The sequence below is a fragment of the Oryx dammah genome, unplaced genomic scaffold (assembly GCF_014754425.2).
Source record: "Oryx dammah isolate SB20612 unplaced genomic scaffold, SCBI_Odam_1.1 HiC_scaffold_29, whole genome shotgun sequence".
Taxonomy (NCBI): Eukaryota; Metazoa; Chordata; class Mammalia; order Artiodactyla; family Bovidae; genus Oryx; species Oryx dammah.
In genome coordinates this window covers 60,185,619-60,324,807 of record NW_024070213.1, presented here as the reverse complement: position 1 = coordinate 60,324,807, position 139,189 = coordinate 60,185,619, and the positions used below count along the sequence as shown (strand labels likewise).

Genomic DNA, 139,189 nt, shown 5'->3' with positions numbered 1-139,189 from the left:
AATTATAGCACCTGTGTGGGGTGGTTTGCTTTGTTTTTTACTTTTTCCAAAATATTTTTCAAACTGTGCTCCTGGGACCTCTAGAGGTAGTGCCCTCAAAGAGCTAACAATCGGCCTGGAAAGGGAGACAAACGATCAGTAACCTTACAGGGAGACCGACGCTGGGGCAGGTACAATGGGAGAACAGAAACAGGAGAAGCCACCTCTTTGGAGGTGTCAGAGACGGCTTCTAAGAGTATGTGGTCTTGGCTGAGGGTCAAGAATGAGAAGGCATTAACCAGGAGTGCAACCTGAGGGACCACTTACTATGAAGGCTCAGTGATCAAGATAATGTGATATTGGAATAAAGAGACAAGTAGATCAATGGAACAGAAACGAGTCCAGAAATAGTCCTCCAAATACACAGTCAAGTGATTTTTGAGAAAAGTGCAAAGGGAATTCAAGAAAGGGTAGTCTTTTCAACAAATAGCGCTGGGAAGACTTCCCTGGTGGCTCAGTGGTAAAGAATCCAACTGCAAATGCAGGGAACACGGACGGGTTCGATATTTAGTCCAAGAAGGTCCCACGTGCCTCCGGGCAACTAAGCACATGCACCCCAACTACTGAATCCTGTGAATCCTAGAGCCTGCACTCTGTAACAAGAGAAGCCACCACAGTGAGAGGTCTGAGCACCGTGACGGGGTGTAGTCCCCGATCACCGCAACTAGAGAAAGCTCACACACAGCGCGGGAGACCACGTGCTGCCAAAAAGAAATGAATCAATTTAACATGGGCTTCCCTGGTGGCTCAGTGGTGAGGAATCTGCCTGCCCATGCAGGAGACACAGGCTCAATCCTCCAACTAAGCCTGTACGCCACAACTATTGAGCCTGTGCTCTAGAGCCCAGGAACTGCAGTTACTTTGCCCACACTGCCGCAACTCCTGAAGCCCTCACCCTAGAGCTGGTGCTCCACGACAAGAGAAGTCACTGCAATGGGAAGGCTGAGTATCTCAACGAAGACCCATCAAAGCCAAAAATAAATAAATAAAATTATTAACTAAATAAATAAAAACAAAGTGCTGGAACAATGGAATATCATTAAGCAAAAAAAAAAAATTAAATATTTACCTCATACTGGATACAAAAATTAATTTAAATGCATCACAAGGACTTGCCTCATGGTCCAATGGTTAAGACTCAACTCACACTTGACTAGAAAAAAAAAAAAAAAAAAAGACTCAACTCAGTGCTTCCACTGTGAGGGGCACGGGTTCAGTCCCTGGGCAGGGAACTAAAGATCCCACATCCCACATGCCACACGGTACAGCCAAAAATTTTTAAATAATTAATTAAATGCATCATAGACCTGATGTAAAACCTACATGTACAAAGCTTCCAGGAGAAAAGCTTTGTGACACTGAGCAAGGAAAATATCTTAGATTCAATACCAAAAGCAGGATCCATAAAAGAAAACAAACTTGATTAATAAAATTAACGACCTCTGCTTTTAGAAGACACTGTTCAAACAATGAAAGGGTAAGTGGAAGAAAAAATGTGCACATTGTCTATTTGATAAATGATTTGCATTTAGGTTAAGGGACTTGAAAAACTCAGTAATAGAAAAAGACAGGCAGTCTGTGGTGTAAAATATCAAATTATCACATTGTGCATCAAGCACTAATATCGTGTTGTAGTCAATTATACTTTAAAAACGAAGAAAAAGACTCAGAAAAAGATTAGATTTGTGTTACCAGCTTGGGGGGTTGAGAGGAATTGGAGGAAGGGGGTAGAAAGTTACAAATTTCAAGTTATAAGATAAATAAGTACTAGAAATGTAGTATACAATATGTAGCTCTATAGTTTTTTAATTAATTCATTAGTTTATCTATTTATTTTTGGCTGCCCTGGGTCTTCACTGTGGGCCAGGCTCTTCGTTGCTGCCCTAGGGCTTTCTCTAGTTAAGCTGCATGGCCTTCTCATTTCCGTGGTTTCTCTTGTTGCCCAGCACAACTTTTGGGCCTGAGGACTCAGTAGTTGTGGCTCTCCAGGTTAGTTACTTTGGGGCACATGGGATCTTAGTTCCTGGACCAGAGATGGAATGTTCCTCCCCTCCCTAGGCAGGCCAATTCTTAACTGCTGACCACCAGGCAAGTCCCATCTAGAGTTTTAAATTGAGTGAACCAATACATTTCCTTTATTACAGAAAAAAAAAAAAAAAAAAAAAGAGTAAATCCTAAGAGTTCTCATCACAAGGAAAAAAAGATATATATCTGGCAAATAAGCACACGAAAAGATGCTCAACATCATTAGTCATTATGGAAAAACAAAAAAGTCTTTATGGAAAAACAGATTAAAACTACAATGAGACATCATTAAACATCTGTTAGAATTTCTAAAATTAAAAAGACAGCCAAGTACTGAAGAGAATGTCAAGAAACGGGGACTCTCATACACTGCTGGTAGGAATGGAAAATGATACAATCACTTTTGGAAAACAATTTGGCAGGTTTTTAAAAAGTTAAGTATATACCTGCAGTGCGACTCATTCAGGGCTTCCACTCCTAGGTATTCATACCGAGAAATAAAAACATATGTCCACACAAACTGTACATAAATGTTTGTAACAGCTTTATTTATAGTAGTCAAGAATTAGAAACACACACAAATGCCCATCAGCAGGTGAATGGATAAACAAACCGGGATATTTATAAAATGAAATCCTACTCAGGAATGAAAATGAAACAACTACTCAGATATGCAATAGTGAAGAATCACAAAATAATTGAGTGAAAAAAAAAAAGCCAAGGCAAAGAAGTATCTACTGTAGGATTTCATTGATATAAAATTCTAAAAAATGCAAACCAATATATAGTGACAAAAAGTAGATTAGTGATTGTCTGGGTATGGGACTGGAAGTTACAGGATAGTGAGATTACAAAGGAGGAAGAAACTTTTGGGGTGACCTATATATTCATTATCCTGAGTATTGTGATCGTTTCATAGGAACACATATGTCAAAATTTTTCCAATAGTACACTTTAAATATCTACAATTTATTGTATATCAATTACCTTCAATAAAGCTTTTTTTTTGGCCATGCCTCCTGCCTTGCGGGATTTTAGTTCCCAGACCAGGGATTGAACTTGTGGTCCCTGTAGGGGAACCACTAGACTGCCAGGGAAGCTGCCAATAAAGCTATTTTTTAAATTGAGTTTTTTGGGCTTCCTTGGTGGCTCAGTGGTAAAGAATCCGCCTGCCAATGCCAGGCATACAGGTTCAATCCTTGGTTCTGAGAAGATCCCACATGCCTCAGAACAACTAAGCCCTTGCACCACAATTATTAAGCCTGTGCTCTAGAGCCTGGAAGCTGCAACAAGAGAAACCATGGCAACGAGGAGCCCCCACACCACAGCTAGATGGGAGCCCCGATCTCTGAACCTAGAGAAAAGCCTGCGGGGCGATGAAGAACTAGCACAGACAAAAATACATAAATAAATACATAAATTTATTTTTTTTAAGTTGACTCAAAAAATAAATAAATAAAACCTGAGTTTTAAAAACATGCAAAGCTGAAGACTGGGCCAGGAATAATAAGTACCACCATTTGTAATGCTATATTACCTAGCAGGTTTTATGCAAAGTCCCTTGCATATATTATTTTATTCTCAAAACAGTCCTGTGGAAATAGCTACTACTACCATTTTTATTTTTTATTTATTTTTTAAAATTGTATTGCAGTATAGTTGCTCTACAATGTTAAGTCAGTTTCTCCTGTGAATACAGTCAGTCGTGTCCGGCTCTTTTGCAACCCCAAGGACGATAGCCTGCCAGGCTCACCTGTCCCTGGGATTTTCCAAGCAAGAATACTGAAGTGGGTTGCCATGCCCTCCTCCAGAGTTTCTACTGCACAGCAAAGTGAATCAGCTATGCATAAACCTATATCCCTCTTTTTTGGATTGCCTTCCCATTTAGGTCACCACAGAGCACTGACTAGAGTTTCCTGTGCTATACAGCTACTACTATTTTTAAATGAATGTATGGAGGTTCAGGGGCTTCCCTGGTGGCTCAGTGGGTAAAGAATCCACCTGCGATGCAGGAGACAAAAGCATTTGTCTGGGTCCACGTAGACAGGTGAGCTGGGACTCAGTGCCCCACTGCATGTGGGGCTTGTGAGCCATAATGTCTGCCAGGAGTCAGAGTACCAGGACTCACTGTACCTCGGCCCTCACCTTGTTCATGTGCAGTGAGGTCACCATAAGGGGCCTAGGACTTCAGGTCACCCTTCAGGCATCTCCCAGGTTCAAATGCCCATGCAGTCATTTCTGATCCCATTTTTTTTCTCCATCTCCTGAAACATTTTCATGGCCCTCTAGACCTCAGGGTTCATTATCAGTAAAAACCCCCAACTTTAACACCCTTCACCATCTGCTCTAAAGGAAACCTGGTTCTCCCAAAGGGACTCTTGACCAGTAATGGCAACGCTCTGCTTCCTGCCCCCACAGCCCCAATTGCAGGATCTTTTTACGTATTTATTTATTCAACTGCACCAGGTCTCAGTTGTGGCATGAGGGATCTTCGATCTTCGTTGCAGCATGAGAGATTTTTAGTTTCAGCACATGGGATCTAGTTAACTGTTGCTGTTGTTGTTTAGTTGCTATGTCCTCTCCAACTTTTTTGAGACCCCATGGGCAGTAACCTGCCAGGCTTCTCTGCCCATGTAATTCTCCAGGCAAGAATACTGGAGTGGGTTACCATTTCCTTCTCCAGGAGATCTTCCCAACTGGAGGCTCAAATCCACGTCTCCTGTTTGGCAGGCGGATTCTTTACTGCTGAGCCACAATCCAGTCTCCTGCACTGGGAACGTGGAGTCTTAGCCGCTGGACAACCAGGGAAATCCCAGCTTGCACAATCTTAATTCCCTGACTAGGTTTGATTTCCTTGCAGTCCAATGGATTCTCAAGAATCTTCTCCAATATCACAGTTCAAAAGCATCATTTCAGAGAGTGGCATGTTGCTTTCTAGTGGTTAGGACTCAGCACTTTCACTGCTGAGGGTTCAGTGCCTAGTCAGGGACAAAAAAAGATAAATATTTTCAATATTTTGTATTTATTGCTGTGTTGCACAGCTTGCAGGATCTTAATTCCCTGACAGGGGAGGGAACCCATTCCCCTGCCATGAAAGTGCAGAGCCCTAATTACTGGACCACCAGGGAAGTCCCAATTTTCTTCTCTTGCAGAATATAGTGTGCCACCATGTGTCTGGGCTTTCCAGGTGGCTTATTGGTAAAGAATCCACCTGCCAATGAAGGAGACACAGATGTGAGCTTGATCCGTGGGTCAGGCAGATCCCCTGGAGAAGGAAATGGCAACCCACTCTAGTATTCTTGCCTGGAGAATCCCATGGACAGAGGAGCCTGGAGGGCTACAGTCCATAGGGCCGAAAAGAGTCTGACATGACTGAGCAACTGAGCACACTCACACAATGTGTAAAATATATATGTATTTGCTTGTGTGCTGCATGCTAAGTCACTTTAGTCACACCCGACTCTTTGTGATCCTATGGACTGTAGTCCGCCAGGTTCCTCTGTCCATGGGATTCTCCAGGCAAGAATCCTGGAGTTGGTTGCCAGGTCTTCCTTCAGGGGATCTTCCCAATCCAGGGATCAAACCTGTGTCTCTTGCATCTCCTGCTTTGGCAGGCAGGTTCTTTACCGTGGTGCCACCTGGGAAGCCCTGTATTTGCTTGTAGTAGATATATTTATTCAGGAAACTAGTTATAAAAGTTTATCTCCTGTATAGCTGGGAGGATTTAAGTTATTTTCACCCTGTATGCTGTTTCACTTTTTGAATTCCTTACTTTTTGCATTATAACTAGTTGTGAAGGGGGACCCAGCCACTTCCCCTATACCATAACTTCTGAATTTGCCCTTTTGCTCAAGACTCTGAGTCCCTCACTCTTGTTTTTCCCAATCATTTCCTTTTTGGCTTTCCTTTTCTCTCGGTTGATCTTGGACTCCTCCATCCACCAATCAGCCATGACTGAAAGAGCACCATGATTTCCATGTTTATATTCTCAAACTAGAGCAAACCAATCATGCATAGTCGTCTTCTTTCTCTAGAACAATTCTTTAATATTTTTCAAAGTGTGGTCTGCAGACCAATTGTGTCAGAATTTTGGAGGGATGCTGTTAAATTGCAGATTTCCAGACCTAATCCCAGGCACTTTGAATCATGCTGTGCATTGTATTTAAATGGTAGGGGTGATTCTACAAGGGAAATTATTTCATTAACCCCTGACTTTTCCATTGGTCAAGCATATTTATTCATCCACCAATGTTGAGCTCCTGCTGTATGTCGGGCAATATGATTGACCATCTAGACATTGCCCCTGACCTTGTGAGGCACTTCCTAGGGACATTCTTGGGATGCTACCAGTTTTTTGTACCATTTTGGTGATAAAAATTAGTGATGAACCCTTTTAAAAATTATTTATTTTTGACTGCGCTGTGTTGTGGTGCACAGGCTCTTTGATGCTGTGAGTTGCAGTGGGTTCTCGTTGTGGAGCACAGGCTCTAGGGCTCTCAGCCTCAGTATACAATACTTAGGCTTAGTTGCCTGGTAGCATGTGGGATCCTATTTCCTGGACCACGGATCGAACCCATGTTCCGCACTGGCAGTCGGATTCTTGACCACTGGACCACCAGGGACGTGGTGGTCCCCAAATTTAAACACTATAGAGTTTAAACATTACCTTCTAAAGAGTTGCTAGTTTTCCAGGAGGAATACTAATTTTTTTCTTTAATAATAAACATATGACCAAATGGAAACAATAAAGCTTTTTGCAGCAAATAATAATAAGCACATATGAAAAGTGAGTCAATTTAAAGAAAATGACTGTATATGACCACCAGAAATAGCAAGAGGTACAAAAATGCCTGACGTTTGGGAGATACTCATCTGGCCTCCAGAGGTGCCTATGATATAAGAAAAAATAATCAGAGGGACTTCCCTGGTGATCCAGTGGTTAAGACTCCGTGCTTCCCCTGCAGGGTGCACACAGGGATGATCCCTTTCGGGGGAACTATTAATAAGATCCCACATGCTGTGCAGCATGGCCCAAAACCAACCAAACAAAATTATCAGAAAAAGGATAGCTGGGCATGAGGGGAGGGGGGATTGGATGAAGGTGGTCACAGGCACAAATTTCCAGTTATAAGATAGATAAGTACTAGGGATGTAATATACATGCTAAATATAATTAACATTGCTGTATGTTATATATGAAAGATGTTAAGAGAGTAAATCCTAAGAGTTCTCATCACAAGGAAGAAAATATTTCTTTAATTTTGTATTTAAATGAGACAGTGTTCACTATTGTAGTGATTTCTGATTTAAGTCAAATCGTTATGCTTTACACCTTAAACTTATACAGTGTTGTATGTTAATTATATTTCAATAAAACTGGAAGAAAGAAAATAAAAAGAATAGCTAGTATTTTTTATGAACTGACTAGATCAGTCAGATCATGTCACTTGCTCTGCTCAAAATTCTCCAATAGATTACTATCACACTTTTTGTGTGATATATTTTTGTAATAGCTTTATTGAGCCATAATTCATGTACCACACTAATTCACATCACCCACATAAAATGTGCAACTCAGTAGTTTTTAATAGGTTCACAGAATTGTGCAACTGTACCGCAATTTCAGAATATTTTCATTACCTCTAAAAGAAATCCCATACCATTTAACAACTGGTCCCCTTTCCCCCTCCTTCCCATCCCTAATCTATTTTCTGTCTTTATCGATCTATTTATACAATCAGCAGTTGATGGACATTTTTTCCTATTTTTCGGCTATCACGCTGTTCTGAACATTCATGTACAAGTCTTTGTGTGGACACATGTAAGTTTCATGTTCTTTTGGGTACATGGAATGCTGGGTGATATGGTAACTCCCCACTGAATTTTTTTAGGAAACTACCAGATTGTTTTCCAAAGTGGTTACACCATTTTACATTTTTATCAGAAGTGTGTAAAGGTTCCAATTTCACCACACTATCACCAGCACTTTATTATTATTATTATTATAGCTGTCTCAGTAGTGTGAAGTGATATCTCACTGTTTACTATCAGACTTTGAGTAGAGTCCAGAGTATGCCAGGGCCTAAAAGGCCCCATGTGATCTGGACCTGTCTTTTATTTTTTAGTATTTGTCTATCTACTGGCTGCATTTAGTATTTGTCTATCTGCTGGCTGCGTTTAGTATTTGTCTATCTGCTGGCTGTCTATCTGCTGTGTGCTGGCAGCACACAGGTATCTTCATTGTGGCATGTGGACTGCAGAGCACTTGGGCTCAGAAGTTGTAGCTTTGGGGTTTAGTTGCCCCTCGGCACCGCCCATGGGATCTTAGTTCCTGGATCAGAAATTGAACTTGTGTCCCCTGCACTGCAAGGTGGATTCTTAACCACTGGACCACCAGGGACGTCCTCTGGACCTGTCTTCTCTTAACTTTGTGTACCAGTTACACAATCCCTTGTTTGCAACTGAAAAAACAAAACGGCTCTAAAACTCAAGATTTCTTGAACTCATGGCAGCAAAACCTGACATGAAATAGTCTTCCTTTTTTCTACTTAACATGACCATTTTTGTATTTTACTGCAGAAACCCTCGGAGAAGGCAATGGCACCCCACTCCAGTACTCTTGCCTGGAAAATCCCAGGGACGGGGGAGCCTGGTGGCTGCCATCTATGGGGTCGCACAGAGTCGGACACGACTGACCGACGTAGCAGCAGCCGCAACCCTACTGTTTGGTGCTGCCCCAGATCACTTTGGGTTTCCATGGTGGCTCAGTCTGCTATGCAGGAGACCCGGGTTCCATCCCTGGGTCGGGAAGATCCCTTAAAGGATCCCACTCCAGTATTCTTGCCTGGAGAATGCCAAGGACAGAGGAGCCTGGGGATTACAGTCCATGGGGTTGCAGAGTCGGACCCGACTGAGCAACTAACACTTTCACGTCACTTTGAGAATGTTATCTATTAAATAGTATATGGTCTGTATTACCGTTCTAAAATCAAAAAGTAATTCCAATGTAAATAAGTTTTCAAGGATTTCAAATAAAAGATTTTAGACCTGAATCACTTTCCCCCAGTGCACTGGAATTCAGCCACTGACTGCTTTGCCTTTCGTGACATGCCAGGTGCTAATAAAGGTCCGTCTAGTCAAAGCTATTGTTTTTCCAATAGTCATGTATGGATGTGAGGGTTGGACCATAAAGAAAACTGAGCGCTGAAGAACTGATGCTTTTGAACTGTGGTGTTGGAGACGACTCGAGTGTCCCTTGGACTGCAAGGAGATCCAACCAGTCAATCCTTAAGGAAATCAGTCCTGAATATTCATTGGAAGGACCCCATTGAACCGCAGCACTTCAGGCCTCCCTGTCCATCACCAACTCCCGGAGTCTACCCAAACCCACGTCCATTGAGTCAGTGATGCCATCCAACCATCTCATCCTCTGTTGTCCCCTTCTTCTGCCCCCAATCCCTCCCAGCATTAGGGTCTTAGAAGTCAGCTCTCTTAAATCAACTAGAATTTTATTTAGCTGTGCCAGTTCTTAACTGTACACACAGGATCTTTTCAGTTGTAACTTTCAAACTCTTAGCTGCAGCATGTGGCAACTAGTTCCCTAAACAGGGATTGAACCCAGGCCTCCTGCATTGGGAGCAGTCTAGCCACTGATCACGAGGCAGTCAAATGCTTGTTTTAAAAGAGATCTTGGACTCAAACAAAGTACCCATACATGCTAAGTTATTGAGAGATAGGCAAAAATGAAAAGCCAGGAATTGAGGTTGAAGGAAAGGATGGTCCAGGACCTCAAGGAAACCTGGTTACCACAGGGAACTGACCTGAAATCCAGTAACCTCACAGGTGGACATTGGACCAATGACTGAAGAACCCTGAAGCTTCTACCTGGCTTGAATACTCACCAGAAATGTTAGAGGTGAGGTGGTGAGACTGCAATTCTCCCACTTCTAATAGTCCATTAAAACAAGCTGGGGTGAGGGGTAAGAGGTAAGGGCTCAAAGATCTGTATCATCTTTTTTGTGACCAACTACTAAAATTTTCAGCCCACAAGACCTTAAGAACAGGCCACTGATCTTGCAGTGCAAATATTTGAAAATGACCTGTGGGCCACTTGATATATGTGGCTTTCCTAAGATAAATTATGGATATCTATATAGGACTTAAACTTTAACACGGATGGAACATTAGATATCCTGATTGCCCATTAGACACAACCTTGCAACTGGTGGTAGATTGGGAGGTGGGGTGGGGCTACTTTAAAGCCTGAAGCATGTGGAGTGCTTTTGTGAGTTTTTTCTGGTAGTCAAGTCAGTAGACAGCTACACCAATTCTTAGCCTTCAGGCTCTTGAATCCTTTAAGATAGGACTGTACTTTGCACATTAACCCATTTTTAAACCGATGGGAGAGCCAAGGATAGGCTGTACCTACCTATAAACATCTCAAGAGGTATCTCACGGCAGTTATATGGTCCAGATTTACTACTTGAACCTGGTTTTACTGAGCAAACTGGGATTTGGGACCACCAGATTTACCATTTGTTTTCACCATGAACAGGACTTTCTTCTATCCAGTGTTTTATCCTTGGTGTTAAGGGAGTCATAAATGTAGAGGAATGAAGGAGCACAGATATTGGGGGGAGTCTCCTGACAGGATGGGAACCCACACCTACAGTGTTCTAACAAATTCAGGACTTGCCACAGCTGTTTCAGCACATGCATGGGTATGCGGACCACAAGCAAGACAGGATCAACAATTTCCAACTGGGTTTCTTTAGTTAAAGGTTCTCCCATTAATAGGACCACCATTATGCTCCAAAACACTCCACCCCTTCTTTGTTATCATATCCTTCGAATATAAACATTGCAAAAACTTGTTTCCCAGAACAATGTGTACTTTAATCAAAACTTTCAAGCTACTAGTTTAAGGAAAAAATTATACAACCTAACCAGCAAAGACCTTAGCAAACATTTACATATAAATTTTTCAAATATACGTGTACATTTGACCCTTGAACAAAGCATTGGTTAGGGGCACCATCTCTTCAAAAATCCGTATATTTTAGAGTTAGCCTTTTGTATCTGTCTGTACTTTCACACTTGAGGATTCAACCAACTGTGGATCACATAGTATTTACTGAAAACAAAACAACCCCGCCCCCTGCAGTTAAACCGATGTTGTTAAAGGGTCAACTGTGTATTGCTAGCTGGGAACGCTCTAATTTCTGAACTGAGACAAATGAGCCACTGTCACACAGACTACAGCCTTTCCCCAGACTTTTTGCAAAACCCCCCTTATGGGACTTCCACAAATTTCTACGAATGCCTGGCATTCAGGGCATTGTCACCCCATAAAGCAATGTACCACAGAAAAATGAAGGCTGGGTGATTAGCTTAACAGCAGACCAAGGTAGGCACGTAAACTTGACCTGAGGTTAAGGACCTGAATACAGATCCCCTTATGTAAGTTGTGGACGTTTATTAAAGTCTTCATGTTGCCACAAGAGGAACGCACACCTTAGCCTAAGTGGCTTCCTGATGCACTCCTCACTCTGCTAGTTTCCTCCCCATTTTAAAGACACCAACTTAAACCATTTGCCAGGCTGAATTAATCAAACACAGATGCCCTAATTCCTTACCCCCACCCCTAAGCTATGCAAACTGGGGACACCAAATGTACACAATCCCCACTCCATTTGGCAACATATATTCAACATGCTACATAAAGTATAATTTCCATTTTATTGTCTTTTCAGAAACACCAATATTTCTTCAGTCTTTAAGAACTTGGATCCTTACATGGGCTTTGGTGGAGGACGTGGGGCAGCACCCTGAAAGACAAAGTTAAAGAATTAAAAAACTATCAGTGGACATGTCCCCTTCTCAAAAAACCTGACCACTACCTTACCATCACTAACAGTGTATTATTTGGTCCATAAAGGCATGGATAGATGTGCAAGGAGATGACACTACTCAATCTGAAACCGACTAACTTGAAAGCAAATGTTTCAGGTGTGTGTCTTACCAGACTTAGTTGACCCCACCCATAGGCAGAGATCTTAATTTGCTATTCCTTGTCCTCATTTATCTTTCCTCTATTACTCCAACAAAAAAGATCTTCATGACCCAGATACTAAATCTCAGATCTGATTTTGCTCAATAAAAACGAGATTCAAGTAGTAAACCCAGACCATGTAACTGCTGTGGGATGTCTCTTGAGATGTTTATAGGTAGGCACAGCCTAACCTTGGCTTTCCCATGGGTTTAAAAATGGATTAATGTGCAAAGTACAATCCTATCTCCAAGGATTCAAGAGCCTGAAGGCTAAAAACTGGTGTAGCTGTCTATCTACTAGAAGATAATCTGACTTTGGACTGCCAGAAAAAACTCACAAAAGGCCTTTCTACACGCTTTTGAAATGTGGTATTGGAGAAGTCTCGCTGCAGTCCATGGGGTCGCAAAGAGTCAGACACACCTGAGCAACTAACTACCCCTCTAGTTTCCATAACTCTTTTAAGGTACTCACCGCAGGTCTAAATCGGGGTGGAGGTGTTCGGTCCTTACGGGCTTCCCGAGAGCGATTCCTGACTACCTTGCTGTGAATGGCACAACTCACGCAGTAATGTAGTTTCACATACAGCTTGGGAAGCACGTAGGCTACGAAACAAAAATAATTAGAGTTGTGATATTAGATATAGTACCCACCTTGCCCTGTTCTTCTTTGTTCCTTCTAACCCTCAAAAATAAACGTGCTTAGAAGTCAGGCATACCTACAAGATTTCACTCCCAAACTGTTCAGTTTATACCTAAACACAGGTACACAGTTCACAAATGAATGTTCTCCTACCAACTCATCCTGTCACCACAGCACAGATGCAATAGGATGGAATGCAGTTCCTTCAGTATTGCGCCAGCCCTAATGCCTACTTCTGTCCCCATTCCCAATTACCTAAGAAATCTAACAAGTCTTTAAAAAAGAAAATGACAAGACGACACCATATTGCTCTAAAAATCACCCTTATCAACCCAACTAGACTCCTTCCACTCTTAAAAAACTCCTTTCCACAGGTTTGCCAACAACTCAAAAGGGCTTTTAAATTTACCGTTTACAGCCAGCGCTCCCCAAGTTTTGATACAGGATAAGCACTGAAAGTGCTTCTAGAATCTCATCCCCTACAGAGACAGTCACAAAATAAGACTCAAAAGACTGTGCAAGACCACAAAAAAAAAAAAAAAAAAAAACCTCTCTGTCCAGACAGGGCTCAAAACGGCACACAACGCTGCAAAAACACCATTCTCCTCTACCGACAACCGTCTAACAGTGCAAAAAAAGTGCTGGAGATACTCCAAAGAACAGAGCCCACGGAAAAGGGGGTGGCGGCGGGAGGTGGTTTTAGATATCAAGATACTCGCACATATCGCGCTGCGGACTCACCGTCGAAAACACTCGCTTCAGAAATGTCCCTGACGGCTGCCGCCTCTACGATGTTCCGAATGACGAACTTCTTAATGGCCTTATCCTTGGGCACGCATCGGGCACAGTTGGTGCAGCGAATAGGCTGCACGTGGCCGCGGCCCTTTTTGGCACGACCGTTGTTCCTTCTTTTCTTGGTCTGCGTCAGGATGAAGATACCATTAAGAAGGAGCAACTTACCCGGCCTTAGCCCCCTTCCGGCCACACTTCTTGCCGGCCACCCCCAAGTAAGCGCGACTCAGATCTCCAGTCCCTCCGTAGAGCCCTCCAAGCCGGGAATAAATATACCCTCTGTCCTTTCTTCCACCGCGGTCCAGGCTTTCAACCCTCCCAGCAATCTCAGAATCGGCCCCTCTCAGTCTACACCCTGCCCCGTACTATTCCCCACGCGTTAGCACTCACCATCTTGGAAGCGCCGAGGCGAGAGAGGATCCGGCTACGAGACCGGCTCTCTTATATAGAGTGAGATCCCTCCGCTCACGCCCCGTAGATGTCTCCAGGCCGCACGCCAAAACAGGAATCCACTTTACTCAAACTTCTTTATTATTCAGTGTTCCCACTTAAATCTAGGGTAGGAAGGTGCTCTTCGTGTTTATTTTCCGTTGCGCAAGGTGACTATGGGACTATTTAATCAACTGGCGGAAGAAAATTAGAGTTATATGTTTCCCAGCAACCCTTGCGACGCCCTGCTCCGGACGTAATTCTGGCCACTATAGCTATCCGTTTTTGCGGTGCTAGGAGCGGAAGTTGCCCCACGAGAACGCAAGTTACCACACCTATTAAGAGGCTGGAGGGGAAGAGATGCATGGTGGGAGTTGTAGTGTGAGGTTGGCAGGCCATGGGCCCGAAGGACTTAGACCGAAGTCTGCACCACGCCACTGGGAGACGCTGTTTCTCTGACATTCCAGTTAGTGCAAGATTGAGAAACCCAAGGTGGGGCGTGGTGGGAGGGGAATAAAACATTTTAATTCCTCCTTTCAATACATCATCCACTCAAGGGACATGAGTCTGAACAAACTCTGGGAGATAGTGAAGGACAGGGAAGCCTGGCGTGGTGCAGTACATGGGGTCGCAAAGAGTCGGACACAACTGAGCGATTGAACAACCACCTTCCAATGAATATGGAGGAAACCGCGCCCCGCCCTCGCCCGACCACCCACCCGTGAGGAGCCCTGGACGAGTGCGTTGGTGCTAGGGCTGTTTCTCATTCACTTTTTAAAAAATTTCTGGAACCTGCTAGCACAATGCTAGGCGCTGTGGTAGGCACTGTGTAAATATTAACTCATTTAAACCTCAACATGCCTATAACCTATAAAGTAGGTTATATTACTGTCCTTAATTTACAGATTGAAGAACCGTGTAGACAGGTTGAAATTGAGTTTGGCCAGAGTCACATCGTGCTAATAAGAGGTGTTCTGGCTTCCCTATACTATGCTGCCTCTTACCTAACAAACAGATGGATGGGGAAATAGCCTGGACTAGTGACTTAAGACGATTTGACTCAGAATCCTAGTAGAAATATATTTTACATTGGTACTCAGTACATATACAAATACACACACACACACAGAAGTGAAAAACACATACACACAAAAGTGAAACACAAACTTCATGAAACCATGCCCTTACAACATAAGGTGCACTGTTATGTTTTATTTTCTTTTAATAAGTGTTGATCAAGCCACACCAAGGTGATTGCACCACTCTCTGATGAATCTGACTCCCTACTGAAAATACTTTGTTTTTTCCAAGTTCTTGAGCAACAGTCACTATACATGGGTAGCCAACCACACAGTTCAGTTCAGTCGCTCAGTCATGTCTGATTCTTTGTTACCCCATGGACTGAAGCATGCCAGGCCTCCCCGTCCATCACCAACTCCTAGAGTTTACTCAAACTCATGTCCATTGAGTCAGTGATGCCATCCAACCATCTCATCCTCTGTTGTCCCCTTCTCCTCCCGCCCTCAATCTTTCCCAGCATCGGGGTGTTTTCCAATGAGTCAGTTCTTCACATCAGGTGGCCAAAGTATTGGAGTTTCAGCTTCAACATCGGTCCTTCCAATGAATATTCAGGACTGATTTCCTTTAGGATGGACTGATTGGATCTCTTTGCAGTCCAAGGGACTCTCAAGAGTCTTCTCCAACACCACAGTTCAAAAGCATCAATTCTTCAGCACTCAGCTTTCTTTATAGTCCAACTCTCACATCTATACATGACTACTGGAAAAACCATAGCTTTGACTAGATGGACCTTTCTTGGCAAAGTAATGTCTCTTGTTTTTTTACTATGCTGTCTAGGTAGGTCATAGCTTTTATTCCAAGGGGCAAGCATCTTTTAATTTCATGGCTGCAGCCACCATCTGCAGTGATTTTAGAGCCCCGCAAAATAGTCTGTCACTGTTTCCATTGTTTCCCCATCTATTTGCCATGAAGTGATGGGACCAGATGCCATGATCTTAGTTTTCTGAATGTTGAGTTTTAAGCCAACTTTTTCACTCTCCTTTTTCACTTTCATCAGGAGGCTGTTTAGTTTTTCTTCACTTTCTGCCATAAGGGTGGTGTCATCTGCATATCTGAGGTTATTGATATTTCTCCCGGCAATCTTGATTCCAGCTTGTGCTTCTTCCAGCCCAGCATTTCTCATGATGTACTCTGCATATAAGCTAAATAAGCAGGGTGACAATATACAGCCTTGACGTACTCCTTTTCCTATTTGGAACCACTCTGTTCCATGTCCAGTTCTAACTGTTGCTTCCTGACCTGCATACAGATTTCTCAGGAGGCAGATAAGGTGGTGTGGTATTCCCATCTCTTTAACAATTTTCCACAGTATGTGGTGATCCACACAGTCAAAGGCTTTGGCATAGTGAATAAAGCAGAAGTAGACGTTTTTCTGAAACTCTCTTGCTTTTTCGATGATCCAGTGGATGTTGGCAATTTGATCCCTGGTTCCTCTGCCTTTTCTAAATCCAGCTTGAACATCTGGAAGTTCTTGGTTCATGTACTGTTGAAGTCTTCATTGGAGAATTTTGAGCATTACTTTGCTAGCGTGTGAGATCAGTGTTATTGTGTGGTAGTTTGAAAATTCTTTGACATCACCTTTCTTTGGGATTGGAGTGAAAACTGACCTTTTCCAGTCCTGTGGCTACTGCTGAGTTTTCAAATTTGCTGGCATATTGAGTGCAACACTTTCATAGCATCATCTTTGAGGATTTGAAACAGCTCAACTGAAATTCCATCACCTCCACTAGCTTTGTTCATAGTGATGCTTCCTAAGGACCACTTGACTTCGCATTCCCGGATGTTTGGCTCTAGGTAAGTGATCACACCATTGTCATTATCTGGATCATGAAGATCTTTTTTGTATAGTTCTTCTGTGTATTCTTGCCACCTCTTAATATCTTTTGCTTCTGTTAGGTCCATGTCATTTCTGTCCTTTATTGTGCCCATATTTGCATGAAATGTTCCCTTGGTATCTCTAATTTTCTTGAAGACATCTCTAGTCTTCCCATTCTATTGTTTTCCTCTATTTCTTTGCACTGATCACTGAGGAAGGCTTTCTTATCTCTCCTTGCTATGGAACTCTGCATTCAAGTGGCTATATATTTCCTTTTCTCCTTTGCTTTTAGCTTCTCTTCTTTTCACAGCTATTTGTAAGGCCTCCTCAGACAGCCATTTTGCCTTTTTGCATTTTTTTTCCTTGGGGTACAATGTCACGAACCTCTGCCACAGTTCTTCAGGCACTCTGTCTATCAGATCTAATCCCCTGAATCTATTTCTCAATTCCACTGTACAATCATAAGGGATTTGATTTAGGTCATACCTGAATGGTCTAGTGGTTTTCCCTACTTTCTTCAACTTCAATCTGAATTTGGCAATAAGGAGTTCATGATCTGAGCCACAGTCAGCTCTTGTTTTTGCTGACTGTATAGAGCTTCTCCATCTTTGGCTGCAAAGAATATAATCAATCTGATTTTGGTATTGACCATCTGGTGATGTCTATGTATAGAGTCTTCTCTTGTGTTGTTTGCTATGACCAATGCATTCTCTTGGCAAAACTCTATTAGCTTTTGCCCTGCTTCATTCTGTACTGCAAGGCCAGATTTGCCTGTTACTCCAGGTGTTTCTTGATTTCCTACTTTTGCATTCCAGTCCCCTATAATGAAAAGGACATCTTTTTGGGTATTAGTTCTAGAAGGTCTTGTAGGTCTGACAAAACATGGTCCACTGGAGAAGGGAATGGCAAACCACTTCAATATTCTTGCCTTGAGAACCCCATGAACAGTATGAAAAGACAAAAAGATAGGACACTGAAAGATGAACTCCCCAAGTTGGTAAGTGCCCAATATGCTACTGGAGATCAGTGGAGAAATAACTCCAGAAAGAATGAAGAGATGGAGCCAAAGCAAAAACAACAATCAGTTGTAGATGTGACTGGTGATGGAAGTAAAGTCCGATGCTGTAAAGAGCAATATTGCATAGGAAACTGAGATGTTAGGTCCATGAATCAAGGCAAATTGAAAGTGGTCAAACAGGAGATGGCAAGATTGAACATCGATATTTTAGGAATCAGCGAACTAAAATGAACTGGAATGGGTGAATTTAACTCAGATGACCATTATATCTACTACTGTGGACAAGAATCCCTTAGAAGAAATGGAGTAGCCATCATACTCAACAGGAGTCCAAAATGCCTTACTTGAATGCAATCTCAAAAATGACAGAATTATCTCTGTTCATTTCCAAGGCAAACCATTCAATATTATAGTAATCCAATTCTATGCCTCAACCAGTAATGCTGAAGAAGCTGAAGTTGAATGGTTCTTTGAAGACCTACAAGACCTTCTAGAACTAACCAGTTGTCTCCAAAGTTGAAGAAACTTTGGTATCAATGTGACCTCCCAGCATTCAGATCCAAGATAGTACAGATGGAGATGGACCCTTCATTTGTGAATCCTTCAGGAGTCTAAACACACCAGATTCACTGTCCATCTAACAATCCATCATGGTTTCTGCTAATTTGTAACCCATGTAATTGGATTTAAAATTTATTTCTCAACTTTTGTTTTGGCTTCAAAACAATTATGCTTGTGGTCTTTTCTAGTTTCAATTTGCCAGTTTCAATTGGATATAGAAAATGATAGACTCTAGATGGAAGTGTCTCCAGTTTTCACTTTAACATAGTCTCATGGAAAACACAAAGCAGACAATATTGTATGGAATGGTAATAAGGTAAATAGGACCGAAAAAAGCTTCAGGGATGGGGACAGAAAATAGTTAATATTTAAGAACAAAATTAATGTTCCTATGTTGATTTTTCTTTGGATTTTCATAGCCTGAGTTTTACTGGCTGGATTTCTGGAGTTTAAGGGAAAAACACAGATTTTGGAATAAGACACCATGTCCTTGGATTCAAATACGGGTTCTGTCACTTACTGATAAGTCTTAGACAAGTTATTTATTCTCTCTTGGTTTTTAATCCTTCACTAGTAATGAATTATTTTATAGGTTGTCTCTACCTATTCATTTCCCTAAGTTAAATGAATACTTGGCACAGTGCTTTGCATTTATAGAATGCTCAAGAACTGGTAGACTTACTATCATATCTTTATCATACATAACTATTCACGTTATGTGTCTTGTATCTCCCTCGGTGTATAGTATGTTTTACATGTAGTAGGTACTCAACAAATGTTTGATCAATCTCTGCTTTGTATGCCTAGGCAGGTTGGGCTTTCTCTCCTATCCTGAAGGCACTCCTGGTGGGATAATCTCCTCCACTTCCCATTCTAGTTTGAAAATTCTTCTGTTCTGTAGTAACATCTTGAGCATTCTTGTTTGATTTCCTCTCAGTCTTAAGACTTGTTCATCTTAAAAAACGTGTGAAAGTGAAAGTGAACGCTAAGTTGTGTCCAGCTCTTTGCAACCCCATGGACTATACAGTCCATGGAATTCTCCAGACCAGAATACTGGAGTGTGTAGCCTTTCCCTTCTCCCGGGGATCTTCTCAACCCAGGTCTCCCGCATTGCAGGCAGATTCTTTACCAGCTGAGCCTCAAAACATTTAGTAGTTTGGTATAATATGCTACAAGGAGGTCCCCCTCCCTCCTAGCAGAAAAACAAGGCAAAGGAAGTCTGCAAAAACAACCAGGGGTGTTAAATTACTCATGTTTATTTATAACAGACCTTCAGCCAGTACAGTACAAAACTTACAGTAGTATATCTCCGTTACACAAATATTTACTTACAATATATTACATATACAAAATGCTTTGCAATAAGTCTCAAAAGCTAGTTTAACTCCTCTTGAGAAAGGAGAAAAACTCTTAAAAAAAAAAAAAAGGAGGGAGGGGGCCCCAGAGGAAGAGGAGGAGTGAAAGGGTAAGATCCAAGGAGACACCAAGCATAGGCTACAAATGAAACCCTGGGAGAGAGAGAAGAGAGGTGGTATTGCACTTACTTCTGTGTTTTATTTTTTCTTTTTGTTCTCATAACTTCTGATTAAAAATATATATTATATATATATATTATGTACACAAGGAAAGAAGCTGCCAGAAGTATTACAAAATCGCATCCGCAGCTTGGACACTGACACGAAAAAACAAAGGTCTGGAAAAGTGTCTATTTAGAAATTTTTTTGTGTGGTGTTGATTTTAAATATCAATATAAAAGGAAAACACCTCTTTTCTCCATGTGGGTTTCAATGTGTGTTTTTTCTTTTTCTTACTTTTTTTTTTTTTTTTATGCAAAAGGAGCTAGGAGAGAGCATGAGGATGTTTGAGGTTCCAGAGCTAGAAGACTCTGGAAAGTAGGATTTTGTACCTAAGACCCTGGTTAAAGTGCAGTGATGGTCTGGAGAGAGACAGAGTGCCCTTCTCTCCCCTCCTTAGCACCTGGTCTTGCCCTTCCAGTCTCTGCTCTCATGGGCTCAGAGTATGGCCTCAGAGCATAGTCCTTCATGTTCCAGGAGGTTACAGGTGCCAAAACTGATGGGGAGGGGATGAGGCACCCCAAGGCTCTGATACCCCAGAAGGGACTAGTCCTTATGAGGTGTCACCAAATACACAGCAGACACAGAAGAGGTGGTGAAGGCAGGTCTAATAGCAAGGGGCTCGAAAACCAGGAGAGTTGAGGGGAACCCCAGATATGAATCTCAACTCTGCTGCCATTCTGAAACAAGGAGCCAGTTCCCTGGGGGTGCTCTCAAGAAGACTTTCCCCTTCTCCAGAGACCACTCTCCTCCCAAGTGGCTCCCTGATCCCCTGCCCTTGGCAGCAGTTTATTGCTACATTGTCAAGGAGAAACAATCAACCTACAGTGTCCCTCCCTGACAATCTGGTTCTCTTGGGGAGACCACATAGTGGGGGAGAAGAGGATAAAGAAGTTTTTAGGGTCTCCCTTCCCATAATAGGATAAGGTAGACTCTCTTAGAGCCCTTAAGAGCCCCAATCCCAGGGTCTGTCCCTTAGCCAACCCTTTACCATCCCCCTGAATTATCCCTGATAGGGAGTGAGAAAAGTAGGAGGCAAAAGAGCCAATAAGGAAAGGACATGTGGAAAGAAAAATGGAAGGGAAGAGAAAAGGGGAGAGAGAGAGAGAGAGAAGGACCAAGTGTTACAACTTGTGAGGTGTTCTGTTTGGTTTTTACTTTTTAATCTTTAAATATAGAAAAACAGGCTTTGGTTTGAATCTCAAGGAAGCAGAGAATGGGATGGCTGTGGCCTTGTGCAGGGAACTCTTGTCGAAAGAGACCTCCACTTGGTGGTGGAGCTATCTCCTCCTGCCCCCGTCTCACTATCTAGGTTACCCAAATAGCCAGGAGTCTCTGCAGCAGCCAGGAGAGTGCCCCCTCCTGCCCTACATCTGGGAGCTGAGTGTCAAGGGGGTAGTAAAGGATGACTCTCCCAGTTCAGTTTTGTCCATCCCATTCTTGCTGGCACAAGAGTGGAATGGGGAGAGGGGCGTATGCCCTTGCTCATCCTGGGGATAATTTTTGGTTATACTGAGAGTTAGGAGAGAGAAAAGAGACATCCTTTTCTCCCTGCCACTGATCCTAAGAACAGGGCCCAGGAGACCGGGGATGAGAGGGTGAATCCTGCTAGGGGGGAGAAGGCAGCATGACTTGGGGGCTGAGGATACCCCCTGTTATCAGGCAGCAACCCACCAGTTTCTCATAGGACAGGGACCTAGGAGCCCCTGAGAGCCCAAGTAGGTCACTAGAGTGAGGAAGTTTGAGAGGTGGGAGAGAAAGAGAGGAATTTTGACCCATTCCCTTCCCTGGTTCCCAGTTAGGCACCTGTGGCTCCACACGTGTCAGAGACAGAGGATTGCTGACCTAGCCTTGGCCCCTGAGAATACAAAGTTGGGGCATTCCAAGGAGAGAAAAACCACCACTGAGTAGACGGGCAGTTTGAAGAGAGTACAGCAGTATTGGGGGTTGTTCGAGGAGAGAAGAGAGAGATATCACACTGGACAGGCAGATCCCGAATGTGGGCTTTGGGGAACTCTAATTCCTAGTGGGATGTCAAGAGGACCCTCAGTCCCAGGGTGCCTGGGGAGAATTTCTTCAGCCTCTCCTACTTCCAAATGAGGGATTTCTTCATTTGATCAGGAGTTGTGCAAGCTGCCTAAGGTGAGAGGGCACAAGAGGTATGGAGTACCAGGTTGAAGGGTCCCAGAGAGCAGAGGTAATGCCACAGAGCTAAGGTAGGAATAGAGAGAGCGATCAGCATCAAAAACGGAAGAATCAGATACGGCAAAAGATGAGGACCTAAATCAGGAAGCCCAAGGCCTCTTAGCACTAAGAGGAGCTTCCTTCTCCTGGGGCTCTTGGAGAAAGCACAAAGAGAAAAATTAGGCCTAAAGTGGAAGGGGACTGGGCAGGAAGGTGGGGGTGCGGTAAGTGATATAAGTTAAAAAAAAAAAGAAGCAAGAGAAAACTCAACAAATTATATTAATAAATAACTCAGTGAGTATGGTGGGATGAAAGGAGAAGAGAAAAAAGGAGAAAGATGAGCAAAAGACCTGTTTCATCACAATGCTTAGATCAGTCAGTGGGGAGGAGGAGCACGGGAGAGGACGGGTCAGGGTCAAGGGTGAAGTCAGGTAGCCAGTGGTAGGGGCTATACAACCCAACTCCTAGAGACATGGTGAGGACAGGGCTAGCCTCCGTAGGCAGGGCAGTGGAGTGGTGGACTGAGGTGGGGCAGGAGGTCACTGGCCCACCTTGTGCTCCCCCCGGACAATGTGGGAAGAGAACTCGTACCGGTCCTGGCTGTGGTAGCCGCAGATGTTGCACTCGAAAGGGTCTCGGAAGCCATGGCAGCCCATGTGGATGGTGAACATGACGTGGTCCAGGAAGAGGATGCGGCAGTGCTCGCACCTGAAGGCCTTCACTGGCTCGCCGCTCTCGCCCACCACCCGGAGCACTTCCTTGGACGGGCCTGGGGTGCCCCGCAGTAACCCCTCCTGTGGCTTGGGGTCCTCTTTGGCATAGGCAGGACTGGGCCGGCCCACCACGATGGCGGGAGGAGGCTGGGGTGGGGGGCCCTGAGGGAGTGACACCACCCCCCCAACTCGATCTTCGTGGTTGCTCTCTGTATCTGTGGAGTCCTGGCAGCCATTGCTGGGGGAGGCCCCAGGGTCAGTCAGGGGGCCTCGGGCCCGGTAGAGGAGGGGACCTCCATCAGCTAGATCCTCGGGCCCCTCACCTGCTTCCCGGGACCCTGGAAGCTCCAGTCGGCCAGGGAGGGGCTGCATTTGAGTGTAGACAGAGCTGATGACGGGCGTGAGTTCTGAGATGCAATTGGTGGGCGGGAGGCGGAGGGGACGCAGATGTTCGGCCCCCACGAAGGCCAGAGAACCTCCGAAGCCAGGCTCCAGGCTGTGGTGTGCCACCAGCTCCACGTCCTTCTCGTAGCCACCCGAGTTCACATCGTAGGGGAGGTCTGAGAGGCTGAAGCGCATCTGCTTCTCACCTGTGGAGAGAAGGGTCTCAGGAGGGCTGACTCTGGATAAGTCTAAGCTCCCCTAGGATTCCTTCTTTGTTTTCTTTCCCTGGGGATGGGTGTAACATTATTCACCACCCCTCATTTACCTCCCACAAGGTCAGGTCCTCTGTGGGGATGCTCCCCAACCCTGGGCTATAATCTTAGAGAAGGACTTGGTCCCAACCCACTGGTCTTGAAAACTTAGTTCCTTCATTGCTCTCCATAAAGAGAGCTAATGGCCGGGGACCCCCATACACACCTTTTCTCTCTGACTCAAAGGGCCCTTCTCTCAGTCCCCATAATCTGACTCAAAGGGCCCTTCTCTCAGCCCCCATAAACAGAAGTCCTTACCATTTTCAAAAACTGGAAAAGCCTGACCCCTAACCCTCTCCTCTTACAACCATCCTGAGAGCCCTCAACTCTGACCCGTCTTCCCCCTCGTGAGGGATGTTCTCCTTCTTCACTGCCCCCTGCATTCTGGGGATACATTCTGAACACTAAGAGACCATCAGGCTGCTCTCTTCCACCCCAAGCAAATCTCCAGACCTAGTTGGTCTAACAGCCACCAGTGCTAAGATTTAGACAAGTGGTGGCTCCTCTCCAACTGGACTCTTACCTACAAACTTCTGGGGGGTGGAACGCTTGCGTTTGGTGAGGCTGTTGGCCAAACGGTCAATGAAAGTTGGCCTCTCAGAAGATGAGTGCAGCATGGAGTCTGGCACCATCTCCAGGTCCCGTATCTCATCACCTGGTGGGAGGGAGCAGGGGTCAGGTGGGGAGGGCGCAACAGGCAAGAGCATCTGAGCAGGGGAAGCAGGGGCCCAGCTGCCTTTGCCTGGAGAAAACCAGCAGGTCGGTAGCTGAGGAAGGTCATATCGGATGCCTGGGAAATGGCACTCTGCTTACTGCACCCCATCTAGAGCTCACTACAGCACATTTCCGGTGATGTGGGGACAATTATATGCATCTGACCCTTGACTGCATAACTCCTGTGTGCTCTCTCTCTCTCCCATTAGACTGACAACATAGATGAAATCCTCCCTACCTCTGGATCTCCCTGCAGCATCCACCACGGGGCTCTGCACCAACTCAGGTGCTCGGCACATTTATCTGTTCTGGAGATCCCATCCCTCTGTGAGGGTAGGTGCTGGTGTCGTCCCTGTCCTGCACTCCCTGATGGCCCTGCCTGCGGCCTCACCTGATTGGCCAACCAGAGCTTGGGCTTCAGTGCTGAGACTCTGCAGGTAGTTATGGCACCGCTCCTTGTGCTCCTCCAGGGTGCTCTGCTGTTTGTAGCTCCGGCCGCAGTAGTTGCACTTGTAGGGCTTGCCCACCGTAGGGGAGGAGACTGCAGAGGAGAGGGAAGAGAGGGCATCAGAGTCACTGCTTGCTGGTGCTGCAGAATCATCCAGGAGCAGGTATGCATGGGAGTGAGGAGGAAGGGACGTGGCTCAGTTGAGTTCTCTGGCTCATCTTTCTTTCCCCAGCTTCAGTGGCCAGCGTGAACAGACGGTGGAACCTTGAAGAAGAAAGACAACGCACCAGGATGGGAGGAGACAGGGCACATGGCTTCGGACTGTTGGTGGGCTTCAAGATGGCCACGTTGCTGTTCAAAGGAAGGAAGGACCCGGGGACTTTGCAGGGGATCATCCCTGGCGGGCAGGCTGGCCCCACCCCAGGATCTCAGAGTCTGGGGCCCAGACTGTGGTTTAACCTTTCCATGTGGCAGGCGGGTGTAAGGGCTGTTTATCAGACAAGGGGATTTTTTTGCTTACGAACTATCTACTTCAGTTTGGGGGAAACTGGTGGGCTGGGGTGACAGAAATGAGAGCCCTCAGCTCTGCCAGGGTTGGGAGGGGCATGTTCACTGACCTTTACTTATATTTTTACCTCCATCCCCGGCCTGGTTTTAACTGCTCAGTTTTCTTTTTCGCTACACTGAGATATACCAAGAGAGCCCCAGAAAAACCATCACTGATAGAGAAATTCTGAGAAGAGAAAAATAAAGAAAATAACCAGAGGAAAGTAAATGAAGAAAACACCAATTTGGGGGGGGGGGTCCTTTGTTTTTTTTTTTTTTTTAAACAAAGAAGAGGTTATAAAGATTTCGCTTCCAGTGATGAAAAAAAGGTTGGGAAAACTGAGATCAACACTTTCTTTGAAAACAACTTGAGAGAGGATATTTGTAAAAGTATGTTGCCACTACTGAGCAGGGAGACAGGAGAGGGTATCTTCAGGAGGCTGGTAATTACTCCCGGCCTCTGCCCCTACTCACACACGCCTAACCTGGGCCTAGCCTAAGTCACCTACTGCCTTTTTGCTCTTTCTCTGTAAACCCAAGTGGTTGGGGGATAAGATGAATGCCATGGTCCTCGTCCACCCAAGACTCTTGGGGAGATGGTCTAACATCTGGGAGGGGAACTCCCTTTTCTTTCCTATAGTGTAGGCTGTGATAGAAAACATCTCACAGAGATGAGACCCAACAGTGTATCTCTGTCCACCTGTGTCCCTAAAACATCCTACACAACAACATCCAGTGTCCTCCCAGCTGGCTTCACTGTGGTTGGTAAGAATTCTGGGGGGGCCAAGCCATCCTTGTTCCAAACCAGCAGGGGGAGCCACCCTTTTCCTCAGAAAAGGAGTCTGACTTGCTCGCACCTGCCGCTCACACCTGCCATTAATTGGATTCCAGCGAGGCTGTGGAATAGCTCTGTGATAATAACATCTACCTTGGAATTGTTATGAAGATCACATGAGGGAGGAGACACATGTAAAATATTTGTAGATTATAATGCCTGAATTAATAATGATCTTTCTCCCTAGTTCTCCACATACATATAGAGAAAGGTCTCAGTTCCAAAGTAAGAGAATCTAGAACAAGGTCGGTGGCTGGGGAAATCTGGAACAAGAGGGTGGTGAGGTGACTGTTCTGGCCCTTTAAATCCTGGCCCAGGAGAGTTTAAGAAGAGAAAAAACAAGGAAAGTTTCCAAGGACAGACCCTACTAATTGTTTCCCCTTTGCCCTTCTTCCTTCCTTTCCCCAATCTTGAGCTCCCTCCTTCCTGCCAGCTCAGCTCCTGGCCTTTTCCCAAGTCCAAGTCAAAAGCTTAAAACTTAGTGAAAGGCTTCAAAAGTGCTGTCTGTCCAGCTGATCCAGAAAGATGTTGACTTAACCTGTCTTGGCTGGGGCTAGGAAACCTGGTTAGTCTGGGTCCCTGGCAGTGTTCCCAACACTGACCTCCAGGCACCCTCTGGATTTGCTCTTGCCTCTAGGAAGATGACAACCTCGTGAGACGGGAAACAGAAATGGGATACTCTTTCCCTAGGCTTCCTTTCTTCCAGTTTGAGAGGCCTGTGGAAATTTATAGGAAGCAGCCGGAAGTCTCAGGGAGGACAGACAGAGGTTGCCAGAGACCTCTGGTGTTTGTGTGGGGTGGTGAAGATGGTGACAGGTGTGGGGCTGGAGCACATGAGAGTGGAAGGAGGGGTGTCCCTGGTGCTCAGAAGGGAGGGTGATGGGCCCCGGATGGTTCTGGCATCAGCATGAATGTTAAAAGCCAAGTTAGGGAGGGTGACTATTGACAGCCAGGAACATCACCCATGCCCCTCTTGCTCCATGTCACAAAACACGGCAGATGTAAAATATCCCATCAAAGAGCCCCAAATGCCCTGGGGCCTGCTCCTCTGTTCTGGGAGTGCTCTGCCCCCCTCAGTGGTAGACACTGTAACCCTCCAATACTAGAGAAGTGGCTGAGTTCTATTTACTGGGTGTTCCGGACTTGCGGCCTACCCGAGTGTGTGCGGAGGTGGCCAGTGAGCGCGTCGCGCCGGCGGCAGGCATAGTTGCAGAAGGGGCACTTGAAGGGCTTCTCCCCGGAGTGCAGCTTGATGTGACGCAGCAGGTTGCCCTTCTGGGTGAAGGAGGCACCGCACTGGTTGCAGTGGAAGGGCCTTTCCCCTGTGAAGGGAAGAAGAGATCACAGACGAGCGAGGGTGAGGAACCATGAAGGTTGAACCTAGTCCCTTACCCTCTGCTCTACCCAGCCCAGGGAAGGAAGGTTCTCAGAACACATTTGCAAGGCAGGGCAGTACCACACACACACACAGAAATGCTGCTTGAAAAGGACCCCTTGGGTACAGTCTCACCCTGAAAACTGGACTAGAGGTGTGTGGCAGGGCAAAGGGTACCAGGCCTGGAATGCTGGGCCTAAGACTGTTAGCAAGAACTGAGCCCCGCAGGGCCTGCTCTGCCCCAGGAGCCTGGAGCCCAAGATAGCTGTGAAGAGGCTTCTGTTTTCCTTTATTTAAAAATTCATGAGACAGGGACTTCCCCTAGTGGTCCGGTGGTTAAGACTCAGCACTTCCACGGTAAGGGGCACAGGTTTGATCCCTGGTGGGGCACTAAGTTCCCACATGCCAACTGGCATAGTAAAAAAAAAAAAACCCATAAGACAGAAGAGTCCAAACAATACCTTGTTGGACTATAGGATCGTTCTTCTTTTTGTAAAAAAAATTTATTTATTTGGCTATGCCCGGTCTTAGTTTCAGCATTTGGATCTTTGCTCTCCGTTATAACATGTAGGACCTTTAGTTGTGGCACCTCTGAGTGTGGCGTGTGGAATCTAGTTCCCTGATTAGGGATCGAACCCATGCCCCCTGAAGTGGAAGTTCGGAGACTGAACCCCTAGACCACCAAGGAAGTCCCCTATAGGACGCTTCTTGAGGCAACACGTCTTCTCCATCACCTCCTGAGACAAACACCAGCTTGCCTTTATAACTATAGTTGAGGAAAGTGCCAGGAAGTACAGGTGTTGATGGAGTCCAGATTTCATCCCCCACCTTTTTTTAGCAGCTAGAAACAGTGCTGGGAGAGACCTCCCCTTCCTGAGACGACCCCGCTTGGCCTGGGCCTGGGGCGCCTGCCATACTCACCCGTGTGGCTGCGCTTGTGCACCATGAGCACGTTGGGTCCAATGCAGACCATGCCGCAGACGTCACACTTGAGCTTGCCATTGGGCAGGCGGATGCCCCCAGGGGAGTGAGGCTCCGGCCCGCTTCCATCACAGTAGCCCAGCGGCTCCGACAAGGAGTCTTCCACGATCACACTGTCATCCTTCTCCAGGAGACGCTCGTCCGGCCCCAGCAGTCTGCTCGACTCCTCATCACTGTACATCTCCACCTTGATGGAGTTGGCTGGAGGGTGGGAGCGTGTTTAGGATAGAGACAGACCAAGGAGGGAGCCTGCCCGCGGGCCAGAGAGGCCCTCCTTAAGTCCCAAAGGCTGTCTCCAAGCCCTGAGACATTCAGGCTTTAAGAGAAGCCGATCTCCTAAGTATCCTGGGTGGTGCTATGGGGTCCTGCTGGGACCTGAGACAACCTTTTGTCCTCCTCTCCCACCCACGAGGCAAACAGGTTTCCAGAGGAAAAAAGTTGGGGTACATGGGATGTCTTCAGTTACTGGGGAGAGGAGGAGACTAAGGGGAGCCTTTTCCTCCACTCTCTTGTCATTAAGGAAGATGTCTGGCTTGGCCCCAGGCAGGAAGCCAGGGAGTAACAGTGGCGGGAAAACGGTCCTAGGATGACGGAGACGGCAGGCTGAAAAGAGAGCAAAACTGGCAGACAGACATAGCTCACGTTATCCTCCCACCCCATAGGGCCAGACACCTCTATTCCCCTCTGTGAAAATCTGGAGAGGGGACTGGAGGAGGGAGGAGCCATTGAGGAGAGAGCTTTGGCTCTGGCTCTGACCTACATTCCTGGCTATTCCAACCATTTAGAGAATGTCACAGATCCAGGGCCAGCGAGGAGGGGCAGTCATGGGGACCCTGTCTGGCAGGAGACTGGCGGGGGTGAGGAGGGGATCCTTCTCATCTCTATTTCCTATGTAACTCCAGCTCATGACCACTTCCATCTGCTCAGTTCCAGAGTTTCTCTTTGGAGCCTTTACCTTAATCCCACCCGTGCCTCTTTCAATTCCACCCTAGTCATAGGCAGTGAAGGTTCACCCCCCGCCCAGAAGTCACAGAAACCCTAGACATGGAGCTCCTTAGTGCTGTTAGGTACTCTGGGCCGGAAATCAGAGGGAGGCAGTGAGCGGGAAATGGCTGCCATGGAAGGTGAACTGAGGGCCAGACACACACTGGGTGCCCAGGGCCCGGGAGGCTGGAGGCTGCACTTACCACTGAGTGAGCGGCTGGGAGAAGAGTGCTGGCTGTTGGGGGTGCTCACTGAGGGCCCCACTGGGGCCCCGAGGAATTCCTTCTCCAGAGATGAGTCCCCGCTACCTTGGAGGAGAGAACAAGAAGAAAGGTGAAGCTGCAGCTCGAGCCATTTTCCGTCTACGCTTGATCTCTTCAAAGTTCAGTTACATTTCACAAACATTTATCTTGTAGCCACGTACGAGGCAGCGTTGTATGTAGGGCACCATACCTCGTGCCCTCGCCAACCTGGGTGCCCGGCGCTGACTTCTGCGAGCTCAGTGGCTGCGCCTTGCCCACCCTACCTTCATCTAGGCCTGAGGGGAAGAGCATCACTGCCTGACGTCCACAGGAAGCAGGGCTGGGGCTAGGCGGGCCGGGGTGGAGAGGAAAATAGGGGCCTTGCAAGGGAGGCGGTTCAGGACAGACGTTCTTCCCTACTGTTACTCTCCGGAGCCCCCGACACCGGATTCGGGATCTGCAGGAAGGGCGGCTGGAATTGTCCCTGAATCTAATGATAATAATAGTAATCATAATGATAGCAGCTAACATTAATTGAGTGCTTACTACACGCCAGGCATCATTCTATGCACTTTAAAAGAATTATCGCATTGAATCTTCACAATAACCCTGTGAAGTAAGTGCTGGTATGATCTTTAATTTTACAGATGAGGAAACTGAGGCACAAAAACAGCTCTGTTACTTGTCCAAGGTCACAGAGCTGGTAGCGGTGGAACTCTGATCTGATCACAAATAGTAAGTACCTGTGTCCTTAACCCTCACCTGTGTAGCGCTAACTGGGAGTCACTGTTTCAGAAGGCAAGACCTGGGTCCATCTCACTCTAAAATCAGCAAAAATAGAAAACCTCCATCTGATAGTATTCCAATCACATAGTTACTACTTGACATTCCCTTGACAGTGAAATAATCAGTGTATTCTAAATATATATGCATTTTAACTTGTTGACAAATAGCTTTGTAAAAATACTTTCTAAGAGTGTCACATATGTTTTTAAAAATCAGATAACATACCTGAAGGTACGAATCATGTCTTTAAAAAAAACCCTCCTCCCCACAATCTTCTGCACAAATATACATGTGAAATAAAACACATGTAGATAAACACAGACACGGACATATATCACATAGGTAGATAGACATAAAGAGAACATACCTACGGGGATAAACACTGGGCTAGCCGTCTACATTATCTGCTAACATGAACATGCATAGATGTGTGCACACAGGTCTAAATATGGAAGAGAGAGAGAGAGAGAGAGAGAGAGAAACCCTAAAATTCACCCCTAAAGTCCACCTATTAGCACTTTACCCAATTTCCCAGCTATGCACATACTTACTTTCACAAAATAAAGATTCCATTATAAAATGGTTGGAGTCTTGGGCCTGAGGCAAGAAATCCGGAACACACCCTCCTGAGGGATCCCTCTCCAGCTTTGGTCAGTGGGAAGAAAACAACCACTCAGGACTTTGGGACCATTTCCCATTCATCTCCTCTACTAAAAGTCCCATTTCCCCCACTCTAGCCCATCAAAGCCTGAGGACATTTATTCACTACCTATCGAAGAAGCCTTATGGCTTGAAACCAAGGTTCCCCAGCTGTGGCTCTTTAGATGAGCCGTGGTTATCTAAAAAAAAAAAAAAAATGTTGCCCCCTTTAAATACCACACACATATCACCAAGTGAGCATCTCAGAGCTGTGGGTTGAGACCTGTAGACTCAGACACAGTTTTTAAAATATGTCCTTTTAACTGAGTAGGGTTTGCTAAGGTTGGAAGGGCTGAAAGGGCTGACTTGACCTAAATCACTGGATGTTAGTAATGGGGGAAGAACAGGGCTCCGGGGCCTGGTGCTAAGTCCGACCCTAAAAGAATGAGTGAGGTTGCTGGAAATCCATCGCTGGTCCCAGCATACTGGGCTGAGGCTGCCTCTTGGGGCCTGGGGCTTGATATATGGGGAAAACATCCTTAAAGGGATATTTAGGGACAGTAAGGGGAAAACATTCTCTTCGGCTCTCCCTCTTAAGGCCTGGGTACAGGAGGAGCAGGTACTTCCAGGGTCACACCTGTAGTTCAAGAGGCTCTTTGATGCCATTGCCCTCCCTAGGATACAGGTAAGAGGTGAAACAGGCTCAGGTCGACTTTTACAGGACTAATACCTGAAATAAATCCATTTCAGGGGTTAGAAAGTCTTCGGGGGCTCCAGGGATTTTGAGTTTTAGCCGGATGGTGAAGAGAACAAGAGTCCAATTTAGGAAGTTCAGCAGTTCCTCTCTCGGCCCCAGAAAACCCAGAGAGGGAATTTCAAACGCCTGGGACTCCCAAGAAATCCCAGACTATCAAAGCCAAGAATTAGGGTTGCCCTTAGGTCTCAGAGAAATTTTCTTGGTCAAAGTCATCCTAGGTTGGCTGAATCCAAACCCCCTGGAGGGCAAAGCCAAATCATGAGGTTCACATCAGAGGAACCAGGAGGTGGGTAAAGGAAAAACAGTAAGGAGAGAAAGAAACTGGAGCAGTGTCCCACCAGCTAGATGTGTTTCCTAGTTGAGGGGGCCCAGCCCTCGGGTCCTGCTGCCCTTCCTCCATTCCTCCAAACAGAGGGAGGAGCCAGCTGTGGGGTCCCAGAGCCTCCACGCTTTTCTGAAGGGACCTCGTCCTAACTGCTTTGCCTTCTTGACCATGGGCTCCAGGGGGCGGGATGCTAGCCTGCTGGCAGGGAAGAGTGGGGACAGGAGCAGAGAAAGACGCCCATCCCCAGCTCTATTGTGGGGAGGAGGCTGAGGCCCCTCGCATCTCAGTTCCAGGCAGAGGCATCTGCTGTCGGGGGACCCTTCTTTACCTAGGTTCTTTTAAGACCCATTCCCACCCCAGCCTGTCTCGGCATTTCATCCCAGGCAGCTCTACATCTGTCCCCAAGGCCTAATCAAGATGTCACCACAAGCTAGCACTGACCAAGTCGCAGCCTTTGCTTAGCAACACCAAACACCCTTCCCCATCCTCCGCAAGTGTGAGGAACGCCCCCTCCCCCGCTCCACACACAGCCCCCATTCCTCTCCCTCTCCTCAGGCTCGGGGAGTTGTTACTGAATTGGCTCCCCAGCCCCAGCAGCAGCCCCCCCTCCCCGCCCCCCTCCACTAGCCACCTTCTGCCTGAACTTACATTATCCTTCCCTTGCCGGTGAGACCCTGGGGTGCGAGCGCGGCCGCCGCCTTGGAAACGGCGAGCGAGTGCGGGTGGTGTGTGCATGTCTGCGTCTCGGTGGCAGGCAGGGGTGAGCCCAGCCACTCACCTTCCAGGAAGCGTGGATTCCTGGAAGTGAGGGGAACCGCCGTCATTTCGCAGGCAGCGGCAGCGGCTCGGTGAGCAGAGGCCCACGGCTGCAGCCAGCGAGAATAACTCAGCCCAGGGTGTGTGTGTGTGTGTATGTGTGTGTGTGTGTATGAGTGTGTGTGTGTGTGAGTGTGTGAGAGAGAGAGGGAGAGAGAGAGGGTGCGAGAGGTGGGGGGGAGAGAGAGAGAGAGAGGGAGAGCGCAAGCAGCACACGCTTGAATGTGCCTGGGGAGGGGGCTGGAGAGAATGTGTCTGTGCCTCTAGTGGGGGGGTGGGGGGTCGCTAGGCTACAGCATCCCTTTCTCAAGACGGTGAAGGGCTTGGGGTGGGGGGTGCACAGGGAGGGAGGCAGATGCTGCTGCCCTCGTGCCCAGCAGACAAAGAGGAACTGCACAACAAATGCCTGAGAGACACAAGAGTGTGTGCAAGAGAGAGAGAGATGGATGGGCCCGGGGGTAGGGGGAGAAAGAGGGGGGCCCCAGGGAAGGCCCAATCCTTTGCCAGCTGGGGAAGACAAGGCCTCAGAGGTCATGGGGCCCAGGACAAGGGGCAGCTTCAAGGCTCCAGATCAGCAGAAAGCCCCTCCCCCACCGAACTCAGGCCCTTGTCTTCCCTCCTTTTCTTCCTCCTCCAGGAGGGAGGTCGCTCTCCAGATTGGGGGGGTTGGGGTGGGCGGGACTAACAACCTCCCCCTTCCTAGAAGCCAGAGGGCCCTGCACAGTCTGATCTCGGGGCTAGTGTTGCACTGGCCTGGAGCCCTTTCGGATCCCAGGCAAAGTGCTGCTCCAGTCTCCCCACCTCCCCTCCCCTCCTGTGCCCCTGGGGCCCCAGCCGCCGCCGACAGCCCTGGATGAATCCGCCCTCCATCAAGACAAGGCCTCGGCTCCCTTCCCTTCCAGAAGAGCTGCTCACTGCCGTGCTGACCTACTTTGGAAGACTAGATTTTCTGATTCCAAGAATTAGGGGGTGGGAGGGGCTGGGAAACTTTGGGCTGCCTACCTCTGGACCCCTTACTTCCAAGGTTCCCTTAAACATTTCACAGTCCCAGAAAACTTCGAACAAGCACTGCTCAGTCAATTAATTGTATGAGCTGGGTTTGAGCAACTCAGTTTCCCTAGAAAGATAGGGAGTAGGGGCGGGGAGAGCATCTGTGTGGTAAATGAATGGACTCCTCCTTTCTTCCCTCTCTTCCCGCCCCCGCCAACCCACTGCCCTCGACCCACCCCAGGGAATGATCTTTCCAAAGAAAGAGATAAGGAAGGAAGAGGTGGACTTTCTGTAATAGGTTCTGTGTGGCGAAAACCTCTTTGGAGAACAGGAGAGATTCCCCCTTCATCAGTTGGCCAGGCAAGGGAAAGTTCCCTGTGTAGAGGCAGAAGAGTGGTGGGGGCAGGGGTATGGGGGCAGCTCTCAGGAGACCCTCACATGGACTGTCTCAGCCATGTCTGGTCCTGCAGGGGCTGCTTTTCAGAGCTCATGTTAGCCCTTCCTTGACTCCCAGCACCCCTCCCCTAGTCCCCATCCCTCTCTATGGTAGCTGCTGACATCTACAATTCTCAAAACACAGGTGAGTGGTTTATGGCCTCCACTTTCATTCAAAAACAATCCTTTGCTGAGGACTCTTCTCATCTAGGAAGTGCCAACCTGCTGAAAGCCGGGAAAGCTTGGTTTCATAGCATAGTGATGCCAATACACTCAGTTTTCTTCTAATATCCAACGATCTCCAGAGATAGGCTGAAAAAGTGCTCCGTGGGCTATTTCCTCAGCTAGCTTCCCAGTTTCTAACTTGCCTACCTTAGGGTAGGGACTAGTTTTCCTCTGAGTGTTTTCAGCTCCAAGGCAGGGTCCTGAGAACAGGTGTTGCTCAATAGTGGTTTTCTGAATAGGCCCACCTCAGCAGGAGGCAGGAGGATTGGCTGGCTCCTTAGAAGAGACATGACTTTAGCTCCAATAAAGTCTCTTTCAACTGAATCAGTCCACTTGATCCCTGTTACTCTGTCCAGCATGTAGCAGGTATCAAATGCCTGTACCAATTCCAACTCCTTCCCTCCTTAAACAAGAAAGGGGTCAGAGTCAACTTCTTACCTTGACATTATTTGGGTGCTGTCAATAACTCTCATATGTGTGTCTGGCCCATCTTGCTATCTCCCTTAGTGCATCCCCATAATTCCTCCATTGGTCCCACTTTTGAAGTAAAAAAAAATAAACTATAGGTCATTACTACAATGGTGCTTGGGTTACTGATGGGGATACGTGTTATGTCAAAACCCAATTCTGGATTCCATTATTTCTTACAATCATTTCCTGCCCTAAAATTCTAATGGTCCCCAAAATGGTTCCTTCCCATCCCAGAGACAAATTCTGTCTTAGGCCATGTTCTACACCCTCAGAGAGAGAGCCAAATGAGGTTCCTCATTTTTTTTCATCTTGTGAAACTAAGAGGATCGTGATTACTTTCATATCCCTAAAAGCCATCCATACTACAAGCCGGGATCTCTTCTGCCTCATAAGAGTATTTGGCAGGTATAAAAAGCTTTATGATCGTGTAAAAGATAGGGGGAGAATTGGTCTCCCTCTCTCTCTACTTCAAATGTGTAAGCTCTTGGCCCACTGGCTGAATTCAGACTGTAGAAAATTTGGCCTGCCCCATGGAACATTTCTTAAAATACAAAGTTATTATTATTATTTTTTTTACAAGTTATTTGTAACATGACACTTCTCTAGTTAACACTGAGCATCATCAAGCAGATAACCTTAGACTTGCTCTTGATTTTTTTTATTTTGGAGGAATGGGGGAAAATGTAGCTACAGATGTTCTTATATTTCAAACAGCTCTTGTTTGGGAGGGATTGTATCAAGATACATATTCTAGTGAGTTACATACTTATTGTTGTTTACTTACTAAGTCATGCCCGATTCTTTTGAGACCCCACAGACTGTAGCCCACCAGGCTATTCTGTCCATGGGATTTCCTAGGCAAGAATATTGGAGTGGGTTGCCATTTCCTTCTCCACAAAGTTATTATTTTTAAAGGGAGACATTCCATATAAAATCCTGATTTCTGATTTCTTGTGAAAAACTGGAAGCTTTGGCCACATTGGATACACATTCCAGTGGACCCTGCAGAGCTGTTGCTCCTTGAGGAAGGACATGTACTCTCCAGTCCATGAGTGTCCCCATCACTCTCTTCTGCTCATTATCTGAGCCCACTTCACTCTGTTACATCCTACCTGGCCCCTGCAGGCCTTTGAGGTTTGAAACCCTGGGTGTTATGTTTGGTTAGTGACCTCAGCACAGGAGAAGGAACCAGATCTTGCTTCCACTACTTTGTTTCAAATCTCTTCTCTCTAATAGTCTCCATTCACAGTACCCCTCTTATTTCCTTCCCCTGCTCCTATCCTCCAAAAAGTCTGGGAAGAGAATCACTTTTTAGGGAACGTAAAATTAACAAAACAAACCACTCTATCTAGTACTACCAAAAGTGACAGTTCCAAGACTGCGGTGCACTGGGAGGTCATGTGCTAAGCTGAAGGCTCTCTACTCTGCTCCAGAGGAGAGCGTGCTCCCAGCCCCTGACAAACAGAAAGCACAAGAGGTCATACCAGACATATAGGAGCGGCCATTGCAGTCTTCTATGTCCATCTTAGAGAGACTCTGCTGGAAGAGAAAACAGCTACTATTAGAAGCTAGATCTGGAAAGGAAGTAGTTTTTCTCTCTAACATCCTGGAGTTAGCAAGAACCCTAAAGGACCACTTGTAAGTGTGCTCTGACCCTATTCTAACAAAGCAAAACCTCAGACTTTGTCCTGATGACAAAGACGATGTACCCTGACTTCCAAACCCCAGGGTCTCCTCTAAACCCCAACTTCTGCAGGCTTCCCCAGTCTCTCAGGTGGAAGCGCTGTCTCATTCCGAACTGGTCCCTGATTGTGTTGTATGGAGAGTAGACCCTCTCTCTGTAAGTGAAGCTGATGGTGTAGGAAAGGAGACATGTTACAGCTCAGTGCTCACCAGGCAAAGAAACAACCCCACAGAGTCGCTACATTTTGTTAAGAAGGGAGTAGCAATCTAAGAAGTTTAGATTCAGTCATTCAAGGGAAACATGTTTGGGTGGGGGGAGGAAGGGGGACAGGAAAGCAGAAGATAGAGGAGAGCAGCCCACCTCAGGTTCAGAGAGGGGACATTAAATCCTTAAGTGGTTTCTTCTTACTTTTTGTCAATTACTTTGCTACCTTTATTTTTTTTTAAGGGGAGTTGAGGGGGAACCTGAATTTAAAGTGCAGGTTAGTCTATTTGAGGGAAGGCAAACAGTAATTGGCAGTAGAGTATTAAACAATCCAGAAGTGAGGACAATTAAAAGTGATAATTTGTTGCAATGAATTATCTCCTTAGGAGCCTGTGGGAGGAGAAAAAAAAAAAAATCCCTATTTGGTAGAAATTTACATCCATCCATCTCCTATCTAGAACAATAGTAGATGTTCAGAGCAGTGGAATTCATCCTTGCATTTTCCAAAAAGTGAAAACCAAAAATGCAAAATTTTGAGAAAAGTATTTGAGAATACTAGCAACTAGAAGAATGGAACTTAAAGTTTATTAAATAAGCAAATATAGTAGTAGCATTGGCTGAATAGGGCTTCCCTGGTGGTTCAGCTGGTAAAGAATCTGCCTGCAGTGTGGGAGACCTGGGTTTGATCCCTAGGCTAGGAAGATCCCCTGGAGAAAAGAAAGGCTACCCACTCCAGTATTCTGGCCTTGAGACTTCCATGGACCATACAGTTCATGGGGTCACAAAGAGTTGGACACGACTGAGTGACTTTAACTACATACATCTACAATTGCTTTCACTAGTCATCTAATGAAAAATATATACCCCAGGGGCAGATTTTGGGGAGCTAGAGTGGGGCAAGGAGAGCTAAGAAGGCCTTCCTAAATGAACAATGCAAAGAAATAGAGGGAAACAATATAATGGGAAAAACTAGAGATCTCGCTAAGAAAATTGGAGATATCAAGGGAACATTTCATGCAAGGATGGGCACAATAAAGGACAGAAACGGGAAGGACCTAACAGAAGCAGAAAAGATTAAGAAGAGGTGGCAAGAATACACAGAACTATACAAAAAAAGGTCTTAATGACCTAGATAATCACGATGGTGTGGTAACGCACCTAAAGTCAAACATCCTGGAGTATGAAGTCAAGTGGGCCTTAGAAAGCATTCCTACGAACAAAGCTCTAGTGGAGGTTACAGCATTCCAGCTGAGCTATTTAAAATCCTGAAGATGATGCTGTCAAAGTGCTGCACTCAGCAAATTTGGAAAACTCAGTAGGGCAACAGGACTGCAAAAGGTCAGTTTTCATTCTAATTCCAAAGAAGGACAATGACAAAGAATGTTCAAACTACCATACGATTGCGCTCATTTCACATGCTAGCAAGGTTATGCTCAAAATCCTTCAAGCTAGGTTTCAGCAGTACATGAACCAAGAACATGCAAGTGAACAACCTGGGTTTAGAAAAGGCAGAGGAATCAGAGATCAAATTGCCAACATTTGTTGGATCATGGAGAAAGCAAGGGAATTCGAGAAAAACATCTACTTCCGCTTCATTGACTACCCTAAAGCCTTTGACTATGTGGATCACAGCAAACTGTGGAAAATTCTTAAAGAGACAGGAGTACCAGACCACCTTACTGTCTCCTGAGAAACCTGAAAGTGAGTCAAGAGCAAAAGTTAGAACCTTACATGGAACAACTGACTGGTTCAAAATTGGGAAAGGAGTACGTCAAGGCTATATATTGTCACTCTGTTTATTTAACTTCTATGCAAAGTACATCATGCGAAATGCCAGGCTGGATGACTCAGAAGCCGGAATCAAGATTGCCAGGAGAAATATCATATCTGGATATCAGATATGCAAATGTATCACTCTAACAGCACAAAGTGAAGAGGAACTAAAGAACCTCTTGATGGGAGTGAAAGAGGAGAGTGAAAAAACTGGCTTAAAAACTCAACATTCACAAAACTAAGATCATGGCATTCGGTCCCAGACTTCATGGCAAATAGAAGGGGAAAAAGTGGAAGCAATGACAGATTTTATTTTCTTGGGCTCTAAAATAACTCTGGACGGTGGTTGCAGCCATGAAATTAAAAGACATTTGCTCCTTGGAAGGAAAGCTATAACCAACCTAGACAGGGTATTAAAAAGCAGAGACATCACTTTGCCAACAAAGGTCTATATAGTCAAAGTTATCGTTTTTTCCAGTAGTCACATATGGATTTGAGACTTGAACCATAAAGAAGGCTGAGCACCAAAGAGTTGATGCTTTTGTATTGTGGTGCTGGAGAAGACTCTTAAAGAGTTCCCTGGACTGCAAAGAGATCAAACCAGTCAATCCTAAAGGAAATCAACCCTGAATATTCATTGAAAGGACTGATGTTGAAGTTCTGATACCTTGGCCACCTGATGCAAAGAGCCAACTCACTGGAAAAGACCCTGATGCTGGGAAAAAGGAGAAGGGGGCATCAGAGGGTGAGACAGTTAGATACCATCACTGACTCAATGCACATGAATTGAACAAACTCTGGGAGATAGTGGAAGACAGAGGGCATGCTACAGTGCATGGGGTTGCAAAGAGTTGAACACAACTTAGTGACTGAACAACAACAGAGTGGGGCAACAGAACAGCCTGGGCTGCTATCAGGATTCTTGGGTCTCTTTGAAGGATCTCACTGAAGCAAATGGGTGAAAATTTGGTTTGAGTGTACTACTATATTGACTGAAGGTGAGGGTGGGGTTCTGGAGGGCACACATCAGGAAAGTATCTATTATCCTGTCTCACCACCACCACACCTGTCGTCGTTCTTGTCTAGTGCTGAGAGATATCATGCCCTAAAACGTCTCACGAGAAAGCCTGAGACATGGGGCTTTGCTTTGCTTCACAAAGCAGTTCTCCCTAGATTTCATTAGAGAGATTTCTAGTCTCACCTAGGAAGCCTGGATGTGGAAGAAAAAAAAAATTCTCTAGGTTTATTTCCAACTCCTCTTTTCTTGACATCCTCCCTGGTATGGACTGAGCTTTGGGGCCAGACTGCTAGACCATGCCAATAATAAATGGTTACTTGAAGGGTCCCTTAGGGGCAATGATAAGAAGAGCCCAAGTCCACAGTGGCTAGTGAACTCTATGGAATTAGCCTAGAATTTCAGTGGTTAGAGATGCAAATATGAGGGAGGGCAGTCCCGTACTTATGGGATCCCTTTCATTTCCGAATCATTAGCTACATAATTGCCCTTTGGGATTTTGTAAAGCTCAAGATGCCACAGGTTATTTCCCTCACACACACACACACACACACACACACACACACACACACACCCCAATGCAGGAGAAGCAAGAGTAAACAGGTTTTTCCCCATTTTCTGCTTGGAGAAACAGGCTCAGAGCAGCTAAGTGACTGGTCTCAGGGCTCACCGTGAAGCTGGAACGACAAAAGGAACCCCAGTTTCCTGTCTCTCTGAGGTGTGCTTTTTCCATTAAACCATCTTACTTCCTTTCTTAAGCCAGGGTACTCAATGCCTTTGGATTTTCTTGCGTTTCCCTGGTTCTAGTATCAATTTCCCTGGTTCTTACATCTTTTCCTTTGCTGTGATCCCCATGGGAGTGGGGTCTGTTACTTAAAAGAAAAAGCCAGTTGAGCAGGCTCTACCGGGAGAAATATCCTAATGGGACTGTGTTTGTATGAACCCGGAGCTAGAAAGGCACTAGGTGGGCAGAGCAGTTGAAGCATAGCATTCAGTTAGTACTGGCTCAGGAAGTACATCTCATTTTTGGACACTTGTCCAAATGGTCTTAAAACAATTTCCAGAAGGGTCTGAAGGAGTTGTTTTCTGAGTTGAACTTGGTTCCTGGAAGTAAACTGAGCTCTTCTGCTTAATTGTTCTCAACAGGTGCTCTATGACACATCTTGGGCAAAATCAGTCTTTAGCTGCCTCCAACTGGTCTAAATGCCAAGTCAGGAGCCCTGGGAGTTGGATGGAATTGAGATTCTGCTGCTCCTGATTCTGGTATTCTGAGAGCCAGGAGCACATCAGGAGATGTACTTCACTGTTTGCTCAAATCTCCAGGCAGCATATCCGTCTCCACCTTCCCATTCCCGGTCCCCCAAGAACCTCCTCCCCTCCCTGGCCTGCCAGAACCTTCCTCTCCTTAGAAGAACTGGGTCAAATTAGGCAGTGCAGATTGGAGACACACCAGAGGGGGAGGAGGTATAACGTGAGAGAAATTAGTGACAGAAGATAGGCTTTGTTCAAAGATCTCAAAAGGAAACTGACTTTATAGCAACACAGACATCATTCAGTGATGGAGGTAGGTATATATGTACTGTAAATTCAGTTCAGTGAGCTGAATACAAAGCACCTAGAAACAGCCAGCCTCCCAATTTAAAAGGAAGTATCTCTGTGAGGAGGGAGGAAAGGTTGGTCATTGTAACCTGAGACAAAGATTTTCTTCCTTGTTCTTTAGAACGCACCTGGCACCCTAAAAAGAACCCTCCATGGCCCTGGCTTTTTCTCATCAACATAACATTGCATTTGAACAGGAATGGGCAGGAACAGGTATTCCCTTCTAGACAGATTTCCCACCACACTTCCTGACAAGCAGCAAGTGAGACCAGTCCAAGGTCTGATTTCCAAGGTCAGGCTTCAGCTACCATCCCCATCTCCACAAAAACATACCCACAGCTCTAACTATTGGTGACGAAAATACCAGAAAGTCAAGTGTTCTCTACGTACTGGCTCTGAAAGCCTGAAATAAGGTGGACATCACAAGTAATGCAAGCTCTTCAAATCCTCCAAAGAATCCTGTTTGACCCAGTGATACTCCAAAATTGGAATTTAAAACACACTCCATGTGGCTTCATGGGTAGAAAGGTAGTGAAGAGGATGTTGCTGGAAAATGCGGGTGGAAGTGGAGAGAGGGCTACGTCTCCATGTCATCCTTTTGGTTGCAGTAGGGAGAAGGGGAATTTTTTTCTTTGGTCTCACTAAGGATCTGAAGGGAAGCCCAGGGATCATTATTATTTTTAAAATACTTATTTCTTTGGCTGCACCTGGTCTTAGTTGTGGTGTGTTGGATCTTTGATCTTCCTTGCAGCATGTGGGATATAGTTCTCTGACCAGGGGTCAAACCCGGGCCCCCTTGGGAGCGTTGAGTCATAGCCACTGAACCACCCAGGAGGTCCCTCCCCAGTGATGATGATGATGATGATGATTTTAATTTTTATGGAGGTTTAGCTGATTTACAATGTTGTGTTAGTTTCAGGTATACAGCAAAGTGAATCTCTTACACATATATCCACTCAGTGGGCAAAAAGGTCATTATGTTTTGTGCTTGAGAAACCAACATCTGTTGAGTAGAACAAGACATAATTCTGAAGCTGCCAAATTGAGGGCATCTCCCACCATCCTGGGGCCCACCCCAGAAGCTCCAGTGAGACCTCTCCTGATTCCCAATGGTAAGGCTATTTTCTTTTATAAGGACTTTATTTTTATCTCAGGAGCCACTAGTTTGACTGTTCTTGTGATCCAGGGAGCTGTCTGGACTCTCTGAAATAGGCTGTAAGTGGGGAAGGCCAAATACAGCATACCGCAAAAAGAGATTCACTGACCTACTGCCAGACCCATGAAGAGATGAGGAATTCCTGGCTGGGCACTTCACATACCCTACCAAATATGATGCCACACCCTAAGTGTCTGATTTGGCCTTTTATCTGGTCTTGTCCTCAGAATTTGAGTTAAGTGGAAATATTCTAGGTAGTCAGACACCTGTTTATAATGCTTCCTTTGGAAGAAAAGTTATGAAAAACCTAGATAGCATATTGAAAAGCAGAGACATTACTTTGCCAACAAAGGTCTGTCTAGTCGAGGCTATGGTTTTTCCTGTGGTCATGTATGGATGTGAGAGTTGGACTGTGAAGAAGGCTGAGCGCCGAAGAACTGATGCTTTTGAACTGTGGTGCTGAAGACTCTTGAGAGTCCCCTGGACTGCAAGGAGATCCAACCAGTCCATTCTGAAGGAGATCAGCCCTGGGATTTCTTTGGAAGGAATGATGCTGAAGCTGAAACTCCAGTACTTTGGCCACCTCATGCGAAGAGTTGACTCATTGGAAAAGACTCTGATGCTGGGAGGGATTGGGGGCAGGAGGAGAAGGGGACGACAGAGGATGAGATGGCTGGATGGTATCACTGACTCGATGGACATGAGTCTGAGTGAACTCTGGGAGTTGGTGATGGACAGGGAGGCCTGGCGTGCTGCGATTCATGGGGTCACAAAGAGTCAGACACGACTGACTGACTGAACTGAACTGAACTGAAAGTGGCTCAGATAGTAAAGAATCTGCCTGCAATGCAGGAGACCCAGGTTCAATCCCTGGGTCAGGAAGATCCCCTGGAGAAGGGAATGGCTACACACTCCAGTATTCTTGCCTGGAGAATTCCATGGGAAGAGGAGCCGGGCAAGCTACAGTCCATGTAGCCACAGAGCTAGACAAGACTAAGTGACAGTTTTGGGTTTTTTTTCTTCCCCAAGGAAAAGTAGCAGTAAGGGGAAACAGTCAAGCCTCAATAGTCTTCTGTTTGGTCATGATATTGGAAGGCCTAGAGTTGAGCTGTGAGCAAGTCACAACCACACCAAGTTCACCACTGATGCTGAGGGCTCAGACTGGAGAGACTAGGGTAAGCTGGAGCTCTCAAACATGTAAGTAGGGGTGTTTAAGTCACAACAGTAGACAGTTTTGGAGAAGGAAATGGCAACCCACTGCAGTATTACTGCCTGGAAAATCCCATGGACAGAAGAATCTGGCAGGCTACAATCGATGGGGTAGCAGAGTCAGACAAAACTGAGGGACTTTCATTTTTTTTTTCCCCAAGGATATGAACATGTACCTTCACACAGGCAAAGTGAACAAGTAGCAGTAAGGGGAAATAGCCAGGCCTCAATAGTCTTCTGTTTGGTCATAATATTGGAAGACCTAGAGTTGACCTGTAAGTCACAACCATATCAAGCTCACCACTGATGCTTTGAGGGCTCATACTGGGGAGACTGGGGCATAGCTGGAGCTCTCAAACATGTAAATGGAGGTGTTTAAGTCACAACAGTAGACAATTTTGCTTTATAAGAGAAGGGACTGAGGTGAAAAAAGTTGTTCAGTGTTGACACACTGTGGTTGGTGATATATCAAATCTTCCTGGAAGCAGAGTCAGTAAATTCATGACCTTGGAGGGGGAAATGGGGTACCATATTTCCTAAATATCTCCTATCTAAAGTCCCATGTTCCCATTAAACATTGTCACTAAACAGGACCACTCATAGTTTTTTTAAAAAAGCACAGAAATCAAACAATGAGATTCTACAACTCTAGCAAACTGGGGGAAGAAAATAACTGGGATGGGGAAAAGTGAGGAGGTACAGGGAAGGCTGTTTTATTTTATACTTGCTTCCCAAGTCTGTTTTTTTCTCTGGTTGTCTGCCCCAGGACTTCTGCCTGTTACATTTCTTTCTTAAGGCTCCTATTCAATGACTCTCTTCCTTCCCAGCCTTGCTTCTCAGGTTCCCTTTTTGCTCCACCCTAAGTTTCTTCTCTACCACTTGTTTCTCCCACTCTGCTCATTGCCTCCCAGTCTTCCCACTTAGGCCTATGTCTTTCTCGCTAACCTTCTTGACCGACATCTGCCCCTAGCCACCCGCAGCCTCTTGCTTCTTTGCCCAAGTACCCAGTCTAATCCTTTCTCCACTCTATCCTTCTGTTCTACCCCAACCTCACCCAACGAAGGAGCCTCGCACACGCCAGGTCTTGCCTGTCCCCGGTTCCCTGCCTTGACCCATCTCCCGCCTTTTTAGGACGCCTAGGTCCCTGCTACGTCCCTGTCAATCTTATGGCCTCGCGCCAACCCCTGCCCCCCACCGCCAGCTTCCTCCCTTGGTCCTCAGCCCACCCAGCGACCCTCTAGCCGCCAGGCCCCCGCCCACGTGTCCCCCTCCCTTCACTTCCAGGCCCCTCAGGCCCCGCCCCCGGAGGCCGAGGCCCCGCCTCTCGCGCTTCGCCCAAACCCCGCCCCTCACTCACCTGAGGCAGCTCCGCGCGCGCGCAGGCTGGGGGGGTGAGGGAGAGGGGACGGAATTGGGAGAGAGGGAGGCGGGGCAGCGGGGGTCCCCCACTCTGGCCCGGACGGCCCAGTGCGGGGGGAGTGGGGTCACTGAGCTGGCCACAACCGGGCCGGAGGCGGGACCCGGGCGCTCAGCGTCGGCGGTGGCTCCATCTCCATCAGCGGCTTCACCTGAGGAGGGACAGGCCCCCCCCATAAACCCCCCCAGTACGACTGTCCCCCTCCCCTGAACAACTTCCGGTCCCACTACCAGGTGACAGGCGGTGTGGCCGAACACCGAGCGCCTCCAAGCTGGGGAGACAAGGGAAGGAGAGCTAGGGGAGAGTAGCCGAGCGCCGAAAGATTCAAGTCCTAAAGGCGCGGTCGCAGGCAAAGGAAAACTCAAGAACTAACCTTTCATCTGCATCTACTTTGCAAACAAGTCCACGATGGGCGCTCTAGTTGCCCTGGCATGCCTGCCTCTAGTGCCAAGTTTTGCCTTTGCCCCTTCTACGACAGTATTGATTTTAATCTCTTTAGCATTCTTTGCCTTTCCTGCAAGGGCGTAGAAATTGTGTAGGGGAGGGACTTAAGGATGCCAAATTTATAAAAATTTCCTCTTGGAGGGGTATCTTGAGGTCATTCACCTAAGTGGCCCTGCAGACACCGACAGACTTCAGAGAAGGAAACCTCCCTTCTTGACTTCCCTTCACCTTTTGTTTTGGGTTCTCAAGAGATATCCCAGTATCAGTGCATTTCCCTCTCTTCAATTTGCTCACTCCCCGCCTCAAGAAGTCCCCCAAATAATCTTAAAAAATTTTTTTCAGAGTGGTAGTCTTAAACAGATATTTTATTGATGTATTTAGAAAAGTGGAACTATAAAGGGAGAGGGTTGTGTTGCGCTCTTCACAACCCTTGGCAACCTAGAGGCAGTAAAAAGTTACATATACACATATTCTCTGAAGAATCCCAAGGACAGAGGCAAAATAAGGCCTCAGTGGTGACAGTCATTAGAAATGGAGATAGGGTAGATAGAGAAAACAGTGCTTATTTCCAGAATTACTTTTCCTGCTTCTAGCCCTTTGCTCCAATACCTCTTACCTTCTGGCACAGGGTCAGTGGCCTGTGACTATAACATAGTGTCCAAGGAGGAATGAGTGCCTGGGTGGAAATGTGTAAGGAATGTATTTGTGTGTGGCTTCAGAATGCATAGTCAGGATTGTGATCCAAGACATGGAGAGGAGGTGGAGGGAAAAGATTTTTTGTGGTAATGAGGCCAAAGAATGGGTATGGAAAGAGGCTCAGAATGTGGTTCTGTTTCACTTTCTCATGGGGTGACATGGACATGGACACGGTGCCAGGCATTGTTGAGCACCCCTCGCAGGTTCCAGATTGGGGCCACCGTGTCTGGCTGCACATTGTAGCTCTCATCTACAGCCTTACAGACAATGTTCAGTTCCTTTATCCCAGCTGGCAAAGGGGCTTGCAGGTGCCATAGTCGCCAGGCCCAGGCCTTTCGGGCACGCTGCTCCTCTCCTTCCAGCTCAGCCACTTGCCAGGTTAGGCCCCCATCCAGAGACACATCCACCCTGACCACAGCTCTTCCTCCACCACTCCATGCATAGCCTTTGACAGTCACCTCCCCTGACCCTATTGTCTCCCCTTCTTTGGGTTGTGTGATGGCTGACTGGATAGGAAGCTCTTGGATAGATGGAGCTGAATCAAAATCTACAGTGTCCCAGTCCACAGATGGAGAAAAGCCTTTGTAATCCCGCCGCTGCCAGTGGCTGAAACTTTCCTCTGGTTCCACACTCACTTTGCCCAGCCATTTGACATGGCGGGCACCTACCACACCAGGAACCACCACTCGCACAGGAAAGCCATGGTCACGAGGCAGAGGCTGCCCGTTCATCTCATATGCCAGCAGGACCTCAGCTTCAGGGTCCATGGCCCGAGCGAGAGGGATGGATGCTCCATAGGCAGTCCCTGTGGGGTCTGAGTCCAGTCCCTCAAAGCAGACATGGGCCTCAGTTTCACAGAGCTGGTGACCAGCCTGGGCTAACACATCACAAAGCCGTGCCCCAGCCCAGCGCGCAGTGCTAATGGCCCCTAAACTCCACTCCAGACCTCTTACTTCTTTGAACTGAGTCATCTCGGAGCGCCGGTTGCCAGCACACTGCAGAGTGACCGTGATCTCGTGCTTAGGGAACTGGTACAAGTCATCCAGGGACAGGCACAGTGACTGACCCCCTGGTGGCCCTACTACATTCAGGCGATAGGTGTCTGGGTCCACGTTAGGTACAGGTAAATGATTCCGGGTGAAGAAGATAGGGTTGGGTGTGATGTAGTTTTCTGTCAGCAGCTCAGCAGGGGGCTCCGCATTAAAGGGGCACTGGGTGTTGACCTTCAGAGCTGAGTGACGTATAGGATCATCCATATAAGGATCAGAAGTCTTCAAGATGGAGGGTGCCTTGTCGTCAGGGATCAGCTCCCCAATCTTGTACTGAGCTAGTATCTCTCGCACGTGCGGCTGGTTGTGAACAGCATAGAGGGCCCAGAAGGGCTCTAAAGGACCCCCGGCTGCTAGCATGAGCTTTGATGCCCCCCCTGGGTGTATGTCCACAAATTCTGTGATATCAAAGACCTCACAGCCCAAAGTCACCCAGACCCCAGTCTCAGGGCTGCAGTGGGATTTTACTTCCTCCCTGGTATATCTGCGTGGTGACTCTTGAGAAGCCTGAGGCAAAAGGGAACAGAATGTTAAGAAGAAATCACTCTACCTCACTCTGACCCTGTGCTTCCCTGGTGGCTCAGATGGTTAAGAATCTGCCCACAATGTGAGAGACCTGGGTTTGATCCGTGGTTCAGGAAGATCCCCTGGAAAAAGGCATGGCAACCCACTCCAGTATTCTGTCCTGGAGAATTCCATGGACAGAGGAGCCGGATGAGGTCCATGGGGTCGCAAAGAGTCAGACACAACTGAGTGACTAACACCCTGACCCAACCCACAAAGTTATGGCCATTGGGAAGGTAGAAGAGTCCATCTGTGCTGTGCATGAAGACCATGAAGGCTGTGTAATCATGGGGTCTGTGGTAAAGCCTGGGTTGCCTGGGGAACTCACTCAGGCCCCTTGGTTCTGATAGTGAAGTCCCTTCCTTCCCTACTTACCCTGCACTGCTGGTCATGACAGGCCAACACTGCCCCGAGGCCTAGCAGCGTGCCCATGACTCTCCATCTCCTGGTGCTGGAGTTACCACCAGAGAAGGTGAAGCTGGAGCGCTGGGGCTGAAAAGAATCATTTGTACAGCAGGCCCGAATGCAGAGCCTTGCCGGGGTTGACTTGAGTCTGGAAGAGAGAGAAGTCTTAGTAGCACACTTCTGATCATAAGAAAGGGTTGGGGAAGGCCTGGGGTGTACCTTCCCAGGTTAGCCATTGGTTCCTTCAGTTGGGACTTAGTTTCTCAGGGATGGGTGGAACAAGTGAGATGTGGCTTTCTCTTTCCTCCCAGGCCACTATCTCAACCATCTTATCTGGCAGTTAAGATAAGTGTCATAAAAGTACTTAAAAGGAGATATGGACTAGGAACTGGATGGCCTACCTGTAGGCCTGTTGGAGCCCTGGGGCCACAGCTCTGTGCAGCAGCAGCATTATGGCAGACCTAGGATAGGAGGAAGATTCCAGGATCAAGATAGGGAGTGCTGGGAGGTGATGAGATTAGGGCAGCTTGAGGCAATGGGTAGGAGGATGACACAGAGACCAGCTAGGAGCTCTCTGGACAAATGGGGAAGCCAAAGAATGGGAGTAGGGGTCCAAATGGGCCCTTAGAGAAAACCTGGAGGAGTTCAGAGACAGAATATGCTGACAGGATGGAAAGGAACAGGGGGTGGGAGGGAGTCCTCTGAGAATCACCTGTTCTACATCCTCCACTCTCTACTTTGTCTACTATAGAGAACAATGGGAGCCAAAAGTCTGTTGTCCAGTTTGCCAGTTTATTCTTTCTGAAGCTAGCAGAGGACAACTGAGGGGTATGCTCACATAAAAGGAGACAAAAAAATAAAAATATAGATAGTGGCAGCCTAATGAGGTAAAGGAAGCTCAGATTCTGGAGTCAAAAACTGCTTTGCGTTTATAAAAACCAGTCCTGCCATTAACCAGTCCTGTTCCTGGGTAAGATACCAGGCCTCTCTGAACATGTGTCCTCATCTGTGAAATGAGATCTACCTAGCAGAGTTGCTGTGATGTGCAAACAAGTAGTAACATTGTCATTGAAGGATTTTCCCTCCTCTCCCTCCGCCCACCCCAAAAAAATGAAAATTGAACCCAGCTGGGAACTGGATCCCAACGTGGGTCCACACCCCTACCTTGTCTATGCCATTTCAGTGAGCTCAGCAAATCGAGTAGTTAATGGCCAGGGTGTCAGGGAACTGGCTAGAGAAGGAAGAAGGTAATTTTTCCGCTCTGGCTCGCAGCAGTTTTTTCTTTCTAGCACTGAGCAGATCACTGATCTCAGGAGGGCCAACGTGGGGTGGGGGGTGGGGGGTGAGAAGCGTCAGAATTGCTGATGTGATGCAAGAAAGCTAGGAGTAGGGGCAGAGGCTGCACTGTACTCCCGGGCCTTGGGACCCTCACTCTCCCTCCCACTTCCCATCAGCGCCAGCAGCCCACTCTATGCTGGAGCGGTGAGGTAGAGCTGACTTATGGTGGAACGCGATCAGCCCAAGGTCCCAGTCTTGGGAGAAGCAGTCTTCTGCTACAGAACAGATGACACCCCCTTGTGCGGGTGGTGACCAGTCACTTCCCAGGGTCACTTTGGGCAGAACATGGATATTTTACCGGGGCGCAAGCAGCTGGCTCCATGTCACTGCCTAACATCTGGCCCGAGAGTATTTTGTAGCAATAGCCCACGGCCCCCAGGAGCACCCGGTAGCGGGGGTGGAGGCGGATACCGGCGGTTTTGCTGGGCCTGGGATCCGGAGCACCCCTGGGTGCCAAGCCCCCACCCGGCCACCGCTCAGGTTATTGGCCTTGCCCCCTCCTATTCCCTTTCCTGGCCCCAGGCTCCTTACCCGGCTCAACGTACGCTGGGTGGCTGTTTTACCCGCTCCGCACCCAGCGGCTATCAGCGATGGGGCGGGGCCTGCGCCGTGACGTTGTTGCGGAGTAAAGGACCACTCTCACCCCTCGGCTAGTCCCCCAGCCATTGGCGGGCGGCGGGCCGCCTCCCAGCTGCTGTGCCCGCCTCCTGGAGGCCAAGGAAGGCCGGGGGCCACCCCGGTTTGGATAGGACGGGCTGTCTTTCCTTCTACCCGCGCCAGACGAGTGGGACCCTCAGGATGTTCGGAACCCGAGCAGTGTAAGATGATGAGGACTTCCAAGGGTTGGGTTGAGAGGTACTCCCACCCCGCTCCTCCCCGCCCGCTGAGACACAAGGTGCTTTCGCTAGAGGCCTAGGCATCCAGTAGGCTCCCGGTGGTGAGCTCCGCCTCTTGTCAAGCGTGTCTGTTGCAACTACCACAGCCCTGTTTGTCTTTTAGAGAAAACAAGATCAAAAGCTCAAGTCTTTTATTTTCAGGAATGAGGGCAGAAATGGAGTCTAAACAGTGGTTCAAAGGCTTCGAGATTCCTTGGTCTAACAATTTCTCCTCAAATTGTAGAAATAACAACACTGAATAACCATCTTTTATATTTTGCTTAGTTGTCAATTTATTTTAAAAGGTCGTTATTTAATGACATTTTAACACCCCAAAGTAGGAAGATTATAGTTGCTCATAATATCAGAGTAAAGGACACTAACATATATTGTTTGCTATTACCCTTTTATCATTTGGCTAGGGAAAACTTCGGAGAAGGCAATGGTAACCCACTCCAGTACTCTTGCCTGGAGAATCCAATAGACGGAGGAGCCTGGTAGGCTGCAGTCCATGGGGTCGCTGAGTCGGGCACGACTGAGCGACTTCACTTTCACTTTTCACTTTCATGCACTGGAGAAGGACATGGCAACCCACTCCAGTGTTCTTGCCTGGAGAATCCCAGGGGCGGGGGAGCCAGGTGGGCTGCCGTCTATGGGGTCACACAGAGTCGGACACAACTGAAGTGACTTAGCAGCAGCAGCAGCACCAGCAGCAACAGGGAAAACTTGTCATTGGCGAGCTATGGACCTGGGGCAAACGTACCCAACACTGCCCTCTAGAGGTGAGAAGGCTGAGTTACAACCTTACTTTAAACGTCGACTGAGCGACCAACACTTTCACTTTTTTTCCCCACCTTTAACTTTGGAAGATCATTTCCCCTCCTTCCCTTTCTTCTTTCCAAAACTGAACTAGAAGAGCTTTTACTAAAAATGAATAAGTCGTGTGGGGGTGGTGTGGAATACTAAGAAATATAAAGAAAGGGGAACTGACAGTGAAAAGGTAATTTTGGCTCTAAGGTTTTTGGAAAAAAAGAGATTCCCAATTTAACTGTACAATTTAATCATCAGACAGGCCTGATATCCAACCTATCCTTCCAGTCTTAAAAAAAAAAAGGCTCAGTCCAAGGATACAGAGGAATCAGTTAAAGATTATCTGAAGGCATGGGGTGAGATTTCTGCCTTGTAACTGTCACCCTACATAAAGCTACACACAGGCTTTATAGAATTGACCTTTTACATCTCAAAAATTTTCATTTTACAGAGGAAACAGGCAGAGAACAGCTAAGTAACTTGACTAAGGCCATAGTTAATAAACTGTCAGAGGTGGGACTGAATTCCAGGCTGTCTTCTTTCCTGTCCTTCAGATTCTTTGGAATGTAAAACTCCTCCTGCAACCACACCTAATTTTTTCTCTGTATCATTCTCCCGACCACTTCCACTTAGACTGTGAGGGTCAGAGCTTCAAGAATACAGTAGAAAAGGAGTAGAATTTCCTGCTGAAATTTTCCTGTTGGGGTAGAAGTCACATGATCAATCAACAATGTTAGTACAGTGATTTTTTAAAAAAAACTTTCTTTAGGTCATGGACCCCTTTGAGATACTAATTGAGGCAGTGGGCCCTCTCCCTAGAGAGGTGCACATAAATTTTTGCATAATACTTAAAAGTATTCACAAACACCACCTCTCCCTCCGGTCTCATCAATTGTCTGCCCATAGGTCCATACACAGATGACCACTCCCTTCCATACATACATTCTGTAAGGATAGCCTAAAAAACTAAGCTAGGGACAGATTTGATGAGCTCTCTAATGGCTTGGGAACAGTGATTAAACAGCAGTAAAGGGGCTATTTTACAAACTGGATTATCTCACTATTCAAGGAAAGATGAGTAATGAGGAGTTACCAAGATGCAGGGCTTCCTTGGTGGCTTAGCAGTAAAGAATTGCCTGCAATGCAAGAGACGTAACAGAGATGGGTTCAATCCCTGGTGGTAAAGATCCCCTGGAGGAGGGCATAGCAACCCACTCCAGTATTCTTGCCTGCAGAATAGACGGAGGAGCCTGGCAGGCTACAGTCCATAGAGTCACAAAGTTGGACACGACTGAAAACAACTTAGCATGTACATACACATGCATGCACCAAGATGCAAAGGAAGGTGTGTTTCTGGTTCAGTAAAACATTATTGGGTTGCCCTTGCAAATTTCTAGTATTAGAGAAATAGCAAAAAAGAAAAAAGAGAGAAGCAACACTCCAATATACCTTTTTTTCTCCTTTTTTACTTACATTAAATACATCGGTAAATCAGCAGTCGCATTCTGTTACCACGATTGTTATGTTGGGAGAGGAAGAAAAGGGGAAAAAGGCAAATGCTTTCTTAGAGGCAAAAAAAAAAAAAGAAAAGATAACCGCCCCTTAAAAAAACAAACAAACTGATCAGAAGAAAAAATGAAGAGCTGGGAAATAAACACTAAGATTCCCCAAGCCCACCAGAGCTCAAAGAAAAGCAGAAGAGCTGCTAGAAAGTAGAAGGAAGGCAGCAGACAGGCCCATAAGTTAAGGCCAATCCTGTTCCTAAGGGGGGCAGTGGAGGGGAGAAGCAGCCTGGAGAAATGGTTTCCCAGCCCCAAGGCAATGAAACGTCTTCGCTCCTGCTCCATGGGGAAAACTGCACAAAGAACTTCATTTCTAAGGAACGTATGAGAGCCATCCTAGTTCTTCCACTTCTAAGGACACACTGGGTGCTTTAGGGGGCTAACGGATGCTGGGAAAAAGAGGGGGAGAATATGCATTTCAGGGCCGTGGGAACTAAGGCTGCCCCGGGGAAAGGAAGGGAATTGAGGCATAAGTGGAAGAACCTAAGCTCAGTCCTTCAGAATCTCAGCGTCATGGATTTCTCAGCTGCTCTGGGACAGAAAGCAGTCTACAAGCCCAAAGGGTAGAACGGTTCCAATCCTAGTTCACTATGGCCTCTCCTATCTTGTTTCCCCCAATTTCCCCAAAATTCTAAGGTAGAACAAGAAGGAATTTATTCTCTCTTGCCTTAATGGCTTCCCAAAGACATCCTAAAACACTTGATGAGGGATGTGGAGAGAGGCTAGAGATTTAGAAAGGACCAATGTCCTCTGTTGATGTGAGACAGTCGTGAGGGACCTTGAGTGCCAGTCATTCCCTGTCCACAGGAACAGGTGTTATGAGGGGGCCATAGGTAGACCTCTGTGGTACAATTCCCTAGTGGTATGTGGATTAAACCACTGGCTGCATGGGAGATGAGTTTAGGGCATTAAGCATGGCAAACTGAAGATACTAACAAAGGAGAAAAGAAATCGGGCCTGATGGGAGGTAGGGGGTCAGAACAGACTATACAGTGGGAATAAAGATCATACCTATTTACAGGGAAGTAGAAAAGACACGGTAATGGGTGGATCAAATTCAATGGGAACCCTGGGAAAGCACGGAAAACTCCTCCCTCTGGCTGGACTCTTCTTCACTCCCCTACAGTGAGTGGCCTATGCTATCCTGAGACTGCTCTCCAGTTGCTCAGTTAATTTCCCAGGAAAGGTAAACCTATACCCAAGAGTTAGGTTGGCAAGAATATAGGTGAAGTAAGAATTAGTTAGAGGAAGCTAGCAGTTGAGACTGGGCTTGACTAGCTGCCACCAGTATGGTTCTCTGCAGCCCCTCCTCAAATCTCATATACACAATGGATTCCACTTAATTAAAAAGAGGGCAAGTAAATCAACCAAACCACCCATTAAACAAGTATCACAACTGAACTACCATCAATTAAAGTGCAAACTGCAGGGGGATATGGTGGCTGGGGCTGAGGCCATCTGAAGGCCAGAGAGAAAAAAATGCCTAAGTCAGAGGATGGGTATCAGAAACTGGTCCCTCCTCCATTTAGATCACAGCAGAGCCAAAGAGGCAGGCAACCAGTGAAGATTCTTTGGAGGACTCTGGAGTCCAGAATCTCCCCCATTATGGGGAAGAAGCTACTAAGAAGCTGGGTGAGGGGAAAATAGGCCTTGGAAGAATTCATGAGCCACAAGATGACACTGCCTCTCTACCCCTTCCACTTCTGCCCAGTCAGCCAATAGCAAGATTCCAACCTGGTGCCCGGGAGCTGGCCGTCCCATTCCCACCTCTACCTAGAAAAACCCTCCACAAGGCCAACTCATGGACGCTGCAGTGCTTTCAAATATGAGAAACTCCAACCAAACAAAAACAAAAAGGCAATGCTTCCTTACTCTCCCCTGCTCTGAGCCTTACTTTCCCCCAAGGCCCTTAATGTGACTGAACTGGAAACCTTCCTCAGGTCCTGGGTTCACCACCTTCTCCATCCTGGGGAGAGGAGGAAAAGGAGATCAAGAACAGAGACTGACCAAAAGCAGAGGGGGAAGGGGCAGGAGACAAAAAAAAAAAAGTTTTCTGAAAAAATGGGCAGGAGGAGGAGGAAAGATGAGTAGGTCACTGTCTTGCACCTATAATACAAAGTGAAAAAAGTTTGTTTTGGAAGGTAAGTCCTGGGGGATCAGACCCCCAAGCCCCAGAGTAGGGGTAGGAGGCCAGTGGCAACAGCTGCCTGGTGTTGTTGCTGAAGCGTTAAAAAGTGCCATGACGGAGCTGTCAAGAGGCAGCCCTTGGGAGCCAGGGCTCAGTGTGCTGTTACCGTAGGGGCTGTGTGCTGAGGGGTGGGGATGGAGGTTATTTCTTAGCTCTCGTGCTAGCTCCATACTTGTTTGCTGCTAGCCAACCCCTCAGTTGCTACAACACTGGCTCTTGTTCTGCTGGGACTGCTCGTGAAGATCCACACCCCGGCTTCGGCCTGCTGCACCCCCTAGATTCTGGGGTTCACTCTTTGGCAACTTCTTAGCTAGAGATAAAAACAGAAGGGAACAAAGTATGGTAGATTTTACTCATCTCCCCATAAAAGACTATTGGGGGAAAGGGGAAATGTGAGAGACTAAAAGAATGTTCTCAAGAGGGGAGGGTTCATTGCAAACAACACTGAAGATGAGGGGGCTCAAGCTGCAAGGAAAGGATGGAGGTCACGATGGAAAGTTACAGTATTTCCACACCTAAAGTTTTCATAAAGGGAGACACTTCCATTTATCCTTATGGACCTGGGTTAGTGATCTTGCCTAGAGGCAAGGGAAAAACGACAGGAAGACCTCAGGCTGCTCTGACCTTACCTATTGCCAGGAAGAGATCGTTCACGTTCATAGCTGTCTTGGCTGAAGTCTCCATAAACAATAAGCTGTTGTCATCTGCATACGCCTGGGCCTCCTGCAAGGGGTGGGGTGTACTGGTACTCAGACTGTAGGGCAGGGACAAATACAGCCTTTCCACTCCCATGTAGCACTGGAGCTAGGCAACATCCTAGGTTCCCTCCCCTCTGAGCCAGCTGCCCCTGGACCCATAATTTGGTGATGACTCCCTCAAGGAATATCCCATGGTCTCCACCACTTAATCCAACAAACAGATGTCAGGAAACTTAATTACAGGGAAGAAGGTAAGTTGGTTAGGGGCTTTTGGGTTCTGACACTTGAGTCCCTTACCTCAAATTCAATTGCTCCCTCCTTCCTCTTTTCACACTGGTACCCCCACAGCTGGTACTGGTACTCCCCTACCCCTCTGTTCTGGAATTTTCTTCTGACTCCTCTAAAATCTCCTGGCTGGCATTAGGGTCACAGTGCTGCTGTATTTAACTTGGTGCAGAACTGGGGAATGAGATGATGAATGTCCTCAGATGAGGTTTTCAGAGAGGGCAGGTTTGGAAAAAAGAGGTCCCAAGCATAGAGGGAGTGTGTCAGGAAGGACTCGGTGGCCAGCTTACTTCATACTCCACCATGCGCTTGTTGGCCAGGTCGGCTTTGTTCCCTGCCAGGGCAATAACGATGCTAGGACTGGCCTGTCGCTGTAGTTCTTTTACCCATGTCTTCGCTCGGGCGAAGGTTTCCTGGGAAAACACAAGGATGAGAATGGGTAGGCTGGAAAGACTGCCAATCTAGGGCTATTACCTTCAAAGTCCAATCTCAAAACTCACCTCTTCTAAGCAGCCGTTACTCATTGAAACCACTGTTTCTGGTAATTCATTACCTCTGTCTTCTCAACACTTGGAAGCGTAATTTGTATTCTTATTTTGCTATTTCAAGAACCGGTTTTCTCTCCCCCACCTAATTTAATTCCTATAAATAAAAGCAAGGACAATCTTCTCAGCCCACTTACCTGATTAGTAATGTCATAAACCACAATGGCAGCTTGGGCACCTCTGTAGTACATGGGGGCCAAGCTATGGTATCGCTCCTGCCCAGCTGTGTCCCAGATCTCAAACTTGACTGTCGTGTCATCTAGACAAACAGACTGGGTAAGGAAGGCCGCTATGAATGAGAGAACAGAGGAAAGTTGGTGTAAGTGGGAGAATGCACTGGAACATCCCACCCTCCTTCAAAATATCTCTACTGTCAGTCTAAGACCAGTCACTACCCAGGCCGTTCAGCTACAGGAAAGGTTTAGCGTTCTCCTTATACCCTGGAAAGGTTTAGCATTTTCCTTCGGGTCCTGGCACCAGAATTAAGCCTGCTCTTGGCTAAATCCTTCCTGCGAGAAGTCTTTCCAGCTAAGGAATGGGGGCGCCATGGTAAACTCTGAGGGCTAGAAAGAACCAGCTTTAATACTAGAGTCAACACTTTTCTAACCAAAATAGATTAAGAGATGAGAGACAAAAAGCTTCAGATAAAAGTCCCATCAAGAACTGATTAGAAGATTTTAAAGCCTGATGTGAGGCCCCACCATTATATTATTTGGCTGTTACTTTTTTATATCACTTCTGCTGGTCTAAGAATGTATTTCCAAGGTAAGTAATAAAAGTGGAGAAGGAGAAATGTGGGGAGTTCTCATGTTGAATTACTACCCTATTTCGGGATAGTGGCAGAGATAAGGTAGCCAAGGTAGGAAAGGCATATTTATCTTTTGTATTTAGTTCTAACCTTTGCTTTACCCGATGTGTGCATCAAAGATCTAAGGAGCTTTTCCAAACATACACGTCTGTACTGCCACCAATCTCACCCTCCTTCCGAAACTAATCAGCCAGTCTGAGGCAGGGCCCAGCACGCTCCCCAGGAGTTTCAGATGTATACCTCTGATTATGAGCCACTGCCCCAAATCAACCCTGCTCAAGATGAACCTCAACTGAACTTCACTGGCATTAAGATGAGAAAAATAGTCTGAGATTTTTTTAAAAAGTGGTTTTTTGGTGCTCAAAGGCCAACCTTTCTAACTTTCTTCTAGGAAGAGGATGAACAGAGACCTGTTTTGGGGCATTTTGGCAATTTCTTTGTTTCATAAAAGATTTCCATTACAGGGAGCTAAGAGGGCCAGCGGCATAATCAGATCCCTAGATCTCCCTTCAATAGCCCTTCTAAACACTAATCTCTTCTCTCCCTGAAGTACTTACCTCCAATGGTGCTTTCCTGGTACTCGTGGAACTGCCCTTTGACAAAACGTAATACCAGGCTAGATTTCCCCACTGCAGATTCACCCAGCAGGACCAGTTTGAACTGGCATATTTTGCTGGCCTGGGGCTGCCCATTGGGCCTGGCTGTGCTTCTGCTAGTCATGGCTAGATTATCAGAGTGGGAAAGGGTGGAGGGAGGGGGGTGCCACAAAGCGGCAGAGGGGGTAGGGGGCGGGCAGGGCACGTCCAGGCTTCAACAGTTCTGCAAGAAAAAAAGCGGGTAAAATTAAACACAGGGCCATGACAACGGCATTCATGTTTTAAGAGAAAGGACAGAATCTCTTCATTTCTTTGCTCCAATAAGGACTTAAGTCTTATAACCATCCACCATTAAAAGCTTACACCACTGAGAGGGTCCCATGCACCTGGCACTCGGTGGTTAAGAGTGGGGATCAAGAAAATAATAATAGCATTTAGAGTAGAGTGTGCTGCAACAGAGAGACTGAAAACCATGTGAGACTAGTCTCTAATCTCCCACTCATCCCCACCAGGTCTTCAAGGAATAGCAAATCGATCAACATTTAGTTGGCCTAAAGAACACCCAGGTCCACCCAAAAGTACCCCAGATCACTACTATCTCTTTGGTGTCCTGGTGCTGTCCCTTTTTTACCCTCCCCTTTTTTCTAGCCTTCAAAATGAGAAATTCACTCTAGGGGTATAGGTAACAGTCATCCCTCTAAAGAGCAAAGGGATAGCTTCTGGTTCTATATCCTTCATACATGACCATTTCTGAAAACTGACATTTCTGATAATCAAACCAGGATCCAACTACCAGAAAAATCTATCCTTTCTCATTTTTGCTCAAAGGTAACAGAGAAACAGACTACATTCACTGTTAACTCTTTCCCTTTGCTTCTGCCACCCCTCTGAGTCTGAAAATCTATCAAGTCTGAGTCAGTAGGCTTGATTTACTCTCAACTTGCAGCTCTCTTTGATGCCTAGGGATAAGACTACTCTCCACACTGAAAAGGCCTAACAGCTGTAGCCCTCCAAAGCAGAGAAAGAAGGTGTACCTTCTAAACACATGTAGGAATCTCCAGAAGATGGCACAGAAATAAGTCTTTAAGCAATAAATACTTGATGAAAGAATATAACTGAACCACCTTCTCTACCTTCTAAGTGGCTAGGAAAGCTGGTGGTGCAGAGGAGACAGAGAAGTTGGGACTTTGAGTGTCCAATTATCCAAACCTGACTATATTTCATCATCCTGATTCTGAGGGGAAAAGAACTCTGAGATTCAAAGAAGCGTTAGCATGATCAGAACATGCAAAACCACCTCACCCCAAAACTAAGCACTGCTTGGATTGTACTTTGCTGGTTCAAATTGATGTTTCCCTTCTCCAAGACTGATTCTAGTGACTCCATAAGCATCATATTTTGTGACATATATAGTGAAAAAAATAATTACTTTGGGATCAAATCAGGGTTAAAAATATCTGCAATATTAGTAAACATGGAAAGGATAGAAAAGCCATACAGGAAGAAGCACAGAGGAACAAAAGCTGTGGAGTCCAATTCATTGGATTCATTTTAGTTCTGCTTACTAGCTATGAACTTTTGGACAAACTACTATATCTACCTGTGCATTTGTTTCCTCATCTATAAAATGGGATAACAGTCTATGAGCACCTACTTCAAAAGGTGTTGTGAGGACTAAATGCAATAATACATATAAAGAACATAAATATTTAACAAAAGGTACTATATCCATGAATATTAAGCGACTCATCATTATTAATATGACATTAAGAAAATTTCTCTTCCTGAGCCTTACTTTCTACCTTTCTAAAATGGAAAAAATACCTATCCCATAGAATAGCCCTAAGGATTAAGTGAAGTGTTTAATAAAGAGCTAATAAATAGTAAGACAGGTATTATTTAGTGGCCCTGATTCACAGAAATAATCAGTTTAATATATTAAAGGACATCTCAATAGTAGTTGTTATCAATATAATCCTAAAGAGCAGCCATCATATGAAGAAGGTAGAGAAAAAAAAGAAAAAAAAAAGTAGAGGAAGTTAACAGAGAAATGAGATAGAAATGAGAAAGCCCAGAAAAGTCAGCTAGACTAGATTAAGACAGAGGACTGTATAAAATTACTCTGATCCTACTGGGTATTTTGTAGTCCCCCAGGTCAATGAGTCCTAAGAATTCAGATATACATGTGCCACTTTGTGATGAACTTTTCACTGGTTTATGATGAAATGATTAAAATAAAAATGATACAGCAAGTTTTTCACAAAGCTAAATTTATTCAAGAGCATCCTTTATAACACGATTTCTAACTTTTAGTATCAATTTTCTCTCAAAGGTAAATATGTATTTATTGCATGGATAAGCCTCTAAGACCTATAGTTCAATTTATAAAAAAAACAAAACACTTGGCTGATTCTATTTCTATAAACAAAGCAAAATTCTACAAATAAAATGGTATGGAAAGATACATGCTCATCTGTTAACAGTGGTTATCTTCCCTCTAGGGAGAATGAGACTAAGGAAAATGGTATGTAAAGAACTCAGATATTTTAATTCTACATAAATCCTTTTTTATTAACAGGAAATATATACATATATATTTCAAGTTTCCTACATAACTTTTTAAATAAATAATGGTGTTGCTAGTCAGTAGTAAGCTTTCTAAATATGTGGAAAAACAGAAACCCTTAAATTTAATTTGTCTGTTAAATCCAAAATTCTGGGAACCAGTACTGCAACTGCAAGAATTAGTAGTAATTAGCTTCTTAACTACTAGTCACAGTTCTTCAGCTCTTTTCATCCTCAAACCTTTAGAGCAGTGTTTTTATGCTGTAAGCCAAGTAGTGATCTTGAAATCGCTTGGTGGATCATGATCAGTATATTAAAAAAAAAAGAAAAAAATTACCATGTGGCATGCAAATAATAAACACGAGAATCATTTTGTGAAAATGCTTCACTTGTGGTTGTATGCACACACACTGAATTTTGATGTAAAAAAAAACTTTTTTTTTTTTAGCCATGATCAAAAAAAAAAAAAAAGTTCAACAAACACTGCTTTTGAGAGGCCTGCCACTGAAAGATGCGTTAGTAGGAAGTCTAATCTCTGGCTGGCCTAAAAAAGCACTTCCAGGTGAAACTACGATGAGGGCTGAATATAGCTCTCCAGGGGTCAGAGGTTTTCTAATCCTGCTACTAAAGTTATGGAGCAATTATGAAAATGGAATGCTAAGTCGACAGAGGCAGTCCTGCACAGTGGTAAGGGCTCTGGAATCAGGCAAGCCTTAGTTTTATTCTCCGCTTTGTCAATTAACCCACTGTGATCCTAGGCCACTCACTCCTTTTACCTTTCTGAGCTTCAGCTTCCTTATCTATGAGGATCTGGGGGTGGAGTAGGAAGGATAATAGGGGAAAATAGTAAAAGGCAGAATTTGAATTCAAAGTTCTGGGTACATTTAAGAAACATGTTTCTTTATACAGTTTCTCAGCATCTGTGAGGATTATTTTTAAAAATATATTTATGTAATACTTCATATACATTGTTTCATAGGTAAAGAGGATAAGCCGTTATAACTCTACACTTGAAAACAGATGAAATGATAGGGAGAAAAAAAAACCTACAGATGATAAACTGATCAAGTTTCCTTTAGGTTGATACACATACACTATACTCTTAAGAAACAACAGGAAAAGTGACTAGATTCTTTGACTTACTTCCTCACATTTCAAAGCAAGTGATCCAAGGGGCAGAACACTAAGTTAGAGTGAACTGAATTCTCATTGGCAGACACATCTTTCTAGGCCTGGGAAAACAGTAGGAGTTGGAAGTGTGAAGATAGGAAACAGTTGGGAATTCCCTGGCGGTCCAGTGGTTAGGACTCCATGCTTTCACTGCCGTGGCCTGGGTTCAATCCCTGGTCAATGACCTGCAAGTTGCATGGCGTGGGCAGGAAAAAAAAAAAGATAGGAAACAGTCACAGACACTTGGGTTGAAAAGCCCTTCGTCACTAACCCCAACAGATGGTAAGTCAAGCCAGAGTCAAAGAGCCAACTTTCTTGAACTGTCAGAGATTAGTAACTACTGGGTTAGGAAAGACTATCTCCCACTCCAGCGTTTCAGCTCAAGACTGTGTCCTATCTCCTCTGTTCACAGTAACTGACTGGCTGCCCATCTCTGTGCCTTCATCTTTAATCCCAGCTTGTTATTAAGAGTATCATGTTTCCTATGAAACAGCTAGACTCTCGAAAGATCAGGGGTACAGAAATGGAATAATACACATAAGATTCAATTGATTTCTCCCCTATTCTGGTGATGATTTTTTTGGCTGACAATCGACAGTGGGCAAATGACCCATCCGAAAGCAAAAAACAAAACACAGCCAGTCAGGTGGTGTGATGATTATTACCTTCAAACCTGAGGCAAGAAAGCGAGATTTTTCTTCCCTTCAGCCCTTTCAGTTCAGATGAGAATGACTTAACTTCCCTCAGAATTCCAGCTCCATAAGAATGGCTTATCAAATGACTAAGGAGGATTAAGGCTTGACTCTGTCATCAGTCTGCAAGGAGATCCAACCAGTCCATTCTGAAGATCAGCCCTGGGATTTCTTTGGAAGGAATGATGCTAAAGCTGAAACTCCAGTACTTTGGCCACCTCATGTGAAGGGTTGACTCACTGGAAAAGACTCTGATGCTGGGAGGGATTGGGGGCAGGAGGAGAAGGGGACAACAGAGGATGAGATGGCTGGATGGCATCACTGACCCGATGGACATGAGTCTGAGTGAACTCTGGGAGTTGGTGACGGACAGGGAGGCCTGGCGTGCTGCGATTCATGGGGTCGCAAAGAGTTGGACACGACTGAGCAACTGAACTGAACTGTCATCAGTCCACTGGGGAAGGGGGAGGTGGAGAAGGAGGGGCAAGTTCTTTAGTGTAGGTAGCTCTCCCAGCAGAGGAAAATATGAATAGGAAAGCTGTCTAAGGGACTTCCCTGGCGGTCCAGTGGTTAACACTCTGAGCTTTCACTGCAAGGGGGGCAAGAGTTTGATCCCTGTTTGGGGAACCAAGATCCCACAAGCAGCGTGGCAAAAAAAAAAAAACCACAAAGGGAAAGGTTGCTTAGCTTGTTGATGCCTAGTAGGGCAGGACTCCATTCCTCAGATCCCTTCCCACTTGGTAACTTTGAGTTCCTATGTCAACTACATATGATGTGTGTGTTAGTCACTCAGTAGTGTCTCTTTGTGACCTCATGGACTGTAGCCTGCCAGGATCCTTTGTCCATGTCCATGGCATCCTCTAGGCAAGAATAATGCAGTAGGTTGCCATTTCCTTTTCTAGGGGATCTTCCCAACCCAGTGATTGAAACTGGGTCTCCTGTATTGCAGGCAGATTCTTTACCGTTTGAGCCACCAGGGAAGCCCAACTACATATAATGGATGCCTCCAGAAGTCTGTCATCTATCAATAGAGACTGAGTTTCAGGTAAAGAGCCACTGGAGTCTAGCTCCCTCCCTTATGTTAGCCCTATAAATTCAGTTTTGCAGATAAGAGGCAGTTTAGAAGTCATCTAGTCCAATCTGTACTTTCAGTGAGGAAACTGAGGCAAATCAAATCAACCAACTTGCCCATACAGCCAGCTATCACACAACAGATTAGTAGCAAATATCCTTCTAGCAAGTACTCCTAGTAAGGCACTCTTGCTCCTATAATACCACTATACCACTTAAGGAAGCAGGAGATGCTGAACGCTGAACTGAAATTCAAAGAAAGTACCAGGACAGGAACAAGAGCTTAGACTGGATAATTTTTGCCTCTATTCAGTTTGGATAAGTACTTCCTTTGGGACTGAAAACAAGTTAGGAGGCCCCAGGCCTTCCCTGGGAACTAGAATCTAGTCCCTTATCCTTCTGATAGAAGCAATCACTTACTACTACTATGCTTCTCTAAAAGGTCTTGACCAGCCCCTGCCAGGACAGCTGAAATAGGAGCAATTCAATGGCGGGCACTAGGGAAATAAGTGGTGATTTCTGCAGAATTCAACGGGCCGTGGGATTAATGTGAGATTTACTGAATAGAGAAGACAGCACAGAAGCTAGTAAGTGTCTTCAACTCTCCAACTTTGTTTAGACCCTAAGTTACCAAAATCTTAAACTGAATTTCACTACTTGGCTCACTGTGCTGATCCAATGTTAACCAATGAGTCATGGGCTTAAAAGAGTTTTTCCACTTCCCCTTACCCTCTCCCTTGCTGTTCAGTAGCTCCAGTCGTGTTTGACTCTGTGTAGCCTACCAGGTTTCTATGTCCACGGGATTTCCCAGGCAAGAACACTGCAGTGCGTTGCCAGTTCCTTCTCCAATCCTCTCCCTTATATTTCCCCAAAAGCCAAAAAGCACACTTAATCTCCTATCAGCATGGTACTGCAAAGTCCCTCATATTGACCTAGGAAAGACTGGAATGCCTTTTTCCACTTTGTCTGCCTAGAAAACGCCTAATGTATCTTTTAAGGACAAACTCAAATGTCACATTCTCTGTGAAACTGCATAATTACTCTCATCCCAAGAGAATTCACCATTGCTTCCTCTGGAATCCCAAAGTATTAAGACTACATTCTTGGGAATTCCCTGGTGGTCCTGTGGTTAGGATTCAGGGCCTTCACTGCCTGGGCCTAGGTTCAATCTCTGGTAGGGGAACTAAGATCCCACAAGCCACGTGGCATGGTCAAAAAATAAAAATGACTGCATTCTTATCACATTTACTACATTATTTAATTGTATCTGTCTGCTCTGCTAAACTAAGAACTTCTCAAAAAGAGTGACTATTTTTTATGTCATTTTCAATCTCCAGAGCAAAGCACAATGTCAGGGTCCCTAGCAGGTGTTCATTAATGTCAAAGCAATCCTGCTTGCTTCCTCCATCTACTCCTCCCCTTCTGTGCCATCTGGATAGAATCTTATTTCCATTTGGGAATGTTTTTAATAGGCCAAATTGCTCTCTCGCCTGTTTGTCATCTCCCCTGGATAGAGGGCCCTCATGGGACCCAGCCCACAAGGTACTGTTGCAACTCACATGGGCTAACTGCTTTTCCTGTCACCCGTTACTATGCTTCAGATGGCCTAATCACACCAAATATGCAGTCCTCCCACTGTAACACTGAGGCAACTGTGGTTAAAAACAAAGTTTTCTGAATCTTCAGTTAATGTTAAGTGTTAAAAAAAAAACTTTGGTTCAATATCTCCATTAATTCCTAAACTTAAGAAACATAAGTTTAAAAAAAGGAAAAATAAAAAATCATACCTCTGAAAAGGTTTCTGCCCCTCAACAGAAACTACAACCTGATCTAGAATCTGCACACACTTTGCTCACCTGGGTGGCTTCTTACTCAGCTCAGTTACTGTTTAGTCAATGACTAAATCTTTCCTAAAACACTCTTTTGGGAAGTGGGAGTGTATTGTGTAGGGTTTTAAGGTATCCCTCCTCCAACCAGGCTGTTGCATTTCCTTAATTTAAATGCACTGTCTCACACTTTGGTTATTACTTACCAATCTGAAATGCTGTAGGATTAGGGAGCAGGCACTTGCTTCTCATACCTATGTCCCCTCATAAGTCAAATTCATATCAGTGAGCACAAACAATCAACTGTAAAAGAGCAATCCTTGCTTCTGGGCAAAAAGAAGGGATGAGGTATGACTTCAAGGGCAATGGGAAACTCCTCTTCTCCAAATATATTTTTGTAACTCCAGATCTATGTTTGAAATTCTATACTGATAATTTCCATTCTTTAACTCCCTCTTTAAAAAGCAAAAACTCTCAGGAGGATTAATACTTTAAATGATTATTCGTTATTTACACCCTAATGTGGAGCAATTTTAGATCATTTTTCTTGAAAGTAGGCTTTGATTAAGGGGAAGGTAGAAAAGGTAAGAAGAGATGTATAGAAGAAAGGGACAAAAAAAAGGGACAGGGTATCATCAGGATGCAGGAAATGGCAAAGCCTAGTGAGGATTTAAAACACATACACATCTACACAATTTTCTCTAGAACTGGCTTTCTAGAAGAGAAAATAAAAGCTTCTGGAGGGACAACAATCAAGGTTTCCAAGGGCACTGTACAAGGGCTGGGCACATCACAGGGCTTCTAAAGCCAGTAAGGACAAATTCAATTAATAAGGTGGTATAAAAAAATGTCCCAGCTGTGTTGATATCACTATAGAAAGACAGACACAGAGGCCCTTTAGAAGAACCACCATCTTCTTTGGGGATAATGAAGGGAGAGTCATATAATTTGAACATGCAGAGACCATGAACCACAGGACAGAAATCTCAAATTCCTCACTTTAGCAAAGATGCCAATAATTTTCCCAAACAAAATGATTCACTTTAACTTTTCTTTCCTGCCCATAAAAGAGAAAGATGTTTTGGCCATCTATTTGGGCATTTCCTTAGGATACCTAGTGTACAAGTCGGGTGTGTGTGTTTGTTTAAGAATGTGAAGGGATAAACAAGAGTACAGCTCTCTAGTTGTCTGAATTTGATAAAAAGCAAGACAGAATGAACTGTGAAAGGAGCACAATAAATAACAGAGTATCATCCCAGAAGGGAAAACTGGAAAGGAAAAGCCATAGCATGGTGGGAACATGAAAACAGAACTGCCTTTGGTGGCACATTGCCCAAAGTGAAGTAAGATTAGTTTGATCTGCTGTCTCTTATCTCTGACCTTTCTGGATGAAATGAGTGGGGTATATGTGGGAGGTTTTACACTTTTTACACTTCCATAAAACCTGAATATTTTAATATGTACATACCACTTTTTTAATTAAAAAGAAAGTAGTTATAAAATACAGTGGTATAAAATGGAAAAAGGAGGAAGTATAATAAGGGAAAATCCAATACGCTCCAATCTATGGGGGGAACTAAGGAGGTCAGTAGACTGTTAAAAATATATGGGAGGAAGGGACCTCTGGGTCTTAGAAATCCATCTTCCTTTTCTCTACTCACCTCCTTCCCCGAGTGCCTCTGTTTGACCCAGCTTTCTAATAGCTCAGAAACCCCGGCTCCTGAAGAAGTAGACAAAGAATGGGTGATGCCAACCTTCTGGAATGGAATTTTTCTCTTCCCCAAATCCCTTCCTCTGTGATATCACCTCATATTTCCAGGCTTGATTCCACATAATCATTACCTGCCTGGGAAATACCCAAGTCTAAGTACCACAAAAGTTTCACCAACTATAGTCAGAAGATCTCTGGATGGTTGGGGATAACTAAGCCCATTTCTAGAGCAGAAAATGAATCACTGATTCCCCACTTCCAGGTGAGAGATATGGTCCCCAATATAGACCACATTATTAAGCAGGAAAGAAAGGAACAAACATCCCCCAAACCCAACTTCTTAGCTTTTTCACAGGACATGAAACAGGAGGTAAGAAACACCGAGACTGCAGCCTAAATCAGCTTGAGGCCAAGGGAGAGAGTAGGGGCTGAGTTGGGAACTGCCAACAGTCACAGAAAAAAAAAAAAAAGTTTGTCTTCACTGTCTACCCTGAGAGTACCAGAAAACTTCAACTTGCCACATCTCCACACCAATGGGAACAAAAGCACGAGTACTCGCAAAACCCAAGGCCCCCAGCCCACCCTTCAGCATTCCCAGAAGCTCCCATCACTGATTCGTGGCCCTGCTTCCACCAGTCCGGCTACCTGAGTCTTCTAGATTAGGAAAGCTTTCTTCGCTTGTGTCAATTCTCCCACACTGAGCCCAAATCCCTCTCGGCTCAACTCTGGGACACCCTAGTTATTTTTATAATAGCCACTTTGCCTGAAAAGAATGCCTCTTACCCAGTCAAGAGCCCTTCCCTCACCCTTCCAATGAGACCTCTCGAGAGTCCCGCCCCGGTTCCCCTCGGGGCCTGGACGTCGGATTTGACCCCTCCTCACCTCCCGGCGAATGACTTACCTCACCCACCGCCCAGTCCCTTTCCCCCAGCTCCTCCCTCTTCGGCGCCGCTCACTGAGGCCTGCCCCTGCCCGCACGCGAGCCCCGGGCCTCCTGCGCCGGCCCACAGCCCAGCCGCCAAAACCTCCCGGCCGCCTCCCCGACTCACCAACTTCGGGCTCCCAGCCCGCCCGGCCCCCTCCTCAGCGCCCCCATTAGGCCTGCCGGGGCCTGGTCCCCTTCTCCCCTCTCCGGCGGGCCATTCTAACCCCTCGCGGCGGCCCAGACCCTCCTCTGCCCTCAGGCCAGGCCGCTTTCCTCTCCAGGGTGCCTCCGCCCCTGCCCTTGCGGGCTCCATCAGCCCGGTACCTGGGGCTCCGTCTCCCCCGTCGGGCCCAAGCCTGTGTCGAACAGACAAACAGCTGCAGCTCAACCAAACCCTCCTGCCCCTCCTCCTCCTCCTCACCCTGGGGCGGGGCCCTAGCCAATTGCACGACTACCCGCCTACCATCAAGGGTGGGCTCTCTGCGTGCTAATCCGCCAATCTTCTGGAGAAAGGCGGGACTCTTTCGGCACTGTCACCAACGAGTACGAGCGAAGGACTGGATAGGCAAAACCCCAGACCAATACAGTAAGGGAAACCTTGAAGATGGATGAGGTGAGGAGCCACTAAAGGGCGAGCTCCTCAAGATAGGGGGCGGCACCCCGTTGATAGGCGTATACTTTAACCAATAAAATCTCGATGCCCTCATGACCCCGCCTTTTAATTTATAAACATCTAATCAGGTGAGCGATGGAGGCGGGTCAAAGTGAAACTTCAACCAGTACTGCGGAAAGTCGGGACTTGAATGGCAGGCAAGGCGGGGTTGAAAGAGGCCTTAGGAACGCCGCTACTGACCTTCGCCCCTCCCCCGGGGTTTGGTGGGGGCTGCCTCCAGCGCCCCGCCTTTGATGACAAATTCGCGGGCGTGAAGGGAAATACCTCTCCTAAGGACCCGGAGCCTGGGAATTTAAGCAGTCTTCACGTCGGTGCTTCCTCCTTTTAGTTGGGGCCTCAGAGCACAGGAATATTGGGGGTGGCCCTCGGGCAGTCTGAGATGTTTTCTGGTGAGTTGAGACAGTGGCAGGTCCAAGAACTGGTAGTTTGGGGAGGCTTTAGCCCCTTTACAATAATTTTCGTACAGACGGTTGATACATTCAGAATCATATGTAAATATGAATAAATATATTTGAAAAACTCTGCTGTTTGTAATATGCAAAAAGAAAAAAAAGGGCAAACTTATTGGGAAACGCAGCGTCAATGCGAATTCCCTTGGAGCTCACTTCCAACGTAGTGCTGCTCCTGAGCTCTAACAAACATTGCAAATTTCGAACTGGAGCCTTGTATGTATGTGTGTGTGTGATATAGCTGGTGGGTAGGGTGGTGAGATGCGCAAGTTTAGGGGAAAGTGAAGTAGGAAATGCATAAACTTCACTTTCCCCAGCCGTAAAATGGGGGCAATAATTCCCGCTTCGCCCACCCGTACACTGTCACACTGCTTCATAGAGGTCGAAATGGAGTGAGGTGGGAAGCTGTGCTCAGACAGATTAAGAGGGGTCTGAAATCTGTTATCACATACACATATCCATTTTCTCGCTCACACCATTCTTTCAATAAATACACAAAAGCGGAAAGAGATGAACTGTAAAACTAGGAACTTTTTTTTAATCAGTTACAAACTAAATTACAAATAATATTAACAGCAAGAACACTCAAGGACAAAAGGTGGGAGAAGAGAGACAAAATCATAAAAAGAAAAAAAGCTTTAAAAAAAAAACACAACATATTTGCATTACAAACCCCAAGGTGCACATGGCAACAAATCCCCACCCATTCCCACTTAAAAAACTACTATAACCTGAAATATAAATATAATTGTTCATCCTTCTTTTAAAGAAATATTTTTTCCCCAATGTCCCCCACTCAGTCACAGCCCTAAGTGTCAGAATTCTCAAAATGTTTCAACCTTAACTTTTACGGGGTGGCCTTCAGAGGAAGATGGGACCTAGCACCTTAAGAATCTTAAAAAGAGAAAAATTCAAACACCTTTCACTTGCCTCATAAGGCAAAGGTGAAGCACAGTCCCTGTCCCAGAGCCTCCTAGACACATCTTGCCCATAGGAGGGACAGGCAAGATGCCTAGGAGCCATCATTTCTACTGCAGCCCCACTGGGACCACAGAGACTGGGAGTCTTGAGTCTCCCAGTTGTTAGGTGAGATGAAACACTAAAACTAGGGTATAAACTGGTTGGATCTATTTTTTTTTAACCTAATTCTTTGAAACAGGCCCCTCCGTAATGTTTTTGTTTTGCTTGGTTTTCAAAGGTTCCAACTTAGCCCCCACTGCTATAAGGTGGCCTTACACAGTGGCTCTGGAGGCTTGGGGTCTTTATCATCCCAGATACTGAAAATAATAGTGGGGCTTTCAGAGACTGGGATGGCAAACCTATGTGGACGGAGGAGAAAGTCTTTTTTTTTTCTTTCTTTTTTTAAAATACCAGCCCTCTTAAGCAACAACTAAGAGGAGGGAGAGAGGGTAGTGGAGGCTGACTTAAGTGCATCTAATACTGAAGCGTCCTTTCAATTCCACCTATTTCTTCCCTCCACCCCATCACTCCAGGCTAAGAGGGGCAGGTGAGTGCTAAGGCAACCAGACAAGATCAGTGAGCTAAGCGCCCAGGCTGAGCCAGATCACACTCACACTGGAGAAGAGGGTGATACTGGGGGTACGGGCTTGAGAAGGCGATCAGAGTCGAAGGTGAGGTACTGGCTTGGTCACATCTTGGAAGAAAGGATGAGCCAGAGCTGCCTTGGCTGAAATCCGCTTGTTAGGGTCGTAGTGCAGCATTTGCTGGAGGGAGAGATGCATGCTGACTTCAGTAATGCGGTAATGGACTAAATGGGCAGCAGGTATTGAGAAACTGGGAAACAGAATTCCTTTCACCCTGAGTTCCTATTTCCTCCTCCCTTTATCTAATGGGTACACCAACAAGAGGGAAGCAGAGACAAGGGAAATGCTGAGACCAGGAGTCCAGGGCCTCATTCTTCCTTCATGCTAGAAAAACCCTGCCCTGGGGGAGGGAACAAGAGGAAATGGATGCCCACTCCCTAGTCTCACCGATAACAAGCTCCGTCCATCTTCATCCAGGGGAGGCACCACTTTGCTAAAATCCTGCCTGGCCCACTTGGGGAAACTTGGCTTATAATCAGGCATAGAAGTAACTCCTGGCCAAACCACCTCATCTGGGGTTCCCAGGGTCCGAAAGATCCGGAAAAGTTGGTCGATCTCAGAATCTCCAGGGAATAGGGCCCGGCGGGTCACCTGAAAATGGGGAAAGAGGAAAGGCCAAGACTGACATTGACGTCAATCAGAAATGCCCAAAGGATAATGGAGGTTCCCACAGGCAGTGGAAGGTCAGTAGGGCCCCATGACTCCCTCCCCAGGGTCTTTCATGGGGTCGATCACACAGAGCTTGAGACAATGAAGTCCTTTCATCTGCCTCCTCGCCCCCTCCTTCCTTCCCCCAACCATGGCTTTGCAGATCCCCAAGGCTGGGTGGGGCTGGGAGGGGTGAATGTCTGGGGTGCCACTGACACGTAGCAAAGGGATGTCAAGCCACTCACGGGGTATGGGGTAGACACTGCGGTCATCCCCCCTCCTTGTGATGCAGCCACTTCTAGATAGGAGCACAGCGGGCAGAGACTGTGTCTTCCATTTCTTCTGTGTTCCCCACAGCACCTAGCATGGTGCTGGGTACACACTAGGTGCTTAACAAATATTTTTTGATGAATTCAGAGACGTATATGGGCAATTGTAAAGTATTGCACTGGGGATAAATGCATGTTATATATATGGGCTAATGGTCTCCATGCCCCCAGTTACAACCCAGATAAGGGACCATAAAACATACTGCTGATTTGATTTGAAAACTCAGCTCACTCCACTGTTGTATTAAAGGGAATGAGAGCTCCCTTATAAGGCTGGGCCTCAGGGATCCTTCAATCTGAAAAGCCAGAGGTTGAGGGGGGGACATGTCTGCAGTTTAAATAAAAGGTGTGGATAAGGTGAATACAGCTGGCCTCACCACTTCCTGATGCCCTAAAATAAGGTCTATAGGCAAATGAAGGAGATGCTAAATGGAACTTATTTTCCCAAATATATATAGGCTAAAGCTAGCACAGTTGCAGAAATGATTTAGCTCAGTTTGGAAATAAGCTTTGTATACTGGATGCTAAGCTGTTTGAGGCTATCCTAACATTGTGGTTGACATCAGGGATGACAGCCCTCTCCCTTCTCCATGACCCCCTTTGTGCTACTCTAGAGGAAGAACCCTGTGATAAGAGAAGGACCATGGGTCTGGGCCAAGAAACAGTTCTGTTGTTCTTGAGTGTGGGAAGGAGTGGGCTGGGTAGCCCATGGGCATGCCTCCATACCATCTCAGCAAAGATGCAACCGAGGCTCCATATGTCCACTGCTGTGGAGTAGTATTTGCAGCCCAGAAGGATTTCCGGTGCTCGGTACCACAGAGTCACCACCTGAGGACAATAGTACAGGACATGAAGATATCCACACGTCAGTTCCTAAACACTATTCTGCTAACTCAATTTCTTAACAAGCAACTTCTATCCCTCCATCCTTCACTTCACTCTCATTGCCCCTAAGTAAAATAACTGGGTACAACTTCTTAGCCCAGAGTTAGCCTAATCCATGGTTCTGGGGAACATATATTCTGAACCCCCAATTTGTAACCTTCTTGGAAAACTTGAGGCAAACGGTCATAATTTTAAATTTCATGCCTTCCACCTGTCTCCTGGCTCGGTGAACTCTGTGCATACTCTAAGACCTCTTGGGGTGTCAGAAATACTTTCCATCTAGTGAGAAACTGCTGGCCAGATCGTTACTAAAAACTCTGTGAATGTCCTTGTTAACACCTCCCGGGAAGTTCAGAGAAGACATGCAGAGGAGGACTCACCTCGTGGGTGTAAGTACGAACAGGGACCCCAAAAGCTCTGGCTAGTCCGAAGTCTGCTAGCTTGATGGACCCATCTGCGTTGATAAGCAGATTCTGAGGTTTAAGGTCTCGGTGCAGGACCCGATGAGAGTGACAGAAAGCTAGGCCCTGGAGCAGCTGGAACAAGTAGCTCTGACAAGGGGAAAGAAAAGACTGTTTTTCCACCACCGTGAGCAGATTAGGGTCTCCTCTGTAACTCCAAAGTTCTACTAAAGCCTTTACTAGTTAAATTGTAATTATATGTTTTCAAGCTATTTCTCCAATTGGACTGTCAACCCATTGAGGATAAGATCAGGTCTCATTCAGTTTTGCATTTATGTTCCATATCGTGGACTAGCACATTTAAAGTGTTCAATAAATGTGTGTTGGATGTTTGTTGGTTGATTGAAAGTAACTTCCAGAGTAAGGAACCCAGAAAAATGGACAACAGAGACTCACTGGCTATTTCTCCCACCAAACAGGTGGAAGGGCTTTCTGGAGGTGTCTACCAAGTACCCCCCCAGTCCCATTTATTTGAGTTTCATCTCAAGAACCTTCCACCTGAGCTGCTAAGTTGACTCACTAGAGTTTCAACTTCTTTGATTCCCCTGCCCAGCCCTAGGGTTAAAAGCATAATGAGCAGTCAAAGAGCCACAAGAAAAGGGGCGTGTGTGTGTGTGTGTGTGTGTGTGTGTGTGTGTGTGTATGTGTATGCGTGTGTGTGTATAGGGGGGTGAGGGCTGGGAAGGAAGCCAAGATAAATCAACTGCCTGCCTTCAGTCCAGACCCCCAAGACATGCCCATGTTGGGGAGGAGTTGATGAGAAGGAGTACCTTTATGAGCGGAAGAGGAATGCCAGTGAGCGCAGAGGCATCCATGAATTTCTTGAGATCCTGGTGCAGAAACTCAAAAACAAGGTAGAGTTTGTTTTCTGTGTGAATGACATCCAGCAGCCTAGGGAAGGGGGAGGTCCAGGAATACACGTGAGAGAGAGAAAGGCCCAGACAATACAAACAGAAGACATCCTCCTTTACTGTCAGAGCACCTCCCACCTCCCAGATACATACTTACTTGACAATATTAGGGTGATTAAGCTCCTTAAGCAGAGAGATCTCTCGAATGGCAGTACTGGGTACACCCTCTGTCTCACTTGGAGAAGTTGAGAAAGCAGAGATGGGAATGTGGTTACAAATATTCCTTTTCCCTCAGCAGTACAGTCCATTCCCCCCACCCCACCCCCAGCCCCCACCATTCCCTAAGAAAGTGAGAGAAAGGGTGCTTCAGGGGTTAATTCATGGATGGACAGGAGTGGGTTTTTAGACCCATTAAGATCATCATATCTTCTTTGCCCAGGGTTAGGTTAGCAAAGCCTCTTGGTGAAGGTGAAGTTAAAAGGGGGAAAAGTGTGTGTGTGTGGGAGTAACACCCAGCCTCTCTAGAGGTGCCAGTGAGGTTCAACTGCCATTCTTTTGAAAGAGAGAATTCTAAGATGCGGGTGGGGTTGGGGCACTGAGGGCTCGTCTAGTCATTTATAAGGGTGCTCTTTACCGCTTATCACAAAACCCATCTCCTCGTCGGGGAGTCCTGGATCCCATCTCAAAAGGCTCCTTCCTCTTCCTGACTCTGACTGTACATTTGGGGACATCGCCCGCCTTTGGGGAGGAAATTTCCCATGGCTTCTACACTGCCCTATAGTCTCCACCGGGAAACCCTCTACTCGTCCTTCAACCCAACTCTCCACTTCAAAAGACTTCCCTCCCTGCTACCTTCCGGTCCCTGGAAGGCTACCCGCCTGTTGCGGTGGGGGTGGGGGGCACTCAAGGAGCTCCCGAGTCAGGAGTCCCGGGTACAGAGGCCACTCACGTGTCCAGGCGGATTTTTTTAAGCGCCACCACTTCTCCCGTCAACTTGTTTTTGGCTTTGTACACAACTCCGTACGTGCCCTCTCCGATCTTTTCCACTTTTTGGAAGTTCTCCATGAAGCGCTAGCGAGTCGGGTCAGCCCGGCCCTGGAGCTGGGGCCTGGGAACCCTGCAGAAAACGGCACCCAGCTCTCGGGGGCCGAGGAGGGAAACAGGGCCCAGCAACGCGACCCGAGGTCGGGATGGAACGTAGTGTATCTCTCGCTCTTGTCAATTTGTCCAACTTGAAACAATATTGCCGCCTGCCCCCTCTAGTTCCCTACCGCCACCAGAAGCCCCGCCTCTCCTTCCCGCGTTTCCCTGGCTCCTCCCTCAGATCTTCCTATTGGTCTACGTCAGAGAGGGCGGGGCCAGCCCTGCGTCCCTCGCTGCAAACGACCCCACCCCGAGCAACTTTGGTTCCGAGGAGTATTAAGGATCAATTTTTATCTGGGTGGGGAGGCTGAACACCTTTTTCCAAGTATCTGATTTGGGATCGAGTTTTCTCTCTGTGTCCTGAGTCTATAGGGATTTCCTGATCTCTAATCACCGTTTTCACCACCCTAAGGAAAATATGTATTGACCTAAGATTAAATTCCACCTCGCCCTGGAGCCTCCTCTGAAAGCAGGAAACTGGAAATCTCATTGTAAGGGTTTCCTGGGGCTCCGAAGAGTCGTTGTCCCGCTTCTCTCAGCCTACCCCAATACTGTCTGTTTTTGGATCCAGGGTCACTGCTTCTACAATTATTTTGAGAGGTTCCTGGTTTGACTCACAATAGATTGATCCACTCTCCGAAGATGAACCCTGTGTGTCCGGTACGTGTTACGTTTTGTAGCTGCCCTTCAGTCATTTTTTTCCCCGCGAGGGGAGATGGAGTGCTTTAAGATGAGACTGACCCTTTGAAGCCAGAAACCGTCAATGAGTAGCATGATGTCCAGGGACCAGGATCCCTCCTCAGTTCTGTCTCTCAGGTCCTTCTGCTCCTCCCAGGATTTGCCTGGAGGGAGGGGAGGAAGGGCTATGCAAATGAGCACCCCCTTCTTATACAGGGGCTTGTCCAATGCCCCAGAGTCTTTGGTTGCTGGAAGGAAGAACAGGATGGATCTGGTGCTGAGAAAATACCTTCTCCATGTGGCTCTGATGGGTGTTCTTCTGGCTGTAGGGGCCACAGAAGGTGAGTGTGGGATGTGTGGACATGAACAAGTGTGAATTTAGGGTTACACACCTGCTCTGGATTTAGTGAGGACATGGGCAACTGAGCTCCCTCCCCACATGAAGATTTGGGTGCATATGTATTCAGGCACTTGGGACTGAACCTGAAAACAACCCCATCTACCTGGACAGGTGAGAGAACAGTATGTCTCTGTGGCCCTAATTTTGAGATGCTCTGAATAGTGAGCTGGAACATGGGTGCCAAGGTAGTAAAATGAGTGGAAACTCATTTAGGCTTCGTCTTAAGCACTTGGGATAGGGTATTTAAAGTGAGGAGAAAGAGAATGTGGTATTTGGATAGAAGGGTAAAGAGGCACCTCATCCCCTTTTTGGGATGGGCATGGGTGAACACAGCCCAGGCTTTTGTTCTGGGGCTGGAAGAGACAGGCAGAGGGGTCTCAGCTGAGCATCACATGAAAGGGCTCTGGGGATTGGGGCCTCGTGACAGGAGCAAGGGGTGGGGGTGGGGGTGGTGAGAGGGTCTGGAATGTCCCGTGCTGCTCTGAGGAGGGAGGATTGGGAGTGGAGAAAGAATGGGGCATCTTATGATTCTCTTGTTCTTGTGGTAAGATATTCAGCGGGATGATTCTAGATCGTCCCCCAGGAGAATCAACCAGGTTTCTGGCTACATGTTAGAGATGGAGTGAGGATAGTCTGTGATGTGCAGAAATATCTACATTGTACCCTGGTGCCCCCTTTCTCTAGATCCCTGGTTTCACAGACTTCTTGGAACTTCTCCTTGATCTGACTTCCCTCATTCACGGTGTGGTTTCAAGTCTTTTTCTTTTACTATGTTCATTATTGTATTCTGGAAGTATTCTGTTCATGTGTGTCCACCCAAGGCTCTTAAAATATTGTACTTACTTTTTGGATCCAGATTTTTTAAATCATAAGAAAATATTTTTATATATTTCATGAAATTTTGCATGGACTGAGTTTGATAATTTTGTCTAGTGTGAATTAACATTGTGTTTATTTAAGAAAATATTCTTTTTTTTTTTTTTTTTTTTTTACAGAAACCTACTGAATTTGTAGGGTTTTAAAATAACATGATGTCTGGGATTTGCTTTTGAATGCTTCAGCCAAAAAACAAACAAACAACAAAAATTAAGGATAGATAAAGCAAATGTGACAAAATGCTGATAGCTGTTGGACCTTGGGGAGGCACATGCAGAGCCATCACGTCACTTTTTTTCAGACCTCTTTCTTGGTCAGTTATAATCATTTTGTTTGTCCCCACTCCCAATTTCTACTTGCTTCTAGTCCATCCTCCTCACTGCTTGCCAAGGTGATCCTTCTAAAACACAAATCTGATCATATTCAAAAAGCTTTTGAAGGGTAAATTTTATGGTATGTGCCATATATCAATACAACAAACAAAATCATCTGAGGTGCCCTTGCCTACAGGATAAAGTCCACACTATTTGCCTGGCACTCAAAGCCCCCACTCCATCTTCTTGGCTTCATCTCTCACGATGTACATCAGCCACATTGCTAATGGTCTCCTATCATGCCATGTGCTTCCATACCTCCATGCATCTGCTCATGCTGGGCCTTCTGCCTAGAATGCTTTATGCCCCAGGCCAACCATTTACTGAGTGTTCCCCAGTCGACTAGAGTGCAATTTACCTGTTTAAAATCTATAATTTTGTTATACATTGTGCATGTCTATTATGGCTCATATTAAGCAATGCCTTGGATTATAGCAATTTATGTGTATGTCTATTTCATATACTTTAACCTGAACCCCTTAAGAACCATTTCTTTTTCATTTCTTTCTTTTTTTCCCCCTCTTTTTCATTTCTTAAGTTCTTTGCACCTAGCCCAGTGCCTGGTACGTGGTGGGTATTCAGTAGATTAAAATGCACTTTAAGGGACTTCCTTTGTTGTCCATCAAGTGGCTAAGGCTCTGTGCTCCCAATGCAGGGGACCAGGGTTCAATCTCAGGTCAGGGAACTAGATCCCACAGGTCACAACTAAGAGTTTGCATGCCACAACTACCTGACCCCATATGCCACAGCTAATCGCAGATCCCTCATGCTGCAACTAAGTCCTAGTGCAGTTAAATAAATATATTTTTTTAATGCACTTTGAATGTGAGAATGAATGATGTGTCACAGACAGTGTTGTCCCCTGAGAAAGGAGTGAGTAATGATTTGAGGGCCCTCATAGTATATCTTCCTTTTTAGGACCCAGAGACAGGGACTGGCTTGGTGTCTCAAGGCAGCTCAGAATTAAAGCATGGAACAGACAGCTGTATCCAGAGTGGACAGAAAGCCAGGGGCCTGACTGCTGGAGAGGTAGGAAGTTGGCAATTTCCAGGGAGGATATGGTGGAAATGGGGTGAGGAAGGGAACAGGGTTGAATGTACTTGGGAAGATAGGGAAGGAAAAGGCATACGGGGAGGAGAAGCCAAGGAGCTAATGCAGCTGCCCTTTTCAGGTGGCCACGTATCCCTGAAGGTCAGCAATGATGGGCCTACACTGATTGGGGCAAATGCCTCCTTCTCTATTGCCTTACACTTTCCTAAAAGCCAAAAGGTGCTGCCAGATGGGCAGGTCGTCTGGGCCAACAACACCATCATCAATGGTGAGTACCTCTCCACCTCCTTCCCAAGGTTCAGAATCCCTGGTATCCCCGGTATCTCCAATGAACTCAAGGAATCCTCCTCCTTGTCCTCTTCTTCCTGTTTTTTTTTTTTTTTTACAAATTATATATGTAACACATATTCACTGCAGAAAAATTAGAAAACACAGATAAAGCAAAAAGAAAAACAATTATAGTTCCCCAAATGGGGCACAGAAGACCCAGTGGACATAGAAGTTGGATAAACTTGGATTTAAACTGGTTACGAGTATGTGACCCTGGACAAGTCACTGAATTGTTTTGTGCTTCCATTCCCTTATCTGTAGAATGGGGATGATAACACTTTAAAAGGTTGTTGTAAGAATTAAAGTGTGATAATATATACAGATTTTCGCATAAACCCTGCCCTATGCTGTGCTTAGGCTTAGTTTAGACGCTTTGCAACCCCATGGACTGTAGCCCACCAGACTCCTCTGTCCATGTGGATTCTTCAGGCAAGAATACTGGAGTGGGTTGCCATGCACTCCTCCAGGGGATCTTCCCAACTTAGGGATCAAACCCAGGTCCTAGCCTACAGTATTAGTTGATGTTGTTATTTTTACTTTTATCCCACTAGCTAGAGCACATCATCCTAGACATTTTGATACATGGCCTACCAATTTGTCTCCAGTGTAAGAATATACATGTGTGTGCTCAGTGGTTTAGTCGTGTCTGACTCTTTCTGACCCCCATGGACTGTAGCCGTGAAAGCTCCTCTGCCCATGGGATTGCCCAGGCAAGAATACTGGAGCAGGTTGCCACTTCTTCCTCTAGAGGATCTTTCAACACAGGGATTGAATCCTCATCTCCTGTGTTTCCTGCATCGGCAGGTGTATTCTTTACCACTGAGCCACCTGGGAAACCCCATAAGTATATACACAGGAATGTTTTATAGTTTCCATTCTCCTTTCTACCACTCCAAGTAGGTTATACCAAGGAGAATGTATATTGGTAGCTAGGCAGTATTCCTGGAGCCCATCTCTGGGAGTCATGTTAAAGGTTTTGGTGTACAGTAAGGAATGCCAGGGACTGAGGGAGACTTGGTGTCTTTTCAGGGAGCCAGGTGTGGGGAGGACAGCTGGTATATCCCCAAGAACCTGATGATACCTGCATCTTCCCCGATGGGGGGGCCTGCCCTTCTGGCCCTTTATCTCAGAAAAGATGCTTTGTTTATGTCTGGAAGACCTGGGGTAAGAGTCTCCCTTCTCTGGCCTGTCATTCACACTTAAATTCACTCCTTCCTACCTTTCTTTTGGTCTCATCCCTAAATTTTGTGAGTTTCCCTAATCTTCACTTCCCCCATGACTCCTTCCTCTTCCACAGCACCTAGTCAATTCTATTATACTTCTTTCTGGGAGCCCTGCTCCAATTATAGTCCCATCCCATGGACCCTCTCATAAGGACTCCTTTCCTGCCCAACATATTCAAGCTTACACTCTCTGAAATAACTATTCTTGATACATCTCCTGACCTTCCTTCTCTGGTTCCGTCTCTAACCCTGCCCCAGTCTCCTTTGACCAGTAACCCCCTTTCCTACTCTTCTTTCCAAAAACCTCAGACCAGTACTGGCAAGTTCTGGGGGGCCCAGTGTCTGGATTGAGCATTGGGACAGACAAGGCCGTGCTGGGCACACATAACATGGAAGTGACTGTCTACCACCGCCGGGGGTCCCAGAGCTATGTGCCCCTCGCTCACTCCAGTTCAACCTTCACCATTACTGGTAAGGACTGAGGAGAGGACAAGGCCAGCTGCAGGGCAGGAGAAGGTGGGGAGGCTGGGCTGGACAGGATAGGGGAAAGAGGAATTGGTGTGTAACCTTGCAGGGGCAGAACCAGGAAGATGTGGGCAGAGGGATGTGGGGCTTGGAGCCCATGAAGGGCCAGGCAGCTTGGGTTGGTTGAAAAATATAGCTGTGAAAGAAGAAGCTGAAAGAAAGAACTTATGGTTCTGACTTTCTCTGACTCCAATCCCAGACCAGGTGCCCTTCTCCGTGAGTGTGTCTCAGCTGCAGGCCTTGGATGGAAGGAACAAGCGCTTCCTGAGAAAGCAGCCTCTGACCTTTGCCCTCCAGCTCCATGATCCCAGTGGCTATTTGGCTGGGGCTGACCTTTCCTACACCTGGGACTTTGGTGACAGTACAGGGACCCTGATCTCTCGGGCACTCATGGCCACTCACACTTACCTAGAGTCTGGCCCAGTCACTGCACAGGTGGTGCTGCAGGCTGCCATTCCTCTCACCTCCTGTGGCTCCTCTCCAGTTCCAGGCACCACAGATAGCCATGTGACAACTGCAGAGGCCCCTGGAAGCACAGCTGGCCAAGTGCCTACTACAGAAGTCATAGGCACCACACCTGGCCAGGTGCCAACTGCAGAGGCCCCTGGCACCACAGTTGAGTGGGTGCCAACCACAGAGGGTATAGGTACCACACCTGAGCAGGTGGCAACCTCCAAAGTCTTAAGTACCACACCAGCGGAGAAGCCAACTGCAAAGGCTACAGGTAGGACACCTGAAGTGTCAACTACAGAGCCCTCTGGAGCCACAGTTACACGGGGAACAACTCCAGAGCTGGTGGAGACCACAGCTGGAGAGGTGTCCACTCCTGAGCCTGTGGGTTCAAATACCAGCCCATTCATGCCTACAGAAGATACTGCAGGTAAGAGGGCCACCACGAATGAGTTCATAGAGGTGGGGCATTTGTCATTGCTCTGAAGACCTGAAAGAATTGCTCAGGACCCAGATGGTACCCAATCCTTAGCTTAGCAATGGAGTTTGCTCAGAATCTTCACTGGTTTTAAAACCCCCTAAGTCCCTCTTAATGGCACAGAATAGATCCAGAGTTCAGGAAACCAAGGCCTTCTCCTAGGCCATGGAGAGAGGGCTTATTGCTTCTCCCTCCCTGAAGAGAAGTTCAGGGAGCAGTCTGTGGTCATTTGGTGTTTTGGTGGCAGTGCTCAGTCGTGTCTGACTCTTTGCGACCTCATGGACTGTGGCCCACCAGGCTCCTCTGTCCATGGAATTCTCCAGGCAAGAATACTGGAGTGGGTGGCCATTCCCTTCTCCAGGGGATTTTCCCCGCCCAGGGATTAAACCCACATTGGTTACCCCTGAGCCACCTAGAAAGCCCCATGTGATCATTAGATAATACTTAAACCTCATTTTCTGATTAAGTGTAAACGCACAGAAATCTTTCTGACACTACTTCCCACCCCTGGATTCCCATCTCAAAGTAGGTTTACCTGGAATTGTGGTTGGAACACTAAAAAGGGAGGAGTGAGATAGTGACACTATAATGACTTAACACATGTCAGATGTCTGACCCAGGACCTGGAACAGTGTACAGTGTGATAAACATTTGGGATTTCTAAAATTCCGACTCTAACCCTAACTGTGACTCTGGGGCAGTCATTTCTCTTGGGTCTGTTTCTTTATCCAAAAAAATGAGAGTTCTTAGCTCTTGTCTGATTCTAAGCCTAGATCCAGTAGCTCTGACTCTACCTGGAAAAATGCCTGTTGGGCCTTTGTTTTCAGGTTAGTCATTTGCTTCTTGACTTTGCCTCTTTAATCCTCTCCTGCCAGGCTCCCTGAGCCCCCTGCCGGATGACACCTTAGTCCTGGTGAAGCGCCAAGCCCCCCTGGACTGTGTTCTGTATCGCTATGGCTCCTTTTCTCTCACCCTGGACATTGTCCGTGAGTCTTGCCTACATGTCCGTGAGCTGGAGGGAGGCATGTGCTGCTTAGGGTTGCCCAGTGGAAGTGCACCTTGGAAGGAATTACTCACCTGGACAAGGAGAATACCCAAATCCCAGGGGTTTCATATGAAGGCAGGAGAATGGGATTGGGGAGGCAGCCCGAGGACTTTCCTGGCCATGGGCCTTGGGGGAGAATAAGTAGAAGAGTCTCAGACTTAAAATCTTGCAACTTTGCAGAGGGTATTGAGAGTGCTGAGATCCTACAGGCTGTGTCATCCAGCGAAGGAGATGCATTTGAGCTGACTGTGTCTTGCCAAGGCGGGTGAGTGTCCCACGGTTGCCCTGAGAACTCCTGGGGTGACCCCTGCCTGTTCTCTGGTGTCTAGTGTCCTTTCCCAGATTCCCTGACGTAAGCTGACATCTCCCCCAGGCTACCCAAGGAAGCCTGCATGGACATTTCATCGCCAGGGTGTCAGCCGCCTGCCCAGCGGCTGTGTCAGCCTGTGCCCCCCAGCCCAGCCTGCCAGCTGGTTTTGCACCAGGTACTGAAGGGTGGCTCAGGGACCTACTGCCTCAATGTGTCTTTGGCTGATGCCAATAGCCTGGCGATGGTCAGCACCCAGCTTGTCATGCCTGGTAGGTAGTTGGTAGGATGAAGACACGGGGAGATGGTAGATGTTACCTACTAGAGGAAGCAGACACTGAATGTAGCCGTATCTGGGATTCCACCCATAGGGCAAGAAGCAGGCCTCAGGCAGGCTCCTCTGTTCGTGGGCATCTTGCTGGTGCTGACAGCTTTGTTGCTTGCATCTCTGATATACAGGTGAGATCCCCGCCATCCTGCTCCCACTCCCTTACCCCTTATTACCACCACCACTCTTCCTCATGGGAAGAAACCACTAACCCCTTTGGGAAACTGTAGAGTCCAGGAAAGAGCCCAGACTTGGAAGTTCAACAGGTCTAGGCTGCAGTCTTGCTGGTGGGACCCTGGGGAAGTCGATTAACCCTTCTGAGCCTTTGAAAAGTAGGAAACATAATACCTGTCCTGTGGGGCTGTTTTCAGGGCTCTAGACAATGTGAGTAAAACACCTGGTTCTGAAACAAAAGTGGAATAAATGATGATCTCAATGACTGTTGTTATGAATAATATCAATAGTGGAGGAGGCTGGTGAACTGAGTTCTCCACCTGCCAGAAAGGCAAATCCCTAGGCCTGGAGGGCTGAGGTCCTCAAAGCAGGGAAGTTTGTAGGGTGAGAGGGAAATGGTCAGAGCTTACCATAAACATAAGAGAGGATAAACCCTGTTGGTGAGAAGAGGAGGGAGCCAGGATCAAGGCCAAGTCAACCTGGGTTAAGGTTTAGTCTTTTTTTTTGGAGAAGCACAAAGAGGTTGCCATTGACCACCACTAACCAGTATCCCTGCTTTTCTCCCAATATCAGGCGAAGACTTACGAAGCAAGGCTCAGCAGTCCCCCTTCCCCAGCTGCCACACGGTAGAACCCAGTGGCTACGTCTGCCCTGGGTCTTCCGCTCTTGCCCCATTGGTGAGAGCAAACCCCTCCTCAGTGGGCAGCAGGTCTGAGTGCTTTTATGTTATATCATGATTTACCCACGTGGAGAGCAAGGCCTGTCTTTTCTCTGGTCTTCCCTCAGAGACTACCATTGCTTGAAATAAAGACTCAGAACTTGATGCTGTTATTTCCTTGTTTCTGGAAGAATCTATGTCACTTAAGGAGTGGAGAGATAAAGGAAGGAGGTATACCACTTACAGCTATCCCAGTAGGGAAAAAAGTTCATTTTATTCAGATGAGGCACTTTTAATGTATTATTTGTGATGTGTGTGTGTGTGTGTGTGTGCATGCACATATGCATGGGGAGTAGTGGAGGTGGTGCAGGATAATAAATACTGTGAGGGTGAAGGAACACCCCCCTGAGCTAGCAGGAGGGTGTGGCAGCAATTTACAGAGCCTGGGGAGGACAGTCCAGGGACAAGGAGGTTCACAGCTGGCTTGGAGGCTGAGATGTCCCCATCAGCACAAGAAGCCAAAGAAATTGGAGGAGCGAGGGGGTGGGCCCACGAGCATGGGCATCTGGTTCCTGTGGGTGATCTTGATCTGGAAGGGAAGGAAGGACATTCAGAGGCAGGACCTGGGGCCTTGGGGCTAGAGCAGCAGAGACTTGGGGGAAAATCTGTTCAGGGTCCTAGAGAGGCCACAGTTGGAAGGCCAGGGGCTGAGAAATCAGGATTTAGGATGAAGGTGCACAGGGGAACTTCAGGCCTCAGAAGGAAGTAAAGAATCCATGGAATGGAAATTTAGGATCCATAGAGTCCGGGGGTTCGGTTTCTGGCAAGCATAGGCAATACTCACTGTACAAGGTGTCTGCATCCAGGGTTCTCCATCAATTTGCATGGGAAGGGTTTTTGTGGTGCTGTGTAAGGTCAAGACAAATTGGTGGCGGCCTCTTTGCCAGCTGAGTACCACAACTCTGTTTCCAGGTTGGCTTTTAGCTCCTTTGTTACCAAGGAAGATCTGGGACAGGCCCTCCCCACCATTCCCATAACCTGTCTGCTTTCCTGGCCCTACTCCTTCCCTCAGAGCCCCCAGCTGGAGTTTTTCTTACTGGAAGGTGATCTCAGAGCACTTGGCCAGCCGATGTCCAGCATTCTTGAGCTTGGTATAGATCTGACCTATCTCAATTGCACCCTCCAGCCCCACTACTTCCAGCCGCTTGTCACTTAAGTCTGTGGGGTAGGAAGTAGGGAGATAGGTTTTGTAGAAGCAGGGTGCCACCAAAGAGTCATACCTTGCCCTTAGTACCCCCAACCCACCCCCAACTCAGCTCCCAAGGCTGCTCCTCTTACCTGGTACACAGGTCTTCAGAATATCAGGGTCGGTGATGACTTTGGCAGTAGCACCTAAGGCTTGGTTGATCCCATGGATATCGCCATGTGGTCTCTTGGTGTCACCCCAGAGATTGGAGCCACCATGTGTGCTTGGGATGTTCAGCACTGCAATGCCTTCTAGGGACTGGTTGCTCAGATCCAGTGGTTTCCCACAGATCTGAGACGGGGAGAGCACAGATCCTTGCCTCATGGCATTACAATGGCCGTGCCCATTCCCTCCACCAGGTAACACACAGGGAAGGCTAGGATGTGGAAGTTTGTAATGGGTGGAGAGAATGAGGGGGACTGGTGTTTCTTGAGTACTTGGGAAATCAGGATTAGAGAGCTGAGAGGTCAAAGTATAGGTTCAAGAATATGGGAAGTTCCTGAGGGCTCCTGCGGAGGGTGAAATTATTAATAAGATACAAGAAGCTGAAAAGGATGTGGGGTTGGCTCTCAACACACCCACCTCAACTGTCAAAGATTCCTCCAGCTTTTTGCACGTTGAGAAGATAGATTCAGAAGTGGCAAATTCGAAGTACCATAGCTTGTTCTTCATTCTGTGTTGGCCCCAATGCCAGGCCCAGGAGGGACGGGACAAGTTATACATTGCTGGCAGAGGCGGATTAAGTGACAGGGAAGGGCATCAACCCCCCAACTGCTGTCCCAGCAGGAACAGGGAAGCTTGGTCAAGGGGCTTCCTAGAAGTGTCACTGCCCATCGAAGCACGGAGTCAAACTTGGCCAAAGCTGGTCCTTGCCACCGTGTATGCCCACACTCTCCCTTCCCTCACCTGCTGTTGAACTTCTCAGGATATTTCTCTCGCATGATGTGGAATCGGTGAGCAATAGAGGCATCCTGGGGAGTCCAGGGCAAGTGAGATCAGAGACGGCCTCCTTTCTTAGCACAGAACCCTCTCTCTTTCACTCTCCAGTTTGGGAGTGATACATCCCACATTCTCTTCTTGCAAATCACACCACTATCCCCCAACTCCTCATTTCCCTGTGTCATGGCTCCCTTAGCCTCTACCTTCCTTTTCTGCCCTCTTCTAGCCTTTCTCTACTTGACCCCCACTCCCTCCTCTCCCTCCCCTGCCCATGCCCCACTCTACTGACCACACCGATGGAGAAGTAGTTATTGATGATTTGAAAGGGGACGGGGTCACTCTTTTCTTCAGTTTGTTGGGGTATCACCTCCACAGACCATCGATCCATATGTACCACCTTACTTGTCTCTAAATCCTTGAGGATCTTCCCCAGATTCTGTCCCTCATATCCTAAGGATGGGGGAGAAAACAGGTTAGTACTAAGCCCTGGGTCCCAGAGGAGGGAACTCCTCTAAGCTCCCAGATCCACAAATTCTCAGGGATACTATGCTCTTGTGCTGCAGACCCTACCAGCCCTAAGCACAAAAGGGCAGGGTGCTCAGTCACGGCTTCCATGAACCAGTCTTAAGGTCAGACACTTACTGACCCTTTTCTTCACACTGTCACTGTCATGGAGGGTGAAAGTTTCCAGTGGGTGTGCACATGTAACAATAATGCCAAAGTTCATCTGGAAAAGTAAAGAAAATTGCCAGGAAAACGAAAAGCGCTGAAAAAGATGAGTGATGAATGGGAATGATCTCCTTCTCTGATGCTTTCTCTTCTCCCAGAGAGAACACAGTATAAAGCAACAGTATCAAAACAGGCTGATACTGGCATGAATGCCATGAATAGAGTAAAAAGTTCAATAGTAAAGGACAGAGTGCCCCAGAAATAGACTCGAATGTATGTGGGAATTTAGTATACGATGACATTTCAAAGAAATGGAAAAAGAAAGATTATTCAGTAAATGGTGCTGGATGTAGAAGTAACAACCCCTGATGCTAAAATAAATTCAAGATGGGTCAAAGAATTTAAATGTAAGCAAAATTTGTACTAGCAGAAAACATGAGTGAATGTTTTATCATTTTTGAGTGGAAAAGCCTTAAAGCATAGTAGAGCCTAGATGGGCGGGGTGAGAATGGCTATATGTATATGTATTGCTGAGTCCCTTTGCTGTCCATCTGAAACTATCACAACATTGTTAATCAGCTGTATGCCATAAAATATATAAAATTTTTTATTTTCTAAATATTTTTATAAAAATATAACTTTTATTTTATAAAATAAAAAATTAAAAAAACATAGTACAAAACTTAGAGCCAAATAAGAAGGCCAATAAATCCAATCATATTAAAATTAAATTAAAAATTTCTGAAATCAAACAAAAGTAAAGCAAATATATTTGGAATTTTCAAAATTGACATAAAATAAACAGAAATAGTCCTGACCAAAAGAAAAAAAGGCCCAAACATACAACTTCTGTATGGTTTAAATAAATACACACCTTTAAAAAAAGACAAACTGGGAAAAAGTACCTGTAGCACATATAACAGACTAACTTATCCAACATTTGAAAAGTACTTACAAAACACTATATTCAAAAAGTCAATAGAAAAATGGGCAAACAACTCAAGCCAATCACAGAAGAAAAAATATGCATGGCCAATATGCTTATTACAGATGCTTAGTATTACTAATAACTAAAAGAATTTTAAATTAAAACTGTAAAGTAGTTAACTTTTTGTTGCCTATGAGATTGACAAGTTATAAAGAGGCTGAGAAAACCAAGTGTTAATGGGATTATGAATAAACTGGCACTCTCATCTGCTGTTAGTTGGAGCATAAATTGGTATTTCATTTTTGGAAAACAATTTGGCAACTTTTATTGAAATGTTATCAAAACATATTCTCTGACACAGCAATTCCACTTTTAGGAATTTCTTCTCCAGAAACACAAATGTATATAGAGATGGATGGATGTACAAGGATTTTTGCTGAGGTACTCACTCTCTAAAACAGCAAAAAAAAAAAAAAAAATCTAAATATTCATTAGGAGGGGAAAGCTATATAAATTATGCCAAATCCATGCCATGAAATAATGTGCAGCTATTATAATCAGAATCAAATCTCTAAGAAATAACTTGTAAAGTTCCCCAAGACATATTCAAAGAAAAAAGAAGTGCCAGGACAATGTGTGATCCCATTTGTTTGTTTAAAAGCTCTGTGTGTTTGTGTAAACAGAAAAATGAGTGCAAATAGAGAAGAGTGGTTATCTCTGGGGAGGAATGTGGAATTTGGTGAGGGGGTAGGGAAGAGGAAACTTTTATGTGAAGACTCACATATTTTACTTTTTTAAATCTTTCACAGTAAAAATGTAATGATGCAATATTTGTATAATTTTTAAAAGATAAAATAATCAGTAAAATGTTTATACTCTTTGAGCCAGCAATTCCACTTTTAGAAATCTCTGCTAGAGAAATTCTCACAGCTGTGTACAGAGATAGACTGTAGCATGGTATGTGATTAAAAAATTGAATGCTACCCAGATGATTATCAATATGAGACTAGTTAGGAAGTTCCCTGGTTGTCCAGTGGTTAGGACTCGATACTTTCACTGCCAAGGCTCAGGTTCAGTCTCTGTTTGGGGAACTATAATCCTGCAAGCCTCATGGTATGGCCAAAAAAAAAGGGGGGGGAGGGGCTACTTAAATAAATTATGGCATATTCACACAATGGAATGCTGCTCAGTAGTAAGAAAAAGTGAGGCAAACCTGACCATATTGAAATATGATAACTAAGACGAACCGTTTATTTAAAATATAAAAGAAAAACATCAATAAGGAAATGGCAACCCACTCCAGTATTCTTGCCTGGGGAATCCCATGGACGGAGTAGACCACACAGTCCACGGGGTCGCAAAGAGTCGGACACAACTGAGCGACTTAACTAACTAACTAAGTATTGCTTAAATACATATTAGTATGTGTCTAGAGAGAAAAATATGGAAGAACAGACTCCAAAACTTGAGGGAGTATCTTCCAGGGAACTTTCATTTTCTTGGCAAGTATATCTGAGATGATCAAACCTGTGCCTCTTGCAGTGGAAGAATGGATTGTTAACCACTGAACCACTGGAGAAGTCCTGAATTATTATTATTATTATTATTTTACCATGTGCATGTATTATTTTTGTAATCAGGAAAAAAATAGATTAAAAAATATATCTTCACTTCCTCACATGCCATCAATGGTTCAACCCACTATAATTTGCCTTTCTCAATACCACCCTGTGAAACTCTTCTGGCAAAGACTGCCAGTGATTCCTGCCAAAACCAACAGTATATCTTTACTTCTCATTTTAATTCATGAATCTCCTCACTTAGCCTTTAAAATACCACCAAATTACAGAGGACCTATTCTGTTTTTTCTTCGTCTCTGTGGTAAGCAAAACAATGGCCCTTCAGGGAAGTCCACAACCTAATCTACAAAATTGGCGAATAAATGGCAAAATCGACTTTGCAGACAAGATTAAACTAAGGACTTTAAGGTGAGGAGATCATCCTGGATTATCTGGCTGGGCCCTGTGTAATCACAGGGCTCATTATAAGTGAAGTGAAGTCGCTCAGTCATGTCCAAGTCTTTGTGACCCCATGGACTGTAGCCTACCAGGCTCCTCTGTCCATAGCATTTTCCAGGCAACAATACTAGAGTGGATTGCCATTTCCTTCTCCAGTGGATCTTCCCGACCCAGGCTTGGAACCCAGGTCTCCCGCATTATAGACAGATGCTTTACCATCTGAGCCACCAGGGAAGTCCATTATAAGTGAAAGAAGGCTACAAGAGAGAAGGGTCATGGAAGGAGATATGACAAGGAAGCAGAGCTTGGAATGATACCACTGTTGGTTGGAAGGTGGGCCATGAGCCAGAGAACGCAGGCAGCCTCTAGTAACTGGAAAAGGCAAGGTGAGGGATTCTCCCCTAGAGCCTCTAGAAAAAAGTACAGCCCTGTATTATATTGGAGTATAGCCAATTAAGAATGTTGTGATAGTTTCAGCCATATACATACATGTATCCATTCTCCCCCAAACTCCCCTTCCATCCAGGCTACCACGTAACAGTGAGCAGTTCCCTGTGCTATTCAGAAGCTCATTGCTGGTTATCCATTTTAAACATAGCAGTGTGTACATGTTGATTTCAAACGTCCTAACTATCCCTTCCCCCAGCTCTTCCCCCTGGTTACCATAAGTTTGTTCTCTAAGTCTCTGAGTATGTTTTCACCCCTGCCAAGATTTTAGCTCAGTGGAAATGATTTTGTATTTGTGCCCTCCAGAACTGTTATGATAATAAATCTGTGTTGATTTAAGGCACCACGGTGATTTGTTACTGCAGCAATAGGACACTAATACAGACTCCTTTAATAATTCATCTTCTTCTGTTCAACCTTTAAACAGAATGTTTACCAGGATCTGGCTGTCCTTATCTACCTTCTGTTCTTATCTCTTTCCCTGGGTAACTCGTCTCCTCTGAGGACATCAATTATCTCTTTGGAGCAGATGTCTCTCAAACACATATCTTCAGCCCTGACTTCTCTCCTAAATTCCTAACGTCAAGTTCTAACTACCCACCACACATCTCCGTCTGGGGGCTCCACTGTTACCTGAACTCAATATAACCAAAACAGAACCTACCTTTCTTCCTTAAACTGGTCCTCCTTCTAAATTCCCTGTCTTAATAAATAGTACCCCATCTGCTTAGTTCACAAACCTGGAAAATGTCTTAGACTTGTCTTCACCTCATCCCCCACAGTCTATCAGTACCAAGTACTGTGGCTTCTCCCTCATGACTCCACTGGTCATGCTGCCTTTGCTTCTGTGTTCATCTTCTCTTGACTGTGTACTGTGCTCAGTGTCCAACTCTGTGCGATCCCATGGACTGTAGCTCACCAGGCTCCTCTGTCCATGTCATTTTTCGGGCAAGAATACAGGAGTGGGTTGTTGTTTCCTCCTCCAGGGGCTCTTCCCAACCCAAGGATCGAACCTCCATCTCCTGTGTCTCCTGCATTGCAGGCACATTCTTTACCCACTGAGGAATCAACTAGACTACTGCAATTGAGGTATTGCTTCCTGCCTCCAATCCATCCTCCACAGAGCTCCCATAGCAGTATTCCTTTCATCAATCCCTCTTCGAATCTTAGGATTTTTTTCAATATCAACACAAATTTTCATTAGTGCTGTATTCAAATAATTATTTTCATGGTTCAGATGGAATTAGCAGAAACTGCTATGAGATCTCATCTGCAAAGCACAAAGTGAAAGGACATCCCTGGTGGTCCCAGGGCTAAGACTCTGAGCTCCCAATGCCAGAGGCCGGGGTTCAATCCCTGGTCAGGGAACTAGATCCCACACGCCACAACGAAGGGTGTGCATGCTGCAACTAAAGATCCTGCATGCCACAACTAAAGATCCTGCATGCCACAACTAAGACTGGGTGCAGCCAAATAAATAACTAATAAATAAAATAATTGTATGTTTCTTTAGAAAAAAAGAGTGAAGATTCAAAGTTCATGATTTCAAAGAGTCTAATACTGCAATGAAACCAAAGTCAGGAATTTCCCTGGTGGTTCAATGGTTAAGAATCTGCTTTCCAATGCAGGGAACATGGGTTTGGGGGAGATTCTCATGCTTCAGGGCAATTAAACCTGTGTGCCACAACTACTGAGCCGGCACCTAGAGCCCATGCTCCACAACAAGAGAAGCCGTGCAATGAGAAGCCTGTGTAACACAACTAGAGAGTAACCCCTGCTTGCCACAACTAAAGAAAAGCTCAAGCAGCAACAAAGACCCAGAGCAGCCAAAAAAAGAAAAAAAGACCCGATGCAGCCAAATAAAATAAATAAATGTTTGAAAAAACAGTAACTGTAATGAAAAAAGAAGCAAAGTCAGATGTTGAGAATTTAAGAATACCCCTCCAAAAATGGTCATATGTTTACATACAAGATTCAAATTACTATATACAGAGATATTTCTACTTTCTGGAGTAATATTTTATATGAAGAGTAATTTTGGACTTCCCTCGTGGCATAGTGGATAAGAATTCTCCTGCCAATTCAGGAGACACAGGTTTGAACCTTGGTCTGGAAAGATTCTACATGCTTTAGAGCAACTAAGTCCATGTGCCACAACTATTGAGCCCACGTGCTCCAACTACTGAGCCTGTGAGCCACAACCATTGAAGCCTGCATGCCTAGGGCCTGTGCTCTGCAACAAGAGAAGCCACCACAGTGAGAAGCCTGAGCACCACCACGAAGACGGCCCCTGCTCGCTGAGACTAGAGAAGGCCCTTGCAAAAGCAACGAAAACCCAGTGCAGCCAAAAAAAACTTATTATATACAAAGTAATATTAAATATTTCTTTGAGAAGAAGGGGACAACAGAGGATGAGATGGTTGGATGGCATCACTGACTCGATGGACACGAGTCTGAGCAAACTTCGGGAGTTGGTGATGGACAGGGAAGCCTGGCGTGCTGCAGTCCATGGGGTCCCAAAGAGTCGGACACAACTCAGTGACTGAACTGATGGAAAGTAATATATATATATCTATATACCTATATATATATTTCATGAGTTCCAGAGTTCCCCATGGTTCAGAGATGGCACATTCAAATGCCCTCAGAGGCTAGAAAGGTAAAGTGAATGAGTAGCAGGGAGCTGAGAGGATTATGGTGAATTGAAGAATACATGACCCATTTTTAGATATAGCCAAGGTCAAAAAAGTTTAAAACTTTGCAAGGCAAACATCCTAGTATGAAACAGCACGAATCATGTCTGTGGGCTGTCAGCTTTCAGTGTCTGGCAGGATGAAGTTAGAAACTCCGCAGCATTCATGACCCTCCGTTATCTGAGCCCCGCTTCAGTCGGCCTTCCCTCTCCCCACAGCCCACTGTGCGCCCTAGTCCCAGTCCCAGTGAATGACTCACACTTCCCAAAACACACCACCATGTTGTTTGGTGGCTCTGCTGATCTTACACAACTTCTTTCACCTAGAATACCTTTCTCTCTCCTTAGCAAGCTCCCATTCCATAATCTCCTGTGAGATCTCAAAGCTGGACTCTGAATCCAAGAGCCTCAACTCCAAGACAACTTCCTCATTCCAAGACAGTTTCAACCTTCCCCCACACTGACCTCTTTATCTATCAATACCATCCCTCAAACCTTCTCTTCTAAAAAAAGACTAGAGGGCTCTGTCATCAAGACTCCACTGTGCTGGATGAGACTTGAGCCCTAGCTAGAGCTAAGAATAAACCCCTTTATGCTTTTGCAAAAAATAAAAAAAATAATAAAAAAATAAAAAAAGACTAGAAACGGGAGAGCCCTAAGGGGAAAGTTGCAATAGATTTGGGAAAAAAACTATGATGAATGAATGAATGATTTCTGACTATAGTTGATCTCTGAATAACATAGGGGTTAATCTGAGTAAAACTTACAGTCAGCCCTCCAAATCCACTGTTTCTCTGCATCTGTGGATACAACCAACCATGGACTCTGTAATCCTGTAACACTTACTACCAAAAAATATCTTCAGTAAGTGGATCAGCACAGTTCAAGATCATGCTGTTCAAGGGCCAACTGTAATTGGCTGAATAAATGAATGAGCCACAGCCAAGTTCCCTGCTAGCTTCATCACTCAGTATCTGGCTTAACTCTTGTACATAGCTCTTACACATAGCTCTTTCTTATTCCCACATTGTCTTCTCCACCCACATTTTCTTTGATTTTGAGCTCTAAGACCTGGGAGAAACAAAAGAGTATTTTCAAGATTATAGGGAAGAGGACCGTCACCCTTGACCTCTCAGGTCCTTGGCTTCTTCCAGAGCCCTCTTCCTTTGAGACGATCTACTTTAGGACCCACCTATCTGTGCCTCTCTTCTCCACCAAGACTTTTTCTTCACCAGATGCCTAAATGCCTATTTTAAATTAAAAAAAAAAAAAAAAACAACCTTTGGCTGCTCCACATGGCATGCGAGATCTTAGTTTCCTAACCAGGGATTGAACCTGTACCCCCTGCAGTGGAAGCTTGGAGTCTGAACCACTGGACCACCAGAGAAGTCCCCTAAATGCCTTCTCTATGTGCCTTCCCCTTCCTACCCAACTCCCTCACTCCCCTGTGCTTAGCTGCTCAGTCATGTCCAACTCTTTGTGACCCCATGGACTGTAGCCCACCAGGCTGCTCTGTCCATGGGGATTCCCCAAGCAAGAATACTGGAGTGGGTTGCCATACCCTCCTCCAGGGGATCTTCCCAACCCAGGGATTGAACCCAGGTCTCCTGCATTGCAGGTGGATTCTTTACTGTCTGAGCCACCAGGGAAGCCAATGATTACTGCAGTGGGTAGCCCATCCCTTCTCCAGGGGATATTCCTGACCCAGGAATCAAACCGGGGTCTCCTGCATTGCAGGCAGACTCTTTTACTAGCTGAGCTACCAAACAGTTTCTAACCACTTACCTCCTCCCCATCTTAGGCAACGAGCCAGATCATTTCCAGTGCCCAGGGGCAACACAGCGACAGGAGGCACAAAAGGCAAGTTGGCTTTGTCTGGGGAGGCAGGTAAGGAGATGGATGGAGAGAGTTAGCTCTGGAGGGACACTGCCCCTGGGCCCAGCCTGAAGCCTCTCCCTTCACTGACCAATGGACTCTAGAATCCAGCCTACTGTGCCATCTCCGCCGCACACCAAAATCCTGTAATCAGGAACATCTCTGAAGAATCTGAGTCTGAGACAAAAGGTGAAAGGGAAAATGAGGAAGGCTATCAGGACCAAGTCTACCCAACTCTTGGACAGGCAGAGTAAGTACTTATTGTCTCTCATTCCTTATAATGCCCTTTCCCTTTGTCAAAAGACTTGTTTCTATTAAGGCTAGTAAAAGTACAACCTTATAGCCACTCTTCAGTGAAGAGAGAGAAAGTTATCTCTTTCCATTGAGCGCAGAGCAAAGATGAGCCAGAGAATTCAGGGTTCGGGGTACCCAGCAAAAGCAGCATTGTGAAGTCTGGTTTTCTGGGCTCCCTTGGCCCTTCCCTCCCAACATGCACTCTTTCCTGCTCTCTTCCAACGTACACAGAAAGGCAGACACACACAACCCTGTGATACAGCCCCTAATCTATCCTCACCCTGGCTCAGGACCATCCTTTAGGAGGTTGAACACCTGTCGAGGATTCAGCAGATACTGGAATTTCCAAAGCACCCTGTGTGGGGAAAAAGGAAAGCTCATGGAGGAGATGGACATTCTGTACTCCACTCTTTTTGTGTGGCATACAGAACCTTAGTTCCCCAAAAAGTGATGGGATCCCTGCCCCCCACAGTGGAAGCTCAGTCTTAACCACTGGACCTCCAAGGAAGTCCCTATACTCCACACTCTTAATGTCCTTAAGGTATGTCCCCTCCATACATACAGATTCCCAACCTCTGCTGGTCTTCTCCCTCGATTTCACAAAACCTATTCTATCTCTCCTCACCTCTCGCCTTGCTTCCCGCCACTCTTGGGGTTCACAAAGACCAGAAGTGGGTGGGTGTTAGAAACAGGATCAATCTGCATTGAGGGAAGAAAACAAGGATAAGGAAAGCAGGATTTTGTCAGAGTGAAGATGGACCCTAGAGACAGGGGCAGAGAGCTGGCTTCCCCCCAGAAGGCTTTCCCCTCCCCTCCCAGGGAGCAGGCTCTAACACCCAGGTTTCCTCCCATGAAGTCCCCACCATGAAGCCCTCTTGGCCCTGTACCCGCAGAGCCTCAGAAGTGCTCAAACTTAAATCATCCATGGTCTTCTGGCTTATTTTGCTAGTTTTACGTTCCTGTCCAGAGGCCTAAAAAGGGAAGGAGGCAGAGGGAAGGAAAACTGGATTGTGTGACTCCATAAACAGATGAGAGTCTGACTTGAATCCTAGAAATATAGGCTCTCTGCTCTAAGTGACATTGTATGTGTCCGTGTTTAAAGTGGGGAAGGTCTCCTGCTCCCTTCCCAAGTGCTGCCCAAGAGTCTCACCAGGACGCTGGGATAGATGGAAGATGGAGGCAGGATATGATCTCGGAGCAGCCCACAGTCACACTCATGGCCCATGGCTGGAAGGCAGTCATCATGGATCTGAAAGACAAGGCAGGCATGGAGAGATCGTGAAGGGAACCCCATCACCTGTCAACTTGCAGTCTAGCACAACCAAGGCTGTTAGGGAGATGTGCTGGAGGAGGTTGGGGTGGGTGGTGGGGCGGCTGGGTGGGGTGGAAAGGCCCTCTCATTGAGGGGCCCAGAGCAAGGCTGGGCTGATAGCTCTCAAACTGACCTCTAGGTGGCACCACACACAATGCAGCCCAACCAGACTGTGGTAGATCCGGATCTTTTTCTGACAGCGGTCACACCGTCCAGATTCACAGCCTCCTCGCACCCACACGTGTGATTGGACCTTGGGGAGAAAGGCAATCTCTTGTCTGAGAGGGTCTGAGGCAGGGACTCGGGGAAGGTCTCAGGGCAGCAACGGTCAAGACCCAGGACCAGGATGTGGGTGGTGATTGAGTGGGCATGGGGTCACTCACACCAATGTCCTTCCGAGACTTGGCGTAGGTGCTGACTTCACAGGGCAGGGCCTTCATGGCACACTGGTCGTGAACGATGTATTTACAGACTGGGCCGGAGAGAGAAAGGTCAGTACCTTAGCTGCTGCCCTCATCCCTTATTTCCTCCTTACCTGGGGGCCAGGCAGCATCACTCATTGCAGCTGCCGTCTAACCCCTTGCTGTGAGGGTGTGGCACAGAATTAAAGTTTGGGGTGGACTTGGACTTGGACTCACCTCCAAGACCTGGGTCTTTTGCTCACTCTTCCCCCTGAAAGAGCAATTGCTACCAAATGCTCAACCCCACTCCATTCACGTGTCAAGAAACTGAGCTGGATGATGTAAAAGGACGCCCACATATAACACCACCAAAAATAATAGCTAATTTTTATTGCAGACTTAATAGTAGGTACAGGCACTGAATGAAGTACTTTTCTGGCATCAACTTATTTAATGCTCATATTACCTCATCTTCAGTTGAAGAAACTAAGACTTAAAGATGTTATGTGGCTAGACCTGGACGCAACTTAAATGTCCATGGATAAAGGACTGGATAAAGAAGACGCGGTATGTATATACAATGGAGTATTACTCAGACATTAAAAAGAATGAAAGCATGCCATTTGCAGCAACATGGATGGACCTAGAGAATGTCATATGAGTGAAGTAAGTCAGACAGAGAAGGAGAAATATCATATGACATTCCTTATATGTGGCATCTAAAAAAGAAATGATACAAATGAACTTATAAAACAGAAAGAAACTCAAAGACTGAATGCATGAACTTATGGTTGCTGGGGAGAAGGGATAGTTAGAGAGTTTGGCAAGGTCATGTACAAACTGCTATATTCAAAATGGATAACCAACAAGGACCTATTGTATGGCACATGGAACTCTGCTCAATGTTATGTGCCAGCCTGGAAGGGAGGGAGGTTGGGAGAAGAATGGATACATGTATATGTATGGCTGAGTCCCTTTGCTGTTCACCTGAAACAATCACAAGGTCATATAACCAGTCACTGGCAGAGCCCAGGATTCAAACCCAGGTCTCTCAGAGTTCAGAGTACCGTGTTCCCAAAGATAGCTGGGCTGCCCCTCTGCTCCCACACTTCTAGGCCCCATCACTCACGGTTACAGCTCAGCCCCTGTTTGCCAAGACCAATGCTCGACTCGCACAGGTTGCAGTAGACTGGTCGGGGGAATCTCTTGGGTCTCCACATGTGCTGCCCATTGTCCTTCAGCGTCTGGGAGGGCACAGCAGACACTAGGGACTGTCTAAGCCCTTAGACAGCCAACTTTGGCAAGCACAACCCAAGACAACTGTTTTACCCATCCTCACAAATCTCTCCTACTCACCATTTCCAGGCCCAGCAGCACGAGCAGTGGCACGGTGGTGGCCCCAGCCCGGAGCCACTCAGCTAGGGAGACAGAGCCACTGCCATCATAGTCAATCGCTTTCATCATCTCTTGAAGAATCTGAGCAGAGAAGGCAGGGAGGTAGACTTTTGGGGTGAGTAACCCCTCACTTCTACTGCCCCCTAGGACACTCAGCCTAGCCATCCTAGCCAAGGGCAACCAAGCTGCCTGTCAGAAATGGAGGAGGACAAATAAAGCACTGACTAAGGAGGAAGTATAAGAAGGGACATGCAGGAAGAACTGCCTTACCGGCCTCAGCTCAGACACATCCCAGTCCAGGTATTCAGCCATTCGCATCATCTGTATGACGATTCTGTCCACCTCCTGGGGGCCAAGAGGGCAAGAGCCACAGCCACATCCCACCTCACGACCACTGGCCAAACTCTCTGGAGATCAAAGTTCCACCCACAGACCCCCTCTCATTCTCAAGTGCCTCTGTCAAGTAAATGAGTGCCTATGTGTTTATCTTTGCAAGGGAGTCCCCAAATCATGTCTTCAGCATCCGCTTTTAGGCGTCAAGAGCTTGGGTTGTGGTTGTTTAGTCGCTAAGTAATGCCCAACTCTTTGCTACCCCATGGAGTATATATAGCGCACAAGGCTCCTCCATCCATGGAATTCTCCATGTAAGAATACTGGAGTGGGTTGCCATTTCCTTCTCCAGGAGATCTTGATCCAGGGATTGGACCAGTCTCCTGCACTGGCAGGCAGATTCTTTACCGCTGAGCCATCAGGGAAGCCCCAAGAGCTTGGGACCTACTCCCAAATTTAGTCCTGGAGGACTCAGCTTCTCCCTCTAGCTTCCTCTTCTTAAGTTCCTGGAAGAGTTGGGACAGGAAGGCACAGACAAACAGACACATACTCCCTTGCCCAGCATACAGGTCCCCCAACTCACTGAGCTGTCCAGGATCCCATTTCTGTCCGTGTCGTACAGCTTGAAGGTGACTGTGGGGTGTTTTAGGGGTCAGTTTGTGAGGGATATCCAAAGAATTCATAACCGAATACAGGGAAAACAAAGAGATAAGGAGAGACTGTTTGGATGAAGAACCCAGGACTTGGGGCTGGGACTGGGACAGGAGACAAAAAGGGAGGGGCAATAGTATACACCTCCCAAATCCCAAGAACATCCTAGGTCACCCACATGAAAATATACAAGACATGGGAACTAGGGTGACTCTGGTGGATGGCGTTAGGTGTAAGGAGTCTGGGGAAACAAAGGAAATGGGGCCCATTCTCTGACCCACCTTTGTCTGGCTAGGGTATACCCTCTTTCCCTTCACCTTTCCTCCCCTCTCCCAGTCCAGAATGGCAACTCACACTCTAGCTTGTCCTCCGGCCGGCCACCCTCCAGAAGAGAAAAGTAGCAGGAGACGTCACTGAGACACACCACATCTGGTCACGAAAGTGCAGCAGACCTCAGGCTGGGGTTCCCTCCATCTGGCTCTTCTCTTCTTTGTTTGTTTCAACTCTCCCCTTTCACCATTCACTTTTCTCCCTCTGGCTCCTAGACCAGCCTGGCTACCCTCTACCTCTCCCTCCCACCACCTTGCCCCCAAGATGTGACTCAATTCAACTCTCACTCCCCAAACTCCCACGTAATTTGACTTTTCTTCCGGGCTGGAGGCCCAGCCTAGTCCCACCCACGTGTGACCATACCTTCTCTTACAGTGTCTTCTATGTAGTAGCCAGTCTGGAAGGACTGAAACAGTGCCTGGCTTAGGTGATCTGGAACATTATCCACTTCCAGGTAGATTTTCAGGAATTGCTGGAACCCCTCGTATCCAATGGCCTATGATGAGAGCAAGCATTACCCCAGGGAGATCTGCGGGATGGGAGTTGGGGACTGCATTGGGAGTGGTGGGGACATGACAATAAATGGAGAGAAGCATCCAAGGCAGGAGGGTGGTTTATTGGGCTAAGTCCTGAGTTCACAGAATCTCATTTTGTCCTAAAGTAACAGCTGCAGTAACCATGGGTGCTGGGGGAATCTGGAGAGAGGACAGCAAGGGTTCGGCCAGAATAATCCCTGGAAGGTGGGGATCCCAATCGAGTAGCAAAAACAAAGGTGGGAGGAATTGGTGAAGGAGACGATTTCCCAGTGGCCACTTACATCTCCTTGGAGATATTCAGCCATTTCACCATCCTCAAAGAGCTTCAGAACATCACTGACCTTTTTGGTGGAGTCTAGGGAGTGAAGAGAGGGAAGACAGTGTTATTCTGGTTCAGATTTCCCTACCCTCTGCCAGTCACCACCCCCAGACATCCAACAGGAAAGAAGATTCAGCGAGATGAAAAAGAAATTTCAAGAAAAAACAGAGAAATACAGAGGGAAAAACCTTTCAGATCCTCTAAAGTGGTTGCCCTCTTTACTTCTCTACTCTGAGATTTGAAGCAGGCAGTTAATTAAGATTTAGAGAAGGTGAGTAGAAAGCAAAGACCCCAGATGTCTCCCCATTTGCCTCCCCTCCTTCTCCCAGTCAGGCATATCTCAAGAGCATCCAGTCTCAAGGCCACTAGGGAAAAGAGGAGGGGCTGGGGGGAATGAGGAGGAGGGATGGTGTAAGGGTAAGGTCTCCAGGACTGAATGACTGAGAGGAAAGACTCACATTCCATGTATTTTTGCAGCTGGGCAAAATCACTGGGGCTTATTAGGCCCCTCTCCTTGGCCATCTTTCTTTTTTTCTTAAGGATGAACACAAAGGCAGCTTGGTTGTAGTACTTCTGGAAGATGACAAGAGCATGTGGAAGGACTGACCAACTCTCGGTGCCGTTTTGCTTCTTTCTGCTCCATTCATTCCCCACTCCTATTACTGTTTCTCTTCCTTCTCTGTCTCTGAGACCCTCCGCAAGTATCCTCCTTTCCCTCTGTTACTCTCCTTTGTGTCTCCATCTCTCCCTGACAGTGTCTGTTCTCTGTGTCTGTTTCTCTGACTCATCCTTGACTCCATCTCCAACATTTCTGGATCCTTCTCCAGCTCTCTGATTTCTCCCCGTCTGTCTTGATTCATCTCTTGACCACCCTCACTTCCTCGCCCCCACCCCCGCTTTCCTAGGCTACAGTGTCTCTCTGGGTGTGTCCTTCGGCCGCTTTTCTACCTTTTCTCCCTCCACCCCCAATCTCCGCAATCTCAGTTTCGGCCAGCCCTGAGCTCAGTCCCGTCTCCCTTTCCTTTCGGGATCCGCAGTCCCGGCCCTGCGCTGGTTCTCACTGAGATGGCTGCACGCCTCCCAGGCCACGACCCCATATTGCTCCGCCTCCTGCCCTGGTCCCCAGCCCCGCTCAGCCACCACTCCCAGAGTCACCCACGCCCCGCAACGACCTCTAGCGCTTCTGACGCGCGCGACAAGAACCAGCTCTAGCCGGGCCCCCAGTCCTGGCCCCGGCCCCGCCTGTCTGCGTCCTGCGGAGCTCCACTGGGGAAGGGCGGGCCCCAGGCAGGAGACAAGTGGGAGGAGGTAGGGGAAGAAGGCGCTGAGCATCAGCTCCAGGACGGTTGTGCTGAGTGAAGGAGCTTTCTTTCCACCCTGCTAGGTTGGCAGTGTTTAGGGAGCCCCAGCATTCAGCTGTGGGACTCAGGAACCAAGGAAGAGCCATCGTGTGGATCATGACCACTACTGACCCAGGGGCCAAGCTGCAGGGGGCAACTTGCCTTGAAGATTCAATAACAGCAGTAACAATAATAAATTACATTAGCATAGTACAGCACCACTTTGGAGTCAGACAGAGCTGGGGTTAGTCATATGGGGATTCCATTCTTAGCTCTGATACCATCGTGTGACTTGGGCAAGTTATATCTATAAAATGAGGAGAATGATGTCTATCTTTCACAGTTGCAAGGATTAAGTCAAATAATGTATGAGAAAAAAAAAGAAAAAGAATGTATGAAAAGTACCTAGTATAACACCTGGCATATATAGAAGGTCTATAAGGAATGGTAGTTATTATTGTATTAAGAAGTAAAATCAAACTGTATGAGATAAGAAATCATTGGTATAGCCATTCTATAGATGAAAAAAAACTGGAGCTCAAAGAGGTTGAGACTTCGCATGGCCGGTGACAAGTGGAGGCGCCATGGCTCCAACCCAAGAACCGTGCGGTGCGTTGCCCCCTTACTCCCCTCCCCACTTCTCCACACACACATCCCCCCTCTCTGTCCTTGTGTTCCACTCTCCCCTTCACACACTGCTCTCTAGTCTCATGGCCCTCCTTTCTGTTCCTCAAGCACAGGAAGTTCTTTCCTGCTCAGGGCCATGAGACTTACTGTTCTGTTTGCCTGGAACACCCTTCCCTGCTCTTGGCAGAGATGACTTCTTGCCTAAGCTGAAATGTCACCTCCTCTAAGAGACTTTTGCAGATCATTCTGTCCTAAGGCAGGCCCCCTCCTTTACATAGCAACCTCTTTTGTTTCCTTCACAGAACTTATCACAATTGGAAATTATCTTGTCAATTTATTTGCTTCTTTGTTTACTGTTTGTCATCTCCTACCAAAATGTAAGTTTCACAGGGCAGGAGCTTATCAGACTTGTTCACCACTCTGTCCTCAGTTCCTAATGCCCATCATGTTTTAAGTGTTCCGTAACAGTTGTACAGATAGTTGTATCAAGTTAGGGAGTCATATTTGGGGAATATTAATCCAAAAGTGATAAATGGGATGCTAGAGCATCCATCTGGACAGCGAGGGGAATATGAGAAAACGTGGAGCACATGTGGTGGTGGTGGTGGTTTAGTTGCTAAGTTGTGTCTGACTCTTTGCAACCCCATGAACTGTAGCCCTCCAGGCTCCTCTGTCCATGGGATTTCCCAGGCAAAAATATTGGAGTGGGTTGCCATTTCCTCCTCCAGGGGATCTTCCCAATCCAGGGATTGAACCCAGGTCTCCTGCATTGCAAGCGGATTATTTACCACTGAGCCACTGGGAAGCCTGGAGCACATACAGTAGGTGCTAACTAGTTATTTGTTAGATGACGAATGATGCTTAAAAGCCACTTACTGTGGTACTCAACCCAAGGCCCTAACCTTCTGTCTCACTTCTGCCCCCTTATTTAGGGTTGTTGGGGCAGGCTTAAGGAGGCGGTTAGGGCCCACTAAAATTTATTTTCTGATGATGCAAGAACCTTCTCTGCAGCCTCTGCCTTTGGGACATCTCTGCCATATACCACCATGTATAGCATTCCTATTCTGGACACTCTCTGGGAACACTTAGAAGCAGGTACTGAGACACTAATATTCTGAAGAAAGGACTCCACCCATCTGGCCCTTTCAATGACTGTAATCTAACTTCTCCTGCCAACAGATCTAATGAATACATCATTGTCTTATGGTTAATGGGGCCTGTATGGCTTAATTAGCCTCTGATTACCCCTGGGAATTCTTAGATGGCTCCAAGGTTCTAGGAAATGGAATCTGATAGAGAAAATGACTGAGTGAGCAAGCAAGGGGCAAACAGGAAAGGCACAATACTCCTCTCTTGCCTGTCTTTTCAAACCCTCCAGATCTTAAATGTAGTATATAGTAGAAGTTAAGAGAATGGATTTTTGAATTAGATAGGCATGGATCAGAATTCTAGCTCTTGGATGAGTTATTTCATCTCCCTGAACCTGTTTTCTTATCTGTAAAATGGGTACCTGGAGAAATCAGTTACCACGTGGAGATTAAACAAGGTAAAACATGCAATATACTTAGCAAACTGAATGGCACAGAGAAAGAACTCAATAAACATTAGCTTGTTGTTATTATACAAGGGTGGTACCTAGAGAAACATATCTGAAGATTAGGAAAAATGATGCCTTGGACCCAGGATGGCATAAATTCCAAGGGACTCCCAGCAGCAGGGAAGCCCAGTTGTACAGCTTCCCACTTGTGCCATGTCTCAGGCACAGACATGTAATATCAAGATCCTGCACTTTGCCTCTGGGAGGGTGAGGAGGTGGCTATAGCAACTAAACGATCAGGATCCGACGACACCTCTGGGCTGAGACCTTGGACATAAAGCCTCCTGGGATTTTTTCAGGTGTCCAGGGCCTTAAAAATCTGAAACAAGTCCAGTTTTGTCCTGCTCCGTCCCAACCCTGAAGCTATAACCTGGGCTAGTCCAGGCGAATGCTAGGGCTGGGAGGGTGGGGTCTGCTGCCAGCCTGCCAGCTATTTGTGACTCACCCTTCCCTTCCCTCCTCTGGTTTCCCTGCCTGCCCCTACTAACTTGGGGTGAGAAAGTAAGAAGTTGACATGGAGGCAGAGAATCCTAGAACATCTTCCAAGCTGGGAGGCACCAACTCTCTTATTTTACAGAGGAGAAAACTGCGGCCCAGAGAGAGAACTACTCTCTCAAGGTCACACCCAAACTCTAGACATTCCATCCTTAGTCCATTCCATTAAATCTTAGTGTCTCTGGTCTTCTTCTAGATCTTATTTTAAACATTAAGTGCTAAAACTGCTGGTAACTGAGAGATAAATATGATTTCCAAAGCCTGTGCTAACATTTAAAGTTTCTTTTTCACTTCAATACTCACGGCTCACGTTCCAAGTCATGTAGGTTTACCACTATGTCCCCAGAACACTCAGGCTGATCAGCAAGGAACCCCAAGGGGCAGGCACTCCTCTTTGACCGCCCAGAACAGATTACCTGAACTTCTGAATCCCTTAGCCATTCCAGGGCTTGCCTCCTCCTCCTCTTTCTGAGGATTGAGGGAGGGTCCCTTCTTTCCTGCCCATCCTTGCTATCAGTGGCCCCTGAGAGGGAATCATTTGGCTTGAAGCCTTAAAATTTGTTAAGCTTCCACAAACATCGCAGACAGTAGTGTTGTCTGATTAAGGGGGTGCTCTTTGTGTGTGTGTGGGGCGGGGGGGAGTGTGGCTGTGTAGTACAGGAGGAAGTTACAATGTTGGCATGGTTGGGGGATGTGGGTTCATATGGTTAGGAGGTTGGGAAGATGCCCGGTAATATTTGCATGCCTTCCTCCGTAAACCTCATTTTCCCAATTTAAAGGTGAAAAGTGGGATTCAGACCCAGGTAGTTTCAGAAACTTCCCGCTGACAGGTGTAGAAAGGAGAGGGGTGGGAAGCTGGGCACCAGGGGGCCAAACAAGTACCCTTCACCCGTGCAGCGCTGTGGAGGTTCCAAAGCCGAGTTTCCTCCGACTCGGGTCCCGAGGAGCCAGCTTCAGCATCCGTCCGAGTAATCAGGGATCCGAGAGATGGAGTGGAAGGTATAGGGAAAACGCTGCCTATGGGGTTCTGGGCCAACCCTCCTGCTGCCCCCGGCTCCTGGCGCAAACCTTTCTAGCTACCCACTCCAGCTGTCACGCTTCCTCCTTCTCGGCCCAGCAGCCCTACCCTAGCCCATGGGGCGTCCCCTCCCGCGGCCTCTGACCCGACCCGCTCGAGCGCGGGAGGGTGGGAGGCGGCGCGGGGCTCGCGGGGTCTCTACCTTGCATGCGGAGGGCGCGCGGTCGGAGCTGGAGCGCCGGCGCGGGAGCTGGAGCTCGAGCTGGGCTGGAGGGGACGGGCCAGGCAGGCGCGGCCGCCGCGGGGCCGCCCCGCTCCTGACGACACAGCTGCCCGCCCCCCGCCCCGGCCGGCCCGCCCGCCAGCCGGCGCCCAGCGCCCCCAACTCGGGGAACTTCTAGTTCACCAGACCCGATTCCCTCCTCCCCCGATCCCCAGATCTCCAGGGCTCTGGTCTGTGCCACTTTCCCCGCATTCCAGCGCTGCTCATCTTCCCGCCCCGGTAACAGCTCTGTTTCTGTCTTTCCAGTAACTTACAGCCTCTCCGGGAATCCCAACCCAGGGAGGCGAAGATAGGTGGGAATGGGAGGGGGAGCCCCCTGATGAGACAGCTTGGCAGTTGCCCACTCAGCCACCGTCTCACCTTCTCCTAAATGCTGCCATCAGGGGACTTCCTTCCCAAGTCCTTTCCGTCCACCATGGATTGAATTTATACTCAGGAGATGCTTCAGCAGCAAGGCCAGAGTGCCAAACTGCACATCCTATGACCAAACACTTCCCTGCCACCACGGGCTCCACACTCCTTGACACAGTTTGAGAGAAGCTGTCTACCTTTGCCTCCAGTTTTCTCGCCTCCGTTAAACAAACCCCAGATGTCTCAGATTTGTTTTCCCCAGGCTAAGAACAACTCCTCTCAAGACTCAGATTCTTCCCTTAATTCTGGGGTCAAGGTTCAGGTGCAAAGAGCATTTTCCTCTGGGTCCACCCTTTCTATATGCTCTAACCCTCTCACTTTACCTGCTGGCCTTGGCAGGTGGTGTGGAGGCCCTGGTCAAAAGTCGGGGTGAAAGGAGATCCTTTCAGCTTCTCCTGTTTGGAATCTGCTCCGAGTTAAGGCTCTTGGGGCAGCATGGATGGTGGTGAGGCTGGTAGAGCAGGGGAGAAAGACAGAGGCCTAGGGACTCACTGGTAGGAACTGAGGACCTAGGCATCCAGCTCCCTGGCCCCGCCCCAACGCCGGTCTAACCCCCTCCTACCCTTCATTGAAATAGGACACAGTAACAAAGGCTTGAGTTCCTGTAATCTTCCCTTTTACACCTGGTGGTAGAGAGTAGGGAGGGGGGAGCCCTGATTGGTAGGGTGTATTTGGGTGTTGTGTGTATGTTGTGCGTGTAAGTACACATATACACACGTGTAATATACACATATTTTTGGTGGGGGTTGCAGAGGAGAAGGAATGAATACATGAGGCCCTCTAGTGGAAACAGGGATCTAAGCAGCTCTTGACTTTTGAGACTTGGAAGAGAACCCTCCATTTTTATCAGAAATATAGCTGCTGAGTAATAGGGTTTGGAGTATTATTGTTGCATCTGAACTGGAGATCTGAGGTAGGGAGTCTCTCTGCTTCTGTCTCCCCTCGAATCTTAAAAAGACAAGAACCCTGCCACTCTCTATCCTTTGTCTCCCCTTCCTACATGATCTCCTTATGGAATCACAAGCACTTTTGAAGGATTATTATGCATCAGGTCCTGTACTTTGTTTTGCAGAACGGCCAAAGACATAGATAGCCCAGCTTAGGGACTGCACCAAAGAGTATGGGTATGTGTGTAAGCCATCCTGAATATTGTAAGAACAGGCTCCCCTAGCCCCTCTTGCAATCAGTTTTATTCTCCTGAGCCCCTCACCTAGAAATCTTGGTATGATACTAATTCTCAAGGAACTCAGCTTTCCTCGCAAATAACATTTGTAGTGCTACCACCCTATGTACAACGTGTATTTTTCACTCTCATGCTCAGCTATGTTCCTACATGAAGTTAAAGATACTCCCTTTAAGACTTTTTTTGAGACTTCAAAGGGGGGCATGAGATGATACCTCTAATAAGGAATAAGATGGAATCAATTATACTCTGGGCTTGGGTTTTCTTCAAGATCTGTGCTCCATCATACCTCAGTAACTTACTGGCGGGGGTGAGAGGAAGCAAGGCCAAGAAACATCTAAGGAGGAGGCTTCTAATGCCTACAGTTCCAGGTGCTCATTTCTTTAATCAACCACATCATAAAAATCAGAAAGAAAGAAACCACAACGAACAAAGGGAAAGGAAAAAACAACAGCCTTGTTCTCCCCAGCCTCTTCGTTCTCCTCTTCCTCCTGGGGTGGAGGGGGGAGGTGGCACATCCGGGGCTCAGGGCTGGGTCCCAGGCAGGTCTGCTATGCAGACAATTGAGTTTCACTTCCTGTCAGCCCCAAAGCTGAGACAGGATGTCTGAGGGCACAGTGGGGGGCCTAGGGTTGGGTGGTCAACTGGAGCCACTTTAGGACTGATTCTTGCAGAAAGTACCCCAGATAGTACAGGCAGGAACAATGCATTCCTCTAGTTTTTAGAGACTTCATCTCACTCTTACCTTTAATCATTAGTAACAGGGTTATGGAAAGGAGATCCAGCAGGGCTGAAGAACGATTGGTGAAAGAAGGGCAAGGGTTAAGGATGGCAGTGTTAGAACACTTGCAATGACTCTGTATTGAATGCATATCAGTTTTTACACGAGTCTTTTTGAGATTTTCTGAGCTGGGCCTCTGGTGGAAGTCAGGAAGGTGGAGTACGAGAGAGAAGGCAAGCTGTGACCCCATAAAACTTCTGAAGCTTCATTTCAAAGCTTTAGTAAATTCCCAGTCAGCCATTGCTGTCAGCTGGGTTGTTGTTTTTTTTTAAGTGGGACATGCAGCCTAGTGTTGGAGGTGGTCACTTTTTCTGTTGGACATTAACCTAGACCAAAGTGGGGATTTGGAAGAAGATAAAACTGTTGATGAGGAAAAAACAACACGGGGGGGTGGGGGAAGGCCGGGCAGACACCTGAGGAGAGGAGAGGAACCTGTAGCCGGCCCCTCCCAAGCTGCGGGGGAAACGAGTTTAGCAGGACTTAGCCCTGAAGGAACAAGAGCTGCCGAAAAAAGCGGGGGAGGGAGAACATTTGGGTTCCTCTAAAGAAAAGGGAGACACGGGGCAGAGCAGGGCTGCAAAGGGAGTGACCGTGCGGCTCAGATTATTGGCGTTTTGCCCGGATTTGGATCCCCAGAGCGCTGAGACTTGGCCGAGGTTAATTAGAATACTAATTGGGTCCGCCCAGCAGCCTTCATCTCACCCTCTGACCCTGGGGCGAGCCCGAGGAGGCTCCCGGGTCGAAGGCCAGAGCAAACTTGGGCCGTCGTCACTTCACCGCCCGAGTCCCTGGGGCCGCCCCAGGGGCAGGGCCAGGCCGGGGCTATCCGCCCCGCCCGCCCACCGCGCCTTCTCAGGCGTAGAAGTCGCCGGCAACCCTGTAGCTGCGGGGATAAATGACCGAGAGGCAGCGCCTTCGGCCTTGCGCGTCTCTCGCGCGCGTCTCTCTCGGGAGGGTTGAGCTGAGCGGCCAAGGGCAATCGGCGCGCGATTTCTACCTCCCCACCTTCTAAGAGAGGGTCAGTTGGGGTCTTGCGTTCGCCCCCAACACTGGTGCGCCCCAGTGCGTTCCCGGAGTTTGCCTGCCCCGCCCCGTATCCCCAAGCGGCTCTGGAACCTGGGCGCAGGCCAGGACATGAATAACCTTCTTTTCCTCATTTACTAGCCTTCCCTCTCCCCCGCCTTCTGGATGCAGGTGGGCCTTGCCCCCTTTTCTCCCGCAGGTCCTAGACAGACGAAGAGTGCCGGTGAGGATAGGGGCTGTGCCTCGGAACTTCTCTCAGGGCCTAGAGAACTGCTATATACGCAGCAGGCGCTCAATATTGGTATCAATGGCAGTAAAAGAAGCTACGGCTCTTATTTTAGTCTTCAGCTTCTTTACGCCTCCTTCACTTCTGTCCACCAAATGGTGTACTCTCCCTTTAAGACTAAAATGGTGGCTTGTTACGATCTGGACTCCACTTCCGGTGGGGAGGGGGGCGGGACCCCAGCCCGCTCACGCCGGAAGTGGTTTGCGTTTTCAAGATGGCGACTCCCTATGTAACTGACGAGACCGGCGGTGAGTGCGGGAGTCGCGGAGCCGCTTCTCCCCGGGCTCTCGGGGCAGGGGTTCGGACTTGGAAAGGGGTCTGTGCCCCGCCCATCCCGGGGCCCCTCCTTTGCCCCGCCCTCCGGACCGCCTTCTCCATTCATTCTCTCCTACGGGGTGTCACCTGCGCCCCCTTCTGGTCTCTTGTTTGGGGGGGGGTCTCCGCTTCCGGTCACCCAAGCCCTGGGGTCCTTCAATGCTGGTCCTTGATCCAGGACCCTCACGAGCCCTTAGCTTTTCTCCAGCACTTGGAAATCCCATATCTCTTTTGGGTTCTTCAGCCTTGGGGGCGCCTCCACTCTCAATTCCCTCCAATTCCTGATCCCCCCTTTTCCCCTCCCCCATCTCTCAGTGTACCTGCTTTCTACCCTACCGGAGCCCCGTTTAAATACTGTTTATCAAAGCTGTATCTGTTGGAGACCTCCTCATTGCTACATAGTTCTTTTTCCACTCTTCCTCATCTTAATTGTTGGTTCATTGAGGTCCAGAGGTGTGAGGAGAAGAGGAACCTAATAGAACTTTCAGCTGGATTTCTCCCCTTGATAACATCACCCGTCACCCTTCGGTACCTTCTCTGGTGATGATGATAAGAGTTGAGGGAGCTGAGGTGGTAGAAGGTAAACGAGAAGGTGTCTAGTGGCCTCTCAAGTCCTCTGACAAGTTTATAGAACCCATTATTTCTTCTAGGCAGAGAAGATTTTCCAAGCTGCTGAAGTGTCTGCTGTGTATGTGAGGCTGATATGTTGAAAACTGGGAATCAAGATTTTCATTTTGGCTATGCCCCATCCTCATTTCCTCATCTTTAGGAAAAATGTGCATATCTATTGAGTGACAATCGAATAAGATAATATATGTGAAAGCGATGTATAAAATGCTATGCAAGGCAAGGAGTTACTGTTTTTTGTAGTCCTTATTGTGTATTTGTATTCTATAGAATTGAGTGTGTGTGTGTACTTTGGTCCATGCAGTCTGTTTTAAAATATACCTTTTATGCCTCTTGCTTTTCTTGTTTTCCATGTTACTTCTCAACCCACCTCTCATATGGTATCTAATGACAACCCAAGTCTCTGCTACTTCTCTGCAACATCACCTTTCAAAGTGGTACAACTTCTCTTGCTCTCTACATAGTAGGTACTTCTTCAATTTGCCTCTTTTGATGTGGTTTTTGAAAATATTACTCATTGTCCAGTACATTTCTACTTATTAACTGTTTTCTTTAAACTGATTTAATGAAAATTCAGATATGACATCTCACCTTACCCTCCCAAGAGGTATCTTCTGTTCTCATGTGACCATGTAGAAGAGGAGGAATCACACTGCTTTTTTGCTTTCCCTTGCTGCTTCCAGGTCATCAATCTACCACTGTCACTGTAATTCTCCTGGAAGATGTTGCCATGCAATTGTAGCATTTTCTCTAAAACTTCAGGGCCAACATCCACTGCCCACAAGGACAAGATGTATTATATCATTTCATTCTGTTTCTCAGTGTCTCCACTCAGCATCTATGGAATACTTATAGATACATATTTATTATTGATTTGGCTGCATCCACACAGGGGACTTTTGTTGTGTCACCTGGAATCTTCCGTTGGGTCACGCAGACTTAGTTGCCCTAGGGCATGTGTGGTCTTAGTTCCCCTACCAGGGATTGAACCTGTGTCCTCTGCATTGCAAGGTGGACTTTTAACCCCTAGACCAACAGGGAAGTCCCTGCAATACTTTTATAATTCCTCAACGTGAGATTATTGATTTTCCTTTGAATTTTCAAGCCAGCTACACATCAGAACCACTGCAATCTGGACCTACTACATATCCTACTACACAGAACACCACCAGTGACAGGGCTCCCTATCACTTATTTTAACTTCCTTAGTCATCTTTTTTACTTCACACACCCATAGAATCAGCTTTTTGCCCTCTTTAGTTTCTCTGGTCCTTGACTTCTTTTCCATTTCATTTCCTTGAGTCTACCAGCACCTTTATGATTACTATTTCTTTTTTTTTAGTTTTTAAAAAATTAAGTTTTGGTTGAGCTGGGTCTTTGTTGCTGTGCATGGGCTTTCTCTAGTTGTGGGAAGCAGGGGCTACTCTTGTGGTGCTTGGGCTTCTCTTTGTGGTAGAGCACAGGCTGTATCGCACAGGCTTCAGCAGTTGGCAGCACTCGGGCTCTGTAGTTGTGGCACATGCACTTCGTTGTTGGACATCATGTGGAATTCTCCTGGACCAGGGATCCAACTGGTGTCCCTTGCATTGGCAGATGGATTTTTATCCACAGCGACACCAGGGAAATCCCCGTTGTGACTACTTTTGATGCTGGCCTGCTGGACCTCTGTGACCAGTCACTATCCTCATTGCTTTCTTCATTCATTTTGATCTTCTGTACTAAGCAAGCACTTCTGTTATCTTGAATCATACCCACCAACTTTTTTCTTGGCTTCTGCTTCTAGGCCATAGCGCATGGCTAGAGAAAAGGCGTGGACTGTAGCACATTTGGTATAATACAACAATGTTAACTTCTGTCAAGGTCATGCATTTTCTCCAATTCTTCTATTAAAAAATTTTTTTTAATGTATTTGGCTGCTCTGAGTCTTTAGTTGTGGCATCCAGACTCTTTAGTTGCAGCATGCAGACTCTTAGTGGCAGCATGTGGGGTCTAGTTTCCCCACCAGGGATCAAACCTGAGCCTTCTGCCTTAGGAACACAGAGTCTTAGCGACTGGGTCACCAGGGAAGTTGCATCCAGTTCTTCTTTCTCCATATGCTTACATCCTAACATGGCTATTTTCCCTACCTTTCTCAGTTCTGTGACTTTCCCTTCTTGTGGCAACTGGCCTCACTTTCTATTTCATTGAGAAGTTAGGTCTGTTATTTCCGTTTCCTTCCTGTTCATAGCTTGATTTGAATATCAGGTTCACACATACTATTTCCATTTCCTTACTGCTTACTTGTTCCTTAACTTTTTTATTTCTTTTTGGCCTCATGGCTTTCGGAATCTCAGTTCTCTGACCAGGGATTGAACCCAAGTCACAGCAGTGAAAGTACTGAATGAATCTCCTAACCCCTGGCCTGCCAGGAAATTCCCTGTTGGTTAAGTATTTACAATGGCTTCTTTCTAGCACCAGCTTCTCTCCTGAGTTGTCAGTTCCCTTTTCTAATTGTTTGGTGAGTAGCTTTTATTCTTGGATATACTGTGACACCTAAAATCCAGTCTGACCAAAATCATTAGCAGTTTTTCCTTCCTTATTTATGCTAAAGGCACCGTTGTTCTAGCCAACCTAAGATGAACTTATTGCATCATTTCTCTCTTTATTTCTCCCTTTTAAAATTTTAAATAGACTATTTTTTAGAACAGTTGTAGATTTACAGAAAAATTGAGAAAATGATACAGATAATTCCCATATACCGTAAATTCAGTTTCCCCCTTATTAACATCATACTTTAGTATGAGATTATTATTGCAATTAACGAACCAATATTCCAACCCATGGATCGAACCCAGGTTTCGTGCATTACAGGCGGATTCTTCATCAGCTGAGCCACCAGGGAAGCCCAAGAATACTGGCGTGGGTAGCCTATCCCTTCTCCAGCGGATCTTCCCAACCCAGGACTCAAACTGGGGTCTCCTGCATTGCAGGCAGATTCTTTACCATCTGAGCTACCAGGAAGTCTTATAAACTAAGATCCATACATTATTCAGATTTTCTCAGATTTTCTCAGTTTTTACCTTTTTTTTGTTTTTCCCGTTCCAGGATCTCTTATTAGATTTAGTTCTCATGTCACCTTCAACTCTGAGAGATTCTGAGACTTTCCTTGTTTTTGATGACCTTGACAGTTTTGAGGAGTATTGATCAGGTATTTTTGTAGGATCCCCTCTGTAGGAATTTGATGTTTTTCTCATGATTAGATTGGGATTAAGTAACTCCGGGAGTTGGTGATGGACAGGGAGGCCTGGCGTGCTGCAATTCATGGGGTCACAGAGTTGGACACGACTGAGCAACTGAACTGAACTGAAGTGCTTTTTAGGGAAGGACCATAGAAGTAAAGTGACATTTTCATTATATCATATTGAAGTTACATAGTATCACATAGATTTTTTTTTTACTCTTGATAATTACCATCATCTGCTGGAGGTGGTATTTGTAAAATTTCTCCACTGTGAAGTTACTTTTTTCCCCTTCTCCTTTTTGTTTTGTACTCTTCAGAAGAAAGTCACTATCCACAGTCCACACTTAAAGAGTTATTCTTCTTTAAGAATGTAATATTTATACACGTTGTTTGGAATTCATTTGCACAGATTTTTCTCTTCTCCACGATACATTTATTCAGTAATTTATTGATGGACAGGAAAGCCTGGCATGTTGCAGTCCATGGAGTTGCAAAGAGTCAGACACAACTGAGTGACTGAACGGAACTGAATTTATTTGTATCAATATGGACTTTGGGTAATTTTACTTATTTTACTGTTCAGATTTTCCGGCTTTGAACATTGAGAGCTCTTTTGGTTGGCCCTGTGTCCCTTTGACATACCCTCATCAGTGTAGGTTTTTGTTATTTTGGGTTTTTTGTTTTTGTTTTTGCTGTTTTTTAGTGCTTCCTTTTTGACACTAGAAGGTGCTCCAGGCTCATCTTGTATATTTCCTGTCCGAGAACTAAAATCCTCCATTTCTCCAAGGAGCCCTTGTTCTTGTTACTGAAGAATGATGTAGGAAACCAAGATCAGAATACTAGATGTTTTTGTTATCAACAAATGTAACTGGGGTGTTATTTTCGCATTGTCTTTCCATCCCACCCTCCCACCCCCCATCAAAGTATCATTTTTCTCCTCCTGCTGCCATTACTGTTATTCCGTCTTCAATATTGGTTAGCTATATGGCTTGGGAATTTTAAGCCTAGGGAATCCAAGACTTAGTTTTCTTATCAATGAAATAGGAATAGTAACTCTTACATTATAGGATTATTGTGAGGATTAATTAAAATTTAAATGAATTAACGTACATGTCTAGCACATAGAAAAGAAACAAAGTGAAGTTGCTCAGTCATGTCTGACTCTTTGTGGCCCCATAGACTATAGCCTACCACGCTCTTCTGTCCATGGGATTTTCCAGGCAAGAGGACTGGAGTAGATTGCCATTTCCTTCTCCAGGGGATCTTCCTGACCCAGGGATCAAACCCAGGTCTCCCACGTTGTAGGCAGATGCTTTACCTACCATCTGAGCCACCAGGGAAGTCCTAAGAAAGTACCTAAGTCCTAAGGAAGCACATGGACAGTACCTAAGACATGGTTCTGTAATTGTTACTGTTATGTAAAGATTTGGTTTAGAATAAATTATATGTGCAAAGTATCAAGCAGAGAACTTGAGTCAATCTAAGTGCCTGATAAAATTCTAGTTTCCTTTATCCTGCAGATATTGCCATGACCTCCTAAATAGTTGTTCTACCTCTGTCTCTTTGTTCCAGTTTGACACACTGTTACCAGATTACTGCTCAAGTGCAATTTAATTATGTAATGTTTGTTCAGTATAATTTGTCAACTGTTAAATTTGTCATATACCCTTCTGATCTTTATTTTTCTGTGCACTTTAAGAACATTTTTTAATCAGATGGTATTTACGTTTTTATATGTTGCCTTTTCATTTAACCTCGTGACATAAATATTTTTCCTTGCTATTAAAAACTCTTTGTAAACATCTTTTAAAATACTGGCAGAATGTTTTATTGTTTGAGCATGTACCCTCTCTTACCTTTTTTCTGTTATTGGACTTCCAGATTGTTTCTAGAATTTTTGTTATAAAAAGTCAATGAATGTTTTTGTCTGCATTTAGGATTTCTTCTTAGGATAGATTTCTCCGACTTACTGGATTGGAGGATACAAACTTTTATTTATTTTTAATTAATTATAAAATTCATATTGATTATAGAAAACTTGGAAAATATTTTCATAACTAGTGTAATAAGTCACATGCATGTTTGGTAATTCCAGAGCCCAAAGATGACTACAGTTAATGTTTCCTTTTAGTTTTTCTTTCTATGCACATATATAGCATTATCTGTTTAACATAATTTGGATCATGCTGAATGGCTGTGCTTTCCAGGATGTAACTCTCAGAACACTTAGTAGTCCTATGAGATGTGCTATAAAATAAAAGGCTAAAATAAAAATAAGGTTCCTGTGGTCAAATAAATTTAGGAAACACTGTAAACCATATTTCCATCAGAATATTCACATGAATAAGAACATAATGTGTTTAAGTCTTTGTTGATAAGAACCAAAAAAATTTTTTTCCTGTGTTTAACCCAGAGTTTCTCAAACTTAACAAATTTTGGGGGGTAACCCTTGTTAATATCTTACAGAAGTAGTGTTTTTATATAACAATATTTTTTGGAAATGCTGCTAAATGTTAGGACTACCTTATTCTCTTGTTTAGATTGCTTTCTAAAGGATTTTACCATTGACAATATGTGAAAGTACTGGTTTTAGCACTTGTTTGACTACATTGGAATTCTCATCTTTAAAAATTCTACTTTTTTGATAGGTTAAAATAATATTTTATTTTAATTTTTATTTCCTTTGATTACTAGTGAGGTTGAACTTTCTGGTATTCTTTTTCACTTATAACACAATACACAATAGTAGTGTAAAAAGCAGCCTTCGGAACCCACAGCCTGGATTCGAATTCTACAGTTTACTGACATTGTAACATAGGGCAAATTAATACAAATACTGAATGTTTATATTAATTGGCATGAAGCAAACACTCAATAAAGGGTAGCTGCTATTATCTTTTTGGAATTGGCTATCAAATTAACATATAGCCTATTTGCTCTTACATTAAAGATACTCCTCTCTAGTATGAGCACAAACCACTTTTCAATACAGTATCATCACATACTATTATTGTGAAAGTCGCTCAGTCGTGTCCAACTCTTTGTGACCCCATGGACTGTCCATGGAATTCTCCAGGCCAGAATACTGGAGTGGGTAACCTTTCCCTTCTCCAGGGGATCTTCCCAACCCAGGGATCGAACCTAGGTCTCCCACATTGCAGGTGGATTCTTTACCAGCTGAACCACAAGGAAAGCCCATCACATACTATGTCTCTGCTTAAATCCTCCAGTGAAACTGGGCAGTATAGTATAAAGCAAGGGAATTAGCAGTGTGCTGATATGTAAGTAGTTCAGATTGCACATATTAATGCATGCTGCCTTTGTGATCTTAATCATATCTTCGATCTCTTGAAGACTTTGTTTCCTCAGCTGTAGATGATGATAATCTACCTATTGTCTAGAATCACCAGGAATATGTAAAATTCCTGGTGTATTATGGCCACTTATTAATGTTCTTTCCTAATTGTTTTCAACATACTGTGAGTTTTGCAGTGCCATCTTTTTTTTTTTTTTTTTAATTGTTTTTGGGACTTCCCTTGTTGTCCAAAGGCTAACAGTTTGAGTTCCCAATGGAGGGGTCCTGTGTTCGATCCCTGGTCAGTGAACTAGATCCTACATGCCACAGCTAAGATCCAGCTCTGTCAGATAAATAAATATTTGAAAAAAATTGTGTTGCTTTTGAAAGGTTCTTTTATTTATTTACTCGTGTTTATTTGGCTGCACTAGATCTTGGTTGTGCCATTCAAACTCTTAGGTGTGGCATGTGGGATCTGTTTCCCTGAGCAGGGATCAAACTTGTGTCCTCTGCATTGGGAGCATAGAGTATTAGCCACTAGACCACCAGAGAAGTCCCTACACTGCCGTAGTTTTGCTTGTTGTTATTCTCAGAATGCCCTTTCTTTCTCTGCCTACACAAATACCAGCCACTGATTTACTATTGTTATTATTAACTACTATTACATAGTCTTTGAGGTCAAGTCCCTGAGTTTTTCCTAATTTCGTGTCACTTTCCCCCATCAAATAGGGTGTGGTTATTTATTCTCTTGAAATCTCCTATTAGTATGTATCAGTGTCTCTTAGGGATACCTAAAACATTCATATATATCTATATCTATATATTTTTGGCAGAACCATGCAGCATATGGAATCTTAGTTCCCCAACCAGAGATCAAATCCATGACCCCTGCTTGGGAGAGTGGAGTCTTAACCACCAGACCTCCAGGGAAGTCCCAAGACATTTATATTTTTATCTTATTCTTTGTTTACCTAACTTGTCCACCCTTCTTACTTAAACTAAATTTCTTGAAAGCGGGGGCCAGTTTACTGATCTTAATTTCCGTAGCATTAGTAGAGGATTTTTCTCATAGGCTTTCAATAAATGTTTACTGCATTTAATTAATTTGTAGTCTGGCTTCTGACCACTTTACTTTTCTGAAGTTATATTCTTGAACATAATTAGGGATTTCCAAATTGCCAAAATCAATAACCTTTTTCTTCTCAGTTCTCCTTTTCCTTAATCCCTTTGTAGTATTTAATACTGTTAATCACCTGGCCTAACTTCAGACTCTTGGTCTCCATGGAATAGTACTGTCCCAGTCTTTCTTTTCTAGGATTACTTCCTGGTGTTGCTGACACCTTTTCTTTCTTGAGGAAAATAATCAGGACTGTTTTTCTGGGATCACTCCTCCAAATTGGATCTTCTTTTTTAATATTCTATGTTAGAAACCACACCTGAATCTTATAATTGGTGGCCCCGAGGTCATCCTCAGGCTCAGATCTGTAACCCTGATCTTAACTTTGAAGCAGGCACCAGGGCTTCAACACACCTTTAACAGTCACTTCCATGTCACCCCTTGGAGTTCTTTCAAGCCTTCCTGTGTTTTATCTTCACTGTCTTCCTGCCCCTTCCCACCCGAAAACTAGGCCCTTTTCAATTTAAGCAAACAGATTGAGGATTATGAAACAAGAGATGTGAGGAAATAACAAAATTTACAAAGTTCTTAGAGTAGCAGGGTCTAACTTCTTTTTGGTTCTCTCAAGGATGCCTCCTGAGGACACTATCTTGCAGTTCAATGGTTAAGACTCTGCTTTCACTGGAGGGGGTCTGACCGCAATTAAGACCCACAAAGCCAAATTAAATAAATAAAAGTAAATACGTACTTAAAAAAAAAAAAAGATTCTACCTAAGAATCTTGATATTCTGCCCATGGTTTTTATTTCTAGGTTTAGGAATCTGTAAATCTCTCTTTCCTTTTTGACTGTACCTTTGGAAGATCCCCTGGAGAAGGGAAAGACTACCCACTCCAGTATTCTGAACTGGAGAATTCCATGGACTGTGTATAGTCTGTGGAGTGGCAAAGAGTCGGACATGACTGAGTGACTCACTTCACTTCACTTGGATACCATCAAGGCCCAGAGAGTGAAACCAAAGAAAACATAAAATGGGTGCTCCTTTGTGATAATGGGCTGTTTGTATCTCCAAGGGTTTCCAGTTAGGATGGCTGTTCAAGAAGTTTCTGTCCCTATATTTTCTCACATTCCATATTTACTAGTCTTAAGCCTTCACCTGTAATCTCTATGCAGTTTACTTAAAACGTCTGTTTCTAGCTGTCTCTCCTTATGTTGTATGTTAGTGTGTTAGTCGCTCAGTCGTGCCTGACTCTTTGTGACCCCAAGGACAGCAGCCCACCAGGCTCCTCTGTCCATGAGATTCTCCAGGCAAGAATATTGGAGTGGGTTGCCATTTCCTTTTCCAGGGGATCTTCCTGACCCAGGGATCAAACCCGGGTCTCCTGCACTGCAGGCAGATTCTTTACCGACTGGCTACAAGGGAAGCCCCAGCTGTCTCTCCTTAATTCCATATAAAAACACTGCCTTCCTAGAGTTGAATTAGTCATTTTCATAAAATTGTCTTATCCTTTGGATTTTCTGTATATCAGTAGTTTATGTTCTCCTCCAAATTGTCCACATTCAAGAGTGATATTGCAGTTAGTGCTCTTACCTTTCTTTTTCATTAGAATGAATGCTACAAGAAGGCAAGACCCTTGCTTGCTTTATTTATTCATTGTTGTATCCTTAGCTCCTGTTACAGTGCCTGCCACAACAGCAGGTACTCAATAAACATTTAAAAATCCATGTGTGAAGAATGTTATTACTGTGTGCTCGTGTACCCACAGATATGTTATGAAAAATACGAGAAAACGTGAAAAGCACCAGATTAAATCCACTGTAGCGCAATGATTTCCTCTCATTCAAATGTTGGCAGTCTTGGCAGATCCCGTCTTACTCTTGATAATAAATTTCTCTTTCATTTTCTTTTCAACATCCATACAGACCATTTAAATCAAGTCTTCTCACATTGAAACTATTGTTGGGTTTTTTTTTCCCTCTGCCTTTAGTTTATGTTACACATTTTCAGGTTAATCTTCTTAAAGCACTGCTTTGAGCAGATCATCTCCACTCCCTTAATGGCCTTCATTGTTTTCACATTAGGAAGCTTGAGTTCAAGCTCAAGAAGAGGTGGATATCTTTCATATTCTGACTAACTTACTTCTAGCCTCTTTTCCCATTACATGTGTTTTTTGCCCAAATATGCTGGATTCTTACTGTTCCCTAATATGATATTTAGATTTATTTATTCATTAATTTGAATTGATTACAGTCTTCCATGGTTCAGGCCCTGTGCTTCAAAGATCAAAGGCAAAGTTTCTGCTCTCAAGCAAGCAAACAATCATGTTAAACATTAGATCCTGATAAAAGGCCAAAACAGGTGCTGTGGGTGCACAAAGGGCAACTTCTAAATGGGTTTGGGGTGGAAAGGTCAGGAAGGACTTCACTGAGGAGTTTATACTTGAACTTGACCTTTAAAGACCAGTTCAGTTCAGTCCCTCAGTTGTTTCCAACTGTTTGCAACCCCATGAACTGCAGCACGACAGGCCTTCCTGTCCATCACCAATTCCCAGAGTCCACCCAAACCCATTAACATTGAGTCAATGAGGCCATCCAACCATCTCATCCTCTGTCATCCCCTTCTCCTGCCCTCAATCTTTCCCAGCATCAGGGTCTTTTCAAATGAGTCAGCTCTTCGCATCAGGTGGCCAAAGTATTGGAGTTTCAGCTTTAACATCAGTCCTTCCAATGAACACCCAGGACTGATCTGCTTTAGGATGGACTGGTTGGATCTCCTTGCAGTCCAAGGGACTCTCAAGAGTCTTCTCCAACACCACAGTTCAAAAGCATCAATTCTTTGGCATTCAGCTTTCTTTATAGTCCAACTCTCACATCCATACACGACCACTGGAAAAACCATAGCCTTGACTAAATGGACCTTTGTTGACAAAGTAATGTCTCTGCTTTTTGATATGCTGTCTAAGTTGGTCATAACTTTCCTTCCAAGGAGTAAGTGTCTCCTAATTTCATGGCTGCAGTCACCATCTGCAGTGATTTTGGAGCCCATAAAAATTAAAGACCAGCAGTCATTAAGAATAAAGAAAAGTCTATTCCAAGCCAAAGGAAGAGCATAGAGATTACAGACACAGTCAGGTGAGATTTGTGACTATTTCAGTAGCCAGAGCAGCATAGAGGCTGGAGACTAGCAGGACCAGGGTCAAGAAGGCTTCTGTGTGTGGTTTCATGTCCATCCAAATACGCTGAGGGAAACAGGAATTCAGGAAGAAATTTAGGCAGGTGAATGACTAGAGTAATTTGTCCCTTTATTTATGTTGCCTGGAGAATCCTAGGGATGGGGGAGCCTGGTGGGCTGCTGTCTCTGGGGTCGCATAGAGTCAGACACGACTGAAGCAACTTAGCAGCATAAGCCTGAAATACTTCCCTTTCTTCTCTTTCCTCATAACCACACCCCTGCCCCTACCTGTCTAAATCTTGCTTGTCTTCCCAAGATCACAAAGTTGCTTTATCCTACATAAAATCTCTATAAGTCACCTGGTCAAAAATAATTTCACCCTCCTTTGTGTACTCATTCTCTAAGCCGTTTAGATCTGAAACCCAAAATGAGATTTTTAAAACCCCACAATATAACAACATTAATGGGAATTTTTGAAAGGAAAAGTTATTCATAATCCAGTCACCAAACAGCTTTGCATATTGCACATTCTTTTTGTAATTTATGAATCTAACATTTAATATTAGAAATCATAGGATATATATGTTTTACATTCCATTACATCATATTAATGATTAAAATTATCATTTTTTTCCTGGCTGTATTATAAACCATTCCTATATAACTGGATGTGGTTTGTTTTTAATTTTTAGCTATTTATAAATACTGCCATGGTTTCATAATTACTGTCTCTTTTTTCTTTGTTTTTTCCAGTTGGAACTATTTCCTCATGCTAAATTTTCAAGATTGATTTTACTGAAACAAAGTGTGTTGTCTTTGACTTTAAAACTCTTTACCCCTCCCCTAGTCAGTGAATTACCAAGTGCTGTTGTTTCTTTGATAATGTATCTGGCATCATTCTCTTCTTTTCCTTTTTCAGCCAGTTCTGTCTCATGCCAGGATTATTGCAGTCTTTTTTTCCTAACTGATTTCCCCAGTTTCCAGTGTTTTCCCTTAACAATTCATCTTTTCATCATGCCAGATTAATTGCCCTAAAACTCTGCATTGGATAAAAGATTCATTCATTTGACAGCTATTTAGTGAATGCATGCCATGTGACAGATATTAAACTCCTTAACTGGCATTTCGAAGTCTGAACATTCTCTCACTTACTTTACATCAGCCCTGATTCAGCCAGGCTGGTCTAGTCACCATCTCCTGCCCAGGCCGTGTACACTGCCATGTCGGAAGTTTTGTTTTAGAATAGGATTCTGTTTAGAATCTGTTCTCCTTCCGTTTTCATTTGCTTTCGTTTGATTCTTTCTCCAAAGCCCTAATCTCAGTCCTCTCTCAGTAGAGCCTCTGTTTTCTCCTTATTGAGTTTTTATTTTTGTCTCTAAGCTGTTGCAGCTAAGCAATGTTCTCAATGTCCCTCTTTCATTCACTGATAAATTCTGAATTCCTTGCCCTTGTTTTTAAGACTTTCTAAGACATGGCCCTATTTGTAGTTTCTGACGTGGCTTTGTATTATTCCCCAACATGAGCTGTCTGGTTCTCCTGTGCACCTCTGTTGTCTGCTCCTTGCATACTCCAGGCCGTCCCCACAATCCAACCTTTCTTGGCTCATGTTTGTCCTTTCTCCCATCCCCCCTACCTGTCAAATCTTACCCATTTTTCATTTATATTTTTTTGGTTTTAGTTTATTAATGATATTTGCATTATGAACACAGATAACACTGTGTAGTCCATGTGGGAGGCTCTAGACTTGACTTTTTATTTTTTTAATCTTTTTTACTTTCTTGCCTCCCCTTCTTAAAACAGAAGTTATAGTAAAAAAAAAAAAAACACATGTAACATAAGATATAAATATATGTTTGTGAAACTTATGTTATTAAAGGTTAATGGTTTCTACCACATCTACTTCCAGGTTGCCCCTCTTAAGGTAACCAGCATTAAGGTCTTGATAATCTTGGTATGTGTCCTTCCACACCTTTTCCTTTGTCCCTGTACATAAACCATAAGGGCCTCTAAGCGCTGCTCCTTGCCCCAACAAGAATGGGAGCCTCCTCTACACCAGCACTTCTCCAAATGTTGTCCAGGAGCCTTGGGGATTCCCTAAGCCCCTTTTCAGAGGTCTACAAGCACAGCTATTTTGATAATATAGTAAGATGCTATTTGCCTCTTTTACTGGGTTGAAGTGTTTGCACTGAGGGTACAAAAGGAATAGTGAGTAAAACTGTGACCCTTTACCACTAATCAAGGTGGTGGGACCAACATTGTACTAGTTACTGTGTTCTTCACTGCTACATGCTTATAATAAATAATGCCAGTTTCACTTAAGAATGTCCTTGATGATGCAATAAAAATTATTAGTTTTGGACTTGCCTGGCGGTGCAGTGGTAAAACTCCACGCTTCCACTGTAGTGGGCACAGGTTTGATCACTGGTCAGGAAACTAAGACCCACATGCCCAGAAGCATGGCCAAAATTTTTTTTTATTTCGAAAGTTTAAAAATTATTAATTTGATTAAACCCTGGCTGGCCCTTAAATACACATCTTTTTATTTATTATTTTTCCAGCATTATTGAGGTATGACATAAAACATATGCAATGTTATAGATGTACAATGTAGTGATTTGATTTGATACACTACATATGTTGTGAAAGGTTTACCACAATAAGGTTAGTTAACAGTTGGACACTCCTGAGTGACTGAACTGAACATACCCTTTACCCCACATAATTACCATTTCATTGATTTATGATAACATGAAAACTCTTCACAGCAACTTTCAAGTATATAATTCAGCTTTGCTGCCTATAGTCACCATGCTGTGCCTGATATCCCCAGAACTTACTCATAACTGAAAATTATGTCTTTTTAGTGTTCTCTGTAAATTAAATGGGAGGGACGCATGAGACACTGCTGCCCCCCGAAGTGACGTGGCGTCTCAAGGAATAGCACTGGCACAGTTGTCCAGCTTGCAAGCTGAACAAGCTTCCTCTTCATGGAACTCTATTTTTACTTGGAAGAAAGACTGACAAACTATAATTCAGACCTGAGTATCTGATAGGCATTTTCCTGTAAACGAAAGAAGTGAGCCTGTCATTTCATGGAAATCAACTGACAGTGCTTATTGCCAGTGATAAAATTCAGGCCTTCAGGTGGAGATTAGAATTTTGGAAAACTTGTATCTGCCACTGTGAGCACAAGAGCTTCACAGTAAAGAGTTTTCTGATAACATTAATGGCTGTGATTTAAAAACAAATTTCATCATGAAATGTATAATATTACAAAATAAGAGTGTATGGGAGATTCTGAAAAAAGTTTGAGGATCTCTACATATTATCCTGCAGCTTGCATTTTCACTTAGTATATCATGGATACCATTCAAGGTCAGTTCATTTGTATCTAACTTTTTTTTTTTTAATAACATGGTGTTATATCCTGCGGATGACCTACATCTATTTGATCACTCATCTGTTGATGGCTATTTAAGTTGCTTTCAGCTTTTTGCTAATTTAAATAATATAGCAACATTATTATAATGTGAGCATCCTTTGCATATAGCCTTGTGTGCTGGCCCCTATTTCTACAGTATGGATTCCTGAAAGTTGACCAATGTTTTTAACCATCCACCTTAGTAAAACTTCTTTTCTAGAACATCTCTGGTTATTTCTCCCTCTTATGATTCTTGTTTTTGCCCTTTCTGGCTTCTTATTCATGTACTGTCTTTTGATGTTCTCATGTTGCTTGTGTTTTTTTAAACTTCCTCTGTGTCTGCTGCATCTTGCCAACTAGATTATAAAGATAGAAACTCCCTGAGGGCAGGAATGGTGTATTATACAGTGTATAGGCACTCAGTAAATAGAGAGTAAAGGTTGATACGAGAAAACAATGCCTTATTGGGTGCATTTAGTGGAAGGGACTGGGGGAAACTGTGCACTCATGCATTCTTTCATCTTGGGAGCTATTTGAAAATTAGAGTAACTCTCCAACCTAATTCTCCCATTTCAGGCAAGTACATCGCCTCAACACAGCGACCTGACGGGACCTGGCGAAAGCAGCGGAGGGTGAAAGAAGGCTATGTGCCCCAGGAGGAGGTCCCAGTGTGAGTGGTTAGGCATGAGGTGGGGGTATTTAATGGGCCCCATACAGCAAGAAAGAGCATGTGAATTTCCTGGTCCCAAGATCCTAAGAAATGGAAGGAGGGGGCTGGGATTCAGAGGTGAGTGAGGGATGAGTAACCAAATGACTGACTAGTCCAGTTTCTAGGACCTCTGATCAGCAGAATCTGTAAAAGCATTCAGAGATCCAGAGCTTTAGGACCTACGTGTGTGTTAGTCACTCTGTCTGACTCTTTTCGACCCCATGGATTGTAGCCTACCAGGCTCCTTTGTCCATAGGATTTCCCAGGCAAGAATACTGGGGTGGATTGTCATTCCCAGGGATCGTACCTGAGTCTCCTGCATTGCAGGCCTTACCATCTGAGCCACCAAAACCTAAGGACCCTCCAATCTGCAGAGCTGAGGAAAGCTGGGGAGGGCCTGGAGGAAGAGGAAGGCAGCAGGAGAATGAAAAGGCTGATGATGTAAATTATGAGGTTGGGAAAAAGACTCGAGAGGTCAGTGATTCTTTGACACTGTTCCCCACAGGTATGAGAACAAGTATGTGAAGTTTTTCAAGAGTAAACCAGAATTGCCCCCCGGCCTGAGCCCAGAGGCCACTGCCCCCATCTCCGCATCCAGGCCTGAAGGCGGTGAGCCAGCCCTCTCGAAGACCGCCAAACGCAACCTGAAGCGGAAGGAGAAGAGGCGGCAGCAGCAAGAGAAAGGGGAGGCGGAGGCCTTGAGCCGGACTCTTGAGAAGGTGTCCCTGGGAGAGACAGCTCAGGTCCCCAGTGCCCCACAGGCCTCCCGGGCAGCGCCTACGGCCGCCTCAGACCAATCCGACTCAGCTACCACCACTGAGAAGGCCAAGAAGATAAAGAACCTAAAGAAGAAGCTTCGGCAGGTGGAAGAGCTGCAGCAGCGGATCCAGGCTGGAGAAATCAGCCAGCCCAGCAAAGAGCAGCTGGAGAAGCTAGCGAGGAGGAGGGCATTGGAGGAGGAGCTTGAGGACTTGGAGCTGGGCCTGTGAGGCCTTCGGGGATTAGGGGATGGACTGCAGAACAAACCGTGGGGCTCTCTGGGGTCCTGGGGAACGTGGGCAGCAGCAGTCGGGAGGGGTATCCCCGGACTGGCTCACTTCCACTACTCATGGCCTGACTCCGTCCTCCAGAGCCTAGCCTCTCCTTCATTCCTTCCCTTTTCCCCCTAACTCCTGTTTTTTTGGACTTTTCTCTCTCTCTCCTATCCCCAGTGTTCAAGATCTCAGTGACTATCCCAGGTACCTTTGCTGCTGATTTGGGTGTCTTGTTTAAAAGAAAATTGGGTGGGTGGGAGTCTCTTGGAGAACTGAGGTTGAGGAGTGGGGGAGTACACCCAAGTCTTGGAGTCTTGGTTCCTATTCACAGTGTTTATGGGTTATCTCCCCTTCCATCCCTCACCTCTTTTTTTTTTTTTTTTCCTTTTTTAAAAAAGAACAGAATAAACTCAAGTAGATAACATGTCTTGCTTTGTCTCTTTTCTTTTCAGCTTCTAGTAGTTGTTTTATCTTCTTCATTTGGTCACAGGAAGATAAGTGTTCAGAGTAGTGTTCTTTTTGCTTTTAAAAAATTACATGTATCACCAAATTAGCAACACTGATTTCTGTCCATGTTTGCTCAGACCTCAGTGAACAGAAGTTAGTGTTATAATAAAATGTAACAGAACAAATTTAATTTGATATTAATTTGCATGTATTATCATTATTGTGCTGCCTAGCAATGGAGCCCTAGTATCTCCCTTACTGTTTATTTCTGAAAGTCATCAGTGAAGGATTGAGCTTGGGCCGCTGCAGTGAAAGCACCAAATCCTAACCACTGGAACACCAGGGAAGTCCTAGGACAGCTCTTTTGAAATTTTACCTTATCAGATGCCACCCCAAGATGGCATTGTGGGGCAAACAAGAAGAGGAATTTACAGCCGAAATTAAGCTGTCACTTAATTTTTACATATCCTCTGATTTCCACACAGTCACTTGGCACAATCTTTCTAGCCAACTGGGAAGTCAGCCTTAATGAACTATCTGAAGAGTTCAAAAGTTTGTAGCTTAACTGTTAAGGTCCCACTCAATCTGGCCTTATTTCTTGCCATTCCTTAACTCTGGTCAAATGGCTTCAATTCTGTTGAACTACTTTCAGTTCATTGAATGAGCCATATTCTCTCTGAGCCTTAGTCCTTTGTCCCTGATGGTTCCTCTGCCAAGAATGCTCTTGCTGATCCCTTCTCCTTAATCAATTCTTTCTTAACTTTTGGATCTCTGCCTAAATGTTATCTTCCCTGGGAAGACTTCTGTTACCGTCAAATATTAATTTAGGGGTCTTTTTCTTTTTTTTTTGTATCCGGGATCTTAGTTCCCTGACCAGGAACCAAGCCCATACCCCATGTAGTGGAAACCCAGAGTCTTAATCACTGGACCACCAGGGAAGCCCTCTAGGTGTCTTAATTTCCTTCCTTAACACTCCACCTTTAATGTTTATAATGCCATTTATTACATTATGCTGTCACACTTATTTTCTTGTTAGCCATTCTCCTCCTTATTAGATCATGCGCTCCTGGAGCATTAGGCTTGTATTTATTATTGTTGCATCCCAATGCCTAATATAGTAAATTCTCAAATATTTGGCTGAATGAATGAAGCCATAAGCTTTATGGAAAAACAGAAGATGAGGGAAAATTTGTGCCTTGCACACCTGAGAGGTTAATGAGAACTTGATTGGCCACTTCAGTATGAGACCAAAAGCCCAAGTTCCCTTGTATAAGGCCCCTACAATTATTAAGATTTAATTAACTTGTAAGTAGGTGTTTGATGATTTGCAAGTTCATAGGTTATAGAGGAATCCATATTTTAGGTTTTTTTTTTTTGGCCATGCCCCCGTGGCTTGTGAAATCTCAGTTGCCTGACCAGGGATTGAACCCAGGCCATGACAGTGAAAGCCTGGAATCCTAACCACTAGGCAACCAGGAAAGTCCCTATACTTTCAAAATTATTATTATGGAGAGACTATTTGCTTTGCAACAGGATTTCTCACAATAAACCTTTAAGTATCCTGGATCTTTGGTTTGATTAAAGTTTATTTTGATTATTTGTTGGATCTTAATCACTGGGCTAGTTTGGAGAGAGGCAGTTATGAGCACAGTGTATTAAGTTTGGTACAAACTAATTGTGGTTTTTGCATTGTTGAACTTTACTGTTTGATATTAGAATACATTCTTAAATAAATGTGTTTATATTATAATCATGTTAATGTGTTACATTTTTTGCTAATGACATTATTTTATATATATTTTAGACTATAGAAATGATATTAGACAAAAAGCAAATTTGAGAAATTTTCTAGTTCAAAATGGGTTATAAAGCAGCAAGATAACTTGCAACATCAACAACACATTTGGCCCAGGAACTGCTAACCAATGTATAGTGCAGTGGTGTTTCAGGAAGTTTTGCAAAGGAGACAAGAGCCTCAAAGATGAAGAGTGCAGTGGCTGGCCATCAGAAGTTGACAACAAGCAAATGAAAGGATCATCGAAGGTGATCTTCTTACAACTACATGAGAAGTTGCCAAAGAATGCAATATGGATCATTCTAAGGTCATTTGGCATTTGAAGCAAGTTGGAAAGGTGAAAAAGCTCGATAAGTGGGTGCCTCACGAGCTGACCACAAATCAAAAAAGAAAATTCATTTTGAAGTGTTGTCTTCTCTTATTCTACATAACAGCAGCTAACCATTTCTCGACTGGATTATGACATGCAGCAAAAAGTGGATTTTAGGGGACAGCTAGCTCAGTGGTTGGATTGAGAAGAAGCTCCAAAGCACTTCCCAAAGCCCAACTTGCACCAGAAAAAGGTCATGGTCACTGTTTGGTGGTCTGCTGCTGGTCTGATCCACTAGAGCTTTCTGAATCCTCGTGAAACCATTATACCTGAGAAGCATGCTTAGCAAATTGATGAGATGTACTGATAACTACAGAGCCTACAGCTGTCACTGGTCAACAGAACAGGCCCAATTCTTCTCCAAAACAATGCCCGACTGCATGTCACACAACCAGTGCTTCAAAATTTGAACACATTGGGCTACGGTTTCACCTCATCCATTATATTCATCTGACCTCTCACCAACCAATTACCATTTCTTCATGCATCTCCATAATTTTTTAGAGTGAAAATATTTCCACAACCAGTAGCATGCAAAAATGCTTTTCAAGAGTTCATCGAATCTCGAAGCATGGATTTTTACACTATAGGAGTAAAAAAATTTATTTTTCATTGACAAAAATGTGTTGATTATAATGATTCTTATTCTGATTAATAAAGATGTGTCTGAGCCTAGTTATAATGATTTAAAACTCATGGTCTGAAACTGCAACTACTTTTGCACCAGTCATGTAAATCACTAAGTACTAGTCAAATCTAATGTGCAGTGGTAGAGGTATCAGTAATGAGCTGAGGGAGAGCTAAGAAAGAAGCTATTCTGACTGTGGAGGATGGGGAGGCTAAATGGTGGAGTTAGATCTTAAAGAAGATCATGACTAGCTTCTCAAGAAAGGTAGGGGAGAGCAAGTAAGTACAAACGCTTGGCAGCATGGTGGTGAATTTGCTTTCAATTTTGTGATTTCAATAATTACCTCTGTGTTAATGGCAACCCACTCCAGTACTTTTGTCTGGAAAATCCCATGGACGGAGGATCCTGGTAGGCTATAGTCTGTGGGGCCGCAAAGAGTCAGACACGACTGAGCAACTTCACTCACTCACTAATAATTCCTAACCTTTCTCTAACCAGACCATCTATAAGATAAGCCTGTCCAGTATCTCCAAACACTGAAAGCAGCCTGAGGCTATTGATTTTCACAACAGTCATATAATTTTTATCCCTAACTAGGTGAGTGTCTTGTCTGAGCGACTGCAAAAGCACACTAACTAGTCTCCAACTTAGATCTCTCTCCACTACCCACTTCCCCAATCAGTCCCACACACTTTGTTCTTCAAAAAGATTTACTTCCCCTAAGCCCAACATTGATGGTATCATTTCATCAGACAATAATCTTTGGTCATTTCCCTTTCATCTACCCAATGGAGACCTAGCTCCTTCATCAAATAATCAAGACAGTTGCTATGGTCTGAATGTTCATGTCACCCCAAATTCAAATGTTGAAATCCTAACCCCCAAAGGGTATTAGGAGGTGAGACCTTTGGGAGATGATTAGGTTATGAGGGTGGAGTTCTCATGAATGGGACTAGTTCAGTTCAGTTCAGTCACTCAGTTGTGTCCAGCTCTTTGCAATCCCATGGACCGCAGCACACCAGGCCTCCCTGTCCATCACCAACTCCTGGAGTTTACTCAAACCCATGTCCATTGAGTTGGTGATGCCATCCAACCATCTCATCCTCTGTCATCCCCTTCTCCCCTCACCTTCAATCTTTCCCAGCATCAGGGTCTTTTCAAATGAGTCAGCTCTTCGCATCAGGTGGCCAAAGTATTGGAGTTTCAGCTTCAACATCAGTCCTTCCAAAGAACATTCATGACTGATTTGCTTTAGGACAACTGGTTGGATCGCCTTGCAGTCCAAGGCACTCTCAAGAGTCTTCTCCAACACCACAGTTCAAAAGCATCAATTCTTTGGTGCTCAGCTTTCTCTATAGTCCAACTCTCACATCCATACATGACCATTGGAAAAACCATAGCCTTGACTAGACGGACCTTTGTTGGCAAAGTAATGTCTCTGCTTTTGAACATGCTGTCTATGTTGGTCATAACTTTTCTTCCAAGGAGCAAGCATCTTTTAATATCATGGCTGCAGTCACCATCTGCACTGATTTTGGAGACCCCTAAATAAAGTCTGTCACTGTTTCCACCGTTTCTCCATCTATTTGCCATGAAGTGATGGGACTGCAAACAAAGCTAGTGGAGGTGATGGAATTCCAGTTGAGCTATTGCAAATCCTCAAAGATGATGCTGTGAAAGTGCTACACTCAATATGCCAGCAAATTTGGAAAACTCAGCAGTGGCCACAGGACTGGAAAAGGTCAGTTTTCATTCCAGTCCCAAAGAAAGGTGATGCCAAAGAATGCTCAAACTACTGCACAATTGCACTCATCTCACACGCTAGTAAAGTAATGCTCAAAATTCTCCAAGCCAGGATTCAGCAATACGTGAACCATGAACTTCCAGATATTCAAGCTGGTTTCAAAAAAGGCAGAGGAACTAGAGATCAAATTGCCAACATCTGCTGGATCATCGAAAAAGCAAGAGAGTTCTAGAAAAACATCTTTTTCTGCTTTATTGACTATGCCAAAGCCTTTGACTGTGTGGATCACAATAAACTGTGGAAAATTCTGAAAGAGATGGGAATACCAGACCACCTGAGCTGCCTCTTGAGAAATCTGTATGCAGGTCAGGAAGCAACAGTTAGAACTGTACATGGAACAACAGACTGGTTCCAAATAGGAAAAGGAGTACGTCAAGGCTGTATATTGTCACCCTGCTTATTTACCTTATATGCAGAGTACATCATGAGAAACGCTGGGCTGGAAGAAGCAGAAGCTGGAATCAAGATTACCAGGAGAAATATCAATAACCTCAGATATGCAGACGACACCACCCTTATAGCAGAAAGTGAAGAGGAACTAAAAAGACTCTTGATGAAAGTGAAAGAAGAGAGTAAAAAAGTTGGCTTAAAGCTCAACATTCAGAAAACGAAGATCATGGCATCTGGTCCCATCACTTCATGGGAAATAGATGGGGAAACAGTGGAAACAGTGTCAGACTTTATTTTGGGGGGCTCCAAAATCACTGCAGATGGTGACTGCAGCCATGAAATTAAAAGACGCTTACTCCTTGGAAGGAAAGTTATGACCAACCTAGATAGCATATTCAAAAGCAGAGACATTACTTTGCCAACAACGGTCCGTCTAGTCAAGGCTATGTTTTTTCCACTGGTCATGTATGGATGTGAGAGTTGGACTGTGAAGAAAGCTGAGCGCTGAAGAATTGATGCTTTTGAACTGTGGTGTTGGAGAAGACTCTTGAGAGTCTCTTGGACTGCAAGGAGATCCAACCAGTCCATTCTAAAGGAGATCAGTCCTGGGTGTTCTTTGGAAGGAATGATGCTAAAGCTGAAACTCCAATACTTTGGCCACCTCATGTGAAGAGTTGACTCATTGGAAAGGACTCTGATGCTGGGAAGGATTGGGGGCAGGAGGAGAAGGGGACGACAGAGCATGAGATGGCTGGTGGCATCACCGACTCGATGGACGTGAGTTTGAGTGAACTCCGGTAGTTGGTGATGGACAGACAGGGAGGCCTGGTGTGCTGCAATTCATGGGGTTGCAAGGAGTCGGACACGACTGAGCGACTGAACTGATCTGAACTGAACTGATGGGACCAGATGCCATGATCTGGTTTTCTGAATGTTGAGCTTTAAGCCAATTTTTTTACGGTTCACGATTCATATATTGCTGAAGCCTGGCTTGGACAATTTTGAGCATTACTTTACTAGCGTGTGAGATGAGTGCAACTGTGCAGTAGTTTGAGCATTCTTTGGCATTGCCTTTCTTTGTGATTGGAATGAAAACTGACCTTTTCCAGTCCTGTGGCCACTGCTGAGTTTTCCAAATTTGCTGGCATATTGAGTGCAGCACTTTCACAGCATCATCTTTGAGGATTTGAAATAGCTCAACTGGAATTCCATCACCTCCACTAGCTTTGTTCATAGTGATGCTTTCTAAGGCCCACTTGACTTCACATTCCAGGATGTCTGGCTCTAGGTGAGTGATCACACCATCTTGATTATCTTGGTCGTGAAGATCTGAAGATCTTTTTTTGTACAGTTCTGTGTATTCTTGCCACCTCTTCTTAATGTCTTCTGCTTCTGTTAGGTCCATACCATTTCTGTCCTTTATTGAGCCCTTCTTTGCATGAAATGTTCCTTTGGTATCTCTAATTTTCTTGAAGAGATCTCTAGTCTTTCCCATTCTGTTGTTTTCCTCTGTTTATTTGCATTGATCACTGAGGAAGGCTTTCTTATCTCTTCTTGCTATTCTTTGGAAATCTACATTCAGATGCTTTTATCTTTCCTTTTCTCCTTTGCTTTTCACTTCTCTTCTTTTCACAGCTATTTGTAAGGCCTCCCCAGACAGCCATTATGCTTTTTTGCGTTTCTTTTCCATGAGGATGGTCTTTATCCCTGTTTCCTGTACAATGTCACGAACCTCAGTCCATAGTTCATCAGGGACTCTATCTATCAGTTGTAGTCCCTTAAATCTATTTCTCACTTCCACTGTATAATTATAAGGGATTTAATGTAGGTCATACCTGAATGGTCTAGTGGTTTTCCCTTCTTTCTTCAATTTAAGTCTGAATTTGGCAATAAGGAGTTAATGATCTGAGCCACAGTCAGCTCCCGGTCTTGTTTTTACTGATTGTATAGAGCTTCTCCTTCTTTGGCTGCAAAGAATATAATCAGTCTGATTTCGGTGTTGACCATCTGGTGATGTCCATGTGTAGAATCTTCTCTTGTTGTTGGAAGAGGGTGTTTGCTATGACCAGTGTGTTCTCTTGTCAAAACTCTATTAGTCTTTGCCGTGCTTCATTCCATATTCCAAGGCCAAATTTGCCTGTTACCCCAGGTGTTTCGACTTCCTACTTTTGCATTCCAGTCCCCCTATAATGAAAAATACATCTTTTTTGGGTGTTAGTTCTAAAAGGTCTTGTAGGTCTTCATAAAACCGTTCAACTTCAGCTTCTTCAGCGTTACTGGTTGGGCATAGACTTGGATTACTGTGATACTGATTGGTTTGCCTTGGAAATGAACAGAGATCATTCTTTCGTTTTTGAGATTGCATCCAGGTACTGCATTTCGGACTCTTTTGTTGACCATGATGGCTACTCCATTTCTTCTAAAAGATTATTGTCCAACAGGTCACTGAGGCTCTATTTATCCCCCTGCCAGCTTTCTTTTCTCTATATACTTTACTTTAGGCAGTTTTTTTATTTCTATGTCTTGAAGATCACTGATCTTTCAATTGCATTGTTTAATTTGCTGTTAGCCATAACAGTATTTTTTCCATTTCCTTTTTGTAGTCTCTATTTCTTTCCTCACTTTATTTATGATTTTCTTTGTTCTTGAACTTATAATAGATGGTAAAAAATCTCTTAGCCATTAATTTAATAAATTCTGTCATTTCTGGGTCTATTTTTATTTTTTTTTTTTAAAAACTTTTAAATTTGTGTTGGGGTATAGCTGATTAACAAACAATGTTGTGATAGTTTCAGGTGAACAGCAAAGGGACTTAGCCATACAATACTCTATTTTTATTGTCTGATTTTTCTGCTGACTATAGGTCACATTTTCTTTTTTAATTAATTAATTTATTTGGTGCCTGGAAGAAGCAGGTCTAGTAATTTTTTATTAGATGCTAGATATTGTAAATGTTACATTGTTGAGTTTCTGGATTTTATTTCTCTCTTTTAAAGAGTATTGGACTTTGTTTTGGCAGGCAGCTAATGTACTTGACTATCAGCTTGATACTTTTGAAGCATGTATTTAAACTATGTTAGGATAGGTCTAGAGCAGTTTTATTCTTAGGTTTATAGAGTACTACTTCTAAGGCATAGGTTTTTTGAGATCTCTACCGAATGCTCCGAGTATTCAACAAGGTCTGTTCAGTCTGACTGTTGGAACCCAAATTTTCCCATCCCTGTGTAAGTGCCAGTAATTTTTCACTTTGTAATTTTTTAGCAGTTGTTTTTTACCTGGTAGTTGACTTTTGGCCAGCTTCATGTAATCTCCCCTGGCACTTCCATGGATGGGCAGTCTATTTACTAGTCAAAGACTCACAGGGTCACTATGAAAATTTGTGGAGCTCCTTTTTTGCATAGCTCTCTCTTCTCTCTAGTATGCTTTATAAGATCATATCTCCTCAAACTTCCCAAAATCTAATCTCTGTCCCTTCGTCTTAGCAAAACCACTGTACTCTGCTTGGATTTGCTGTCCCTATAATATTGTTTGGAGAATATCTTTTATCAAATAGTTGGGAGAATTGAAGGCTAACATAATTTGTTTTCTTTCCTCTTCTCTCAGGGATTGTGATCTTATGTTGCCTTTGTCCAATATCTGAAAACAGTTGTTTCATCTATTCTGTAGTTTTCTAGTTTTTTTAATTGAATGGTGGGAGAGCTAATCTGTCAGATTACTTTTCCATGTCAGAAATAAACAGAAAATTAAATTTTCCCTCATTATAGAATTATAGTTGGCTTTTTTTTTTTACTTCAAAGATGTCATTCTTTAAAGACATTGTCTTCTGTCTTGCACTGCTATCTTTGTTTTTCCAAATGTAATATGTCTTTATCAGGAATGAAAAGTAAGACAACAATAGGATATATTTTACTACTATGTTGCTAATAAAAAAGAGTATAGTGTTCATAAGTATCAGAGAAATGGGTGCATATATACTTCTGGTAGTGCACATTGTCAAAGCTTTCCTGTAGGGACAATTTATCAAAAAGATTAGAGGCCTTTAGCCCCAAATCAGGAAAAACCCAAGTTTCCATCAGCAGATGAATGAATAAAGAAAATGTCGTATATACGTATAATACATTGTTAGCCATAAGATGAATAAAATTCTGCTACATACTACAAGATGATTTACCTTGGAAACGTGCAAGTGAAAGAAGTCAGACCCGAAAAGGACAAACATTATATAATCCCACTTAAATGAGGTACCTAGAACAGGCAAGTTCATAGAGATGATAGGTAGAGTAGAGATTAATAGGAGCTGGGAGAAGTGGAATGGGGAATTATTGCTTCAATGGGTAGAGAGTTTCTACTTGAGATAATATAGTTCTGCAAATAGACAGTGGTGATAGTTACACAATGTTGTGAATGTACTTAATGCCATTGCATTTTTACTTAAAAAATGTTTAAACTATGCATATTTTATCACAATTTTTAAAAATGTTAATGAGAAGCCTACAAAAGGGTTTTTTTTTTTTTTTTGACAAAGTAATTATTCTTGCAAGACAGTATCCTAAGGAAAATACAAGGAAGTATGTAAAGATTTAATCACAAGAATGTTTTGTTAAGAGTATTTTTACAGAAACAAAATGAGACAAAATAAAACAAAAGCAAATACAATTTTTTTTTTTTTTGGCAGTGGTACCTGATTTGTGGGATCTTAGTTCCTTGATCAGGGATTGAACTTAGGCCCCAGTAGTGAAAGCATGAAGTTCTAACCACTGGATCACCAGGTAATTCCCTAGAATACAATTTTAATATCCTAAAACAAGCCATTGATGAAATATACTATGATGGACAATAAACTGCCATAGAGACATTTAAAAAAAGAAGTAAGTTCTTTTTAAGAAGAATACTGAATTGCATGGAAAGACTAAGAAGAAATACTGTAAAATGTTAGCAGTGGTTATTTCTGGATACTGGGATTATAAATGCAAAATTTTCTTTTATGTACCTTTTCTGTTTTAAATTTATTACAATAAGCATGAATTTTAATATACTAAAGAAATGAAGTTTATTTTTAAATGTTTTATCCATCCTTCAGAGATCAGCGGAAAAGCTGTTCATCTGTGAACTGTTCTCAGAATCTTCCAACTGAATATGACTCTTTCCTTCTCCAAATTCTATAGCCCTTGGAGAAGGCAATGGCACCCCACTCCAGTACTCTTGCCTGGAAAATCCCATGGACGGAGGAGCCTGGTAGGCTGTAGTGCATGGGGTCGCTAAGAGTCGGACAGGACTGATCGACTTCACTTTCACTTTTCACTTTCATGCATTGGAGAAGGAAATGGCAACCCACTCCAGTGTTCTTGCCTGGAGAATCCCAGGGACAGGAGAGCCTGGTGGGCTGCCGTCTATGGGGTCGCACAGAGTTGGACACAACTGAAGTGACTTAGCAGCAGCAGCAGCAGCATTGAGTTCTTATTTTGAATCAAGTTTGATGTAAAAATAATGGAAATGGTTTACATTTATTAAGAAATGTATTAGGCAAAGTTGCCTATACTCTCAAATTGTGGTATTTTATATGAATATTGATCTCATAATGAATGAAAACAATAATAAGAGCAAATATGTACCAAGGCTTACTATTACTAGATGCTCTGTATTATTGAAAGGTTGTTGCTGAATCACGCAAAGACACTGGGATCCTTGGCCTCCAGAGGAGAAGAATTCAACCTGGGGCCAGAGACAAGGCTTGATCGCTCAGAGCTTTGTGTAATAAAGTTTGATTAAAGTGTAAAGGACATGGAGAAAGCTTCCGACATAGACATCAGAGGGGGTAGAAAGAGTACCCGCTTGCTAGTGTTAGCCATGGAGTTATATACTCTCCAATGAATCCAAAGGATGTCTGGAGGTTGTAAAGACCCCACCAGACCTATTCCCATAATTTACATTTTAAGATAACAGGATTAGCCAGAAGGTTTAATCCAGAGACTGTCCTCAGGCAGGATACATTGTTATATAATCCTAAGGAAAGTAGAGGAAAAAAACTTTTGTCCTTTCTTCCTCCTTGAGAATTCCAGACCCCTCTCTCCTTGGGGACCCCTAGACTTCTTTTCAACCTGCCTAGAAAATGACTCTCTCATTATAGGCCTCATGTATATTAGCTTTTTGATTTTACTATTTATCATTTTTAATCTTTTCTTCAAGGAATTTATTCTGTTGTAGAACATGAAAAATGGTATAGAAAATGGTATCTTTCTTTTGCTTAGTCTAAAAATATATTTTTCTATGAAGATATAACTTTATTGTATTTTTATTTTTGAGCATATTTCCTTTCAAACATCCTTTTAAATACAAGCAGAAAATGCAAAAAAAAAAACAAAAAAACAAATTCTATAGCCCTGTATATGTCTCTCATGGTACTTATCACATAGGCCATGTATTAAAGTTATTTATTAATATGAATCTGATTTGCCTCTCTTGCTGAGCATATGTGGGACTGACTACGTTATCAGGCACTACCTAAATCAGGGATATTGACTATTTCCACACCACTTGATTAGCAATCTTTTCTAAAAAAAAAAAAAACAAACCACGTTTTTATTTATTTGGATGCACCGGGTCTTGGTGGTTGCACACAGGGCCTTCGATCTTCACCGTGGCATGTGCAATCTTTAGTTGTGGCATGCAGATTCTTAGTTGCAGCATGTGGGATCTAGTTCCCTGACCAGAGATCGAACTTAGGCCCTCTGCATTGGGAACGTGGAGTCTTAGCCATAGGACTACCAGGGAAGTCCCTTGATTAACAATCTGTATGACTCAGATTAGCACCCTAACAGGAGCTAGTCTGATCTAGACACCAAAACCGATCTAGAGAAAGGACTCGTTCATCCTGAATTCAGGTTATTTCTAAGGTTAATGATATTTGAATGGCTTATTTAACTTAGGATTTATAAACAAAAGAAATTATTGGGAAGAACAGCACTATGTAAACTACTTATATATTCATCAAGCAGTTAACATAGATAGACATAGAATTAATTACAAGTGTGTTTTTGTTTAATGCCAATCCTCTGCTTAGAGTTCCTCTTCTTGGATGGCAAGCTTTTTTTAACTGGACTGTTAAAAAACAATATTTTATCTAGCAATACCCAGATAATAATATGCTAAACAGTCAAATACAAACACAAATTCAGTGAATTATAGTTCCTAATGCACAATGTAAGGTATAGAGTTTTCTGCTCCACTCGTTTCTGCCCTTGGTATAAACATTTTTGCACTTTGTACATATTTATTCCTAATAGATTCGGAGCTCCTTATGGCAGTAGATTTGGAGCTCTTTATGGCAGTAGAAATAAGGCTAGTCTTATTCATATCTGAATTCCTGGTTCTTGATACCTAGTATATAATGAAACATAATACAGATGTTTGTTGAACT

The 139,189-nt window shown here is 45.2% G+C and overlaps 8 protein-coding genes and 1 long non-coding RNA gene across 20 annotated transcripts; 3 read left to right on the top strand and 6 right to left on the bottom strand.

The window, feature by feature from the left end:
- Positions 1 to 11,783: 11,783 nt before the first annotated feature.
- On the bottom strand, positions 11,784 to 14,337 carry RPS26 (ribosomal protein S26). The gene is made up of 4 exons (XM_040232905.1): positions 13,937 to 14,337; positions 13,496 to 13,673; positions 12,587 to 12,717; positions 11,784 to 11,891 (listed from the first exon to the last, which is right to left on the bottom strand). Exons 1-4 carry the CDS (start codon positions 13,937 to 13,939, stop codon positions 11,856 to 11,858), a joined length of 348 nt encoding a protein of 115 aa, XP_040088839.1. The 5' UTR covers positions 13,940 to 14,337; the 3' UTR covers positions 11,784 to 11,855.
- A 5,349-nt stretch (positions 14,338 to 19,686) lies between these two features.
- IKZF4 (IKAROS family zinc finger 4) lies at positions 19,687 to 33,071 on the bottom strand. Of its 2 annotated transcripts, XM_040232904.1 has the most exons (8): positions 32,897 to 33,071; positions 31,079 to 31,172; positions 29,703 to 29,807; positions 28,456 to 28,716; positions 27,314 to 27,481; positions 24,722 to 24,871; positions 24,140 to 24,271; positions 19,687 to 23,511 (listed from the first exon to the last, which is right to left on the bottom strand). In XM_040232904.1, exons 1-8 carry the CDS (start codon positions 32,981 to 32,983, stop codon positions 22,748 to 22,750), a joined length of 1,761 nt encoding a protein of 586 aa, XP_040088838.1. In that variant the 5' UTR covers positions 32,984 to 33,071; the 3' UTR covers positions 19,687 to 22,747. The 2 variants fall into 2 exon arrangements, with proteins under 2 accessions (XP_040088838.1, XP_040088837.1); XM_040232903.1 differs by lacking the exons at positions 31,079 to 31,172; positions 32,897 to 33,071 and having other exon boundaries at positions 29,703 to 29,880.
- A 12,962-nt stretch (positions 33,072 to 46,033) lies between these two features.
- On the bottom strand, positions 46,034 to 50,400 carry SUOX (sulfite oxidase). 2 transcript variants are annotated; one of them, XM_040232896.1, is made up of 4 exons: positions 50,270 to 50,400; positions 48,802 to 48,861; positions 48,371 to 48,548; positions 46,034 to 47,938 (listed from the first exon to the last, which is right to left on the bottom strand). In XM_040232896.1, exons 2-4 carry the CDS (start codon positions 48,849 to 48,851, stop codon positions 46,529 to 46,531), a joined length of 1,638 nt encoding a protein of 545 aa, XP_040088830.1. In that variant the 5' UTR covers positions 48,852 to 48,861; positions 50,270 to 50,400; the 3' UTR covers positions 46,034 to 46,528. The 2 variants fall into 2 exon arrangements, with proteins under 2 accessions (XP_040088830.1, XP_040088831.1); XM_040232897.1 differs by lacking the exon at positions 50,270 to 50,400 and adding an exon at positions 49,565 to 49,682.
- A 25-nt stretch (positions 50,401 to 50,425) lies between these two features.
- LOC120857426 lies at positions 50,426 to 50,889 on the top strand. Its single transcript, XR_005719653.1, has 2 exons — positions 50,426 to 50,556; positions 50,776 to 50,889. It is a non-coding gene; the product is annotated as an uncharacterized LOC120857426 (long non-coding RNA).
- A 1,981-nt stretch (positions 50,890 to 52,870) lies between these two features.
- On the bottom strand, positions 52,871 to 68,495 carry RAB5B (RAB5B, member RAS oncogene family). Of its 4 annotated transcripts, XM_040232899.1 has the most exons (8): positions 68,390 to 68,495; positions 67,091 to 67,149; positions 65,636 to 65,755; positions 58,067 to 58,328; positions 56,839 to 56,990; positions 56,447 to 56,569; positions 55,803 to 55,896; positions 52,871 to 55,483 (listed from the first exon to the last, which is right to left on the bottom strand). In XM_040232899.1, exons 4-8 carry the CDS (start codon positions 58,227 to 58,229, stop codon positions 55,368 to 55,370), a joined length of 648 nt encoding a protein of 215 aa, XP_040088833.1. In that variant the 5' UTR covers positions 58,230 to 58,328; positions 65,636 to 65,755; positions 67,091 to 67,149; positions 68,390 to 68,495; the 3' UTR covers positions 52,871 to 55,367. The 4 variants fall into 4 exon arrangements, with proteins under 4 accessions (XP_040088833.1, XP_040088836.1, XP_040088834.1 ...); XM_040232902.1 differs by lacking the exon at positions 65,636 to 65,755; XM_040232900.1 differs by lacking the exons at positions 65,636 to 65,755; positions 67,091 to 67,149.
- Positions 68,496 to 69,698: 1,203 nt separating this feature from the next.
- On the bottom strand, positions 69,699 to 75,274 carry CDK2 (cyclin dependent kinase 2). Of its 2 annotated transcripts, XM_040232894.1 has the most exons (8): positions 74,915 to 75,266; positions 74,123 to 74,200; positions 73,885 to 74,005; positions 73,034 to 73,204; positions 72,495 to 72,596; positions 71,685 to 71,828; positions 71,179 to 71,382; positions 69,699 to 70,911 (listed from the first exon to the last, which is right to left on the bottom strand). In XM_040232894.1, exons 1-8 carry the CDS (start codon positions 75,028 to 75,030, stop codon positions 70,807 to 70,809), a joined length of 1,041 nt encoding a protein of 346 aa, XP_040088828.1. In that variant the 5' UTR covers positions 75,031 to 75,266; the 3' UTR covers positions 69,699 to 70,806. The 2 variants fall into 2 exon arrangements, with proteins under 2 accessions (XP_040088828.1, XP_040088829.1); XM_040232895.1 differs by lacking the exon at positions 71,685 to 71,828 and having other exon boundaries at positions 74,915 to 75,274.
- A 75-nt stretch (positions 75,275 to 75,349) lies between these two features.
- On the top strand, positions 75,350 to 84,169 carry PMEL (premelanosome protein). The gene is made up of 12 exons (XM_040232892.1): positions 75,350 to 75,768; positions 76,003 to 76,127; positions 78,355 to 78,465; positions 78,608 to 78,754; positions 79,846 to 79,980; positions 80,349 to 80,510; positions 80,764 to 81,444; positions 82,368 to 82,478; positions 82,718 to 82,802; positions 82,911 to 83,116; positions 83,216 to 83,303; positions 83,920 to 84,169. The coding sequence occupies exons 2-12, from the start codon at positions 76,052 to 76,054 to the stop codon at positions 84,059 to 84,061; spliced, it is 1,944 nt and encodes a 647-aa protein (XP_040088826.1). The 5' UTR covers positions 75,350 to 75,768; positions 76,003 to 76,051; the 3' UTR covers positions 84,062 to 84,169.
- On the bottom strand, positions 84,166 to 106,646 carry DGKA (diacylglycerol kinase alpha). Of its 5 annotated transcripts, none has more exons than XM_040232889.1 (24): positions 106,481 to 106,646; positions 100,845 to 100,959; positions 100,349 to 100,422; positions 99,895 to 100,027; positions 99,556 to 99,630; positions 99,134 to 99,183; positions 98,491 to 98,565; positions 98,182 to 98,301; positions 97,955 to 98,069; positions 96,808 to 96,896; positions 96,558 to 96,677; positions 96,263 to 96,361; positions 96,000 to 96,083; positions 95,738 to 95,811; positions 95,393 to 95,467; positions 94,910 to 94,995; positions 94,729 to 94,818; positions 86,479 to 86,639; positions 86,157 to 86,221; positions 85,833 to 85,923; positions 85,343 to 85,541; positions 85,102 to 85,222; positions 84,849 to 84,909; positions 84,166 to 84,593 (listed from the first exon to the last, which is right to left on the bottom strand). In XM_040232889.1, exons 2-24 carry the CDS (start codon positions 100,906 to 100,908, stop codon positions 84,510 to 84,512), a joined length of 2,205 nt encoding a protein of 734 aa, XP_040088823.1. In that variant the 5' UTR covers positions 100,909 to 100,959; positions 106,481 to 106,646; the 3' UTR covers positions 84,166 to 84,509. The 5 variants fall into 5 exon arrangements, with proteins under 5 accessions (XP_040088823.1, XP_040088820.1, XP_040088824.1 ...); XM_040232886.1 differs by lacking the exon at positions 106,481 to 106,646 and adding an exon at positions 105,666 to 105,746; XM_040232890.1 differs by lacking the exon at positions 106,481 to 106,646 and adding an exon at positions 105,328 to 105,470.
- A 2,934-nt stretch (positions 106,647 to 109,580) lies between these two features.
- On the top strand, positions 109,581 to 126,762 carry PYM1 (PYM homolog 1, exon junction complex associated factor). 2 transcript variants are annotated; one of them, XM_040232884.1, is made up of 4 exons: positions 109,628 to 109,678; positions 110,773 to 110,835; positions 125,172 to 125,265; positions 125,810 to 126,762. In XM_040232884.1, exons 1-4 carry the CDS (start codon positions 109,645 to 109,647, stop codon positions 126,291 to 126,293), a joined length of 675 nt encoding a protein of 224 aa, XP_040088818.1. In that variant the 5' UTR covers positions 109,628 to 109,644; the 3' UTR covers positions 126,294 to 126,762. The 2 variants fall into 2 exon arrangements, with proteins under 2 accessions (XP_040088819.1, XP_040088818.1); XM_040232885.1 differs by lacking the exon at positions 110,773 to 110,835 and having other exon boundaries at positions 109,581 to 109,678.
- The last annotated feature ends 12,427 nt before the right edge of the window (positions 126,763 to 139,189 follow it).

Coding starts and splice junctions, on each gene's coding strand:
- RPS26 (XM_040232905.1), bottom strand. Junction 12,718..13,495: donor TGAAGCGAGTGTTTTCGACG/GTGAGTCCGCAG, acceptor TTTGTTTCGTAG/CCTACGTGCTTCCCAAGCTG. Junction 11,892..12,586: donor CACCCCGATTTAGACCTGCG/GTGAGTACCTTA, acceptor TTTGTCTTTCAG/GGTGCTGCCCCACGTCCTCC.
- IKZF4 (XM_040232904.1), bottom strand. CDS start 32,983: ATGCACACACCACCCGCACTCGCTCGCCGTTTCCAAGGCGGCGGCCGC. Junction 28,717..29,702: donor TCCCAGCCGCTCACTCAGTG/GTAAGTGCAGCC, acceptor CCCACCCTCCAG/CCAACTCCATCAAGGTGGAG. Junction 24,872..27,313: donor CCACCTCCGCACACACTCGG/GTAGGCCGCAAG, acceptor TCTCCTCTGCAG/TCTCCTCCCCTACGGTGGGC.
- SUOX (XM_040232896.1), bottom strand. CDS start 48,851: ATGCTGCTGCTGCACAGAGCTGTGGCCCCAGGGCTCCAACAGGCCTAC. Junction 48,549..48,801: donor GGGCTCCAACAGGCCTACAG/GTAGGCCATCCA, acceptor TCTCTCTTCCAG/ACTCAAGTCAACCCCGGCAA. Junction 47,939..48,370: donor GTCATGACCAGCAGTGCAGG/GTAAGTAGGGAA, acceptor CTTTTGCCTCAG/GCTTCTCAAGAGTCACCACG.
- RAB5B (XM_040232899.1), bottom strand. CDS start 58,229: ATGACTAGCAGAAGCACAGCCAGGCCCAATGGGCAGCCCCAGGCCAGC. Junction 56,570..56,838: donor TTTATGACATTACTAATCAG/GTAAGTGGGCTG, acceptor GTGTTTTCCCAG/GAAACCTTCGCCCGAGCGAA. Junction 55,484..55,802: donor CGATCTCTTCCTGGCAATAG/GTAAGGTCAGAG, acceptor TTTTATCTCTAG/CTAAGAAGTTGCCAAAGAGT.
- CDK2 (XM_040232894.1), bottom strand. CDS start 75,030: ATGGAGAACTTCCAAAAAGTGGAAAAGATCGGAGAGGGCACGTACGGA. Junction 74,201..74,914: donor AAAAAAATCCGCCTGGACAC/GTGAGTGGCCTC, acceptor AACTTCTCCAAG/TGAGACAGAGGGTGTACCCA. Junction 72,597..73,033: donor TTCGTACTTACACCCACGAG/GTGAGTCCTCCT, acceptor TATTGTCCTCAG/GTGGTGACTCTGTGGTACCG.
- PMEL (XM_040232892.1), top strand. CDS start 76,052: ATGGATCTGGTGCTGAGAAAATACCTTCTCCATGTGGCTCTGATGGGT. Junction 80,511..80,763: donor TTCAACCTTCACCATTACTG/GTAAGGACTGAG, acceptor CTCCAATCCCAG/ACCAGGTGCCCTTCTCCGTG. Junction 81,445..82,367: donor GCCTACAGAAGATACTGCAG/GTAAGAGGGCCA, acceptor CTCTCCTGCCAG/GCTCCCTGAGCCCCCTGCCG.
- DGKA (XM_040232889.1), bottom strand. CDS start 100,908: ATGGCCAAGGAGAGGGGCCTAATAAGCCCCAGTGATTTTGCCCAGCTG. Junction 100,423..100,844: donor GCTGCAAAAATACATGGAAT/GTGAGTCTTTCC, acceptor TTCACTCCCTAG/ACTCCACCAAAAAGGTCAGT. Junction 84,910..85,101: donor TGCTCTGAGATCACCTTCCA/GTAAGAAAAACT, acceptor GACCTTACACAG/CACCACAAAAACCCTTCCCA.
- PYM1 (XM_040232884.1), top strand. CDS start 109,645: ATGGCGACTCCCTATGTAACTGACGAGACCGGCG. Junction 109,679..110,772: donor TGTAACTGACGAGACCGGCG/GTGAGTGCGGGA, acceptor TGACAACCCAAG/TCTCTGCTACTTCTCTGCAA. Junction 125,266..125,809: donor CCCCAGGAGGAGGTCCCAGT/GTGAGTGGTTAG, acceptor TGTTCCCCACAG/GTATGAGAACAAGTATGTGA.